The sequence below is a fragment of the Chenopodium album genome, chromosome 23 (assembly GCF_948465745.1).
Source record: "Chenopodium album chromosome 23, dcCheAlbu1.1, whole genome shotgun sequence".
NCBI lineage: Eukaryota > Viridiplantae > Streptophyta > Magnoliopsida > Caryophyllales > Amaranthaceae > Chenopodium > Chenopodium album.
The window spans coordinates 21,387,017-21,531,195 of record NC_137856.1 but is presented as its reverse complement, the minus strand read 5'-3'; the positions used below and the strand labels follow the sequence as shown (position 1 = coordinate 21,531,195).

At 35.3% G+C, this 144,179-nt stretch overlaps 4 protein-coding genes, 1 long non-coding RNA gene and 3 other non-coding genes across 8 annotated transcripts; 6 read left to right on the top strand and 2 right to left on the bottom strand.

The window, feature by feature from the left end:
• The first annotated feature begins 39,629 nt into the window (after positions 1 to 39,629).
• Positions 39,630 to 39,735, top strand: LOC145609768 (small nucleolar RNA R71). The gene has a single exon (XR_014106068.1). It is a non-coding gene; the product is annotated as a small nucleolar RNA R71 (small nucleolar RNA).
• Positions 39,736 to 45,141: 5,406 nt separating this feature from the next.
• On the bottom strand, positions 45,142 to 45,247 carry LOC145609838 (small nucleolar RNA R71). Its single transcript, XR_014106120.1, has one exon. It is a non-coding gene; the product is annotated as a small nucleolar RNA R71 (small nucleolar RNA).
• Positions 45,248 to 71,499: 26,252 nt separating this feature from the next.
• Positions 71,500 to 72,612, top strand: LOC145607121 (uncharacterized). Its single transcript, XM_081662881.1, has one exon. It carries the CDS (start codon positions 71,500 to 71,502, stop codon positions 72,610 to 72,612), a length of 1,113 nt encoding a protein of 370 aa, XP_081519007.1.
• An 8,517-nt stretch (positions 72,613 to 81,129) lies between these two features.
• Positions 81,130 to 81,235, top strand: LOC145609853 (small nucleolar RNA R71). The gene has a single exon (XR_014106130.1). It is a non-coding gene; the product is annotated as a small nucleolar RNA R71 (small nucleolar RNA).
• Positions 81,236 to 97,011: 15,776 nt separating this feature from the next.
• Positions 97,012 to 98,720, top strand: LOC145607915 (uncharacterized). Its single transcript, XR_014105662.1, has 2 exons — positions 97,012 to 98,179; positions 98,268 to 98,720. It is a non-coding gene; the product is annotated as an uncharacterized LOC145607915 (long non-coding RNA).
• A 72-nt stretch (positions 98,721 to 98,792) lies between these two features.
• Positions 98,793 to 109,990, top strand: LOC145607914 (uncharacterized protein At4g15545-like). Its single transcript, XM_081663511.1, has 9 exons — positions 98,793 to 99,180; positions 99,375 to 99,443; positions 105,565 to 105,621; positions 105,704 to 105,776; positions 106,484 to 106,576; positions 106,742 to 106,969; positions 107,347 to 107,389; positions 108,245 to 108,323; positions 109,378 to 109,990. The coding sequence occupies exons 1-9, from the start codon at positions 98,905 to 98,907 to the stop codon at positions 109,468 to 109,470; spliced, it is 1,011 nt and encodes a 336-aa protein (XP_081519637.1). The 5' UTR covers positions 98,793 to 98,904; the 3' UTR covers positions 109,471 to 109,990.
• An 18,891-nt stretch (positions 109,991 to 128,881) lies between these two features.
• On the top strand, positions 128,882 to 133,400 carry LOC145608485 (receptor-like cytosolic serine/threonine-protein kinase RBK2). Its single transcript, XM_081664101.1, has 9 exons — positions 128,882 to 129,136; positions 130,446 to 130,543; positions 130,636 to 131,007; positions 131,299 to 131,550; positions 131,647 to 131,801; positions 132,011 to 132,090; positions 132,172 to 132,307; positions 132,440 to 132,589; positions 132,765 to 133,400. Exons 1-9 carry the CDS (start codon positions 129,111 to 129,113, stop codon positions 132,933 to 132,935), a joined length of 1,440 nt encoding a protein of 479 aa, XP_081520227.1. The 5' UTR covers positions 128,882 to 129,110; the 3' UTR covers positions 132,936 to 133,400.
• A 232-nt stretch (positions 133,401 to 133,632) lies between these two features.
• LOC145607120 (laccase-15-like) lies at positions 133,633 to 137,656 on the bottom strand. Its single transcript, XM_081662880.1, has 6 exons — positions 137,648 to 137,656; positions 135,861 to 136,012; positions 135,400 to 135,644; positions 135,138 to 135,266; positions 133,928 to 134,878; positions 133,633 to 133,763 (listed from the first exon to the last, which is right to left on the bottom strand). Exons 1-6 carry the CDS (start codon positions 137,654 to 137,656, stop codon positions 133,633 to 133,635), a joined length of 1,617 nt encoding a protein of 538 aa, XP_081519006.1.
• Between the last annotated feature and the right edge of the window lie 6,523 nt (positions 137,657 to 144,179).

Genomic DNA, 144,179 nt, shown 5'->3' with positions numbered 1-144,179 from the left:
TTTGTAAATGGCAAGCGGTTTGAACATTGAACCGCTTGCCATTTGTTAAAAAATCATAAGAAAATTGAACCCATTCACGCGGCGCCTCTTATTCTCTCTCCTCTCTCCCATTTCCTCTCATTTTCACGCTCTCTCTCCTCTCTTTCCCCTCATTTCTTCTCTCTCCTCTCATTTTCACGCCATCTCTCCTCTCTCTCTCCTCCATCACACCTTACTTCTCTCTCCTCCCTCCCCTCCATCTCCTTCTCTTTCTTCTCTTATCTCCTTTCTCAGCCTCCCTTCTTTCCTTTCTCACGCCTCACCAGTCACCACAACAACGTCGAGGGACGACCGACAAATACTGAGCGACATACCTAATTCTGTTATAAATCGAGCCATAATTTTAAAAAAAAAATCGGGGTTATACCCAAATTAATGGTTTTAAGGTCAAGTTCGACTATAAAAACTCTAGATTTAGAGTTTTTATGAAATTCGAGGCTAAATTTGGTGGATTGTGTTGCAATTCTAGGTAAGTTATTGTTTTAATTTTTTTTATTTTTAATTTTGTTTTTGAATTTGTTGTATTTTTTTAAAAAATTGGTCGGTTCTTGTTAATTTGATGGTTTTGGTTGGTGTTTAGATTTAATTTTTTTTCTTCAGTTTTGTCTAGATCTAAATAATCGCTTTCCATTTTTTTTAAATGTTTCAGGTGCGGTGGACCGGTGGTGGTATTAATTCTGGAGGCTGATTGAGGTGATTATTGCGGTGGTGCGTGGTTCTGAGAAAAGGGAACGGGGCTGTTGCTTGGTTTTGTTGTTGTTGCAACTTGTATTAATTTTTTTTTAATATTTTTATTTGATGTAATGTACTATTACAATAATTAATTAATAAAAATATTAATGTTTTTTATATATGTTTTGATTGTATATCAATTTAAATGAAAAAATCCAAAAAAAAAAATTATTTTTTTATTTTTTTAGCTGTAGTGCAGCGGTTTGGTGCCAAAACCACTGCCCTTTCACTACAAATGGCAAGCGGTTCTGAACCTCTTGCCATTTAAAAGGCCAATGGCAAGCTCCCTAAGAGCATGCGGTTCAAGACCGCTTGCCATTAGGGGGTTTGAACCGCTTGCCATTTAGTATTTTCTACTAGTGAGAAGAAGAAGAAGAAGAAGAAGAAGAAGAAGAAGAAGAAGAATGAGTGTTATCAGAATTGGTGAGAGGAATGCTTTGAGGAATGGAAGGTGGATAATGTTCAATGAAGGGATCTGTGAAGATATGAGAATTGTTTTGGGAAGGAACAAAGAATTGAAATGGTTGGCCATGGAGTGGAAAATGTTGTTCATGTAAAACAACATCTCTACTATTGTGACTGAGTATTAGATAGCTGTAAGACTCTATAACCTTTATGTGTGGGGTGTATCCAATAAAGATGCAGGGGTCTTATAGACTCCTTATTGTGTCTGCCTGAAAACCAAACCCAGTGATGAATACCTTTCATGTCTTTGATTATCGAATTAGGTGAAGAATTGAAGAGTCTCGTCAATTTCCCTTGATCATTTCTAACCTTTCCTAAAATGTTTTAAACTAAAATAATTTTTTCGTGCCTTTAAACTTAAAATCATTCATTTCGTGTCCTCGTTATAAAATTTTCCAAACCATTCTATTCTGGTCCATAATCCTGGTCCAATTATTTCTTAGTTTGATGGGGCTTGAAAAGAGCTTTCCAACGATATATTATAAGCCCAAATCCGAATTAAGAACCAAGCCCAAACCGAGCGTACGTCCATCTTACCTACGACCCTATGATCATGTGATCATCCAAATACCTTAATCCCAATCCTAAACCAATAAGAAATTATTTAGGAACTTCTAGAAAGTTCTAAAATATTCTAATCTATTCTTCTTGAAAGATAAAGATAGAAGAGTTTGAAATTGAATAAAACAACTCTTTTTGATAATCCTTGTTCTATTCAAACTAAAAGATGTTCAGATATGATATTTGTGCTTCATAATTTTTATCAAAATATTATATGGTTGGATAACCCTTGAAATTATCATTCCAATGATATATTATAATCCCAATTCCGAGCTATAACGAAAAAGATATGAATGAAATACCAAACTCCATCCAAAACTGAACCCCTTTCACTCATTTGGACATATCTTTTATTATACAAATGACATAAATCTGATTCTAACTGGGTTGGAAAGTAGACTTTCATATAATTCCAAAAATATATTTTTTATCTTATTTTGATTTGTGGATCAAAAGTTAGGATAAAAACAAAAACCGCAAAAACTGCTAGCCATCGCACCGTGATGAAAGAAGTTGTATTCTGATTCAAATTTTGTTTTTTTTTTCTTAATCCTTCTAGACTCTTCTTTCTTATAAATAGAGTTCGTTTCACCCCGTTTTCAATCATCAAAAAGCTTGATCACCAATAATCATTTAATCCTCTCTATAAGCTAAAAGCTTCTTCTTCTTCTTCTTCTTCTTCTTCTTCTTCTTCTTCTTCTTCTTCTTCTTCTTCTTCTCTCTCTCTCTCTCTCTCTCTCTCTCTCTCTCTCTCTCTCTCTCTCTCTCTCTCTCTCTCTCTCTCTCTCTTAGCCTTAGCCTTAGTCTAAACACATCCTTTAATACTTTTCCAAAACAAACACCATACGTCCTTCACGATCCTTAAATACTCCAAGCCATTCTCAAAGTTGCCTTCGACCTCGACTTGAAAGATTGATAGTTTTGAGGATTTGATCCAAATTCTATATTTCAATTCTTATTTAATTATTTATTTAATTTAATCTTTCTTGAAGTTTACTAACGTGTGTATTGTTTTGATAGAAAGAGATATGAGGCATCAAATTAAGTAATTCGATTGCTTAATTGTTCTCTTAGTATAGAAATCATGATTAGAATATTATATTAATTCCCAGTATCATGTAAGGATGTCTTTATGATTTCTAGTATCATGTTAGGATGTTTTTTTTTTATTTCTTTTATCATGCTAGGATGTCTTTATAAAATATAGTATCACGTTAGTATCATGTTTAGGCTATAGCTTTGATCTTTGTTATTAATGATGTGCTGGGATTTGTTATTAATCCGTTTAGTATCATGCCAAGGATCTTGCTAATTATGCTTTGATGAGATTATGATATTTGATTATGATGATGATTGTTGTGTCAATTTTATACATTTCTTGATTATTTATGATTTATTGTTATTGCTTGATCACCCCCTCTCTTGCAGGTTTAAAGGGAATTTGTACTTGAAATCACGCCTAATAAGATAATTTATAATTTAATTTAGGCTAAAATGATTTTAATTCAAGTGATCCCCAATAATAGATTTATTTGTGCATTAATAATCAACCAACGTAGATTAAATATGGTTAGGATTAACTTGATGAATGTATCTTGATCGGACTGCACACATGAATATCATAAGAATTAAGTAGAAGCCAATTTAGGGCAGGTTCAATCTCTTTTAGGTTGGATTTGTACCATCATCCCTGAATATCCAGTCATGTTCTCGGACCACTATGAAGTTAGCAATCGATCTCCGTGATCGTTAATGGGGTGTGACCTTCACACCCGTGAATGCTTTACAAGTTCCTAAAACCTTTTGGCAACTCTTTAATCTCTAGCTTCTTTCCCTTTGGACGACACCATGCTTAAATGCATAATTACGGTGGGGCTAAAACTTGAGACTTAAAAGATTCTAGATATTTATGTGCGTAATTTCAGTTAACATTGTGGCATAAGCATAAAAAGGTCCGTATTGGAAAGACCATCTGAAATGCGTAAAAAACATAGGATTTTTACACGTATGAAAAGCCGAAAATATCTTTTTAGGATCAAAAAGATATTACGACAATCGAATAATCCGTAGAACATAGAAAACTGTCGCGACACGTAGGATCTGTCTTGAGACAATAGGATCCATCGCCATGCAACAGCGTTATCGCGACACGATAGTGCTGTCGCTGCATGATAAAGGTGTCGCTACGCGATAGCTCACGGCGAGTTCTCACGACATCGAGCCATGTGTCTGCTTTCTTGTTTTGACCGATTCTAGTACTGTCTCGACGATTATACTTCCTGATTGAGTTTTTCCATCTTTTCGGAACCCATATGTGTTACATATCGTCTTAGCCCCCAAGAATTCGCCCTCCATCTACCCTATCGGATGCTCCATGCAACGACGGGTACATACGATTTTGTGAATTCACCAGACCATGGAAGCAAGTCTAACTTGCGAGGTCCTATCCATAGTGCCAACCCTTGAAAAGGTAAAGCTTCTACACGATGCATCCGGACTCATAACCATGGACCCTACCAAAATTCTTAAACTTTATAGAACTAGAGCCATGGTTAGGTTACAAACTCATTGCATCATGTTGTGACTATTTGACTACTTGTGCATTCCTTACTTGTGCATACCCTACTTGTGATTAAACTAACCTTTTGTGTTGACTTATGTTGTAAATAAAGTCTTAACTAACTAATCATTGACTAAAAAGGACGTTGCTTAATTATTTAATTAATTAATTAGAACTAATAAAGTCTAAACATACTTTGACTTAGCAAAACTATAGGCTTACCCCTTCGAAAGAATTACTCTAAATAAATAAAGCTGATGTTCCAGTTCTGGCGCTGAAGTTTGGTTTGTGCCATAAAACGCAAGCTTTCATTGCGACACGATGGTTTGGTTTCTTCTTTCCGAGTCTTCGCGCCGAGTCTAAACTTCATGATTAATTAATTTAATTAGTAACTGAGACTTAGTCTTTGTTTGAGTCTAACCAAATGTCTAGTCACACTTTTATCTTTCAATCAATGGAAAGCATTTACATCTTTTGTCATATATTTATCTACTCGTTTCTTTAGCAATCTAAATTGTTTAAACTTCTTTAAGAATGATTTCTTTACTATTTTGTTATGTTATGTTAAAGATGCTATTAATATTTGAAACCAGTAATGATAAGGGAGGCCACTTAATACTCTAGAACAAGATACGAGGTTTTGACTTGTTGGTAAAGAATAGTATATTATTTGCCTCAACAAATAGATATGAACTAATTCTCATGAATTGAAATTTGAAATAAATATTATAAACCTTTTAAATTAGATTAAATAATATATAAAAATTGATTAGGAAACATTTTTTTTAAATATTTTAGTTGGAAGCTCACCGCTCACGATGGCAGTAGCAGCAGCTAGTCAGCCTGGTGGTCGACAACGGCCTATCCTGGCTGCCCACCGTGGCCGGTGGGGGTCGCACGCCCTTAGTAAGCAAGCTGCCTTCATCTTTTTTTCTTTTTTTTTTTTTTTTTTTTTTTTTTTTTTTGAAATAAAACTTAAAATACTTAAATGATTACTTGTTTTCAAAATTTAACAAGCTTAGAAATTTTATAACTAAAGGAGTATATACACTACTCACTTTTAATCATGCTGGCCATACAAATTTCTTAGCTTGCTTCATTGTTGATTAAAAATAGCGTTAAGGAAAAGACATTAACAAAATTAATTAATATTTAGGAAATACAAAAAAGATCTTCTACCATAAAATTATTCTCTTGTTTTTAAAACGTTTTTTAGGTAGAATATTCACTAAATAAGATAATCGTCTTAGCTTACTTCCTTAAATTGGGTGATCATATTATTTAAATTCAAATTGTAGAATATTCTTACATAGTTAAATCTATGAAATAATTGCTTTAAAATTAAATTAATAAGTAAACTTAAGGAATACGAGTACTAAATATTGTTTTTCCCAAAAGTACGTAATACCTACATTTCCAAAAATTAGATTCACTTACTACTCGTGTGGGCAAAATTAAATAAAATAACTTTGACAACCTTTTATGATTTGTACAATAGAAATAAATTAGCATGTGGGATCTTAAAATCTTCTTATTATTAATTTTCTAAATATCAGCTTTTTATATATGATTTTCACTTATATATAGCCGAAAATATTCATGGGCCAAGGTATTCATTGGAGACACCGCAAATGTAAAGTGAGTCAAACTTTCTGAAACGGAGTAAATGTTTTAATATTTTTATTCTAGGTATAATATGATTATTATGATCTTATATAAACCATTTATACCAATGTTAAGCGATTCAAAAGTTCATTGTGAATAGGGAATATTTTGATTTTGATTTCAATTTTTTTTTTTTGTCAAATGCTAAAAAAAATTGAGATTAAAAAGTTGCAATTATATATATTATTTAAAAATAAAAAAATTTACTTTGATGTTTATATGTTTTACTAAGAATGGACGACATGAATAATGACTGTTAAATATTTTACAAATTTTGTTTAGAATAATACAAATACAATAAATAATATATAGTAGACTATGCTATGCATCATAATCTATACTAATATATTAAAAGGCGTTTCTAAAAACATCTCTACGCCACGTAGAACCCCTAACTATGCCACGTCACTAACTCAACTCCTTATTATGCCACGTCAGCTACCCCATTCCTCAATATGCCACATCACCGCACTACCAAAAATACTCCATGTTGTCTCAACTATATTGAAAAAAAAAATATGGATGACAAGGTTCGAACACTAGACCTCTTGGAAGAGAGAGTATTGTGTAATCGTTTAGGCTAATAGCTAATTATGTTTTGATACTGCACACCAAATAATATAATACTATAAAAGTATTGAAGCTGCACAACTATAAAAGTAGTATCCCGGAGCATCGTCCGGGCTACTCACTAGTGATTTAATGAAAAAAATAGTGAGGTATATAATAATATAGTGTGTTGATTTTATCAAATATCACATTATTTATTTTATAACTAACATTCTTTATAGTAGTACTTAAGATTTATATCACTAAATATAATTTTAAACACTAATAAAAAAATCCTTATTTGTTTGAAAAATGATTAATTTTTCTTTTTTTCTTTTTGTATAAATATTCTCAAAATTGAAAATTTGCTTAATTGTGCCATTGTCTCATACTCTCCAAAGTTGTCATGAAAAACAAAAGTTCACGTTTGAATTTTGTTTGATAACAACCGCATAACTTTATTGTCCTATATTTTCATCCACTCAACCTTTTCTTATATTACATAAATTAATTTAATTTCCACATTTTACGCTTAATATACATATATGTAATGGCTAGAAAATACTATTTGAAATCTTAATATTCCAAAGTAAAACGAAGAAATATATTCCTCTGTTTCCACAACTTTCTCTCTCTTTCATTAGAAGAGGGAGAAAGAGATAGAATCCTCGCAAGAGATAGGAACATCGTTTTAAAACTTCATTTTATTTTTGATATGTTTCAAGAAAATATCATTCCTTAGCTTTGTCTTCTTTGCCTTGCCCATAAAGTTTGCATTCCTTTTACAAGTTTTTAAGTCTTAAAACATTCTTTTTTGTACATCTTTTTTGTTTTAGACGATATTCAATTTTAGTTGAATATGGGAATTAAGGTAATATTTCCTCAAGAATGTCTAATTGATCAAACACCAGTAACTACAATTCGACATCATCGACATGCAAGATTTTACAATCACTATAATAGTCTTGGACCAAGACGAAATATATTAGGTTCTAAGAACAACCAAAAACGAGATACTCGAACATCAATCATAAGGAGATCATGCACCTCAAGAGATTTAACATCATCAAGAAAAAACCTTGAAGAGAATTTTAATTTATCCAAAAGAGATCATGAAAATAAAGGTTTGATGAGGAATGTTAAAATTAATAATAATTTCTATGTATCAAATACAGAGAAAACCTACATTGACGAGAGAAAAAACAAAAATCAAAGGCCTACTACGAATTCAAATCCAAATCTTATCCTTTCGCCTTCTATTGGAAACTATGCTGGATCAACGTTTGTTTTATCACCTTCGCCAAAATCTCTTCCTATACCATCATTTTCAATAAGGATGGCGGATATTGATAGATCAGCAACAAACTATCTTAGAAAATTGCTTGGTCTTGATTGAAACTTATTATTTGGGAATGTTATTGTTATCTTATCTATGTTCAACTTAAGTAGAAGTACACAATTATTTGAAACTAACTTCACTATTATGTATTTTAATATAGATTACATGACATCTATCTCAACTCTTTATAGTGTAATAATAATAAAAATATAATTAATCATGATTGATTTTTCTTGGTTGGATTAAAGAATGGAGCTAATACGCACATTATGGAATCTAAAGAACTTTATATAGATATAATTACATCATCTAGTGTGTAAATTTATATAATTTTACAATTAAATAACCTATAAATTTAAATAAAATGATTTTACTGTTTGGAAAATATGTTAGCCTTTTATTTTTTAAATTCTATTTAGAAGGAGTTTTTTTTAGGATATTCAAGTGACCTTAATCCTTTTATAAAATGATTGTGTGCAATGCCCTGAATTTTTTTTTTATATGACGAACCAAGGAAAAAAAATGACTAACTCTTAACCTTGATATGAGAATAATTTATACGCCCTTAGTTAACACCACATCACTAGCTAGGCCCACTAGTTCGGGCGTGTCGCGTATTTAGCATAATTAACCTAACAAATCCTCCTACTATATATGTTGATGTGGGCAAGGATTGAAAGAGTTGGATCATAGGAGACTAAGCCTAATTAAGTTGATTTAAACTAATACTAAGCAAGTAACCAAAAACAATTCTTAACCATTCTCAGTTTCAATAGTTTTCTAAAAATAAGGGCAAGAACAATGTTGAACTTCCCATCTAATTTTCTTAGAGTTCTACCTCGCAAAAGACGAGTTTCTAAGGCTTCATCCTAATTTCATTACATACAATTGTTCCTCTCGACTGTTGTCTCCCCCTACGTTCTTGTAAATTGTAATGGAGCTTAAATTTATAATCAAAGAATTACTTTCTATGCATTCTAACTTAGCCCTGCTCAAATTTCCTTAGTGAAAGGGATTATCTTTTCCTTTGCAATACCTCTTTGTATAAGTGGTTTGCTTATTCCTTTACTTTGTGTATTTTTTTTAATTATTCCTTATCAAATCTCCATAAGCTTAAGCTTATACTCTAAATTTTATTCTCCTTTTCCATAAGTTTTTAGCTTTCACTTATCAAAGTCCCATATGCTTCATGTTTTAATGTGTTTTATTTTTTTCTACTCCAACTTAAACTAGTAGGATTGCTAGGGGGGTTCTTGGAAACTACATAGGTGTCTCCCCTAAAACCAAACTAGTTATGAGTAACTTTCATATCTTTGATTATCGAGTTAGGTGAAAATTTCAAAAGTCTCGTAAATTCCTTTTATCCTTAACCCTTTCTAACCTTTCCTAAAATTTTAAACCAAAATAATTCATTTCTTGTCTTTAAAAATCATTCATTTCGTATCTTTGAAAATCATTCATTTTGTGTCCTCTTTATAAAACGTCCAAACCAGTTGATTTTGGTCCATAATTTGCGTCCAAGGATTGTGTATTTGGTTGGGGTTTGAAATTAGCTTTCCAAAGATATATTATAATCCCAAATCTTAGTTATAACGAATAAGTTATGGTCAAAATATTAGATTGAGCCCAAACCGAGCCTTACCTACGACCCATTGACCATGTGGAGGGTCCATTAACCTTAACCTCATTTCTAAAACAATTAGGATTTACTACAAGCTTTTAGAATCCTCTAGAAGATTGTTTTCAATCTTAAATCCATTCGGATTTAATATTGGCGTATGGAATACTCTAGAAGGTTCTAATTTATCCTGTTTTTGAAAAGATAAAGACTTGGAATTTTACATCGGATAAAACACTTGTTTTTCAATGATTTTAATTATGATAAAATTAGAATACGTATGAAAATTCGGTAAACCTATTTGATTGAAAGTCGGATTCAGTGCGGATTCTGTCTTCCAAAAAGTATCGCTGAGCGATAGAAGTATCGCGCTGCGATAAGTCTATTGCATTACGATGAGCCTATCGTGTCACGATAAATCTTCGCATCGCAATAGAAAGTTGTTTTACTCAGAGTTGGATTCTGACTCTTTTCTAATCTTCGACCCTCGTTTTTTCTTCTTATAAAAAGGGGTCGTTTTTCTCCGTTTTCATTCACCAACAATCATCATCATTCTCCCTCTCTAAGCTAAAGCTTATTTTTCTTCTCTCTCTCTTGATTTCTAGCCTTAGCCTAAACACAGATACTTTTTTCAAACAAACACCATACGTCCTTTGTAAGAGTTGAATACTCCAAGCCCTTCTCGATGTTGCCTTCGACCTCGGTGTAAAAGGTTGATAGTTATGAGGGTTTATTCCCAAATCTATATTTTAATTAGTATTTGATTTATGGAAATTTTGTCAACAACTACCAATAATTAAAGCACGTATTTTGAAAACAACTACCTATTAATTTTTTTTTAAAAGAACAACCGCAAAGTTGTAAAAAGTTTAAGTACCACTACCACTCTAAAAATTTTGGCTAGAATCTCCGGCATTTGGGTCTCACTCTTTACCTTTATGAAGGTTAATTTAGTCAATTTGGATGGTGATTTTATGAGGTAAAGGTAAAAAGTAGAACCTACATGCCAAATATTCTAGATGGAATTATTAGAGTGGTAGTAATGCTAATTAAACTTTTTACAACTTTGTGGTAGTTTTTTTAAAAAAAATTAATAGGTAGATGTTTTTAAAACACGTGTTTTAATTGGTAGTTTTTGACAAATTTTTCTTAATTAATTTATTTGATCTTTCTTGATGTTTACTAACGTGTGTATTGTTTTGATAGAAAGAGGTACAAGACATCAAAGTGAGAAATTCGATTGCTTACTTATTCCTTTGATATAGAAATCATGTTTAAAATTTTACATTAATTCCTTGTATTATGTTAGGATGTTTTATGATTTCTAGTATCATGTTAGGATATTAACTAATATTTCTAAAATCATGTTTATAATATCATGTTTAGGATAAAGCTTTGATCTTTATCATTAGCAACATGCTAGGATTTGTTATTGATCCGTTTAGTGTCAAACCTGTGATCTTGCTAATTATTCTATTGATGATATTACGATGTTTTGATGATTATGATGATGATTTTTGTGTCAAGAATTATATGTTGCTTGATTGTTCATGATTTATTGTTATTGCTTGATCATGTCTTTTATGCAGGTTTAAGAGGATTAGTATTTGAAATCACGCCTAAAAAGATAATTAATAATTTGATTTAGGCAGCTAATATGAATTCAATTCAGGGGATCGCTAATAATAGATTTAGTTGTGCACTAATAATCAACCAACGTAGATTAATTTATTGTATGTATGTTGATCGAAAAGTGCACATGAATATCATAAGAATTAAGTAGAGGTCGATTTAGGGCGAGTTCAATCTATTTTAGGTTCGATATCCAGCCATTGTTTCGGACCACTATGGAGTAAGTGATCTCCGTGATCGTGAATGTGGTGTGACCTTCACACCCGTGAACGGTTTGCAAGTTCCTAAAACTTGTTGGCGACTTTTTTATCTCTGCTTCATTCCCTTTGGACGCCACCACGCCTAAAAGCATAATCATAGTGGGCTCAATAAAGTTGAGTTTGAAAAATTCCCTGCACTACCCAACTTCAAATAGGTTATGAAATCTTACTAGTTGGGCTCTTTTATTATAGGAACGTTTTTTTTACCTTAACGGTAACACCCTAGAAATTCTTTCCTTTTAAAGTACCTATTTTGCACCTTTTAAATTACAAAATAGGAAATTCTAAGATATTACTGTCATCGTGATAACGGCTAAGGCAAATATCAAAGGCACACATAGGAAGAATCATATTAAAAACCATTCAAATCAAACCCACTTTAAAATTCAAACCAAACGAAAGTAAGTTCTAACTAAATTCAAACGAAGTCATCCTACGACTTGGAACCATTGTAGGCCTTTTCAAAACCCAAAACAAATATGTAAAGCATATCACGTTATTATGAAACTAAACAAGATTCTCTTTTCATTAATGCCCATCATGAATATGCTTGATCACCTAAAATACTTCTCTTTACTTTCTCCCTACTTGCCATTAGAAATGAGTCTTCATAGGGCCAAGATAAAGACAAAGCCAAACAAACATACAAACACACAATCAGCAATGCTGAGTATATAAGCGTAAACGAACTACACTGACATACTTACATCCTCACATATGTTCATCCTCGAGGTGTATATGTTCTAAGACTTTTGGTGCGAAATCTCTTTCACTTTACGTTGTTTACATGTTTTAGACTTGGTGATGACTCTAAATCCACAACATTATCAATCAACATATATCATTTAAGTAATCAAACATTCCAATTTAATTATTGAATATTTAATAATCACATATAATTTAATGTGGAACGCTTTTTAAACTACATCGGTGTTAAGACATCTTAAGCGTATAATGCACTGCAATCCTATCTCATGGTGTTTAGAACACCTTAAGTGCACTTAGGCACCACATTTCATTTTATTCTTGTGTACAAAGACACTCAATTCCCAATGCTAATGATGAGTGGCATTATGGCACTCATTTGATCTCTTTTAGGATGATTTTCATTTCATTTTATAGCTCTTTTCCTTAGTTTTTTTTTTTTTTTTTAGTTTTCCTCTTTATTTTGTTACTTTGTGCTTTTCGTAGTTAGTTTCTTTATTTTGTGCATTTCTTTGTTTATTCGTTGTTTTTCTCTATTATCTGTTTGTTTTCGTTTGTTTTTATGTTATGATCGAGCTTCCAATGATTTCCGAGCTTCCCTTCCACACTTCTCATCATATTGGATGCCTTGTGCTAGCATTTGGAGCACTACACCAAAAACTAGATTAGAGATCGCAAAATATAGAACGGTTATCAAAGGTAGGCGTTCTCCAGAAGAATATAGATCGTTTTAATATAAGAGGCGTTCTGTATGTTAATACATATAGAACGGTTAGCTAGTTAGCCGTTCTGTATTTCAATTTACTCAAATAATTAAAAAAAAAATAATTATTTATTATAGATAATATAGAACGGTCATCTTGACAACCGTTTTATATTATATTAATTAATTAATATTTTTAAATTAGGAGGAAATTTTATACGTACATACGGAGTAATAATTTACCCAAACGAAAGCGGCTAAAAGAGTAAAAGTAAAATTGAAGCCCGCGCATCAATTTCACTTTCATCAAAAAGTGAAACCTATCTTTATCTCATTCAATTCATCAGCAGTAATAATAAAAAAGTTAAACCTCCATCAAACATCCATAGAAAAATCATCATCAACCGCTTACTCCACCGCCGCACCACCGCGTCTCCACCGCCGCTCCACGTCTCCACCACCGTTCCACGTCTATCTGCAGTACCGGCGTAACACACTTGTCTTCTGAGCCACCTGCTGTTAATTGAGGTAGGCTCAATTTTTTTTATTTTTTTTTGTTCGAATTTTTGTTGTGGTAGAGTAATTGGATTGGATAATTGTCCATCTGATTGCATGAATCATACAAATTATGAAGGAAACAGAAGTAAATTCGTAAAATTCGAATTTTAGGTGATTGAAAAAAACTTCAAAGTTCTTGTTTTTGGGATTAATTCATCGATTGTTTGCATGTAAATTTTAAGCCAAATTATTGCATCAAGTTCAATCAAATTACCCTTATACTTGTCGAAGTTACTGTTATTTCAATTGTAATCAAAATTATTTTAGCCAAATTAATCTTACCTAATTTCAATTTAGAACCCTAATCAGAATTTTTTTTTTACAAAAAAGGAACAAAAAGATAGGACTTAAAACAGTGAGATAAACATACAATTTTTGGTTTTGGTTTAGTGAGGTAATATATGCTGTTGGTAAAATTGATGAGGATATGGCTGAGCTCATTTTGTGAATGAGGTCAGACAAAATTAGATATAGAGTTTTGGTTTAGTGAGGTAATATATGTTGTTGGTAAAATGTTTTGGTTTTTAAGGTCAGACAAAATTAGATATAGAGTTTGATGCCCAATGGAACAGAAAATGGTAAGTAGAAAGCAAAACAAAGAAGGGGGGCTAAATAATCTACTAGTAAGAAAATGGTAAAGGGTGTGCAGTGGTTTTGTAGAAATTGTGTCTCTGATTGTGAAGAGAGAAGATGGGAGTCATAATTGTGGTACTGTTTTTTTTAACACAAAATAGAAATTATATTAAAGCCCTTTTAACCAAGGGACCACATTACAAAGATAGCAGCATTAGTAAGATAAAAGCAAAAAAAGATGCTAACTAAGCTAGCAAAAAAAGGAGCTGTATGAGTTCTCCTAAGCCGACTACAGGTACTTCCAACATATAAAAGTAGTAAAATAGAACTACAACTACTAAGATTACAACTAGTAGAAAGTCTTCTGAGATTTGTTAAGCAATAAGGCCAGCTGCCTAGAGAACTAAACACCACGGAATACTAGTAGTGGTACTGAATTATTTATAATACTAGTAGTAATAATAATTATAATATCTCAAATGGCTTTTTATGGGGATGTTGCATGTATATTAAATAATGGTAAAGGTGGGGCCTTATTTCACTATTGAATAATGTTGGGCATAATTGACTTGATAAGTTCGCATAACAGGAGCTCTTTGGAAGCTGCTGATGTGATGTACCACCAGTTTATTGCTAAGGATTCTGCTGTTGCTTTGTTAACAATTCTAATTTTCTGCCTTAATTTGCTTTGTTTAGTTTCTTCAGTTTACGGATGAGCAAGGTTAATCTGGGATTTTCATGTGCTGGGTTGTATTAACTATTATTCTCATTAATTAATTAAGTTCCTTGGTATTAAAAAAAAAAAAAAGCATAAACAAACAAAGCTTATTTCTAATTAAAGAAACTAATGAACAAACAGGTTATGAGGTGGTCCAATAATTACATTATATGAAAACACATTATAATATTGTATCATTCATTTGCACTAATAAAATAGATTCTTATACTTTAGTAATTAAAGAGCTTTAATAAATTGTTATTTACATGTAAAGCTAAGTTTATTAGCTTGTTTTTATTTACATTGTTGCATTGTAGGCATTAACTATGGTAGTGTATGTTAAAATTATATCCATAAGTATATAGCAAGTGCAGTTATGTTTGTGATTTGAGTGTGTTTATTTTTATTTTTAACTTCCTAGTTTGTAGAAATGGACCGAACTTGGATAACCACAAAAAAATTAGGGGATCCAGAATATGAAGCCGGAGTTATGGAATTTATTAAATTCGCTTTGGAAAATAATAGTAAAGGGCGTGATAAATTGCCATGTCCTTGTTACATCTGCCATAATCATATGTATCACAAAGCTGATGTGATACTTAATCATTTGAGTAAAAGACAATTTGATAGAACATATACTTGTTGGCATCGTCATGGTGAAAAAAGGGAAGAAATGACAAGCAAGGATGCTCAAGGCCATAATACCGATGAGGGTAACGAATTAGAGGACATGACGAGTCAATTCGTACAGAGAGTAGATGATGATCCCAATGCGATGGAAGAATTGTTGAGTGATTCTGAGAAGCCTTTATATGAAGGGTGTAAGTACACAAAGCTATCAGCTTCACTTAAGTTATACAATTTGAAGGTGGGTCATAGTTGGACAGATAAGAGTTTTACAGCATTACTTGAGTTCTTGATAGATGTCCTTCCATCTAATAATGTTTTGCCAAAGAATACATACAGGGCAAAAAAAACATTATGCACAATGGGTTTGCGTTATGAAAAAATTCATGCGTGTCCTAACGATTGCATACTTTATCGAAATGAAAATGAATCAGCAAAGAGTTGCCCAGAGTATAATCTCTCAAGGTACAAGAAAAAGGAAGGAGTCCCAGCTAAGGTTTTGTGGTATTTTCCAATTATTCCTAGGTTTAAACGGATGTATTCAGACCCGGTAGATGCAGAGAAGTTGACATGGCATAAATTTGGTCGGAAAAAGGATGGGTTACTTAGACACCCGGCTGACTCACCGCAATGGAGATTTATTGATGGACAATTCCCTAATTTTGGTAGTGAAGAACGAAACCTACGCCTTGGGTTGTCTACTGATGGTATGAATCCATATCGTTCCCTTAGTAGCATCCATAGTACATGGCCGGTCATGCTAGTGGCTTATAACTTACCTCCTTCGTTATGCATGAAAAGAAAGTACATTATGTTGTCAATGCTTATTTCTGGACCTAAACAACCAGGAAATGACATCGATGTGTATTTGGCACCTCTCATTGACGACTTAAAGTTGTTGTGGGAAGAAGGTGTAGAAGTGTTTGATGCTAATCGGAATGAAATGTTCAATTTAAGAGCAATGTTATTTTGCACCATACAAGATTATCCAGCATATGGTAATCTTTCTGGCTATTCTGTAAAAGGGGAAGGTGGTTGTCCTATATGTGAAGATGGTTGGAAAGGTAAATGGTTATCGGCATCTAAAAAGACGGTCTACTATGATCATCGTCCATTTCTTCCTTTGGATCATAAGTATCGTCGAATGAAGAAAGCTTTTAATGGGGAACAAAATTTTGAAAGTCGCCCAAAAGTCTTTACTAGCCAAGAAGTATTTGAAAAGGTGAAAGACATTCAACTTACTTTTGGCAAGTTAAAGAAAAATAAAGATGCCATTCCTAAGAAAGGGTACAAGAAGTGTTGTGATTTTTGGCGTCTTCCTTATTGGAGATTTCTCTTTGTCCGACATTCTCTGGATATTATGCATATTGAAAAGAATGTGTTTGATAGTTTGATTGGCACACTATTGAATATCTCGGGGAAGACAAAAGACGGTGTTAATGCTCGACTTGACTTGAAGGAAATGAATATGAGAAATGAGCTCCATGCCGTTGAGACTGGAAAACGGGACTATTTGCCACCAGCTGCTTATACACTGTCTAAGAAGGAGAAAGTTGAGCTTTGTGCATCCTTAGCCGGAGTTAAAGTGCCTAAGGGTTATTCCTCAAACATTTCTTCTCTTGTTTCAATGGAGAATTTGAAACTCGTGGGTTTGAAGTCTCATGACTGCCATGTTCTTATGCAAGATCTCTTACCTATTGCTATTCGTTCAATTTTGCCAAAAAATGTACGATATGCCATTATTAGGTTATGTCTTTTCTTTAAGGCAATCTACAGTAAAGTCATCAATCCAAAAGATTTGGATTCCTTAGAAACTGAAATTGCTGTTATTTTGTGTCAATTAGAGATGTACTTTCCCCCGGCTTTTTTTGATGTAATGATACATTTGCCGGTTCATTTGGTAAGGGAGATTAGATTTTGTGGTCCCGTGCACAATAGAGCTCAATGGGCCTTCGAAAGACAAATGAAAACTTATAAGGGGTATGTTAAGAATGCTTATCGACCTGAGGCTTGTATCGCTGAGAGAGTGCTTTATGAGTTAGCTATGGAATATTGCCTTGAAAGTTTAGGAGATATGAAGACAGTAGGGATTTCTACTTCTGGACACAGTGACGCACTTGAGGGTAAGGGAACTATAGGTCGTAGAGAACTTGACTTGTCTCCTGAAAAGTGGCACATGGCCCACACATATATTCTTTTCAATGAAGATGAAATTGCACCGTATATTAATAGACATATGAATTTTTTGAAGATGCATAATCGAAAGGCTAGCTCCAAAGCTTTGGCTACTGAACAAAGTAAAACATTTCATCTTTGGCTCAAGGATCAAGTATTGAAAGAGATAAAAAATTCCCCACAAAATGTTTCTGACCGACTTAGGGGTTTAGCTAATGGTCCTGATTTCTCTGCCTCATTTTTCTCTAGTTATGCCATTAATGGCTACACTTTTTATACTAGGGACCAAGATGATAAAAGCACAATGCAAAACAGCGGGGTATGTGTTGAAGCTGAAGCGATGCATTTGTCTAGTGCTAAAGATAATCGACCTGTTTATAGCGAAATGCAGTACTATGGGGTAATTGAAGAGATATGTGAGTTGCATTATATGGGCTTTTCGATACCTATATTTGGTTGCAAATGGGCTGACAATAATAACAATGTTGTATGCGATGGTTTAGGGCATACTACTATGAATCTCAACAAGATAGGTCATACAGAAGATCCATACATTTTGGCTAGTCAAGCTAAACAAGTGTTTTATGTTACTGACCCGTGTGATAAAAGAAAATCAGTTGTTGTCACATCGAAACCTCAATATGTCATTGATGACAATGATGACAATATTTCTTATGAGGAGAGGTCTACCCCTAGTGAGGTACAAAATGTGGATGATAGTCTTGATGATACAACAACATACATACGTAGTGATCATGAGGAAGGGACTTGGCATGACAAAAAAAATAGTGATGCTAACAATCGACCTAAAAAGCGGCGTCGTACAGGTTATTATGCTACTAAAAAATCTGATTCTTGTGGTTCTTGTATTGAAATTTATAATCTGTTCTTGATATAAAGTTTTTAGACACATGCTTTATTTTATTTGGTTTTAATGACACTTCTTAGAGATTATTTCTAATATATTTGTATGTTTGCAGGTTGATGTCGAAAAAGAGAAAGCAAGCAAGTGCTAATGAGGCCTCTGAAACTGGCGAGGCTGAAGAATCTGCTGAGTGTGAGAATCGAAGGGGTCGTACAGTTGCTGCAGTAGTTGGAAAAGCAATTCTGAGTGGCGTCAAAATCCCCTTGGAATGGAATCACAATAAAGTGCCAATTGGGGAAAATAGATATATCTTTTCATCATACATTGGTGTAGTTGTTCGTGAAAGAGTGAATATTAATTATCGCAACTGGGAGGAAGTTCCGAAAGAAGTTATTGATGACCTCTATAAATTCATTACGGTAAGATTAAAGGCTTTTTGATTACTTCCATGATCATGAGTTAGTTGCAGAATTGGAGAATACTTTGTTCTATTGTTTGTAGACTGTGAATTGGAGAATCTGGTAGGGTTGGATTTCTTTTTTTTTTTTTTTTTGTTATTCCTGTTTTGGTAGGGTTGCTTTTTGATTACTTCCATGATCATGAGTTTTGCATGAGTTATTCTGCTACATTCACCTCATCATTTACCAATTTTAACCTACCTGAGAGAAGTAATTCTCGAATGTTCCAACTCACAAGTGAGCTAAAGCAATGTCTTATTTGGAGTCAGATGTAGCTAAAGCAATATAACCCTCTTGATTTCAAATATCTAAGCATTAGCACTTGTACAAAAACCTATGTTGTATCTCTCTATACACTGTAAGGGGCAGTGTTAGCACTTGTACAAAGATGTATGATGTATTACATTGCTGCCTGTTAGAATGTTCAGACTTTAGCAGGCTGCAGTTTGATCCAAGTACTGACCCTTTAGCAGGTTCAGACTTTCTAAAAGGGTCTGGTTTTGTGTTCTATTTAATTTCTGTTTCATCGTTCACTTTCAATCCCTTTTTGCCTACCTCTGTTGCATTACATTTCTAAAAGGGTCTGGTTGTGGTGCATCATTATGCACTAATCCTCTGTTTTTTTTTTTGGTTTTTTCAAAGGGATTTTCTCATAAGTGGGAGTGGGACACCCATTTTTTGGCTTCATTTTCGTAGCTTTAATGTATTAGTGGCAGTAGATGTGCACTTTAAATCAATAAAGATATTGATTTTATGTAGATGTCCTGAAGTTTTCCAGACATATGCCATGGAAATTCTGGAATTGCAGGCTATATAGTTATGATGTGCTGCTCATCTTTAGCCCTGCTATCTTTTGAACTTTATCTTATTTTCAGCTCTAGTTTATGTTCTCATCTGTTGTACTGGGAAAATCTCGGATGATTTGGAGTGCTTTATATTGCCCTCTTAGTATCCTCATTTTGTTCCTGATGATGATCAATTTTGAATCAATATATTATTAACTAATATGTATGTATTTTACATTGTTTTGTAGTATTTTAAGCAAGTTCCTCATACATATTCTCAACAAATGATTGACGAGCTTAGGGAAAGGTGGATTTCATATGTTACCGGATACCATCAACCAAATGACGACGACGATGATTTATGTGAATTGTAGATCAATATGGTATTGGTATATTTTGGGGCATCAATTTTTTTTTAAAATCAACATTAACTAGAAAGGTTTTTGATATTTTACTCACGTCGCGTATTTGTTTGTATAGAACAAATTTGGTATGAATGATTCAATTTAATTGTGGTTGGATGTTTTAAATTATATATATGAAGTATATTTTGATGGCTTTTGTCGTATCTGGAAATATTTTTGTTAATTTTATTATACAGAAAGTTATATTTCATGTACAGGATCTTGGATTTTTTTTACATAGGAAATGTGAAGATTTTCTTACAGGATAATATAAATTTACAAGATATTAAACAGGAATACAGGTCTAAAATGAAATACCAAAATAATTCAGATTATTAAAATACAGGAATAATACGGAATAAAATACATACGGTATTAATACATATGGCCGGGTTTTTTTTTTTTTAAAAAAAAAAAAAACATTACAGAACTGTTATCTAACTTAACCGTTCTATATTGCATTGCAATATAGAACGGTTAAGTGGCCTAAACCGTTCTGTATTCCTTCCTTGGTGTACGAATTTAAGAAGGGAAAAGAGAACGGTTATGACTAACAACCGTTCTCTATTTATTATTATATAAAACGCCTGCACGACCCGTTCTCTATACTTTATACATCGCTTAGCAGAAGAACGCCCCTAAGGCGATCTATAAAGCCTATTCTAACAGTTCTCTAAGGCCTTTTTTGTAGTAGTGGAGCTTCAAGTTTGGAAGAACTCAAGGGGCAAGTCTAGAGACTGGTGCACGTATGCGGTGGGGGCATCATCTATGCTACAAACCCACCAAAATACTCATTTCAAGACTGCATACTTTGATGTTCATCACCATCACCAAGTCATGCGCACAAGGTTGATCAAGATTGAAGAAGGAGAGAAGGAAGACCCTCCTTGGTACGGGCGCACCCAGGGCAGGTGCGGCCGCGCACCAAGGTGGTGCGGGTGCACCAGGCGCGCATACGGGCGCACCTACCTGGGTCTGTGCCCGTACCCTGCTCCGTGCGCCCTCTTTTCCCCCTTGTGCGGCCGCATCTCCGTGGGTCTGTTTTTGGACGATCTAACCGACTTTTCCTTGTATATATAGTAGTTTCTTTCTATTTTTAAAAGGAGAGAATCATTAGAAGATAATTAGAGAAGTAATTAGAGAGAGAATTAGAACTTTTGATCATATTTTGTAGAGAGAAATTCATGGTGTATTGTTGATGATTCAAGATTTCTTCATTCCAATTGATCTTTGATCAAAGTTTGTAAGGTTTACTCATCTTTGATTCAATATAAGTTTGATTTTAGTTGATTTCATTTGTTTTTCATATGATTGTTGATTGTTTGATATTTGATTGAAGTTTGATTGAAGAGTCATTGATTTTTGTATTGATTTTAGATTTTTTAATATGATTGATGGGATGAAGAACGATAGGTCGTTGGGCTACCACCCCACCCAATCAAACAAAATTTGTAACTTAACAAACCCCTATTTAGTGTAGTGGTAAGTCAAGGTCGAACCCAAAGGAATGGAGGTCGAATGCACAATGCCTAAGTCAAGCTATTTCGAAGTCAAGTAAAGGGGTTTATGAAGGAAACTAAAGCTAGAGCTAAATGATGCAAGAACTAGTATGAAATCAATCTAAAAGACACTAGGGCAATGGTTCCACATGTAATTGTAATAGAAAATGGTAATTTGGGAGGTCAAACCGACTAAGTCAAGTGATATGAAGGAAGATTAATCATGTATCCAAAAGAGCATACCAAGATAGTTCACCTAGAGGTCTAACTAGCGTCAACTACGCTAAACACTACCTAGGGAACGTCACAAAGCACCTCAATCGTGAAATTGCAAGTTACTAATCAATGGTCCGTATCATAGCAGGCTCACAATGCAATCTAGTGCAATAATCAAAGATGGCCAAACTTCAATCAATCACACACATGCACATGAATTATCAACCAAATTTAATCATATCATCAACTCCATCAATTATCCCCAAATTACTCTAATCCATCACTCAAACATGCTTCACCATTTCCCTAGCTAGAAAACTACTCACTAGCCATGGAAATCAAGATCAAAACTACACTAATCATCAATTTCATCATCAACATATTTGAAATCAAAGATCAAATCAACAATCAATCAAAAATCAATAAAACTTCAATCAATCAGCAATAACATGAAAAACAAATTGAAATCAACTAGAATCAAACTTGTATTGAAATCAAGAAGAAGATCCTTACAAAACTTTGATCTAAAGATCAATTACAATGAAGAATTCTTGAACAATCACCAAAAACCATGAGTTTCTCTCTCTTCAATCCTTGAGTTTCTCTCTCTAAAATTCTAATAAAAAACTAACAATATGAAATCCAATCTAAAACCTTATCTAAAAATAGAAATAAATTACTATATATACAAAGAGGAGGTCGGTATTGACGCCCAAAAATAGACCCACGTCGGTGCGGGCGCATGGAGGAGAGAGAGTGGCGCGCACGGGAACACACCCAGATTGGTGCGCCCGCACGCACCAGGTGTGCGGCCGCACCTAGCTGGGTAATTCCCCCTTCTTCTCTTCGTCCTTGCTCAAGCGGTGCACACATCCTAGATGATGATGATGGAGGACAAAGTAGGCAGAAACTTTCTTGAATTTCTTGAAGAGTATAAGCCATGAGAAAGGCATATACAAGGCCTTGAAGCATGCCCCTTGGATCCACCTTTGACTTGAAGCTTCTTGCACAATCTTTAGGGATGAAAACAATGAAAGATCATAGAGAGGAAGCTCGAGAATTCTTGGACAATCAATCACCACCTACAAACAGATGATAAAAGACAAGTAAAAGAGAAAAATAACAAGTAAACTAGAAAATGCATAAAATAGAGAAACTAACTACAAAAAGAATAAAATGAAGAAAACAAGAATAAAGCTAAGGAAAACTAAAGAAAAGAGAGATAAAATGAAATAGAATTCATCCAAAAAGGGACCAAATGAGTGCCATAAATGTCACTCATCAAATTCCCCCAAGCTAAACTTTTGCTCGTCCTCGAGCAAAACAAAGCAAGAAAGATAAAGGATGAAAATTTTATTGAAAATGAAAAATAAAAAGACTCAAGATAAGAATATACACTAAGACTCACTGTCGTAGGAATCACGGTTGCTTTTAGCTACAACAAGCCCTTTAAACCCCATAGTTGCCTATGAGGACGAGTGAGGTCTCGTAAGGGTATCCTAAGAGTTTAACCCATAACTCTCCACCAAACATCAATGAGGCAAACCATAAAAAGAAAGGAAAATAAAATGAAAACAAATCTTTGCAAAATGAACTAACATAAAGACTATAATGCAAATGAATGACAATCTTTCTCAAGTAGTTAAGGTATGCACTTTTCATGATATCTAAGGTTGATTGAAACATAGGGTATGCTAGACATAGGAACTAGTCATCACAATCCACGTTCATCCCAAACAATCTTACCGCGTTCTCCCCACTAGTCTCAAATCTCCCCTTAGTGAGTGTCCCAATGATTCCTCGAAGGAACCGGAAAAAGAATTATTTTTAGGCTACTCGAAAATCTTGACTATACATCCCCTTTCCTTAGGCAATGACCCATGATGCCCTCCCCCGAATAGTGACTCAACTATCTAGGTCGAAAGGTCTTTCCCCAAGGTTGTAACGTAAGGCATAAAGGGTGAAAGTAGGTTAAAATTTAAAATTTGGTGATTTTCCTAAAAAGTGAAGCAAAAGGGTGATCAATCCTTAACACCACAATCAAGAAATTACCAAACAAAAACAACACCCCCAAGCTTACTTGAAGCTACACTCACAAGAATATATACAAAAAGCGTACACGCTTCTCCCCCAAGCTAAAATGAAGCATTGTCGTCAATGCTTAGAAGGAGAAAAGAATACATCAAAATATTTTTGAATTTTTCACTTTTTCAATTTTTTTTGTTTTTTTTTCGAATTTGCAATGTCCTTGCCTTTTACTTAATTTGGACGGCTTTTTCTATATGCAACTTATTAGTCCATGCCTTTTATGAAGTAGGACGGCTTTTTCACAAATTATTGCCATTATTCACAAAGAAAATGATATCACAAACTTGCAATCATAGAAACCAAAATTTCAACTTATCCACCACAAACTCCATCTCAAATGATCATATTGCTTCACAAAAACAAAGAAAAGAAGAAAATGAAACAAAAGGTCAAATAACTAAAGATGTGGCTTGAAAAGAAGGGATAAGGCTGAAATGGTTGCAAGAAGGCAAATGTAAACCCAAAAATAAAGAAAATAACAAAATATAACAAAAATGAAAAATACCACCCCGAAAAATGTGCCTTTGTCCTTCCTAGATAGTTCGGTCTCGGGTTTGAGAATCATACATCAAGCTTTATTAGATTAGCTTTGCATAGTCAAGGATCTACGCCGCTCATACAAGAAATGTTGAAGGCTAGAAAAACAAGTAACCTCACAAGGTTGTGGCAAAAACTCACTAGTGGTGTCAAATTGACTATAGGGAGCAACTACCAACATGCCACAAACAAGTAGAATTCGGCTTCATGATCCTCCTAGTTCAAACCAACTACCCTAGCATACACCTATCCTAGAGTCAACCGAACATAGTCTCAAACCGTGCATACCTTTACAACCTAGGAAGAAAATCATGCAAAAGACAAGTCCAATGTACAAAGTTCATTTCATAAGAAAAATGAAAAATAAAGCCTCAAAATCACATCAAAAATGAAAAGAAAAATAAAGGAAAGTAAAAGAAAAAGTAAAATAAAAGAAAATAAAAGAAAAGAAATGGAGACATAGAAAAGGAAATATAGGAGAAATAGCATGCAATGGACTAGAAAGCAAGTTAAACACATAAAAATCCCAATCGACAAACAAGTGATCGATCGACATCAACGTCATCGATCCTAAACACATTACATGTTAACAAGCATTCATCCTCGAACCATTCAACTTCTCCTAAACTAATCCTATTCTATGCAACCAAGGAAAATAAAGAGAAAAATAAGAAAGGTCTCACCGGGCTTCCAAGCTTAGCAAAAATAAATGAAGCAAGTAGAAACCACCTCGTTGCATTCCATATCCAAAAGCTCTTCAAGGAACCATGTGAGAAAAAGAAATAAAAGAAACTATGAACAAAGAAAATGGTTAGTAACTTCAAAACAAAGAAAAGAAAACAACAAATAAAAAGAAACTAATCTAAGCAAAAACTATATACAACCAACAGAAATAAAAGCTAAACTAATCAAAGAATAGAAAAAATAAAAGAAATGAAACTAAGAAAGCAAGAAAGTCTAAACTAACTAAGGAACTACACTAAACTACATGATTTGGATTCAAGGGATTTGGATCAAAGGGTTTTGGATTGAAGGGATTTGGATATTAGGGATCTACAACAACAACTGAAGGAGTTATGTCTTTGTCGTGTGCAATTACTAGATATATAATTGGATCAAATTATGAAGATAATTAAGTCCGGACATTTGGGTCGTCGTTTTGCCATAGCTAGAGGTACTTACGATCTTTGGACTAGTAAAATAGGCCAAAGCCCAATTGGACGGATCCTATAAGGTCACACAAAGGGGCTAGATCAAGCATTAGAGGACGAGGCCCATCATGGGCCTCATCACTCTAGGTGGCCGGCCATATGGGGCGTTAAGAGGCTATTGGGCTTCGTGCCCTAGTCTAATTATAATGAGATTATAAATAGACTAGGTGCCTAGGTTTGCATGTAAGGAATTAACTGATCATTTAGATCAAACCCTAATTAGCAAACACGAAACCAACCCCCTCTCATACTCCCTCTCTCACGTCACTCTCCTCCTCTCGGCGCCGGTGGTGTCTCGTGGTGGTGGTGGTTCGTGCGGTGGTCGGTTGTCCGAAAAGGTGGTGATCGCGGCTTTCCTCAATCACTCGACCAATCTAGTATTGGTGGACGGCTCGTTCGAATCTCGTGGACTAAGTAGAGGAGCAACACTTGGGGCTCTATTCTCTCCCTGATTTGCCTGTCGAATAGCTTCGTGGAATTCACACTTCAAAGGTATGATTATGTGTCTTGTGTGTTATGCATGCGATCCTTGGATTAGGTACTTTATTGAATATGATTCGTATATGTTATTTCCGCTGCGTAGTACCTACAAACTCCTACAGTGGTATCAGTTAGCCTCTTGCATGAACGCGCTAGATCATAATAATATGATTATTTGATGTCCACGTTAATTTTATAATCAATTAAGAGGGAGAAATTAATTTAATTATGGTTCGATTATTATATTTAATGTGATTAAACTTTTGGAATCGATTAAATGTGATTTAATTATGCTCATATAGCCATAAAGAGGACCGAATTATGCCCTAGTATGTTCGAAAATTTCGAAACCCCTAACCCTAATTTTGAAAATTCCAAGCCCTAAAATATGATTTTTGTGCTTGATTTTGTTTTAATTCGAATTGTTTTATGTTTCATAATTTTAATTGGATTGATTTATGCATAAAAATGTTTTATGTATGATCATAGATTTAATTTTAAATGTTAGAATTAAATTGGGATTAATTTTATGATGAACCCTAATTTTAAAGTTGAATGTGATTTAATTTTAATCTTATGGACTAATTTAATTTAATTAGGATAAATGTTATTTTAATTAAATTGAAAACAAAAAAAAAAAAATTATTTAAGGTCGGCAACCGCGGCTGGGTGGCGCAGCCACGGCGGCTGCCGACCAGGTGGCGTCCAAGAGGGAGGGGAAGGGAGGGCGGCGGTCTAGGGTGTCCATGGGCAGCAGCGTGCAACCGTTGCACGGCTGCTGCCGCGGCTGCCAGCTCGGGGTGCTGCTGCCTTGTGCGGCAGTGGCTGTTGCAAAGCAGCCAGCCACCGTGGCTAGCCTCGGCTGGCCACGCATGGTGGCCTGCAGCCCCGGCAGTAGCAGCTGCCACGCTGCTGCCCTTTGCGGCAGTGGCTGCTGTCACGGCAGCCAGCCACCGTGGCTAGCTTCGGCTAGCCAACCACGGTGGCCGGCGATGGTGGTTACGGTTTTTCAAAAAAAAAAAAAAAACTGTTTTAAAATTTTATTTCAAGATAATTATGAATTATTTTGGGATAAAATCAGTTTTATTTTGGATAAGTTAAAATATTTTCAAAATATGATCTTTTATTTTAAAAGATAAAGTTAGTTTTATTTGGATAAAATATTTTATTTTAGGATAAAATCAAATATTCCAAAGTTGTGATATTTGATATTATGCATATTTAAGTTGTTAAATTGGTAATTATCCTAAATTAAAGTGGTTAATTATGGATAAGATTGATGAGGATATTCTGAGCATATTCCAAAAGGATAATAATTGATTTAAATAATGTGATTATCCCATAATTAGATTAGGATGTAATTGATTTTAAAATTATTTGATTGGCTAGTAATTAGGATAGAATCTCCTAAATTAGTTAGGATAATCATGGAAGATTAAATATGATTTATCTTTCTAGATTAAAATATGATTTGATTTTATCTCATGACTAAATTAAATATATGATATTTTATGAACCGTCATGAATAATATATGATATTATCTAATTATGATTAAAATATAAGATATTTTAGGAAATGCGTTGACTTTATTATGAACATTCGATGTTGTAGTTTAGACAAGCATGTTGAGTGATTTATTATATGGCACTTTTCTAATATATGATATTAAGTTGCTACATATAGACTAGTATGGCCCATAGATTCTTAAATACGATCTGCGTATCGTGATGTATTTTTGTAATCTAAACACGGTCTGTGTACCGTTAAGTATTTTTATAACTTTTATTTAATGTAAATAGAATAGTTATTTAAATGGTAAGAAGCCCATGAAGTGAAGGTCCAAAGGAGCAAGGTGGATGAAGATCCATGATGATTCAAGTGGGAGCATTTTTCATTTCTAGTTTTCTTAGGACTAAGGGGCCATACTACGTCATGTTTATTTTATTGCATTAGTTGATTATGCATGTTTAGGTTTATTTATGTTGTTTGATGATGCGCTAGAGTTCACTAAATAATCACAACATAATGAATCTAGATCCCAGTAATATTAATGCAACTTTTCCAATTGAAAACCCGACAAAAACCTTGATCGTTTATGATGGGTCGGCCTCAGCAGAGCGTCATAATATATCTTGGGGAAGTGGGGGTAGATCACGTTCTACACTTTTAATTGGTTAGATTCAACAAGGTTACCTACAGATCAGTTTAGAACCTTGAAGCTAAGGGTAATAATTAAACATGTGATGGTTAATTATTCAACCAAGAATTACAAGAGTTATAATCAGTAAAGAGTTTACTCACCTTGAAAATGTAATGGTTGATGGCAGGGCCTCAGTCCGGTCAATTATTGCACAAATAAAGGATCTTGGAATCACTTAAAATTCAATTGGGATCATTTAATTATTGAATAAAGTGTTTTAAAGTTACCAAATGAATGTTTTTTTATGGTACTTTAATTTTATTAAACATAATTATTAAACTTTGCCTTATTTTGACATAGATGGGTAGCCGTAATCATAATGACAGCAACGTTTACAATTTGCGACCATTCCTTGAGAAGGATAGGTTGACAGGGGAAAACTTTTCCAACTGGGAAAGAATGCTAAGGCTTGTTCTGAAATCTGAAGGTAAGGAGGATGTCATTGATAACCCATTACCAGGACCTCTGCCAGAAAATCCAACTGCGGCAGAGCTCAAGAAGCACAAGGAAGCTCATGATAGAGCTATGCCTATCACTTGCTTAATGATTGCTACCATGGAACCTAGTCTTCAAAAGCGTTTTGAGGACCAGGATGCCTACTCAATCATGGAAGAGCTCAAAGTTTTGTTTAAGAAACAAGCTAGAGTTGAAAGGTATGAGCTTCATCGTGAGATTATAGATTGTAGAATGGAGAAGGGTGCCACAGTTCATGATCATGTTTTCAAAATGATCGGCCTAATTCAAAGTATGGAGAAACTGAGGTACCCAATTAGTGATGATTTGGCAACAGACATCATTCTCCACTCACTTCCAGAAAGTTTCAACCAGTTTATCATGACCTTTAACATGACTGCGAATGCAAAGACTATGAATCAATTGCATGCAATGCTGGTTAGTGCTGAGAAACAAATCCCTAAGGAACCTAAGAAGGAAGTTCTTATGATTCAAAAGGGAAAGTGGTTCAAGAAGAAGGGGCAAAAGGCTAGTGCCAAGAGCAAGGGAAAGCAAGTTGCCAAGGCTCCTGAAAAGCCTAAGGCGAATCCAAAACCCAAAGCTGCAAGTGAGAGTGAATGCTTTTACTGCAAGAAGAAGGGGCATTGGAAACGCAATTGCCAGAAATACCTTGATTTCCTCAAGAAGAAGAATGGAGCATCAACCTCAGGTATTATGTTATAAACATTTTAACTTTCACTAAGGTATGTGATACCAAGTTGCAGAGCTTAACATTATGATGTTGCGCAGGAACTGCAAACAAGTGAAGCTAGCATGGAGATGGAGCTTGAAGGTGCACTAGGAGTATTTAAGTGGCCAAAGATAGCTTCATAGTTTTATTTTCTGATTAAGTTTATCATGACATTTAGAACAATTTCCAGTTTTTGATGAGACAATATTTCGGTTTTCTTGTTTTGAATACTGATTTGGTTTTACTTGGCTTGGACAAATGTTGATCCATGACCAAGGTAATAAATTGTTTTCATTTTGCTAGATATGAGTTAATTTTATTTATGACATTGATATAAGTAGATCACAAAAGTAAATTTAGATGATTCAAAGTAAACTTACTTATAAATAAAGTAAGGTTAGGTCACATAAACCATTTGCACATCCAAAGTTATGGATGGACTCTTACTATTATATGATTATGAATCACTTAAGAATTAGAAGTCATGCTTGATAAGGTAAAATGACCAAGTTACCTTTTAGTTGAAAGGGTAAAAGAGCTAAAATGACCTTTTGGAACACAAACATATGATGTGTGTGTACCATAAGTTCAAGATATAGCAAAAAGATTAAACTATTTCATTGCTCTTATTAACGATTTAAGTAACTATGTCAATGATTACTTAATGAAATAAAAGCTGGAATCATTGAAATGTTCAAAATTCCAAAATGAAATGTAAAATCAAGTTTGCGATAAACAATTTAGCAACATAATATGATTGTTGTAATAAATATTCATCTAAAGGAATTGTTGAATTTGTTCACAATCCAGGAACATTACAATTAAAATGTATGTATAAAACAGGAATCAAACTTTGCTTGCCATGGTTCGATCCAAGATTTAATGATTTACAAATATCGTTTTGAGGATATGCATTAGAACAACAACAATTGCGAATATACTAAACAGAAACTTAACCAAAGCAGTAGAAAGATGTCATAAGAGTTATGGATTGGAAATGTTCCAAAGTTATCTTTTCTAACAGGATTCAAGGGTTATGAAATCTATGTAAACTGTTTTACAAAGATGACATAATAGCCCCTAAATCAGAGGTATTATTCCTACAATCGCGTAGAAACAAAATGTTTGTTGCTGGCGATAGTGTCTTTATAGAAAGAAATGTCTTCCTACAAAGCCAAGTGGGAGTAAAATTAGATCTCGATGAGATTCGAGACGAGCAACAAATGGATGTAGATAACACTACATTAGAGACGAATGCGCATGAAAATCAGCTAATTTGATAAAACATGTGTCGAAGCAAGCTAATTCAACTAGCGAGACTTCTATCGTCCTACTAGAATGAAAGACTTCAAAGGGTTGAAGAGAATAATTCTATTGTCACTCATACCTATCGTAGGTTACTTAGGATTAAAACAAACAGTTTGTTGGAATTCTAGTAAAAGGTGGATTCTAAAATTTTCCTATTGGAATAGTTGGAATCCATACCTACAAGCAAGCTTTGCACAAGTGCCAACTCAGAAAATGGCTTAAAGCCAAGAAATCCAGAATAGACTCCATGTCTGTAAAATGTGCTAGTCCATGACAGTCTTACAAATAGGGTCAAACCTATTAGTCATGTAAGCCTATTTGGATTATTTCTAGTTTTGGAAATCAAAATCACCTTCATGAAATGTTCTTGATGGATGGCAATGTATATGATACAACCTAAGATTTTGAAATCCAGAAAGTTCCTAGAAAGTTTTGCAAACTTCAGAAATTCATTTGTGGATTGAAGTAACCATCAGGGAGTTGGAACATTCATTAGGAAATCAAACGGTTTGATTACCTTAGAAGAATGGAAAAGAAATCTTGTAGAGACAAGAAGTTTTGTGGGAGCAATTGGTCTTCTTAGTCTAGTATGTAGTTGACATATAGTTCATATGAAATGATATATCAATGCTTGAATAAGTCATGCAATGGTTAGAAAGATTGTTTCTATATGGGAGACTTAGGAGATGTTGAGTACATATTGGGAATCAAATCCACAAAGTGAATCTTGAAGGATGACTGGACCTAATCAAGAGACTTATGTTGATAAGGTTCTTGACAAGTTCAAGATGCAAGATTCTAAGAGAGGATCTTTTCCCATGTCTCATGGTTTTACACTCAAAACTCAGTGCCTTAAAAGCTAGTAGAGTTGAGTTGTGAAGGTAATGTTCCTTATGCTTTTGCAAAAGGGACCATTACATGTACCATGAAATGTACAAAGCAAGTTGTTACATATGACTTGTGCATGTGTAGCAAGTTTCAAGCAAATACAGAATAAGCATACGGAAAGTTACCAAGAACAAATCCTTGAGTACTTGAGAAGCGCTAAAGGAATATTTCTAGTTTATGGTGTTAAAAGGTAAACAGGTTGTCAAAAGGTTTTACGAATGCAAGTTTTTCCAAACAAGCAAGATGATTCTAGAAGTTGATCTAGATGCACAGTTTTGTTAGTATGGAGAAGTACAGTGAGCTTGAAGAGTTCAAAGCAGAGCACTATTGCATGCTCAATGTCAGAATATGTGTATTAAGCTATAGTCGGATAGTTTTAGAGGAAGTTCGGATTAAAATGTCATGTGACTAAAGGGTCATCTTTGCCCAAGAACAAAGGAGCCAGGGTCACATCACAAATCCAAACAAATGGATATGAGATATCGCCTCAGTTATGAGATCATTGACCAGCGGAAGGTCACGTTCTGCAAAGTTTTATTATGAGTGAGAAATCACTAAACCCCTTCCATAGACAAATGTATGAAAGTCATATTGAAGTCTTGGATTGAAGCAAATTATGTAAATTTAAGTTGTGTATGTTTGAGAAAACATATTACATGAGAAATACATCAATTTGCAGAATTATGTTTAAAATAGAAATTGTTATTTCTCTTATTTAATTATGGTTTTGAAATTAAATAAAATGTCCAAAATAATTATGAATTGATGGGCTCACTAGGTTGATGACCTTTTGAATGAAACCCCACAGGTGAACAAAATTCATATATTATTTAAGTTCCTAGTTCAAAATCATTAAAATGGACCTAAATGATTTCAATGAATGAACTAGCATGTAAGATTGATTGGATAGCGCAGTTTCATGGGCTATAGGGGCATAGTGATGCTCGGTCAATCACTTGGATATGCATGAATGATGCATGATCGAACTATTGACCTACTTTGAAGTTCAAGTATAGAGCTTCCGTATATATTAGTGGATTCCTTTGACATGAGTGGAACATTGATTTCATTCAATGGATGTTATGGCTGTGGTACACTCAAACGTCTGCCCGTAACTGGAGATTATAAATGGTGTTTCCCGGTCATTTCAGAAGTTGAGTGGGAGGCTTGTTGCCACAAGATTGGATAGAGTCTGCCTATTAAATTAGGAAATGTGTCATGGCCGCTTGAAGAGGGAGAATTCAGAAAATACGTGGCCACGTTCAAATGCATTACTCAGTAATCATTTGGTTTTGTAATTCTAACTCAGATTTCAAGAAAAGATTTGTAGATTAATATGATCTCGACATGTGATGCAATCATATTATCAAATCGACATATACATTGACTTAAGGAATTTGAATATTGCACCCTTGTCTCAGACAAGTGGGAGATTGAAGGAGTTATGTCTTCGTCGTGTGCAATTACTAGATATGTAATTGGATCAAATTATGGAGATAATTAAGTCCGGACATTTGGGTCGTCGTTTTTCCATAGCTAGAGGTACTTACGATCTTTGGACTAGTAAAATTGGCCAAAGCCCAATTGGACGGATCCTATAAGGTCACACAAAGGGGCTAGATAGAGCATTAGAGGACGAGGCCCATCATGGGCCTCATCACTCTAGGTGGCCGGCCATATGGGGCTTTAAGAGGCTATTGGGCTTCGTGCCCTAGTCTAATTATATTGAGATTATAAATAGACTAGGTGCCTAGGTTTGCATGTAAGGAATTAACTGATCATTTAGATCAAACCCTAATTAGCAAACACGAAACCAACCCCCTCTCATACTCCCTTTCTCACGTCACTCTCCTCCTCTCGGCGCCGGTGGTGTCTCGTGGTGGTGGTGGTTCGTGCGATGGTCGGTTGTCCGAAAAGGTGGTGATCGCGGTTTTTCTCAATCACTCGACCAATCTAGTATTGGTGGACGACTCGTTCGAATCTCGTGGACTAAGTAGAGGAGCAACACTTGGGGCTCTATTCTCTCCCTGATTTGCCTGTCGAATAGCTTCGTGGAATTCACGCTTCAAAGGTATGATTATGTGTCTTGTGTGTTATGCATGCGATCCTTGGATTAGGTACTTTATTGAATATGATTCGTATATGTTATTTCCGCTGCGTGGTACCTATAAACTCCTACAACAACATCTCAAGCAAAGCATCATCACAAACAACAAGCATCCAAGCAAATAGGGCAAACAAGCTAGCTACAAGGAAGGTAGCCTAGAGATCAAGAAAATAAGGAAATCAAACAAGAGCAATAAAAATAAGCATGCAAACAACTAAGGTATGAACACAACAACAAAATTGGTCATCGAGAAAATTATTAGTTCCCCCAAGCTAGATAAAAATACATCTCAACATCCCAAGCAAAATAAAACATGCATCAAAAAGATAAGGGATGGAGGCAAAAAGCACGAAAAGCTAAAGGGAACTAATAACTACTACCATCCCCACCACCACTACCACTCGGCCCGGCCCCATTGGGGTCCTTGTTGCGCTCGGGGTCATCGAAGGGATGAGGGTAAGGTTCCCATCCTCCGGTGTACCCCTCGGGCGACCCATAATGCCCCTTGAAAAGATCTTGTTGCCAAGAAGCAAGAGGGGTGAAGTTATTGGGCAAAGTGAGTTTGAAGGGGTGGTTGGGATGGACATGGGGGTAGTTAGGATCACCCCTATAGTCACTACCACCCGGAGCCTTGTAATCATAGTTACCGTGCTCATCCGGATAGTAGCGACGCTCGGTGTCGGGGTTGGAAGGCCCCGACCAATAAGGATGCCCATACGAAGGTAGAGGACCTTGTTGGGGCGGGAAATACGGATAGTTAACCGAGGGAGTAATGTTCCCACGGTTAACTTCCGCATCATAAATTTGTTGTTGTTGAGCAAACATACCTTGTTGCATCTCTTGAATACCTCTTAGTTGTTCATAGATAGCCCCAAAGTCTTGATCATACATTCCATCCACGTGGATTTTCAATCCACTCATTTGCTCACTAAGAGCCCTCAAATCGGCATTGGCATAAGCATGTTGCCCTTGGTCTTGTTCTTAAGGAGCTTGTTGTTGTGGAAATTGTTGTTGTTGTTGTTGTTGTTGTTGTTCTTCTTCTTCTTCATCATCATCTTCCTCATCCTCATCAGAGTCGAAGTTAGGACGCCGAAAGGAGTTGGGGACATGCCACACATTGTTGGTGATCCGGGCCAAAGAAGTCAACCCGGGGTTAGGCAAATAGCACCAATGCTCATTGCCCCTTAGCCACTCATATCTCCCTTCACTATAGCCCTTGGAGATGAATTGGATTTGACCCAATTGTTGCATGTCAAGGTAGAGGGAGGTGCTATCCCCAGTCTCCTTACAAAATGGGAGATATGAATCAAGGCAAAGGCGAGTTAAGAACCTAGTCACCATGCCCCCGCATGGGATCTCTCCCGTACTCCGGCCACGAAGGTCCACACAATATTGGGCAAAGATATACTCCAAGTTCAACCGGCCCACATACTCCGGGCGGGTAGACAACCACAAGACCTTGAGCTCCAACTTGCTCAATTTCCCCAACTCTTGTTTGGGGAACACCACATAGCCCAAAAGACGGTGCACAACCCTAAGACAAGGTTGGTACACCGATGACATCTTAGCCCTGTTGGTGATAAAATCGTTACCACCCGAGATGTCTTCCCACCATGAGTTATGATCATACTCCGGGAAGATATAAGGTTCAACGTTCAAAATATCCCCGTGGGGATCAAAGTCCAAAGCCGCGTTGGACTCTTCCAAGGAATGGTCGAAGACATGGTTGAACAATTGGAATCGCACCCGATATACCCCTCCTACGGGTACATGCTCCAAGGTAGCCAAGAATTCCAATGTAGGCTCCTTGTAGGTGCGATAGGCATCGGTGATGAAAGAACCCAACCGAAGGTTTAGGAGCAACGACCGCACATCATCATCAATCCCCAATTTTACCATGTCGGGTTGGAAATAATGGCGGGTTTTTTTGAGGGTTCTCTCTTCCTTCAAATTTTGGTAGAAGGTCTTTTGTTTGTCGGTGAAATTTTTCTTTTTGGGTAGAGAGGTTGGAGGTCGTGTTTGAGAGGAAGAGGGGTTGAAAGTACTTGGCCTAGAAGATGTACTCGGCCTAGAGGAGGTGCTTGGGCGAGGCTCATCGATGCTAACATCGGTTTTTCTTTTCTTGGTGAGTTTCTTGAAGTATTTAGACATGTTTGAGAGGTTGAGAAAGATCACCAACAATGAACAATGAGCAAAACCGATGAACCAAGAACACCACACCCAAATTCACCACTTACTACCAAAATCACCAAGCTTCAATTTCACACTTCCTTTCAATCAAAACCAATTCCCAACCAATCAACAACACCAATAATCCAAGAAAATCTCCTTTCAACAATTCAAGAACAACCACAAGACCAATACCACAATCACAACATACTACCCATATTCCAAAAATCCAACTCACAAGATATCAACCAAAAATGATGAGAATCACTACAAAATCAACAAACAATACAATGTTATGCAAAATCAATCAATAAACATCACCAAATCACAACCAATATCAAGATCAAGCATCAAAAATCAACAAACCAATACTACACTATTCATGCTCATACAAATTTTCAATCTATGCAAAATTATGATATAATTGGCAAAATTAAAGCAAGGATTAGTGATTATACCATAAAAGAAGCAAGATTAACCAACTTAGAGCAAGCAATTTCGACCCACAACGAAAGCCCCAATTTTCAGCCACTAAGAGTAGGAGAGAGAGTGAGTGAAATTTGGGTCAATTTGTGAGGAATTTTGAGTGTAGGAAGGTTTGTGAGTTATTTTGAGTGAAAATGGAGTGATTTTAGTGAGGATTTGAAGGATTTTTGATGGTGAATAAGGGGGTTAGAGGTGCGCACAAGAGGGTTTGAAGGAGGGGAAAGCCGTGAGGTTGGATAGGGGGAAGTGATGAAATGAAGGAAAGAAGGAGGAGGAAGAAAATATATTGCACGTCCAGCCATGTGCGGCAGCATAAAGCTGGTGTGCGCCCGCACACGCAGGCTGTGCACCCGCACAGGCCTCGTGTGCGGCCGCACACCCCTGTGCGTCTCCCGTTTCTTCCTTTTTCTCATATTTTTGATACTTACTGCCTATTTGGGGTGCGCACATGAATCATGATGGTGATCAGGAACAACTTAGGCAGTAGCTAAAATCATTTTCAAAGCCCTCAAAGTTAAAAATTCATGTGCTCACCACAAAAATTCACTAAGTATCAATTTCCTCCAACTTTCAAAACATGAATTTCCTATCTTACCTCTCTAAAATTCTTACCCTTTTTACCTCAAATTTTGATTAGAATCGAACAAAATGTGATTTTTGCCACGAACACCTTCCATTCACCATGCATTCTTGTAGAACTTCAATCCCGCAAAAGTCATCCTAAAAATCCAATCAAGTAGAAAAGTGAAAGAAGAGACAAATTAATAAAAGAGACAAAAATAAGAAAATTCAAAAATCAAAAGGAAAAGTTAGAAACTCCGGGTTGCCTCCCGGGAAGCGCTTGCTTAAGGTCCTAAGATCGACCCTTCCTCCAAATCATGGAGGGTCAAAGAACACCTCCTTCTTCAAGGTAGTTGATGGAGCAAAATCTTCTTCAATTTTGAGCAACTTCTCATCGTTGCTTAATGAAACCTTCACAAAATTCTTTTTAAATTCTTCCTTCTCTTTTCTCAAATTCTTTCTTTTTCTTGATTTCTTCGAGTCTCGGGCCTTTTTCTTCGGCTTGACTTCAACATCCTTAACCATGGAAGCTTTCTCTTCATCTTGAGAATTAAGCTTGAACCAATTTGGAATCTCAATTTCTTTCTCATCCCTTAGCTTTGAAATTACAAATTCTTCTTCACTAACATCATCAAAACTTGCACAAACATCATCAACAATCTCAAAAGTATCGTTAGTAGAAGAATCAACCATGCAAACATCATCAATGGAACGAGAAAGACTAGCACATGCTATATCTTGCACACAAGACAAGGACTCATGCATTGGCTTCAACTTAAAACTCTCTTTTAATTTTCCATATCTCAAAGTGATTCGGCCTCCCTTCACATCTATTAAGGCTCCCAAGGTGGCTAAGAAAGGTCTCCCTAGAATGATTGGAATATGCTCATCTTCCTCAATCTCTAAAACAACAAAATCCACGGGAAAGACAAACTCTCCAATCTTTAGAGGGACATCATCAATTTTCCCCTTAGGAAGCTTAATAGAGCGATCGGCTAATTGAAGTGTTATATTAGATGGTTGAAGCTCACCTAGATCAAGCCTCTTGAAAACCGAAAAGGGCATAATACTCACACTAGCCCCTAGATCACACACAACATTCTCAAAAACCATCTTCTTGATTTGGCAAGGGATTGAAAAATTCCCCGGATCTTCCATTTTCTCCGGAAGCTCACCATGGACAAGAGCACTAAAACACTTCCCTCCTTCCACCGAACTACCCTCATCAAAATTTTCCTTCTCCTCTAGTATCTCCTTAAGAAACATGGAGTACTTAGGCATATCGGGAATTGGCTCGGTAGAGGGTGTGGAATCATGGACTTCCTTAAGAACTTCAAGGAACTTCCCGAATTGCTCATCCATTTTGAATCTCAAGAATTTTTGGGGGTATGGTAGATCAAGAAATCTCTCTACCTCACTCATCTTTTCAACAACACTTTCTTCTTTTTCCTCATGCTCACAATAAATTTCCTTAGACTCAACCCTCTCCACTTCATTCTCCATAGCACCATTCTCATCTTCTCCCTCCTTTGAACAAGAAACTCCCTCACTAAAGTCATTTCCACCACTAGTGGCAATAGAGTACACGGGTTTCTTTGGTTCAACACCTTGGGAAGGCAAAGATGAAGGACTAGCATAATCCTTAATAGTGCTTGCTAATTGGGTTATTTGAGTCTCAAGCATCGTATTGTAAGTCATCATCTCATTGAATTTCTTATCATTAACCGCCATATAGATGTTAATGATCTTCGTTTGATTATCAATCAATTCCTCCAAAGTAGTCCTAGGAGAAGAAGGTTGTGAATAGGAATTTTCACCTTGAGTCTTTGGAACAAATCCGGGTGGGGGACCTCTTTGAGCATTGTTTTGAAAATTTCCCCTTCCTTGATTGTTCCAATTACCCCTATTTTGATTTTGACCATAACCTTGATTATGGTTACCACCACCTTGATTATGGTTACCATTACCTTGGTTATGATTTCCATAACCTTGGTTTTGATTACCATAGCCTTGGTTTTGATTACCATAATTTTGGCTTTGATTTTGGCCACTATAACCTTGCTTATGGTTACCACGAGAACCTTGATTCCCTTGGTTCCTATAACCACCACCATGATTATAGTTGTCAAAATTGCCTTGGTTTTTGTAATTCCTATTCCATTGGCCTCTTTGATTATCAAACCTTTGGACATTGTTGTTTGACATAAAATTAACATGCTCACACTCATTGTTGTCAAATTCATCAACTTATTCATTGTTTCAATTGCTAGAATCATGATCATATGATCCACATACATCACAAAACAAACATCCCATAGGCATATTATGTGAAGTAGGAGTTTGATAGTTAGATGAAGTACCTCTCCCCTTAATTTGGGAGGGAAGATTTGAAGCTTGAGAAGAGGAAGAAACACTCTCCAACTTGGCCTTGATTGTCGTGATCTCCTTTCCCAAGTTTGTCATTTGAGAGGAAAGATTGTTGATGGCATTGAGATGGTCCACCGAGTACAACGAAGATTGCTTGCTTGAAGAATCTCTTTCCCCATCTTGCCAATCTCTATAGTAAGTCACCACATCCTCTATTATGTCCACAACTTCTTCTTCGGTTTTGTTCATGATTGGACCACCGGCCCCTCCATCAAGACATGCTTTGCCTTGAGGACTCAAACCACCATAGAAGATATGGATCAATTGATATGTTGGAATTCCGTGGTGAGGACATTCTCTTTGGTACTCCTTGAATCTCTCCCATGCTTCATAAAGACTCTCTTTTGGCTTTTGCTTGAACCCTTGAATTAAAGCCTTTGCCTCCGCCGTTTTCTTTGAGGATAGAAACGGGACAAGAAGGCTTTAGTGACATCATCCCACGTTCTCAATGAATTGGGCTTCACCTCTTTGTCTAGTCATTCCAAAGACCTTCCTATGAGGGAGAAAGGGAACAACTTAAGGCGGATAAATTCTTGAGACACCCCATTAACCTTGATTGTGTTACAATATTTTTCAAACTCCTTAAGATGGTTCAATGGGCTCTCATTCTTTGCCCCACTATATTGTCTCCTCTCAATTAGGGTGATCATTGCCGGCCTAATTTCAAAATCATTTGCCGGTGTTGTAGGTGGAGCTATGCCGCTCTCGAACCTATATGCACCGGGCACTCCCAATTCTTTCAAGGCAACTCTTGGTTGTTCTCCCATGACTTGCTCTTGTTCAATCTCTTCTTCGCTTGAGGAACTATAATCCAATGTCTTGTTTGCTACACTCCTCATTGAGAGAGTTCTTTCGATCTCCGGATCAAAGGGAACAATTGAACGATCTCGGGACCTATGCATACAAAACTCAAAGAAAATATAAGTAGCACGGCTACAAGTGTAGCCTAAAGTGTAAAATCTTTTTGTATTTTGCAAATGTAGTGAAATAGACTCAACAACAACATGCACTCAAAGCACCATTCCCCGGCAACGGCGCCATTTTGATGGGATGAAGAACGGTAGGTCGTTGGGCTACCACCCCACCCAATCAAACAAAATTTGTAACTTAACAAACCCCTATTTAGTGTAGTGGTAAGTCAAGGTCGAACCCAAAGGAATGGAGGTCGAATGCACAATGCCTAAGTCAAGCTATTTCAAAGTCAAGTAAAGGGGTTTATGAAGGAAACTAAAGCTAGAGCTAAATGATGCAAGAACTTGTATGAAATCAATCTAAAAGACACTAGGGCAATGGTTCCACATGTAATTGTAATGGAAAATGGTAATTTGGGAGGTCAAACCGACTAAGTCAAGTGATATGAAGGAAGATTAATCATGTATCCAAAAGAGCATACCAAGATAGTTCACCTAGAGGTCTAACTAGAGTCAACTACGCTAAACACTACCTAGGGAACGTCACAAAGCACCTCAATCGTGAAATTGCAAGTTACTAATAAATTGTCCGTATCATAGCAAGCTCACAATGCAATCTAGTGCAATAATCAAAGATGGCCAAACTTCAATCAATCACACACATGCACATGAATTATCAACCAAATTCAATCATATCATCAACTCCATCAATTATCCCCAAATTACTCTAATCCATCACTCAAACATGCTTCACCATTTCCCTAGTTAGAAAAATACTCACTAGCCATGGAAATCAAGATCAAAACTACACTAATCATCAATTTCATCATCAACATATTTGAAATCAAAGATCAAATCAACAATCAATCAAAAATCAATAAAACTTCAATCAATCAGCAATAACATGAAAAACAAATTGAAATCAACTAGAATCAAACTTGTATTGAAATCAAGAAGAAGATCCTTACAAAACTTTGATCTAAAGATCAATTACAATGAAGAATTCTTGAACAATCACCAAAAACCATGAGTTTCTCTCTCTTCAATCCTTGAGTTTCTCTCTCTAAAATTCTAATCAAAAACTAACAATATGAAATCCAATCTAAAACCTTCTCTAAAAATAGAAAGAAATAACTACATATACAAAGAGGAGGTCGGTATTGACGCCCAAAAATAGACCCACGTCGGTGCGGGCGCATGGAGGAGAGAGAGTGGCGCGCACGGGAACACACCTAGATTGGTGCGCCCGCACGCACCAGGTGTGCGGCCGCACCCGACCAATGTGCGGCCGCACACCCCCTGGGTGCGCCCTCACCTAGCTGGGTACTTCCCCCTTCTTCTCTTCGTCCTAGCTCAAGCGGTGCACACATCCTAGATGATGATGATGGAGGACAAAGTAGGCAGAAACTTTCTTGAATTTCTTGAAGAGTGTAAGTCATGAGAAAGGCATATACAAGGCCTTGAAGCATGCCCCTTGGATCCACCTTTGACTTGAAGCTTCTTGCACAATCTTTAGGCATGAAAACAAAGAAAGATCATAGAGAGGAAGCTCGGGAATTCTTGGACAATCAATCACCACCTACAAACAGATGATAAAAAGCAAGTAAAAGAGAAAAATAACAAGTAAACTAGAAACTGCATAAAATAGAGAAACTAACTACAAAAAGAATAAAATGAAGAAAACAAGAATAAAACTAAGGAAAACTAAAGAAAAGAGAGATAAAATGAAATAGAATTCATCCAAAAAGGGACCAAATGAGTGCCATAAATGTCACTCATCAATGATCATGATGAAATTGTTGATTAGTTGTGTTTTGATCTTGATTACCATGATTAGTGAGTAGTTTACTTGCTAGGGCAATGGTGAAGCATGTATGAGTAATGGATAAGTGCTAATTGGGGATAATTGATGGATTTGATGATGTGATTAAACTTGGTTGATGAATCATGTGCATGTGTGTGATTAATTGAAGATTGGCCAACTTTGATTGTTGCACTAGATTGCATTGTAAGTTCACATTGATACGGACCATTGATTTGTGGCTTGCATTTACACGATTGAGGTGTCTTGTGATGTTTCCTAGCTAGAGTTTATCGTAGTTGACGAACCTGAACTGGACCTGTTGGGACCGGACCTGATCCGGACCTGTAGATTCAGGTCCGGTCCCGGTCCTTGAAATTCAAGGATTCCGGGTTTCAGGTCCGGTCCGGGTAAAACCCGGAAATTTCAAGTCCGGACCTGAAATCGGTAAAACTACTTTTTTTTATTTAATCAGTCTAAATAGGTCCATAAACAGGTCCAAACAGGTCCATAACAGGTCCAATCAGGGCTAAATAGGTCCAAACAGGTCCATAACAGGTCTAAATAGGTCAGCACTTTCATATTATTTAAAGAAAATCAGAAAAAATAATAATCAGGTCTATTCAGGTCCAAACCCGGACCGAACCTGATTTTTCAGGTCTGGACCGGAACCGGACCTATTGATTCAGGTCCGGTCTCCGGTCCTTAAAAATTAAGGATTCAGGTCTCGCTCCATTCAGGTTCGGGTCAGGTCCGGTCCGGTTTTGAACCGGTGTATAGCCCTAGTTGACGCTAGTTAGACCTCTAGGAGAATAGCTTGATATGCTCTTTTGGTTGCATGAGTGATTTTCCCTCACATTGTTTGACTTAGCCAATTTGACCTCCCAATTAGCCATTTCCATCATGAATGCATGTGGATCCTAGCCCTAGTGTTCATCATCTTTTATTTCTACAAGTTTAATTGTTGTGCTAGCTCTAGTTTTAGTATTACAACCCTACCTTTGATTTCGGGATAGCTTAGCGAAAGACAATAGACCATATATCACTCACTATTCCTGTAGGTTCGACCCTTGACTTAATACTATACTTGTATAGGGGTTGGTTGAGTGTTATAAATTTTGCGGCTATTTCACCAAATGCCACTGAGTAATTTAATAATTCACCAATTGCCATCAAGGTTTTCAGAATTCACCAAATGCCACCGAGTTTAAAAAAAATCACAAAGTGCCATTATTGTCTAACGGAGTTAACTCCGTTAATCACTAGGGCTTAATCATGACACACGTGGACACGTGTCAGTCAGCTATTGGTTTTAAAAAAAAGTAAATAAAATTAAAATTAAAAAAATTAAAAAAAAACTCTAAATCTTAACCAAACCCAGCCCCACTACCATAACCACCAGCCAAAGCCAACCAACAGCCCAAAGCCAACCGCCGGAACCCCCTAACCTCTCGTCGGAATTCGTCGGAACCCCCAAATTTCCCCCTTGAACCCATTGACCCCACCAAACCGCTGACTCCACTTAATCCCCCTTTCCTCATCCCGATAAATCACCCCAGCCACCAAAACCGTCTCACGCAATGCCCACAATTCCGCCTGCCTGACTCCAGCATCGACCTTGACGACGACCCACAGAACTTCGCCTACCTAACACCCCCGCCCTGATCCCCACCCCAACCCCCACAACCACGTCACGCACCAACACGATGCATCACCATAGCCACCGAAATCGACCATGGAAACCCAAAATAGAACCCGACTATGAAAACCCTTCACCCTCAAATGGCCGAAATCGACCATGGAAATCCAGAATGGTTGATTTTTATGGTCGATTTTGTCATTTCAAGGGTGGAGGATAAGAGTGGTTTTGCGCGGTGGTCATGTTGTTGATCAAAGCTCGTGCTCGCTGTTGGTTTTTGGGGTCAGGCCAGCTTGTGTGGGTGGTTTTGGGGGTCGGTGGTGGGTCAGGTGGGGTGCTAAAGTGCTGACTGGTCGTTTTTTGGTGGTTAAGGGTGTGGCCGGCCGTTTTCCGGCGAGATAGGGGGAGGGGCTGGGGTTTGGCGATGGTGGGGGTGGCTGGGAAAATTTTAGATTTTTTTTGTATTTTTTTTATTTTTTGTTTGTTTATTTTTTATTTTTATGAATTAAGATAAATGGACCAATTATATCATGACATGTGTCATAATTAACCCCTAATGACTAACGGAGCTAACGGCCGTTGGTCATTAATGGCACTCGGTGAATTTTAAAAAAACTGGGTGGCATTTGGTGAATTCTGAAAAGTCCGATGGAATTTGGTGAATTATTAAATTACTCAGTGGCATTTGGTGAAATAGCAGTAAATTTTGTTTGACCGGTTGGGGAGGGTAGTCCAACGACCTACCATTTCACCATCAATCAATATGGCGCCGTTGCTGGAGAATGGTGTCGTGATTGTGTATTGTTGTTGAGTCTATTCCATCTAATTGAAAAACACAAAAAGATTTTATTTCTTTCTTTTAGGCTACACTTGTAGCCGTGTTTCTAACAATTTCTTTTGAGATTTTGCATGCATAGCGCTCGTGATCGATCTATTGTGCCTTTTGACCCGGAAATTGAGAGGACACTCTCAAGGAGAAAAATAGCCAATCGATCTTTGGAGTATAGTTCTTCAAGTGAAGAGGAGTTTGAGGAAGAGATGCAAGAAGGAGGAATGGGAGAGAATCTAAGGGTAGCTTTGAAGGAGTTGGGCATTCCTGGTGCTTATAGGTTTGGGAGTGGCATTGCTCCACCTACAACACCGGCGAACGATTTCGAGAGAAGACTGGCCATGATTACTTTGATAGAACGGAGGCAATTTAGTGGAGCCAAGAGTGAGAGTCCGTTGAATCACTTAAAGGAATTTGAGAAGTATTGTAATATCATTAAGGTGAACGGCATTTCTCAAGAGTTCATTCGGCTAAAGTGGTTTCTCTTTTCTCTCATTGGTCGTGCCTTAGAGTTGTTGGATAAAGAGGTTAAGCGCAATTCTCTTAGAACATGGGATGATGTTACTAGAGGTTTCTTGTCTCGCTTTTACCCACAAAAGAAGACGGCGGAGGCTAGGGCATTAATCTAAGGATTCAAGCAAAGACCCAATGAGAATCTCTATGAAGCATGGGAGAGGTATAAGGAGTACCAAAGAGAATGTCCACATCAAGGGATTCCTACTTATCAAGTGATCCAAATTTTCTATGGAGGTTTGAGTGCTCAAGGCAAGTCATGCTTAGATGGAGGAGCCGGTGGTCCTATAATGAATAGGACGGAAGAAGAAGTAGTTGACATAATTGAGGATGTTGTGAGATACTATAGTGATTGGCAAGAAGGAGAGAGAGAGTCTACTAGCAAGAGTGGCTCAACGGTCTATTCCGTGGATCATCTCAATGCGATGAACAACTTGTAATCCCAAATTTCGAATCTAGGGAAAGAGATGACATCAATCAAAGCGAAGCTTGAGAGTGTGTCCACAAATTCTTTGAGTCTTCCCTCCCAATCCAAAGGGAGAGGTACAATCTCTAACTCTTCTCCTTTTACTTCTAATAACATGCCAAGTGGTTGTCTATTTTGTGATTCATGTGGTTCTTATGATCATGATTCTTCCATGTGTTCCCAAGCTTTTGTTGATGGATATGATGATGTTGAAAATAATGAATGTGAACATGTGAGCTTTGTGTCTAATGCTAATGGTGATCAAAAGTTTGAAGGACCTAAGAACTTTGGTTATAGGAATTCTCACCCTCAAGGTGGTTTCGATTATTATAACAATGGAGGATATAGGAACCAAGGAAACCAAGGTTTCCGAGGTAACTATAACAACCAGGGTTATAATAATCAAAACTCAAGCCATGGGTATGGTAATCAAGGCCAATCTCAAGGTTTTGGTAACCATTACCATAATGGTGGCAATAGTCAAGGCCGAGGGAATCGGAACAATAACCAAAATAGGGAAAATTTTCAAAACAACAATCAAAGGGGACCCCCTCCCAGTTTTGCTCCAAAGCCCCAAGCCAACGGTGAAACTTCTTATTCCCAACCATCATCATTTAAGTCAAATTTGGAAGAGTTGATTGATAATCAAACCAAGATCATTAACACCTATATGGAAGTAAGTGATAAGAAGTTTAACGAGATGATGACTCATAACAAAATGCTTGAGACACAAATAACCCAACTTGCAAACACTCTTAAGGATTATGCTAGTCCTTCCTCTTTGCCTTCTCAAGGAGTGGAACCTAAGCAACCCGTTTATTCCGTCACCACTACAAGTGGAAGAGTTCTTAATGAGGGAGTTTCTAGGTCCATTGAGGAAGATGAGGAGATGAGTGTTTTGAGGGAGGAAGATGAGAGGGTTGTGTCCAAAGGTGTTAGTTGTGAGGAAGAGCAAGAGAAAAAGAAGGATGATGAGAAAAAGTGTGATAAGATAAGAATTCCCGATCTACCCTATCCTCAAAAGTTTTTGAGGCACAAGATGGATGAGCAATTCGGTAAATTTCTTGAGATGCTTAAGGAGGTTCATGTTTCTATCCCTTTCACCGAAGCTATCCCACAAATGCCTAGATATTCCAAATTCCTCAAAGAAATTCTAGATGGGAAGAGAGATTGCAATGAAGTTAATTCGGTGGAAGTGGGAAAGTGTTTTAGTGCTCTAATCCATAGGGAGTTACCGGAGAAGTTGGAAGATCTGGGGAATTTTTCTATCCCTTGCAAAATCAAGAAGTTGATGTTTGAAAATGCTCTTTGTGACTTAGGTGCTAGTGTAGGTATCATGCCTTACTCGGTTTTTAAAAGACTCAATCTAGGTGAGCTTCTACCATCCAATATAACCCTTCAATTGGCTGATCGATCTATCAAGTTTCCTAAGGGGAGAGTTGAGGATGTCCAAATCAAGATAGGAGAGTTTGTTTTTCCTATTAATTTTGTGGTGTTAGAAATTGAGGAAGATGAACACATTCCTATCATCTTAGAGAGACCTTTCTTAGCCAACTTGGGAGATTTGATAGATGTGAAAGGGGGCCGCATTACTTTGAGATGTGGTAAGAAAGAAGAAAGTTTTAAGTTGAAACCAATGCATGAGTCTTTGTCTCTTGTGCAAGAAATGATGTGTGCAAGTTCCTCTCGTTCTATTGAAAATATTTGTATGATTGACTCTTCTACTAACGATGCTCTTGAGAATTTTGATGATGTTCTTTCAAGTTTTGATAGCATGAAGGTTAGTGAAGAGAAAATGATGATTCCCAAGCTCGTAGACGAGGAGGAAGTTGAGATTCCTAGTTAGTTTGAGCTTATTCCTCAAGATAAAGGGGAGGTCTCTATGATTGTGGATGTTGAAGTTCCATCTACATTGAACAACAAGGCAAAGAAGAAGGCTCGTGATTCCAAGAAGTTGAGAAAAGAAAAATGTTAATTTAAGAAGTGTTTCATGGAAGTTTCATCAAGCAACGAAGGAAGGTTGCCAAAGAATGAAGAAAATTTGTAGGATGAATTTTTCACCAAGCGAGCGTGACGAATGAGAAGGTGTTTTGCGGTATTTGTCATGATTATGTTCGATTTAAATCGAAATTTGAGGTAAAGGGGTAAGAATTTTAGTGAGATAAGTTAGGAAATTCATGCTTTGAATGTTGAAGAAAATTGATGCTTGGTGAGTTCTTGTGGTGGGTTCACGAATCTCTAGCTTTGAGCTCACTAAAATTGTATTTTGTTACTGCCAATGTTGGTGTTTATCACCATCATGATTCATGTACGCACCCAAGAGCACATCGAGAATCAAAGAAAAATAAAAAAAAAGAAGAAGAAGGGGGCTTGACTGGTGCGGGCGCGTACGGGACTGGTGCGGCCGCGCACCAGTCAGTTGCGAGCGCGCACCGCATGGGTGGCGGCGCACCAGCCTACCCGGGGAAACCCCCCGATTTCTTCTTCTTTCTTTTCTTTTTCCTTCATTTTCCCCTATCTCCTTCTCACTCATTCAAACCCTATCACCCTTATCTCTCCAAAACCGCACCTCCCACCTTCCATATTCCATCAATTCTCATCAAATTTTTTCAAATTTTCACTCCAAAACCATTGGTGGCTCTAATCTCTCTCCTCCAAGGTTGGGTAAAATTTGGGGCTTTTGTGTGTGGTCAAAAATTGGTGGCTCTAAGTTGTTTAATCTTGCTCCATATATGGTATAATCATCTTCTCTAGCTTCAATTTGCTTAATTATGTCATATATATACATGTATTGAATTTTTCTATGAGCATGATTTTTCTAGCTTCAATCTGGCTCTAAGTATGGGTTTTGTTGATTTTGATGATTGATATTGATTTTGGATGATAATTTGAGTTGTTTGTTGATTGATTTTGCATAACATTGTGTTGTTTGTTGATTTTGTAGCATTTGTGAACATTTTGGTTGGAATTTGTTGTAGTTAAATTTTGGTAGTATTGGTAGTAAGAAGCTCATTTCGGTATTGGTTGGATTTATTGTGTATTGGATTGTTGTGAAGGATTTTCTTGATTGATTGGTGATATTTGGTTGTTTGGATTGAGCTTGAATATTGGTGGAAGTGTTTTTTCTTGAATTGGTGATTCTTGGAGTTTGGGTGTTGGTATTGTGTTGATTGTTTTTGGTGAACCAAACTAGCTTCAAACATGTCTAACCTCCTCAAAAAGTTTACCAAAAAGCGCAAAATCAATGTCTCCATTGATGAACCCACTCCTAGCACCTCTACTCCTCAAAAACGACCTCCTACTCCACTTCCAAGACGACAAATCCTTGACCCCAAACAAAAAGCTCAATACCAAAGCTCAAGTATGAAAGAACCCTTAAACCCACTCGCCACTATCTCCAACGTGACATGACCAGTTTGGGGATAGATGAAGATGTTACAGTGTTGCTTTTGAACGTGAGAATGGGTTCCTTTATTGCAAATGCCTACTGCACCTACACGGAGCCAACATTGGAGTTCTTGGCTACTCTTGAGCTTGTGCCCGTGAAGGGGCAATACTGGGTGCAATTTCAACTTTTAAATGAATTCTTTGACCGCTCCTTAGAAGAGTTCAATGCGGCTTTGGATTTTGATCCACATGGAGATATTTTGGATCTTGAGCCGTACATCATTCCAGAGTATGATCAAAATGCTTGGTGGGAAGATATTTCGGGGGTTGGTGAGTTAATCACCAAGGATGCCAAGATTTCTATTGTGTACCAACCTTGTCTTTGGGTGGTACACCGGCTTTTGGGTTATGTGGTGTTCCCTAAGCAAGAGTTGGGGAAGATGAGCAAGCTAGAGCTCAAGATCTTGTGGTTCGCCACCCGTAGAGAGTATCATGGTTGGTTAAACTTGGGTTACGTGTTTTCTACCTATTGCATTTCATTGAGGAACCGGAGCATCGGTGAGATTCCTTATGGGGGTATGGTGGCGAGGCTCTTGATTCACCTTCACCTTGATCATTACTTGGCTTATTGCAAGGAAATTGGGGATGACACTACTCTCTTTTATGATCTGAAACAATAGGGGCAAGTGTAATACATCTCCAAGCACTATGAGGAAGGGAAGTATGAATGGTTAAGGGACAATAAGCATTGGTTCTTCTTTCCTAACCCCGCATTGACTTCTTTGCACCGGATTGACACCGAGAACGTGTGGCACGTTCCTAAGTCCTATCGGCGCCCCAAATTTGACTCCGATGTTGATGAGGAGGAGGAGGAAGAAGAAGAACAACAACAACAACAACAAAATCAACAACAACAACATCAACAATGTCAACAACAACAACAAGTTCCACAACAACAACAACAACAAGGGCAACAATCTACTTTTGCTAGTGCCGATTTGGAGGCACTAAGAAACCAAATGAGCGGTTTGCAAATCCGCTTGGAGGGGATGTATGATCAAGAATTTGAAAAAATCTACAACCAAATGAGAGGTATTTCTAAGATGCAACAAGGTATGTTCATACAACAACAACAATTATATGATGCGGTTAGTTATCCTTACTTTCCGCCCCAACAAGGTCCTATACCTTCTTATGGCACCCGTATTGGCCGGGACCTTCCGAGCCCGATACCGAGCGTCGTTTCTACCCGGATGAGCAAGGTAATTACGATTACAAGGCTCCCGGAGGGTGTTGTAGGATTTTATAGGTACTACGCAGCGAAAATAAACATGAATCATATTCATACAGTACCTAATCCAAGTATCTAATGCATAACACATAAAGAACAAATAATTGTACTTTTGAAGCGTGATTCCACGTGCGATCAAGCAAGAACAGGGGGAGATAAAGAACCTCAAGCGTGATTCCTCTACTTGGTCCACGGGCACAGATTAAGACCTCCACTAATGCTAGTTAGTTGCAATTGAACCTTCAATTGACCTTCTACGGAGAGGAGAGACATACTAACCAAGAACCACCACGATAACCACCACACGCGCCACCAAGGGGTGGCCGTCCGTACGGACGTGAGGGGAGGATGAGGGCCGTAAGTTGGAGAGAGGATTAGGGTTTTGGGATTGGTTGCCTTGATGTCAAAATTCATTGTGTGTGAATTATGACTGCTTTCTCAAACCCTAGGCATGGATCTTATTTATAGATCTCATCTCTAAATAAGAGCCCATGTCAAAAGCCCAAAACCTAATTCCAATCCAACTATGCCAGCCCAATCCAATTCATGATTAGTAAATTGCTCATGAGGCCCATTAATGGGCCTCTAACTTGCTTAACCCAATATCCTTGTGTGTGACCAATATAGGATCCATTCTAAAAGGCTTTGGACCATTTTACTAGCCCAAAGATCATCTCTCATAGTCTAGCAACAGAGGATGACGCCCCAATAGAATGAACTTATTATCTCCATAATAGTGATCCTTGATATATCTAGTAATTGCACTTATCGAAGACATAATTCCTTCAATCTCTCACTTGTCTGAGACAAGTGCGCAATATTCAAATTCCTTAAGTCAATGTGTGTCGATTTGATAATATGATTGCATCTTATGTCGTGATCATATTAATCTACAAATCTTTTCTTGAAATTTGAGTTAGAGTTACAAAACAAATGGTTACTATGTAACACATTTGAGCACAGCCATGCATTTTCAGAATTCTCCCTCTTCAAGGGGCCAAGACACATTCCTAATTAAATAGGTAGACTCAATCCAATCTTATGGCAACCAAAGCTCCCACTCAACTTCTGAAATAACCAGGAAACACCCTTTATAATCTCCAGTTACGGGCAGACGTTTGAATATACCACAGTTATAACATCCATTGAATGAGATCAATGTTCCACTCATGTCAAAGGAATCCACTAATAAGTCCGGAAGCTCTATACTTGAACTTCATAGTAGGTCTATAGTTCGATCATGCATCATTCATGCATATCCATGTAATTGACCGAGCATCACTACGCTCCTATAGCCCATGAAACTGCGCTATCCAATCAATCTTAACATGCTAGTCCAAATTGAAATCATTTATGTCCACTTTAATGATTCCGAACTAGGAACTTAAATAATATATGAATTTAGTTCACCTGTTGGGTTTCATTCAAAAGGTCATCAACCTAGTGAGCCCATCAATTCATAATTATTTTGGACATTTTATTTAATCTTGAAACCACGATTAAATAAGATTGAAACTTTGTTTCAATTGATAAACATAATTCTGCAAGCTAATGTATTTACTTTTTTAATATGCTTTCTCAAAACATACACAACTAAAATTACATAACTTGCTTCAATCCAAAAACCTTAGTATGACTCTCATACCTTGGTCATGGAAGGGGTTCAATAAGTAGAGTTCATGAGACATTCTCATAAACATGAATTTTGCAATTTCTAAATTTTATAATCATTTTCATCTCCATACACTAAGAATTTTCGTTCGCCCTTTCGCAAGGAACTTTGGAATTTCTAATTTGTATTCCAACGTTACATTGAATTTCGATTGAAATCTATCATCACTTGTTCTTTAAAACACGTAAATCAAATAGACGAGTATAGTCCATGGCATGCATGATGCATCCTTTGCGAATTGCATAAGGATCATCACTCAAAGTCTTTATTTCATCAACCTTTCTCAAGGCATTGAATCATTAAGCAACGTGCCATGTCACATGGGATTGAAACTCTTTTCAATATAATGTTGAACCTTATAAGAATCTTATCAATATAAGCTTCTTCACCAAAACTCAAACATCTTTCGAGACCTATCTATATAGATCTTGAATCCCAAATGTACTCATCTTCTTCTTCAAGATTTTCATACAAAATGCATTACCCACCACTTGACTTTTCAAGCAATGAATAATTGCTCTTTATACTAGACCAAGAAGACTTCATAACTCCCACTAAACATCTTGTACATACAAGACCTTTTCTTCATTTTACGAGAACATCAAACGATTTGATTAACTCACAAAATTAAGAACATTAACTCCCTGATGCTAACTTCAATCCATTATGGATCTTTTATGCATCCTTAGGATTATTGGATCTTCAAACTTTTGATTGTATCATATACAAATCTTATTTCATGAACAATTTCAAGAAAGCGTTTTGAAATCCATCTACCAAATCTTATAAGGTAGAAATCACTAAAGTATCTTTAATAGATCTTTGCAACACGACTAATGTAAAGGTTTCATCGTAATCATAGTCATACTATGAATTAGTTGAATCCTTTAACAAGTCTTTGCTTTAGTTAGAAAAAATTTTTCTTTCTTGTCTGCTTTTCTTATATTGGGTTTCACCCAACTTAGGCAAATTATTCAAGTGTCATACGCTTGCTTACAGACTTAGAATCTATTTCAGATTTCATGGTTTTAAACCACTTGGAGTCATAACTTGTCAAATCATCTTTATTACTTGCATAATCATCATGTTCCAAAACAAATGTTTTAGAACTCTTAGTCAATATGAAATCATATTTCTTTGGCTAAGTTTTACGTATGCTAGTCATCATTGTGGGTTTTTATGCAACAATTGAAACTCATACAACAACTTTGTTTAGTTTTCAATGAGAAACGACAATAGAGGATTTGCACTTGGAATGTACTACCTTCGACACATGGTTATTAATCCCATTACACTTAATGAGACCACGCGTTGTCATTTGTAACATGAGGTGAATCATGCTCATATTGTTACTTTTATTCGATTACTTCTTGAATTTCTTCAAGATTTTCGAAATCACTATTCTTGAACTCTTTCAAGGCTCTCGAACTTTTCGAGATTCTTATACTCCCACTTGCCTTTTGAGGAGGCATATTTAGCATAGGGTGAACCAACCATGGTTTGAACCACGTTTGTTTGTTGCTTTTCTTGAACTCTTTTGAGATTTACACTACTCCCACTTGACCTTTTGGAACAATTTCCATAAGGACACCTACTTGAGCAACAAACATTTTGTGCTAAGTATGATTTGTGTAGTAGTACCCCGTGCTATGTATAGGAATAGAACGTGCATTAAACGTTTTAATACAACTTTTATTCCTTACTTTATAGAAAGATTTAATAAGAACTTTTCTTACCCATATCACATATGAAGCCTTTGCTACATTCTGATTTGACCTATGTAATTTTTGTTTAGTTTTGTAGCTTATCTTAAAAGTATATCCCTTGAACAATGGTTGGAAGATAGGTAATTTACATCCATTAAAGTATATCTCATATAGGCTGATAGCTCCCTTCATAAACACTTCACAAGGTTTTCTTTCGGAGTTTGTTGTAAAACGATTTTATAACTCTTGGATGTTTATCAAGGTTTTGGCTTAAATTCACACTATTACGATCATATCGCAATACTTTAAATGTGTAGCCAAGTATATGTCTTGACTTAAATTTTCACAATTTCAATCATATTGTAATGTAATCATTATCTTGTCAAGTTGATACTGAACTTCATACTGGAGATTTTGAACTTTTCAAAATATTCATTCTTATGCTTCAACTAAGCACAAGTAGTGATTGTATCACAAATGAAGTTTCATTGTCTGTCTCTAGCCTTTGAACCTTTGGTTTTCTTACATCGATATGTATTCTACCTTGAGTTCTCATCATCATTTCTCTAAATGGTGACTTGGTCAAAATTTCAAATTAGAATGATAATTACATATATCAATGAATTCATAATCCAATGATATTGAAAGTCCATCCCTTTGGATCTTCCGCATGCAATTTTCATTTTCATTTGAATTAATTGAATTAATTGACATATTAGAGACAATTTATATATATATAGAAATGGTTTAATTATTTCTATCATATAGAATTTTAAACCTATTTAGCAATTCAAAACATATTATGACTCAATGAAGCATGGAATAACATTTATTCCACATTTTTGAATCTTCGATGTTTAGTCATTACTAACATCGAATGGTGTTTTGATAATGGCAAGAATGAATAACATTTATTTAATTCAAGCCAATTATTAGTGGTGAAAAACTGGTTCTACTTGTAAAGTTGCAACTTTTGCTTCCAAACTTGTAGATTCTACTTGTGAAGTAGCAACATTTGCTTTTAAACTTGTGGATTTATTTCTCCTTTAGCCATAACTTCTTCCTTTAGTTCAATCACATTGTGCAATGAGTGAACTAAACAAGACATCATATGTCCAAGAAGTAGCAATATGCTAAATCAATTTCTATAATATAATTCTTAAATTGGAACATTTTCATTCTTTTACCTTCCAACTATATGAGGTAGTTTCTAATCAATTGGAATTGGTCCATTTAATTTGAAACATTTGTTGTTCATAACAACTTTTAGCATGTAAGTAGTTCTAGGTTTGAGAAGTAGCAACTTGTTTGCATTTCTTGGCCTATAACTTCTTAATGCAATCCTTATATATTCCTAAACCTTTCCCTTTGTGTCACTTAGAACATTTCTATCTCTTAGGTTCAAAATGATACTTTGCTCAACTACTTTAAGCAGTTTTCATGATTCTGCTAAGTCTATTCTATCATTATTTATATTTGAGTTTAATCAAGTATTAAACTCTATATAAAGTAGATGAAGAATACTGTTATTTGATCAACTTTTGATCATAGAGATTTCCAATCACTTTCTTATATTCAATCATATTGAAGATAAGAGTTTTTATTGGACTTGTACACTTGTCTTTTGAGGGATTGTACCTCTCATCTCATTATATCCCTTGAAACATTTTTCAAAATGAAGATGTGTTGGTATTTTACTCAAACATTTTGAATAAAACCAACCTTAGACATGTGACATGAATTTCTAAAACTTGTCTTTTAGAACAATCTTAGCAAAATTGGAATATAGGTTTATGGATTATTTTTTAAACTTTTTGAGAACGTTTCTCAACTTTATTTTCAATCGAGGAGATTATATATAATAATAAAATTAGAACATGTTACTTACAAGTAAACGCAAAATTCAATTATGTTTATTAAAATTTAAAGTACCATAAGCGAATTAAATTGGTAACTTTAAAACACTTTATTCAATTTAAGTGATCCCAACTTGAATTAAGTGATTCCAAGATCCTTTATTTGTGCAATAATTAACCAGAGTGAGGCCCTGCAATCAACCATTACATTGTCAAGGTGAGTAAACTCTTTACTGATTACAACTCTTGTAATTCTTGGTTGAATAATTAACCATCGCATGTTTAATTATTACTCTTAGCTTCAAGGTTCTAAACGCTTTAGGTAACCTTGTTGAATATAACCAATTAAAAGTGTAGATATGCGGTCCTACCCCCACTTCCCCAAGATATATTATGATGCTCTACTGAGGGCCGACCCATCATAAACGATCAAGGTTTTCGTCGGGTTCTTTATTGGAAAAGCTGCATCAATATTACTGGGATCTAGATTTATTATGTTGTGATTAAATAGTGAACTCTAGCGCATCATCACAAAACATCAATAAAATATAACATGCATAAAATACTGAATGCATAAATAAGACATAGCATGACCCCTAATCCTAAGAAAACTAATAAAGTAAATGCTCCCACTTGAATCATCATGGATCGCATCCACCTTGCTCCTTTGGGCCTTCACTTCATGGGCTTCTTGGATTAACTGCAACCTGTAATTCTACTCTATTCTATCTACTACTTAAATAAAATAAAATAAAATTACAAAATACTTTATCGGTTCGTAGACCGTACTAAGATTACAAAAATACATCACGATGCGCAGATCGTATTTAGCAATCTACTGAGCCATACTAGTCATTATATAGCAATAAACAACATCATATATTATAAAATTGCCACATAATAAATCACTCATCATGCTTTCCTAAACTACAACATCGAATGTTCACAATTAAGGAAACATGGCATCTAAATATCTCATATTTTAATTAAGTAATTAGATAATATCATATATTATTCATGATCATCACTAAAATATCATATATTCTAAATAAGTCATGAGATAGAATCAAATCTTATTTTAATCTTAAAAGATAAATCATATTTATCCTTAAAGATTATCCTAACAAAGTTAGGAAATTCTATCCTAATTACTAGCCAATCACAATATTTTAAATCAATTATATCCAAAAATAATTATAGGATAATCACATTATTTAAATCAATTATTATCCTTTTGGAATATGCTCAGAATATCCTAATCATTCTTATCCAAAATTAACCACTTTAATTATCGATAATTATCAAAATAACAACTTTAAATATGGATAATATCAAATATAAAAACTTTTGAATATTTGATTTTATCCTAAAATAAAAGATTTTATCCAAATAAAACCAATTTTATCTTTTAAAATAAAAGATCATATTTTCAAAATATTTTAACTTATCCAAAATAAAACTGATTTTATCCCAAAATAATTCATAATTATCTTGAAATAAATTTTCAAAAACTGATTTTTTATTTTTAAAAAATATGAGCCAGCCACCATGGTATGGCTAGCCGAAGCTAGCCACGGTGGCCGTACACCGTGAGGTGTACGCTGCTATAGGCAGCGACGCACAGCAGCAGCAGTTCCGCGCAACTGTTGCACGGTGCTGCTGTTGCTGCACCTTTCTGATCCACCTGCTGCCCCTCCTCGCCCCTCCCTCCGGACCACCTGGTGCGGCAGTCGCCGTGGCAGCGCCACCCAGCCGCGGCTGCCGTACCTTAAATCCTTCCCTTTTTTTTGTTTCAATTTTAATCAACAACTTTTGTTAAATAAAATTCATGTGGTCCATGATAAATTAAAACATAACTTTTTTGCTAATTCATCCAATTAAAATTAAATTCACAATCTAATTTTAAAATCTAGGGTTCTTCATGAAAATAATCCCCAATTTAATTTAACTTTTAAATCAAATCATTGATCAAGCAAAATTCACAATTTATACATAAAATCAACTAGATTAAATTCATGAATACGTAACTATCGAATTAATTCAAAATCAAAACACAAATTTCACAAATTACGGTTCATGGTTTCGAAATTTTCGAAAAATAGTGTTAAGGTTCGAAAAATATTCGAGCATAATAGGGCAAAAATCGAATCTGTTCATGGCTATTTTGAGCATTATTAAATAACATTTAATCAATTCCAAGAGTTAAATCACATTTAATATAATAATTGAACCATAATTAATTGTTCTCCCTCCTAATTGAATTAAAATTGTGGACTATCAAAGAATTATAGTCAATATGCGTAAATGCAATAGGCTAACTGATACCACTGTAGGAGTTTATACGTACTACGCAGCAGAAATAAACATGAATCATATTCATACAGTACCTAATCCAAGGATCTAATGCATAACACATAAAGAACAAATAATTGTACCTTTGAAGCGTGATTCCACATGCGATCGAGCAAGAACAAGGGGAGATAAAGAACCTCAAACGTGATTCCTCTACTTGGTCCACGGGCACAGATTAAGACCTCCACTAATGCTAGTTAGTTGCAATTGAACCTTCAATTGACCTTCTACGGAGAGGAGAGACATACTAACCAAGAACCACCACGATAACCACCACACGCGCCACCAAGGGGTGGCCGGCCGTACGGACGTGAGGGGAGGATGAGGGCCGTAAGTTGGAGAGAGGATTAGGGTTTTGGGATTGGTTGCCTTGATGTCTAAATTCACTGTGTGTGAATTATGACTGCTTTCTCAAACCCTAGGCATGGATCTTATTTATAGATCTCATCTCTAAATAAGAGCCCGTGTCAAAAGCCCAAAACCTAATTCCAAACCAACTATGCCAGCCCAATCCAATTCATGATTAGTAAATTGCTCATGAGGCCCATTAATGGGCCTCTAACTTGCTTAACCCAATACCCTTGTGTGTGACCAATATAGGATCCATTCTAAAGGGCTTTGGACCATTTGACTAGCCCAAAGATCATCTCTCATAGTCTAGCAACAGAGGATGACGCCCCAATAGAATGAACTTATTATCTCCATAATAGTGATCCTTGATATATCTAGTAATTGCACTTATCAAAGACATAATTCCTTAAGGTGTGACTATAGGGGTGATCCTAACTACCCCTATGTGCACCCTAACCACCCACTCGAGCTTTCTTTGCCCGAGAACTTCACTCCTCTTGCCCCTTGGCAACAAGATAACTTCAAGGGGCATTATGGGTGGCCCGATGGTTTCACCGGAGGTTGGGAGCCTTATCCACCCCCAACCTTCGATGACCACATGGGCAACAATGACCTTAATGCGGCCGAGCCGAGTGGTAGTGGTCATTAGTTCCCTAGCTTTTTGTGGTTTTTGCCTCCATCCCTTATGTTTATGTGCTTGCTTTGTATTGTTAGGATGTTGAGATGTATCATTGTTTAGCTTGGGGGAACTAATTTCATGACTCGGTAGCCAATACTTGTTGTTGTGTACATACTTGTTTGCTTGTTTGATCTTTATGCTCTTCTTGTTTGGTTAGCTTTATTTTCTTGATCTTTTGTTCTCTTGATGCATGATTGCTTGCCTGGTGTGCTTGGTTTGATGTTGTTGTTGTTATAATTTGATTATGATGATGTTGTTGTGTTTTCGCTCCCTTAATCCAAATCCCTTTGATACAAAAACCCTTTAATCCAAATCCTTTGAATCCAAATCTTGTAGGTTTGTTTAGTTTTCTAGTTAGGTAGTTGCTTTTTTGTTTTCTTAGCTTTTCTTTCTTTTTATTCTTTTATTCTTTGATAGTTTAGTTCTTGTTCTGATTAGTTGTTTATAGTTTTTGATTAGCTTAGTTTCCCTTTATTTGGTACTTTCTTTTATTTGTTTTGAAGTTACTAACCTTTTTCTTTGTTTATAGCTTCTTTTATTTTTCCTTTTCTCACTTTGCTTTTTGAAGATGCTTTCGGTCTTGGAACGCAACGAAGGTGGTTTCTAAATTGCTCTCGTTTATTTTGCTAAGCATGGATAGCCCGGTGAGACATTTCTAATTTTTCTCTTTATTTTTCTTTGGTTGCATAGATTAGGATTAGTTTAGGGGAAGTTGAATGGTTCGAGGATGAATGCTTGTTAACACGTAATGTGTTTGGGATCGATGACGATGTTGTCATTCGATCACTTGTTTGTCGATTGGGATATATGTGTTTAACTTGCTTTCTAGTCCTTTTCTCTTTTTCTCCTATTTTCCTTTATCTATGTTTCCTTTTCTTTTCTTTTATTTTTCTTTTCTTTTATTTTTCTCTTCCTTTATTTTCTTTTATTTTCTTTCTTGTTTGTGGTTTAATTTTGAGGCTTATTTTTCATTTTTGTTTCTTTATGAGTTGGACTTTGTACATTGGACTTTGTCTTTTGCATGTTTTTCTTCCTAAGTGGTAAAGGTATGCACGATTTGAGACTATGTTTGGTTGAATCTAGGATAGGTGTATGCTAGGGTAGTTGGTTTGAACTAGGAGGATCATGAAGCCGGATTCTACTTGTTTGTGGCATGCTTGGTAGTTGCTCCCTATAGTCAATTTGACACCACTAGTGAGTTTTTGCTACATCCATGTGAGGTTCAACCACTAGTGAGTTTTTGCTACATCCATGTGAGTTTTTTTCAAGGCTTCAACCTATTTTGTATGAGCGGCGTGGATCCTTAACTATGCAAACCTAATCTATAAAGCTTGATATATGATTCTTAAACCCGAGACCGAGCTATCTAGGGAGGACAAAGGCACATTTTTCGGGGTGGTATTTTTCAATTTTAGGATAGTTTGTTTCATCTTTATTTTTGGGTTTACATTTGCCTTCTTGCAACCATTTGAGCCTTTTCCCTTCTTTTCAAGCCACATCTTTAGTTCTTTGGCCTTTTGTTTCATTTTCTTTCTTTTCTTGGTTTTTGTGAAGCAAATTGATCATATTTGATGGAGTTTGTGGTGGAGAAGTTGGATGTTTGGTTTTTATGAGTGCACTGCAATCCTATCCCATGGTGTTTAGAACACCTTAAGTGCACTTAGGCACCACATTTCATTTTATTCTTGTGTACAAAGACACTCAATTCCCAATGCTTATGATGAGTGACATTTATGGCACTCATTTGATCTCTTTTAGGATGATTTTCATTTCATTTTGTAGCTCTTTTCCTTAGTTTTTTCTTAGTTTTGCTCTTTATTTTGTTACTTTGTGCTTTTCATAGTTAGTTTCTTTATTTTGTGCATTTCTTTGTTTATTCGTTGTTTTTCTCTATTATTTGTTTGTTTTCGTTTGTTTTTAGGTTATGATCGAGCTTCCAAATATTTTCGAGCTTCCCTTCTTGGAGGTGCGTGGTGCTGATTGTGGCTACTGTGGTGGTGCGTCTGCGAGTAATGAAGGGAGCAGGGTGGTTCTTGGAGTTGTTGTTGATTGTGGTTGCTGTGGTGGCACTAAGGGAGTAAGATTGTGAGTGAGGGAGATGCGAGGGTGGTTCACTGCTGTTGTTAGTTGGGTGGTGATGGTAGGGGTGTGAATAAAACAAGGGAGGGGAGAGGTGGTGGTGGTAGTGTGGTGGGTTAATTTTTATTAATTAATATTTTTTAATAAAAAAATAAAAGTTAATTAAACAATTTTAATTAAAATTTAATTTTTATTAATTTTAAATCAATTACATGATGACACGTATCATGGTAACTTGGTTAACTGATAACAAGTCTTTTCTCCTATTTAAATTCAAAAACTGTAATATTAATGTATAATTGAAAGGTTGTATTATTAAAAAGGAAACGGACAAAGGTTATATTATTATTTGCAATTTTTTCATAAATAAATATCTCTTTTTGGAGATTCCTTTTCCTATATTTTATTATTATTATATTCATTTTATTGATTTAATAAATTTATCTTTTTCAATATTTTAATTTAATTTATTTCCATTAAAACAATTTAATTCATGGATTTTAAGGCATGTTCTCTTTTGCTTAATTTCAGTTTTGTTCAGTTTAGCTTAGTTCAGTTCAGTTTATTTCTTAATTTCCTTCTCTTAAAAACAATTTAGTTCAGCTCAGTCAGTTCAGTTAAGTTCAGTTCAGCTCAATTTAGTTTAGTTTAGCTCAGCTCAGTAAATCAGAATAGGCTCTTAATCTATGTGGTATTAAAATTTTAGATGTATCAAATCTAATTCTTTACTTTTATCTAGATGACGTTATGATTTTTTAATTCTAAAATAAAATATAATTTCTTATTGGTCTAAATAATTATATTCCTTACGTGGTATAGGGAATATTTCAACACTCAATTTTGAGCCCCACTGTGATTATGCATTTAATCTTTTTAGCGTCCAAAGGGAAAGAAGCTAGAGAAAAAGAGTTGCCAACAAGTTTTAGGAGCTTGTAAACCGTTCAAGGGTGTGAAGGTTACACCCCATTGACGATCACAGAGATCGCTAACTCCATAGTGGTCCGGAACCATGACAGGATATTTAGGGATAATGGTACGAATCCAACCTAAAAGATATTGAACCCGCTCTAAATAGGCCTTTGCTTTATTCTTATCATATTAATGTGCGCTTTCCGATCAACATACATTCAATAAATTAATCCTAAGCATATTTAATCTACGTTGATTGATTAATAATGCAAATAAATCTATTATTGGCGATCACTTGAATTAAAATCATATTAGCCAAAATCAAATTATTAATTATCTTATTAGGCGTGATTTCAAGTATAAATTCCCTTTAAACCTGCAGAAAAGCGTACGTGATCAAGCAATAATAATAAATCATGAATAATCAAGCAACATAATTATTGGCACAACAATCATCATCATCATCATAATATCCGCAAAGCATAGTATTAGCAAGATCCTAGGCCTGATACTATATGGATTAATAACAAAATCCTAGCAGCATGTCACTAAATAAAAATCAAAGCTTTAATCCTAACATGATACGAGTACTAGAAACATAATAAAAGAATCCTATCATGATACTAAGAATTAAAATATTATTATAAGCATGCTTTATAAAGGAATAGAGCAATTAAATTACTCACTTTGAAGCCTCATACCTCTTTCTATTAACATAATACACAGGTTAGTAAACTTCAATAAAATATATTAAATCAAACAATAATTCAAATGATAATTGAAATATGAATTTGGGACCAAACCCTCATAACTATCAACCTTTTACGTCGAGGTGTTACGCAATTTCTAGCTTGGCTAAGTGTATTAGAGTCTCGCAAGGGACGTATGGTGTTTATGTATTTAGGCTAGGCTAAGAAAGAAAAGAAGCTTAAAGCTTAGAGATAGAAAGAGATGATGATTGTTGGTGATCAAGGTTGTTGATGATTGAAAAAGGGGTGATATGACCTCTATTTATAAGGAAAAAAAGGGTTGAAGGATTTGAAAATACGAATTCGAATAGGAATAAAACTCCTTCGATGAACAATAGTTTTTGCTGCTTTTGTTTTTATCATAACTTTTGATCTAGAAATTGGAATAAGACAAATAATATATCTTTGGAAAGCTCTTGAATTCTACTTTCCAACCTAATTAAAGTTAGATTAAAAGATTTTGTAGAATAAAAGATATGGCCAAAATAATGGGACGATGTCAGTGTTGGATAAAGTTTGTATTTCTTTCATATCTTTTTCGTTTCAAATCAGAATTGGTATTATAATATATCATTGGAAATATAATTTCAAGGGCTATTCAACCATATAAGATTTGGATAAAAATTATGAGGCACAAAAATAATACTTCTCCATTTTTTTAGTTGACACTGTTTAACTTTTACACTATTCACACAACATGCTTTGACTTGCTTGAGTGGTTTAATGATACTAAAACATATTCATGTGGGATCTTGTTTGAATCGGTTCAATATATATTTTATTAATATCCACTTTTTATAATTTTACAATGTTGATAATTAGAGATATTTATCGTTAAAAACATGTGTTGGCAAGCGTGAAAAGAGAAAGGTGTCAACTAAAAAAAGCAGAGGAAGTATTTGATTGTATTTGAACGTCTTTAAATTTGAACGGGATTAGGATTCTCAAAAAGAGAAGTTTTATTCAATTTCAAACTCTTTGATCTTTTTCGAAAAGGATAGATTAGAATCTTCTAGATACTTCTAGAAGTTCCTAATGAATTCTAATGGATATAGGATTGAAAATAACCTTCTAGAAGATTTTAGAAACTAATAATAAATCCTAATAGATTTAGGTTTGAAAACAACCTTCTAGAGGATTCTAATAATAAATTCTAATTGGTTTAGGAATTGGGTTAAGGTTAATGGACCCTCCACATGATCATTAGGTCGTAGGTAAGACCTGGTTTGGGCCCAATTTAATATTTGGCCATAACCAATTCCTAATGCCTAGGTGAGCAAAAATTTCGGGTACCCGGAAAAGGAATTGGAACCGGTTAGGAACCAGTGGGTCCGGAGCCGGAATTGGACCCGTTGGTTCCAATTCTAGGTAATAAATTTAAGAACCGGTTGCAATCGGTTCCAATTACAATTCTTGATTTCTGGGACCTGGAACCGGTTGGGTACCCAGTTACCCAACACATGATACACTAAGTAAGTTTTTTCAATATAAAATTATGTTAAATGTATGTAATTAGTAAAATAAAAAATATTGTTAATACCTAACATTAATAAAATATCTTAATGCACATATAAATACAAGTGTTAAACGCTAAAAATTAAAATAAACTTAAACAAGTATTATAATTTATATTATATTTTAATAATTATTTACGTAAGTGGGTACCCGGAACCGGAACCGGTACCTGATGGTTCCAATTCCAAGTCCTAAAGTTTAGGACCCGGTTTTAACCAATTCCGGGTCCGGGTCCTAAAATTTTGACCGGGTACCCGGTTTGCTCACCCCTACCTATAACCCCCTCTAGGCAATGCTACCTACTCCCCCCTATCACAATTACCAGAATAGCCCTAACCCCACCCCACTAACCGCACTACTTAGAACACTTACCTTCCTGTAGTTAATTCCCCATTTATCTTCAACGCCATTTTCTCACTCTTTAAATACTCAAAACCGCTACAATTCAGGAAAAAAATCTTTAGAAACGCTATAATTAATAATCAAGAATAATGTCTTTTTAAGGGATGAAATTACAATGTCGAAAAAAAAATTCACCAAAGAAACAGCGAAAATAAAAATCGTAATTTTTTTTTGTTCATTTTTATAATTATACCCTAACTTACAAATTTTTGTTAATCATTGATAATTTTATTGTAAAATTGCTAAATATTTTTCAATAACATGTATAATAAAGTATTAATTTGTTTAACTTGTTTTGTTGACTATTTGAAGGAATGAGTTCTAGAGAGTCCTAAAGTGGATTCTAGATCAACAGTTTTATATATATATACATACATATAATATGTATGTACATACACATATATATATATATATATATATATATATATATATATATATATATATATATATATATATATATATATATATTTTAAACATGTTTACATACAATTTACTAATTTCTGAAAAATTAAAATATATTTAAATTCGTAAAAACAAAGATGAAGATGATATTCCTATTCTCTCTCTATTTTCTCTCTCTAATTATATTTAGTTCGTAGTGAAAATACCTCTTTTATGAATGTTCATTTTCATTTACATAAATGTTGATTGATGTAGTACATATGCATGGTTCATATTACATGAAACTTCGGAGTATAATTTGTGAGAGTTAAAAATTCCAAAGTTGCATGTAATATGAACCATGGTTAATATCAAATTTTTATATATATTTATTATCGTACAAAAAGATGTTTGTTTGACTTTTAATAATACTTGTTCATTTTCATATTGAAAAATGTTCATTTATATTTTAATGCTCGTTCATTATCATATTTATTTAGCTATACATGTTCATTTTATAATAATGTGTTTATATATGTATTTGTAAATGTTTATTAAGTTTTATTATAATAAACTTCATCTCTTATTACGCATAATAATTATTTAAGAATGTTGAAGACAACGATGTCTGTATTGAAATATGATATATACCAAAGAAAATAAACAAGGCATATTTGTAAGGCTTGAAAAGAGTATAACCTGGCAACAAGAAAGTCATACCAGTACCATTTATTTACTTCTATAAGTATAAGAATGATGTATATGTACATTTAGAAATTTACGAACTATTACGTGTATAAGTATACGAACTTGTTATATTTGTATTTGAAGTTTATTTTCTTAGTAATAAATGTTGATTTTCATATTTATAAATTTCCATTTTCATATACATGCTCATTTTTATTTTGATAATGTTTATTTAAATTATATTAAAGATATTCATTCAAGTTTTAATAATTGTTCATTTTATATAATGTAAAATGTTTTTTTGAATATTAACACTACAATTTAAAAGAGACAATGTTCATTTTAATGGACAAACTTTACATTTCGAAATTGAAGCTAAAGAAAAGCTTAGTTCTAATTTATGAATTCACTCATATATTGGTAGATGATTCAAAAAATCTTAAGCATATGTGGTACGATTATCGCGTGTCTACCAAAAATAAACCTAACTAAAACCTCCTAAAATGTAGTAGGGTAAGCTAAGGTCGATCCCATAGAGAATTGGATTATCAAATTATTACTTGTGTAAGTTAGAAACCCCTGTTTTGAAGAAATAATGATATGATCTAATAAATAAACTACTAACTAGATAACAAATAAAGCACGGAGAAATACACTAGTAAAAATTGAAATACGATAATATCAAGAATAATGAAATAGGGAATTGGGAAATGTGTTATAGCATTGGATATCAATTATTGCTCATCGAATTATACGAATTACGTTTATATCTTAATGTTAACCAATGAACACAAACAAGCATTCAAAACTTCTCTTAATTGCAAATACACCAAACAAGCTGTCGGAATATTGTATAACTAACTAATAATCTAGAACAAGTTCTCTAGACTCGATTAATTAGCCGCATTATTAACAAGGAAGTAGTTAACTTAAGCCACAAATCTCACAAGCTCGGACTTGTGCAACTCAAAGGGTTGATAATCTTAGGTATTACGAAGAGTTTTAGTCACCAATCAAATATGTAATCACTACTAATGGTATTAACCAGAACAATAACGGATCACAAGTTAATACTCTAGCAATTAAACTAGCAAATTACACTAAAGATGGCCGGTCTAAAATATAATCTACCAGTTCATAATAATCAAACGAAATCATCAATCCAATCAAGACATAAACATAATACCCAATAATTTCTGATATTGGATTGATTAATGTTCAATTACATTTAATTTAATGTTCATATATGTAATAACTACTGTTTAATTTAATAATATGGCGTTTTCATTAACAAATTGACCATGTTAGAAAAATAAGGATATAATACACTATCCAAGTAATACAATTTGAAGAAAACACTCAGTCTAAGGATAATAGAAGAGCAGCAAGAAGATTCTCAAAAGCATAATATTCAATGTTCACCTATGCATAGATATATTTTCATATTTGGGAGATAAATATTATTGTCTATAATATTTGTTACAAAATTACTTATCTATGTTTTATTTTTAAGTATTTACCTTTAAATTTTGATAGATTTTATGCTTTTAAAGAATGAAATTTTTTTATGATATTTAATAATTGTGTGTTTTATATTAAGTGTTAACTTTGTTAATTTTGTACAATGAAAAAATCAAATATAGAAACATTAAAGTTCAATAATGCATGAATTCCTACTTGACCATTACCTGAACTTTTTAAAATATTCATTACCATAAGGAAATATAATCATTATCAAAATCATACTTCCTCCGTTTTTTTTAGTTGACACCGTTTGACTTTTCCACTATTCACACAACACACTTTGAGTTGCTTTTGTGGTTTATAGATACGGTGAAACATAAATATGTGGGATCTTCTTTAAATCAGTTCAATGTATATTTTATTAATATCCACTTTTTATAATTTTACAATGTTGATAATTAGAGATATTAATCGTTAAAACATGTGTGGGCAAGCGTGAAAATAGAAAGGTGTGAACTAAAAAAACAGAGGAAGTATATGTTTATTGATGTGTGTCATAAATGGCACACATTTGACGAGCATTTAGGTCATTTCTATTCTCTTTTCATAGCTTTCATGCTTAATAAGTGCTTAGTTTTATGCTTTGTTGCTTAGTTTTACCTTTCTTCTCTTATTTTGTAGCTTTTGTGCTTTTCGTTGGTTTTCTAGTCTTTTCTTCTTTATTTTCTCTATTTTCGTGGTTGTAGGTATTGGACGAGGTTCGGGTCGTGATTTTGGTGATCCATTATGGTGGAAGAGGCTTTAGGATCAAGTTCATGGAGTTTGAGAAGCTCAAGATGCAAAGAAGTGGAAGTTCCAAGTCTTGGTTCTTCTCTTGTGCTCCTTTCAAAGGAAGTGTGTGCCCTCAATATTAAGCCTTAGCTACTGCCTACCTTGTCCTCCATCACCATCATAAATCATGTGTGCACCCCTTGAGCTTGAAGAGTTGAAGATTCGAAGAAACCCAGCTGAGTGCGGCCGCACGCGCAGAATGTGCGGGCGCACACGAGGGATGTGCGGCCGCACACCATGTTTGTGCGGGCGCACATCATGGTTGTGCGGGCGCACATCCCCTGTTGTGTGGCCGCACCAACGTGGGTCTTTTCCGATCGGATTTCGACGATTTTCTCTCTCTTCTTATACCTATTTGAACCCAATTTTTGTAAGAAGTTTTCATAAGAGAATTAGATCATATTCTTAGCTTAGTTGAGAGCTTCTCTCTCTAGATTTAGGGGTTAGTTTTAGGAGTAGATTTTAGAGAGAGAAAGTGAAGAATTTCAATGGTGATTGAGAGATTGAAGATCCAATGGTGACAATTGTATTGGAGATCTACTCTATTATCAATGAGCATTTCTAAACTCTATCTCATTTATTGTTTTGTTTAGTATTCATGTTTAGATTGTTGATTTTGATTGGATTTTGATGATTTGATGATTGATGTTTGATTAGAGTAATTGTTCTTCTTTGATTGTTGATTACTTTAGTTGTTTGTTGAATTGATGACGTTTCTAGAGTAGTTGTTTGGTTAGGGATTTGGTGAAGCTTGTATTATGTAATGGATTGATGTAGATTGGGGATTTTGATGGAGTTGATGATGTGATTAAATTGGTTAATTGATTATGTGCATGTGTGTGTTTGATTTAGGCTTGATCACCCTAGTTATTCACACTAGATTGCATTGTAAGTTCACATTGATACGGACCATTGATTTGTGGCTTGCATTTACACGATTGAGGTGTCTTGTGATGTTTCCTAGCTAGAGTTTATCGTAGTTGACGCTAGTTAGACCTCTAGGAGAATAGCTTGATATGCTATTTTGGTTGCATAATTGATTTTCCCTCACATTGCTTGACTTAGTCAACTTCCTAAACCAATTTGCATTGTTCATTGCTAATATAAGTGAATCCTAATCCCTAGCATTTTATTTGTTTGATTTCTTTGTCTTAGTAGTTGTTAGTGTCTTCTTTTACCCTTTGTCTTCGACCTAGCTTAGGCACATAATTGAAAGCACTTGGACATTATTACCGTTCCTTTGGGTTCGACCCTTGACTTACCTCTATACTTGTATTTAGGTTTGTTGAGTGTTTATAAATTTTGTTTGGCTTAGGAGGATTAGTTCAACGACCTAATTTTCCCACGTCATTTATTTGCATCACTTATCAGAAAATATTAAAATAAATCAACCAAAAACTCATAAAGTATGTTATTAATTATATTTCAAAAAAAGGAACAAATTCTAACTTGCTATTGTTTGTCAACCTCTTAGCTACATTAGTATAAGCTATAAACCTATCGTACTTATAAGAAACATGTTCACCACCATGTCGAATTCCTTAAACATCTCTTAGAAAATTTGAATAAAGTTTATCTTTTCTTGAAACAGTTGAAATAACTTCAAAATTTCTAGAATATGTGGGAAGAAGTTGATCACTTATTGGGACATTTGGAGCAACTTCAACATTTCTAGAAACAATTGATGGAACTTGAACATTTTTTGAAACGCTTGAAGGACCTTAAACATTTCTTGAAAACCTTGAAGGAGCTAGTTTGTTTCTTGAAACATTTGAAGCATCTTGAACATTTCTTGAAACACTTGAAGGAGCTTGAACATTTCTTGAAACAAGTTCAGAACCTTGAACATTTTTAGGAACACTGAAAAGAACTCCAACATTACCTAATACTTCTATTATTTTTCTAACAATATTGAATTATCGACATGAACATGAACATTTCTATTTAATCTCAATAGTGCTTAAAACCCATGTTTAGTCCAACATAAGTCAACATAAGCATACAACAAATCAGTCAAACTATTAAATCAAACTCAGTCCAACTCACATTCTAGCCTAAACCCCTTTTTATTCATTTCTTATTATTCATTAAATAAGCCTGATTAGAAATAAGAAGGCACTTAATAACCCCAAAAAACATAAAAATTCTCCCTCGAAAGAAAGGGCTCTCTCGCTCGTAAGAAAGTGCTTCCTCTATCCGTGGATAGTTTTCTCCGGATTCCGGTGTCCTTTCTCTGTTATTCCTGACCTTGTTTCCCTCGCTATGGCGGATGAAATTGTTAGCCTGTACTCTAATCTCCGAATTCAAGAGGAAGAAAACTCATCCATTGATTTGGGTAAGATAAACCCTAACGATGAGGAGAAAAATTTAGAACTGATGCTCATTGGAAAACTTCTTACGCGTAGGACTTATAACGTTGATGCTTTCAAAAGAACCATTACTGATTCCTGGTCTCCGAGTAGTGGTGTTGCGATTAGGGTTCTTGGCCCTAATTTATATGCCTTTCAATTTTTTCATTGGAAGGATATGGAGAAAGTATTAAAGGGAAGGCCTTGGTGTTTCGATAATATGCTGGTAGTATTGAAAGAGATTGATGGTAACGAACAGCCAGAGGAAGTGCAACTCACCAAATCTCCCTTTTGGGTTCGAATAAAAAATCTCCCCTTTAATTGCAGATCGAATGCTCATGTTAAAAAATTGGTGGAGGGTATGGGGGATATTCTTGAATTGGAGGATGATGCTTTGGGTGTAGGGCGTTTTAGGCGTTTCAAGGTTATGCTAGACATTACCCGTCCTCTTCGACGCTTCCAAAAGATTAAAGATCGCAGGAGAATGGATCTTCAGGTTGATTTTGCATATGAACGCTTACCTTTCTTCTGTTTTGCGTGTGGTATTATGGGGCATTCGGAGCGTGATTGCCTTGCTGTCGATGAGGAGGAAAAGCAAGAGAAGCTAGGATGAAGTACTGCCTTAAAAGCCACTCCTAGGAAGGGGATTTCGAAGGAGAAGGAAGAGGTGGATAACCTGCTGTCGGCGAAGCGTTTGGTCTTTGTGACTAAGCAAAACACTGATGTTTGCCAGGAGGAAGGAGGAAACAAGGAGGTGGGTGCTATCATTGAGAAGCAGTGTGCAGAGTTAAATGAAGAGCAGGGCCTGACTACTCCGGAAGCTAGCAATATACTTAAGATGCAAAACATAACAACACCTCCTATGCCTCATGAAATTTCGAAGGTAACTGTTGCAACTCCAACCATTATCCCTGCTGTAAGTTTGCCTGACTCTGATATGAACACTTTTAATATGGGATGCACAAATTCTGATATTGGTCTTATGGGAAGGAAAAAGGGGGGTGTTCTGAAGGGAAATAAAACAAATCTAGCTACTCATATAACTCCACAAAGCTCTCGAAAAAGACAGCATGCTAGTGATGAAATGTTACCAAATAATATTGCTGATCATGCTGAAAAACGTTTCAAGAAGGATGGTTGTGTTGATATAGAGGGGTCTGTGAACATGGAAACTGATTTGGCGGCGGAGGTTGGCTCTGACCAACCCCGCCTCTCTCGATGAATGTACTCGCTTGGAACTGCAGGGGATTGGGTAACTCCCTGTCAGTTCGACAGCTCCGCAAATGGAGCAATAGATTTACCCCCGGCATGATTTTTGTGTCGGAAACTATGATAAGTAAGATTGAAGTTGAGAAGTTAAAGGAGCGTTTGGGCTTTGAAAATGCTCTTGGTGTAGCAAGTATAGGGAAAGCAGGTGGTTTATGCCTTTATTGGAAAAAAGAGGTGAATTTCTCTTTGATTTCTTTTTCACAAAATCACATTTGTGGTGATGTCACTGACTTGGATGGAAGTTGGAGATTTGTTGGGATTTATGGATGGTCTAAGGAAGAGGACAAGCATAAAACATGGTTGTTAATGCGACTTCTTGTTGCCGAATCACCTCATCCTATTATTTTCGGAGGGGATTTCAATGAAATTCTTTCATATAGAGAGATTGAAGGGGGTGCTCGCAGAGATAGAAGGGAAATTGAGAATTTTCGAGACACAATGGATGATTGTGAGCTTCGAGATTTGGGCTATATTGGCAGTTGGTACACCTGGGAAAGGGGGAACAGCATGGAGACCCGAATTAGAGAGCGTCTGGATCGTTTTCTGGGATCACGTTCTTGGCACAATATTTTTCCGAATGCTGTTGTTGAGCACCTGGTTCGTTATAAGTCAGACCATGCGGCTTTGCTCCTTAGACTCAACGTGGGGAAGAAAAGGAAAAATAAGAAAACTAAGAGCTTTCGATTTGAAACCGGGTGGCTCTTAGATGATACTTGTGAGTCTGCTGTTAGGGAGGCCTGGGAAAATGCGGAGGGTGCTGCAACATCTGAGAGAATGGCTGCTGTGGCTAGAGGGCTTGGGAAATGGAGCAAATCAAAATTCCATCGGCTTGAAAAGAAGATTGAAGATACTGAAAAAGCTCTTAGAACGGCCCAACTCAAGTGCTTATCCCCGGAAAATATAAAAGAGTGTTTGATGTTTGAGAAAAAACTGGATGATTTGAACGAAAAGTTGGAGGCTTACTGGTATATTCGCAGTAGAGTGTCAGAGGTCTGTGATGGTGATAAAAATACCAAATATTTCCACCATAAGGCATCCCAGAGAAAAAAGAAGAATTTTATTGGTGGCATTTACGATGATCAAGGGGTAAATGAAGACGATATTGAGGAAACCTTCTGTAAGCACTTTGGGAGTTTATTCACTTCTTCCGCTCCATCTGAAGATGATATCTAGTATGCTCTTGATAGTATGAGGCCGAGTATTACTCCAGCCATCAATGCCGAACTCTTGCGCCCTTTTACTAAGGATGAGATTTTAGAGGCTCTGAAGCAGATGCATCCTTGCAAAGCCCCAGGACCCGATGGAATGCATGTCATTTTCTATCAACGATTTTGGCACATTATTGGCGATGAGGTGAACTCTTTTGTTAGTAGCATCTTACATGGTTTTTCTTCCCCGAAACCTATTAATAATACTAACATTGTTCTCATTCCGAAAGTTGAGTCACCTACCATTCCTGCTGAATATCGCCCTATTGCTCTGTGTAATGTGCTTTATAAATTGGTGTCCAAGTCTATTGTGATGAGACTTAAACATATCCTTCCTAATATTATTTCTGAAAATCAAAGTGCTTTTGTCCCGAGGCGCCTCATTACTGATAATGCTCTTATTGCCTTGGAGATTTTTCATACTATGAAGAATAGGAACAAAGGGAAGAAAGGGACGATAGCCATGAAGCTGGATATGAGTAAAGCATATGACAGGGTTGAATGGGGATTTCTGAAAAAGCTCCTCTTGACTATGGGATTTGATGGTCGTTGGGTTAACTTGGTGATGGATTGTGTATCATCGGTCTCATACCTTTGTGATTAATGGAGGAGTATGTGGTTTGGTCTCTCCTTCTAGGGGACTTCGTCAGGGAGACCCTCTCTCCCCTTATTTATTTATTCTGGTAACTGATGTTTTCTCTCATATGTTACAGAATAAAGTGAGTGACAGGGCCCTCCATGGGGCCAAGGCTAGCCGCAATGGTCCTGCAATCTCTCACCTTCTTTTTGCAGACGATAGCCTACTCTTTGCCAGAGCTAACCGACAGGAATGCAAAATTGTAGTTGATTTACTCAACCAGTATGAAAAAGCATCCGGGCAGAAAATTAATTATGAGAAGTCGGAAGTTTCTTTCAGCAGAGGGGTCCCTATTGAGCTTAGAGAAGGTTTGATGGAAATTTTACATATGCGGCAGGTTGACAGACATGAAAAATATTTGGGTATCCCTACCATTGTGGGTCGTTCGAAAAAAGCCACTTTTGAGGCGGTTCTTGATAGGATTTGGAAAAAGCTGCAGGGTTGGAAGGAAAAATTATTGTCAAGAGCAGGAAAGGAAATTCTCCTTAAATCTGTCATTCAAGCCATTCCGACATATTTAATGGGGGTGTATAAATTTCCTACTATGATCATCCAACGTATTCATTCGGCCATGGCTAGGTTCTGGTGGGGATTGAGTGATGGAAAAAGGAAGATTCATTGGAGAAATTGGGAATCCATGTGCACCTTGAAATGTCTCGGTGGTATGGGTTTCCGGGATTTGGGCGTGTTCAATGATGCCCTTTTGGGTAGGCAAGCATGGCGACTTGTGAAGGCTCCTTCATCTTTGCTTGGTCGAGTGTTTAAAGCAAAATATTATCCCAACTCCAACTTTCTTGACTCGTATCTTGGTCTGGCAGGAAGCTATTCTTGGCGTAGCATTTGGGCGTCGAAAGCTATTGTCAAGGAGGGGGTTATTTGGAAGGTGGGTAACGGTTCCAACATCAACTTGTGGTCCGATCCGTGGGTGGCTGATGCAGAGGGCCGTTTTCTTCTGAGTGATGAGTTCACCGACATCTCCAAAGTCAGTGACTTAATTGACATTAAAAGAAGAGAGTGGTATATGGACATCCTTGATAAATATTTCACGGAGAGAGATAAACAATGCATTTTAGCTATCCCTCTAAGTGAAAGAGAGCATAATGATAGTTTGATTTGGGCATTTTCAAAGTCAGAGGAGTACACTGTATGCTCTGCTTATTTGCTCGGGAAAGGATGCGAGATGGATAACTTCCATCAAGCGTGGGTTGAAATTTGGAAGGCGGATGTCTCTCCGAAAGTTAGACACTTCTTTTGGAGATTATGTACTAACACTCTCCCTGTCAAAAGTTTTCTGCATTTCAGACACCTTACCACGGATGTGGCATGCCCCTGGTGTGCTACCGAAGCTGAAACTGTGAACCATGCTTTTGTTGGCTGTTGGCATATGCGTGAACTATGGGAAGATTGCAGCTGCTCGGTGATGGCTAAATGGGGTGAGTTTGATTCTTTTTGCGATCTTGTGGTGAGTTGGAAGGGCCTTGAACCTAAGACTATACAAAGAGGGATGTTCCTTGCTTGGTGTTTATGGAGTGAAAGGAACAACATGGTGTTCCAGAACAAATCAACTCCCAATGCTGTTCTTGCAGAACGAGTGGGCAGATATGTTGAGGAGCAAGGAAAATACGCAGCTCGAATTTATGGGACTGCTGATCTTCGCCCCCCTCCAAGCCCAAGCAAATGGCACGCACCTCCTGCAAATATTGTCAAAATAAATGTAGATGCTAGCCTCGCATATGAAGGATGGGTTGGCCTTGGGGCTGTGATTCGGGACCACCAGGGGAGGGTTATTGTTGCAGCAACAAGGAGGCATCGTGCTTTCTGGTCCCCTGAGATTTCAGAAGCTAAAGCACTTCTATTTGCTCTGAAGCTTGGTAGAAGATATGGCTTCCAAGAGGTAATTCTGGAATCAGATTGCAAACTGGTCATTGAGAAACTCTCGAAAAGGTCAGCAGCCTTGGAGATGGATACGGTACTCGGTGACATTCTGGCTTTGTGCTCGAGTTTTATGTCTGTCAAATGGTCTCACGTGAGACGAGATGGTAATTGTGTCGCTCATAATTTAGCAAAGTTTGTTCCTTTTGGTTTTGAACAATTGTGGGAAAATTATGTTCCCCAAGAAATTTCCTCCTTTGTACTTATGGACTCTTTGTCCCTTGATTAATTAAAGTCCGAGTACGTGGTTTCAAAAAAAAATAAAATAAGCCTGATTAATAAATAAAACCCTAAACCTATAATTAGCCCTAAATTTGAAGCGCCGCCTAAAATACCACGTGCTTAATCATTAAGAATAAGGGTTAAAATGAATCAAGACGTTTTTAAGCCGCGTCACGGCACACTGACAGGCTAAAGTCGTATCACCCAATCAAAAGTATTACCTAAAACCACTAACTAAATATGGATAGAGAAGTAGGGTCGAATCCACAAGGAAACAAGTCTTTCTATTCCTAATTAATTATTATAATCTAAATTATTAAGTAGCCAAAAGTTGTTATTTAAAGGAAACTATACTACGAAGAATATGAGTAGGGAGAAATAAAAGTAGGAGAAAATCAATGAATAAAGACCTAGGGAATAGGTTCACCAATAAACAATATTTCAGGATATAACATAATAATTAATCATCAATGTATCGATTAACCAGATTATAAAGGGCTTTCGCTACGTATTACAATCACAGAATTAATCTACCGGCATTAAATCTCATCTCTCGAATCTCGACTTTAACCATTTATAAATTAACCTGCCTATTAAAACTAAGCCTAAATATCAATTCTCAGCTCTCAAATCTCGAATCAATATTGCTAAACTCATACGAATCAAATCTGGCCAAATCTAACCGATAGCATTAAATCAATCAATAGGAAATAAATCAAGCATTGACAATTAACAATAATTAACTATCCCTTTATATTATTTATGGATCCCCACAAACCCTAGAAAGAAAACTACTCACACATAATTAAAACTAAATTAAACCAAGCAATTAAACATGTCATAGTGAAAGAAAGAAAATAAATAGCTGAGATTAAAGGAGAAGAAATCGTTACCAAAGTTAAGGGAAACCAAAGATGGAATTAAACCAAGAGTTGTAGAGAGAGAAAATAATACTAAGAGTTTAAGAGGAGCGAGAGAGAAAAGTTAGAGAGAGAAAGAGAGAAAGAGTAAGGGAGAGTAGAAAAGAATACTAAACTCGCTTAACAAAAGCGTATTTATACTAGCTAGAAAATCCTAAGCTTAAATGAACATAAACAACGCTAAAGCTACACTTCAGAAACACGCGCCCGATCGGGCGAGGCATCGCCCGATCGGGCCAGCCTTTTTTCTCGGGGACACTTCTCTCGCGCCCGATCGGGCCCACCTTTTTTTCTTAGGGACGCTTCTCTCGCGCCCGATTGGGCGCGAGCTCGGGCGAGACTGCTGCGACATTATTCTTCTCCGCCTGGTCGGGCGCGCCTTCGGGCGGAGACCCTTGCACTGGGCGGTGACTGCTTGGGCTACTTGAACTCCTCGTTTGGGCTCATAACTTGGCCCAAACCAAATATCCTCCTTGGGACTTTAATCACTCATTCCAATGCCTCGTCTTCACATAAGTCGAGCCCTTAATCACCGGCTTGATGATTCTAACCGATCTTGGGCTACGAAAGATGGTCGTGCTCCTCCAATGCTCGTAGTTGCTCCATATAATCCCGGGAAAATGCTCCAAGAGTGCAATTCCCTACAAAACTCAAACAAAACTACGAGAACACTAGAAAAAACATATTAGTAATAAAAGTGGCTCTAAAGAGCCAAAAGCACTACTGAATATGACCAAGGGAAGTGGGTAAAATGCTATATTAAATAGATATATCAAACTCCCCCAAGTCAAACCTTTGGTTGTCCCTAAGCAAAGAGCTCATCAATGAATACATAAAACATGCCTCACCCCAAATATCAAAATCAAGAACAAACAATTCAAGGAAAATCTAACAAACATGCTTCAACATCAACAAATCTCATTTATCCAATCACTCATCCTCCCCAACAATTGTCAAGTAGAGCAAACCACAAAAGCATATAGAATTCAAGACTAGTGCTCACACACTCAACTCTCATTTATGTGGCGAGTAAAAGATGTACTCGATCGCTCTCTATCCTAACCCCTTTATGTGAACAATGCCCTCCCAACTCACACTCTCGTGTGTTTAAAAAGACATACACTCAACCTAGTAGTCGACTCGGAATATGTCAAGTCGTTCCTTGCAATGATAGGCAAAACTTTCACGTTCACACAACTCTATGCACAAGGTTGGAAGGTCTTTAAAGCTTGTAATGTAACGCTAGGGTAAAGGGTAGGAAAAATTTGGGAAAATGTGAGAGAAAAGCTATGCTTAAAGGGAGCCAAATCCTAATAAAACCAAGGTCAAAATAAATAATGACCAAACATCTCCAACATACTCAACTCCAACACAAGTTCACCAAATACAACTCCAATCATAATAAACAATCCCAACACTTAAAATTTCACTCATAAAATTATAATAATGTAGAACTAGAGTGAATAAACAAACTTTGAACTCATTCTTCTTTTTTTTCAAATTTGATACCTTTTCTTTCTTTTGAATTTTCTTTTCCTTGAGCAACCTTCACATAGAACATTTGAACATTAAACATTTTTTTCTTTTGCTCTTTTTTTCCTTTTTATTTCACATTGAAAATTTTAAACTTTGAACCACAAATTCTTATTATTTTCCAATCACAAAAACAAAGAACAAATTACTCATCTTGTATTCTTACATTGTGCAAATTATGTGCACACTACAACTCCCTAAGCTCACTATCTATAGCTCCCCCAAGCCAAGCTTGGGACTAGTAACCAATGGGGCTAAAGAGGCTTGTAATGTGGTTAATAAACAATAAAAGGGCACAAGCAACAACATGGGTAGCAAGAAGGGAACACATGTATCTAAATCATCTGAAGGCTAACTAAAAGAATGAATGCCTTCGTCCTTCACATGTGCAAATAGTGAGCCAGAAACACTACTCATAGTTGCAAACCAATACTCAAATTCATTGACATACCAGGAACTACCACACATCCCTAACTAAATCAAATAGTCAAGCACTATATTCACAAGCAGTTGGACAAAATTGACGCAAGTTAGGCATTCGAGCAATCAAACTTCAAATCATGATCAACAAATCCACAATGCTCATCATCGTATACCAAGAATAATAATATTTTTCAAGTATGGGGCATAGGGAAGCATAATTTACAATTCATTGGAACGTATTTTTGTATTTTTTTTATTTTTCAATTTTTTTTTTGGATTTTTCATATAGGAAAGCAATAAAACTAAGCTAGAAAGTAGTAAAAAAAAAACCATACCTCAATTCGAAAACTCCCCCAAGCCAGAATCAGACAATGTCCTCATTGGCTCAGGAATTAGCTTAGCATGGCTAATCGCCATCTGGTTCTAAAAAAGAGATAAGGCAAAGAGGAAAAAGATAAAAAGGCAAAGGGAAGAAAAAAGAAGAAGAAAAATAAAGCGGAAAAGGGGGGGTATGGCGCGCCCGGTCAGGCGGTCATTCGCCTAGTCGGGCGAACATCAGGGACATTGATTCACTATCCTCGTGCCCGATCGGGCAGCTCTTCGCCCGTTCGGGCAATTTTGTGTCCTCGATAAAGCTCTTTCACGCGCCCGGTTGGGCGAGATTTGTCGTATACGGACCTCTTCTCTCGCCCGATCGGGCGGGTGTTCGCTTGATCGGGAGAACTTAAGGCCTCAATCTTTCTTCTTCTCGCGCTCGATAGGGCGCGACTTCGCCCGATCGGGCGGATCTTCCGTAGCTTGTACTGGGGTTCTTTAACACTAATTGCAAGGGACACCTCCTTGGCCTTAAATTGCCTTTGTTCCCCCACTCAACTGAGCTATTACCACTTGGTCGAGTGGGGCTCTCATTAAGGGCTCAATTATCGCAACCTGTTCACCTTGCTCCTCGTCCTCATCATCAAAACCAAGCCCTTCACAATATAGAGCTCGTTCTATTGCATCCACTTCTTCCTTCCATGTCTTAGTTTTACCCGTAGAAGATGCAACACAAGATACCGCCACCAAGGGATCTTTAACAAGAGCTTGGGGCTCATTAGAACAATTATTTTCAACCACATCAATGCTAAAACACTTCTCCTCTATCATGGGGCTTTTAGGGGCGTTATTCAAGTTAAAAACAATATTGTCATCCCCTACTGAAAGTGTCAATTTACCACTTTGTACATCTATATATAATTGCTCCCGCAGTATTAAGGAAGGGTCTACCCAAAATGATTGGAGTTTGCAAATCCTCAGCCATATCAAGACCAACAAAGTCAACAGATATATAAAAATTACCTACTCTAATGGGAACATTTTCTAAAACACCTAAAGGGTATTTAAAAGAACGGTCGGCCATTTGCAGAGTAATATTGGTAGCTTTTAATTTACCCATATTTAGCTTAGCACATACAAACAAAGGCATGACACTAACACTAGCTAGCACCCAGATCACATAATGCATTATCAATCATTAGATTGCCAATATGACTATAGAAAAACTACCCGGATCTTTTAGTTTAGGTGGAGATTTAATTTGTAGTACGGCACTACATTCTACAGTAAAAGCGACAGTCTCTACCTCACTAATAGACCTTTTCCTAGTCAATATTTCTTTCATAAATTTTGCATATGCAGGAATTTGTGTAATTAATTCTGTGAAAGGAACTGTTACCTGCAAATCTTTCACCATCTCCAGAAACTTACCAAACTGCTAATCCAAATTAGTCTTCAAATGTCGATTGGGGAATGGTAGTTTGATAGTTGGTTTTTGAACATCATTACTCTTATCTTGAGTTACAACCTTCCTTGGAGTTTTACCCTGAAATGTAGTATCAGAAATATTAGTACTACCCTTTAGCCCTGCGGGGCTAGGATTAATATCCTTTGGTATAATGGAATCAGCATTAGCAATTTCTGTTAAAATAGGTTCATTATCTTTAAGCATAGGAGGCCCATCATTGTGTGAACCACTCCCGAAGGTAATTGCAAACGCCTGATCTGTTTTGTACTGGTTGCGATGGCAAGGTTCCCTACTAGCGGATTTGCAGAGTAGAAGAAATTTACGCAATTTTACTATCGATGATTTTATTATGGCTAAGATGTGGTCAATTTCCGCATCTCTACTCTCCATGCGCTTTTTGCATACTTCCTAACATTGCTCTTATTTCTGACAAGGCGGGATCAGTAGGTGGAAGAGTTTGTGGTTGTGAATTCTGGCCACAGTTGGGATGGTAGTATTTCTGCTGTGGTTGTGGTTGTGCTTGCTGTGGAGGTGGAGGTGAAGGGTTTTGTACATTGGTGCTCCGGTAGGAAATGTATGGATGATCCTGATACCCAAGATTATAGGTGTTGGAGTATGGGTTATTCTGCTTAATAAAATTGAAAGGCGTTAACCAGCTCCATGGAACTCCTACACTCCTGTTCCCAATGACCTATAATTCCACAATTTTCACAAAAGGCATCGTTAGCGTAATCATTAATTGCAGAAACATTAGCTACATTAGAATTAGCAGTACTAAGATTATCTAATTTCTGACTAATAAAGGTTAGTTGAGCTTGCAAAAAGGATACTGAATCAACATGGTGTTTTCCCTTGTTTGCAAAACCTCTAGGATTCCCATATTGGGAATTGTGAATTGCCATATCTTCGATAACTTTTCCTGCATCATGAACATTAAGGTTCATAAATCTCCCACTAGCTGCAGAATCCAGAATTGTTCTAGAGGAATTTCCAATCCCATTGTAGAAAGCTTGTATCAACTGCCACTGTGCTAAATTATGATGGGGGCACTCTCTCTGTCGATCTTTAAATATTTCCCAAGCATCATAAAACGTTCATCTGGCTCTTGACAAAAATTTTGAATTGCACTTCTCAATAAGGATGTTCTCTCTGCAAGGTAATATTTATAAAAATTTAAAACAAGAGTCTCCCAGTTAGTAATGCCAAGTGCAGTTCTATTTAAACCATTAAACCATAATTTAGCTTTTCCACATACAGAGAAAGGAAAGAGAATCTCCCTTATTTGGTCTTGTGTGACCCTAGCTTGCCTTATAGTATTGCAATATTGCCAGTATTCAGCAATGTGAAGATTTGGGTCTTCACCCTTAGCTCCACAAAATTGCTTCCTTTCTATCATCGAGATGAACTGGGGCTTGATCTCAAACTGTATTCCCTCGAGATCTGGAATAGGAGAAAGGTGGGGAAAGTGCGTCAAGGACGGCTGCGAATAATCGCTAACCATTTTAGGCGGTTCTTCTGTCATCTCTAATTCTAGTTCTAAAGAAGTTTTTGAATCACTTGAATCAGATGGAGGGTTTCTAAGGATATCACCACCAGGACTTGCCAGTATTTGCCTGAATAAATTCTTTTGTCTATGGAAGGAGCGCTCGATCTCGGGATCGAAAGGAATGTAACCTGATCTGGAACACCTGGGCATAAACAAAGAACTAGACGACAAATATGAGAACTGTCCCAAAGAACTCACGTTTCCCCGGCAACGGCGCCAAATGTTGACAGGCTAAAGTTGTATCACCCAACCAAAAGTATTACCTAAAACCACTAACTAAATATAGATAGGGAAGTAGGGTCAAATCCAGAGGGAAATAAGTCTTTCTATTCCTAATTAATTATTAATATTTAAATTATTAAGTAACCAAAAGTTGTTATTTAAAGGAAACTATACTACGAAGAATATGAGTAGGGAGAAATAAAAGTAGGAGAAAATCAATGATTAAAGACCTATGGCATAGGTTCACCAATAAACAATATTTCAGGATAAAACATAATAATCAATCATCAAGGCATCAATTAACCAGATTATAAAGGGCTTTCGCCACGTATTACAATCACATAATTAATCTACCGGTAGTACTAAATCTCATTTCTCGAATCTCAACTTAACCATTTATAAATTAACCTGCCTATTGAAACTAAGCCTAAATATCAATTCTCATCTCTCGAATCTCAAATCAATATTGCTAAACTCATACGAATTAAATCTGGCCAAATCTAACCGCATAGCATTAAATCAATCAATAGGTAATAAATCAAGCATTGACAATTAACAATAATAAATTACCCCTTCATATTATTTATGGATCCCCACAAATCCTAGAAAGAAAACTACTCACACATAATTAAAACTAAATCAAACAAAGCAATTAAACAAGTCATAGTGAAAGAAAGAAAATATATAACTGAGATTAAAGGAGAAGAAATCGTTACCATAGTGAAACAAGAGATAAAATTAAACCAAGAGTTGTAGAGAGAGAAAATAATACTAAGATTTTAAGAGGAGAGAGAGAGAGAAAAGTTAGAGAGAGAAAGAGAGAAAAAGTAAGGGAGAGTTGAAAAGAATACTAAACTCGCTTAACAAAAGCGTATTTATACTAACTAGAAAATCCTAAGCTTAAACGAACTTAAACAACTCTAAAGCTACACTTCAGAAACACGCGCTCGATCGGGCCCGCCTTTTTTTCTTAGGGACGCTTCTCTCGCGCCCGATTGGGTGCAAGCTCGGGCGAGACTGCTGCGACATTATTCTTCCCCTGCCCGGTCGGGCGCGCCTTCAGGCGGAGACCCTTGCACTGGGCGGTGACTACTTAGGCTACTTGGACTCCTTGTTTGGGCCAAGTCTTGTTTGGGCTCGTAACTTGGCCCAAACCAAATATCCTCCTTGAGACTTTAATCACTCGGTCCAATGCCTCGTCTTCACATAAGTCGAGCCCTTAATCACCGGCTTGATGACTCTAACCGATCTTGGGCTACGAAAGGTGGTCGTGCTTGAAGAGCCAAAAGCACTACTAATTATGACCAAGGGACAGGGGTAAAATACTATATAAAATAGACACATCACACACATACCGTGACATAGTATCTAGCGCCGCGTCGCGGTATTTCATACCATGTCGCGGTATTGTGCGCCGTGACATGGTACACACACCGTGACGTGGTGCATTTTTAGGGTTCCTCTGCAGTGCCTCTTCATTTCTAGGGTTTCATACATCCCCTTGCTCATTTTCCCCTAATTTCTTCTGTTCGGGGCACCAAAACCTTATCTCTTCTCTCCCTCTTGCTTAAATCTAAGCTCTAGCCTTCCCTATTCTTCCCCCATACCTGCTTTAAGCACTCCCCGGAGTCCGTACATTACCCGCATCCCTACGCTAAAACCAAGGCGTGAAAGGTAGAACTGTTTAAGGGTTTGGCTCCAAATCAACTCTAGTTTAATCTAATTTAATTCTGTTATCGTTTATTTTCCTTGATATTATTACTAATGCATTTATTGTTTTTAAAGTTGCAAGCAAACAAAATCAAAGTAAGGAATCATGTTCTTTTTGTTCCTACTATTTTTCTAACAGTTTTTTTTTATTATGTTTGTCATATATTAATTGTTGGATTTATTATTAAATTGATTCCAATATTAATGTTGATTTTTACTGTATTATTGATCACCATATTGTATCGTACCATCAGCCTCGATCCTCCCTTCGTGGTTTTGAACCATATGGAGTTAGTAATCTCATGGATTCTTCATGGGGTGTAACCTTCACGGGTAAATCATTGTTGCCTATCGTTGTCTCTTAATCGTGGTTGCCTTAAATGATTCGTGAACGGTTTACAAGTTCCTTAAAAACTTGTTGGCGGCTCCCAACTTTATTTGTCCCTAATTGTGTATGTCAAATCCTACTTCCCAAGAGTGTCAAGCATATTCACACATACTTAACGTAGGCGCACTTCACTACACTAGCGAAAACTCAAGCAGTATTTGAACTACTTGAATTAACTTGAATAGTAAGAATACATTGATCATTTTCTAAAAACATTCAATTTCTTCTCATATATACAATATATTAATCATTATCAAAAGCATATATATACACGTACATTTATAAAAGAATAAATGAACATGATAAATGTAAATGATCATTTAGCATTATCAAATTAATCAAAATAATAAAAATTTAATAAAAAAAACACACACACACAAAAATGATATTGTAAGGGGCAATTGGGTGGTGCATGCTGTGCTTTACTTCTAGTTATGGCCAAATTACTAAACTGAGTCCAAACCAAATAATTATAATAATTATAACAAAATAAATTACTGATTATCAAATAATATCATATAAACAATAATTGTACAAGAGCACTAGTATAAATATAAATGATCATTTAACATTATCAAATTGATCAAAATGATGAACATCTAATTATAATAATTACAATAAAATAAATTACTGATTATCAAAAACTATTATATAAACAATTATACAAGAACACTAGTATAAATATAAATGATCAATTAGGCCCTGTTCTCTTCACCTTAAAAAAATAATAATAAGTAAAAATAATTTTAGTTCAGTAAAAATAAGTTTAGTTCAGTAAAAATAATTTCAGTTCAGTAAAAATAAGTTCAGTTCAGTAAAATTCAGTTTTCTTAAAGAAGATTTATAATAGAAAATCAGTAAAAATAATTTCAGTTCAGTAAAAATAATTTCAGTTCAGTAAAATTAAGTTCAGTTCAGTAAAAATAAGTTCAGTTCAGTAAAAATAATTTCAGTTCAGCAAAATTAAGGTGAATCAAACAGGGCCTTAGCATTATTAAGGGCCTGTTCATATTTACTGAATTGAGCTGAACTGAACTAAACTGAACTGATTGGAGCTGAACTGAACTGAACTGAACTGATTGGAACTGAACTGAACTGAATTGAGCTGAAATGAATATTTTATGTGAGAGGGAAATTAAGAGCTGAACTGAACTGAACTGATTGGAACTGAACTGAACTGAACTAAACTGATTGGAGCTGAACTGAACTGAACTGAAATTAAGTAAATGTGAACAGGCCCTAAATTGATCAGATCAAAATAATAAACAACAACTAGAAACAAAAAAATGTATCTACAAAATTTACAGAACATAACTGTTGTTCATAGCAATAAATTATAATCACTCACATAAAATATCTGTTAAATTAACTACAAATTATTTTAATTAATAAAGCAAAAATAAAAAATAAACGTATAATAAAATAAAAAAATCCAAACAAAAAAGCAATAACAATCAAAATAAAAAATCGAATTGGAAAATGTCAAAAAATACTGAAATTCTAATATTGGAAAATAACAACAAATAGCAAATCTCACAAGCCCGATGAGGGGGTTGGTGTTTCAGAAGAGGGGGTTGGGTGGGAGGTTGGTATTTCAGAAGAGGGGGTTGGGTGTGAGGTTGGTGTTTCAGAAGAGGGGGTTGGGTGGGAGGTGGCTCCGATGAGGGTGGAGGTGGTGGTGCTGGCTTGATCTGGTGGGGATGAGGGTGGAAGTGGTGGTTTTTCTTTTTAGTTTTTTTTTTCAAAGCTAACCATAGTTAGTTTTTTTTAATTAATTAACTCTCATTAATGTCATATGTGAGATAAAGCTGTTAATTGGGGTCATTTTGTATAATAGAAAAAAGGGGAGCCATTGGTGCGTAGCAAAAGTTGGGGGTTACCGTTGAGAAATTCCCCGAAAATAATAAAAAAAAACAAAAAAACACATGAATGAGAGAGAAGTAATGAACTAGAGAGAGAAATTCAGAAAAACAAATGGAAAAACTAAAAATTAGGTTATGAATTATATATATTTGTATTAGGGAGTAGAAAATAAGAGTAATAAAAAGGAAAGAAAAAAACAAAATGACGTGGGGAAAACTAGGTCGTTGGGCTAATTCTCCCTAAGCCAAACAAAATTTATAAACACTCAACAAACCTAAATACAAGTATAGAGGTAAGTCAAGGGTCGAACCCAAAGGAACGGTAATGTCTAAGTGCTTCCAATTATATGCCTAAGCTAGGTCGAAGACAAAGGGTAAAAGATGACTCTACCAACTACTAAAGCGAAGAAACCAACAAATATAAGAGCTAGGGATTAGGATCCACAAATAATAGCAATGAACATAGCAAATTGGAATGGAAAGTCGACTAAGTCAAGCAATGTGAAGGAAGATCAAACATGCAACCAAAAGAGCATATCAAGCTATTCACCTAGAAGTCTAACTAGCGTCAACTACGATAAACTCTAGCTAGGAAACATCAGAAGACACCTCAATCGTGTAAATGCAAGCCACAAATCAATGGTCCGTATCAATGTGAACTTACAATGCAATCTAGTGCAATAATCAAAGTTAGCTACTCTTTAATTAATCACACACATGCACATGATCAATCAACCAAGTTTAATCACATCATCAACTCCATCAATTATCCCCAATTTACATCAATCCATCACATCATAAGCTTCACCAAACCCCTAACCAAACAAGTACTCTAACATCAAAATCTAACCAACAAACAACTAAAGAAATCAACAATCAACAATCAAAGGATCAACAAATCCACTAATCAAAGATCAAATATCAATATAAAACCAAACAAACATGAATATCAAAGATCGATCATCAATCATCAAATTCCAATCAAAATCAAACAATCCAAACATTAATACTAAACAAAACAATAAATGAGATAGAGTTAAGAAATGCTCATTGATAATAGAGAAGATCTCCAATACAATTGTCACCATTGAATCTTCAATCCCTCAATCACCATTGAAATTCTTCACTTTCTCTCTCTAAAACCTACTCCTAAAACTAACCCCTAAATCTAGAGAGAGAAGCTCTCAACTAAGCTAAGAATATGATCTAATTCTATTATGAAACTTGCTTACAAAAATTGGGTTCCAAAAGGTATATAAAGAGAGTGAAAATCGTCAAAATCCGATCGGAAAAGACCCACGCCGATGCGGCCGCACAACAAGAGATGTGCGCCCGCACCACCATGGTGTGCGCCCGCACACGCATGGTGTGCGGCCGCACATCCCTCTTGTGTGGCCGCACCATCCGCTCGTGCGGCCGCACCTAGTTGGGTTTCTTCGATTCTTCAACTCTTCAAGCACAAGGGGTGCACACATGATTTATGATGGTGATGAGCACTAGGAGTGGCAGTAGCTAAGGCTTAATATTGGTGGGCACACACTCCCTTTGAAGGGACCACCGCAAGCGAGCACAAGAGAAAAGCCAAGACTTAGAACTTCCACTTCTTTGCATCTTGAGCTTCCCGAATGCCATGAACTTGATCCAAAAGCTTCCTCCACCATAGTGGATCACCAAAATAAAGACCCGAACCTCGTTCAATACCTACAACCACGAAAATAGAGCAAATAAAGGAGAAAAGGCTAGAAAACCAACGAAATGCACAAAAGCTACAAAGTAAGAGAGGAAAGGTAAAACTAAGCAACAAAGCATAAAACTAAGCATTTATTAAGCATGAAAGCCATGAAAAGAGAATAGAAAGGACCTAAAATCTCATCAAATGTGTGCCATTTATGACACACATCACAAAAGCACAAACTATAATATAAAATTGAAACGACGTAGTTTAGGGCAGGGGAATAGGGAACTCTACCTAGAGGGGGATGTAGTTATAAGTCGAATTTGAGCTTATAATATATCATTGGAAAGATCTTTTCAAGACCCATCCAACTATACAATTATTAGACCCAAATTATGGATCAAAATATAAGCAGTTTGAAAATTTTTATAAAAAGGACACGAAATGAATAATTTTACGGTCACCAAATGAATGATTTTAGCTTAAAACATTTTAGGAAAGGTCGGAAAAGGGGAATTCACGAGACTCTTCAACATTTCACCTGACTCAATAATCAAAGACGTGAAAGCTACTCATCACTAGGTTTGGTTTTTAGGGCAATCAGGTGTCTACACGTGGCTCTCTAAATGGTCTCTAAATATGCCGACTTTATTTATATACTAGTACGTGCACCGGGCATTACCCCATATACCCATTTTAGAGAGTGTAATTATTTGTGGGCATGTTTTGTATATTAATATTTGTATTATTAAATTGAGTAGAAACTTTTATCGTCTACCACTTCCATCCTTCTTAAATTAAGCTAATTGAAAAATTATAATATGATTAGCGAAAAAAAAATATTGAAATGCTTTTTAAGTGAAAACCCTGTAAAGTTCTAGCTAAGACCTTGCTAACAATGATCTAAATTTATTTCAAGATTCCCTTGTATTATACAGTTTCTGTTGTGTCCTAATTTTAATAGTTTTTTACTTCAGTAATGTCATTAATATACACAAAAATATTTACCTATTTTAAAAGCTTTGATGGTAAATCAATATCAATGGTAGACTAAAAATAATAAGGATATATGGTCAAATTTGTAATTACAATTACGTGGTTATTCATATAAGAGTAAAATACTATTGTTAATTGGATATTCAATTCATATGTGGTGTGTTGCTATAAGTAAAAATTGTCAATAAAAAGATAAATTTTTTTTCTAAAGCATTATAAATTATTAACTTTTGTTTACTTTCTTACCCTAAACAAATCTATCCAATCTAATGTAACGTGGCATCTAATCTAATCACACTAATATATATTTATTGCCTACATGGCTCGACACTTGGCAAAAAACTGGAATAATGCGCAGTGTCACTGTCTCGTGGCCTAGCTACGAGATCGACTTTCTTAATTAGTGATATGATAATAGATTTTACCAAATTAGGGGAGAATAATTGGAATAAATTGGCAAATTTTGAATTTCATTATCCCTATAATCGGTAATTTGAAATTTTATATGCTAAACTAATTGTTATCTATATATTATTGCAGACACCTAAAAATGTCTCCCCAAAACCAAACCCGATGATGAACAACCTTTCACCGCCATTAGTGGTCGGGTTGAGTATTTAATTTTTGGACAAATGTTCATTTTCATTTTGATAAATGTTCATTTCCATTCTGAAAAATGTGCATATATATATATATATATATATATATATATATATATATATATATATATATATATATATATATATATATATATATATATATATATATATATATATATATATATATATATATATTAGTATATTGTCATTCATATAATAATATTAATTGTTTTTCAAAGTTTGGAGTGGAAAATTATTTTGATGAATGTTCATTTTTATTATTGTAAGATGTTAAATTACATATTAGTATATAGTCATTCACAATTTTACATATTAACATTTTGATAAAAGTTTATATTTGTGTAGTCTTCTTCCCAATATTTCATGTTCATTTCAATTTTGAATGTCAATATATGTTTTTTCTCATATGAATATATGGTCAATCACATATTGATAGCTTCAAGGGTTTATTCACGTATATATTGCATGTTCATTGATCGTTATCTTTCACGAACATTTTCAAACTAATATATGTTCATTTATATATTAATAGATGTTCATTTCCATAATAATAGATATAAGCATTTATATATTATTAGATGTTCATTTCCATAATAAATAGGTGGTCATTTCAAACTAATATATGTTCATTTATATATTAATAAATATCCGTTTCCATAAAAATAGTTGATTATTTTCAAATCAATATATGTTCATTTATATATTAATAGATGTTTATTTTCATATTGATCATGTCAATTGTTTTACTCATCCATGTTCATATGCATATAAAAATTGGTTCATTTCAACACTTATATATTCTTATTCAAGTGATTTATATGTTATTGTCTATTATGAATCGTGGATATATTAAATTAGACCATGCAATAGCATGAAAAAATGAGAATGGCAAACAAGAAAAAATCAAGAAGGACATGGAGTCGTCGTCAACCAACGTAAACCAATAACACAATTATCTTGAATTGTTTGAATTTAGATTAATACCCAATAATTCATTTTTTGGTGATATACAATTTCATTTTGATTTTTATGAAGAATATAAACCTTTCGTTTTCCTTAAGTACTACTATAAATCACGTCTCTTCAAAAGAAAATATATAGATAGTATATATATATAATGTTCATATTAGGAAAGCAATATGTTCATAAACAAAAAACTAACTATTCATAACAACAAAAAACTAACTATTCATAACAACTTAACGGAAAATTTGGATTTTGGTACCTCGAATATGGGGGTAATTGAAAATTCGTACCTGTTTAAAAATTATTTTAAATTGGTACCTCCAAAAACACAAAACTGTAGATTTCAGTACCTCCGTCTAGTTCCGTTAAGTTTTCCGTTAGTGGAGCCCATTATCTAATTATTTAATAATTTAATTTATTTAAAAAAAAAGGAAAAAATTTTATAAAAAAAAACTAAAAAAATAATAATAAAAAAATAGCCACTACCACCAGCGCCGGCGCCGGCTTTCGGTTGTTGGTGGCCGAATTCCCTTGGCACCGGCGCCGGCCACCCCTTCCTTTTCCCTCCCTGTTTTCCCATTCCCCGAAACCCTAGCGCAACCACCACCATCTTCCCTCCCTTCCTCGTTCCTGGCCGCGACACCCCACTCCTCCCTTTCCCTTTCCCTCCCTGTTTTCCCCTTCCCCGAAACCCTAGCGCAATGGTGGCCACTACTACCGTACCATGGTCGTCACCCTAACCTAGCCCCATCATTGTCTCCCCGACCCGAAGCCGTCGCCGAATTACCCAGACCCCAACCCCAACCCAAACCAGCGTCGAACCACCTAAACCAGCCCAGCGAGAAGCCGACAGCAGCAAATCCACCCACCACCGCCGCAGAACTCCTCTCTCTTACCCAAAACCGTCGCCGAACTACCAAAACCCCAACCCACACCCATACCACAACCCACAAACCACCGTACTCCTCTCACCTTTACCTTGAAACCAAATAGAGGCTGAGGTTGTTAGGGTACAGTTGGGCTCGTTTCGAAGGTCGATCGAGGGTGGTCGGACGGCTGGTTTCGTGGTTCGAGGAAGGTCGGCCGGCTGACTTCGTGGGTCGAGGGTGGTCAATTGGGATGGGTGACGGCGGTGGGGGTTGGCGCCGGTGGTGGCTGGTTAAGATTTTAGGGATTTTTCATTTTTTTATTTTTTTATTATTTTTTATAATTTTTTTAAGTTTTTTTTTATAAAATGTTTTTTCTTTTTTTTTAATAAATTAAATTATTAAATAATTAGAAATGGGCCCCACTAACGGAAAACTTAACGGAACATGGACGGAGGTACTGAAATCTACAGTTTTGTGTTTTTGGAGGTACAAATTTAAAAATAAATTTTAAACGGGTACGAAAATTCAATTACCCCCATATTCGAGGTACCAAAATCCAAATTTTCCTTAACAATTGTAAATTTTAAACCTTCACTAATTATATATATTTTTGTTGTTGTCAATATATATATATATATATATATATATATATATATATATATATATATATATATATATATTAGATACTTGTTTCTTTTTTAATCATAATCATTAAAAAACTTGTTTATTTACCAATCTATTCATTAATTTGAAAAGACATGTTAATTGCGATAAGAAATTTTTTTTAAAGAAACTAATAAATCAATAAAAAAATTTTCCATGAACATCTACCATTACCCCACAAATTAATTAGAAAATTAGTACAAAATATATATAAATTTAATACATTTTTCTATAACGATGGTTCACAATTAAAATGTTCAATTATAAATACTTATATGTTCATTTGAAAAACATTATATGTTCAATTATGAAATAATTACATGATCATTTATAACCATTATTAAAAAAATGTTCATTTACAAAATATTGTATGCTCACTTATAAAGTTAAATACGTTAACTTATAAGAGTTATATCTTTATTAAAAAATAAAAAAAAAAGGAAAAATCAATAAATATTAAAAAGAGGAAAAAAAATTAAAGGAAAAACACATCTGTAATTTTTCTCTTTTTCTTCAGCACCATAGCTACCTTATGAAGCTTCATATTTCTCTCTCATGATACTCATATCACAGGAATTCGTCAATGGAGGGTGTAACTACATATCCAATTATTTACCACAATCCTCAATTACACTAAATAACTTCTAGATTTTAGTCAATATTCACTCTAGAATTTCATGATTTCATCAATAATTTCTTCAATAATTTTTTCAATCTAGGGGGCACCTCAAAGCAAGCTACCTCCCATGGAAGTCAAACACACCTCATAATCAAAATCACACCTTCAACCAAGTGAATAATTAACCATCATAAACCCTACTATTTAATAAAATAAACACAAATATAATTAGAATAAGCAAATTAAATATTTAAATGTCAAATACTGTTGCCTCGTCATCATCTACCACAACAAATCAGCAACAGTAGGCAATTTTGGATCAAATTATTCGAACAATTATTGTGTTTGTTTGTTGAAATAGCTTCGCTGCAGCAGTGGAAAGCTGTGGTTTATCATTGGAGTAATACTCATGACTTCATGAGTACATAGAGGAATTGGGAATACTAATTAAAACAGTGTAGTTTAATAGGGGTGTAGCTAGTACTAGATACACCTGGGTCTAGGAAAAAATTTGTACAACAGTGCTGCTCTTAAATTTGTTATCCAGCACAACTCTTTCGATGCACTGGATATGGATACTTCTGTTGAGTCTAGCCCAAGCCCAATTATTGATAAGAATCATAGATATGGGCCATGGACTATGGTTTGCAATAAAAGAAAGCAGAAGAAAGGAGTTGGGAAGTCTAGCATTGATAATAACAGTGCAAAATATAATAAAATTGATAATAACAATGTTTTAAAAAATAAAAATGTCAATGGTATTGATAATAACAATGATAAACATAAAAAATTAGTTAATAGCATTGATTAAAACAATGCTAAGATTTCCTCTGAGAATATTGTTAATCCTCTTTCTAAGAGGAGTACTCAAGGCTTAATTTGGAATGAAAAAAAAAAAGATAGTAGTGGGGAAATGCAAGTGGATTTATCTTGTGAAAAGGAGAAAGCCCTTTTCCTTTCCAATGAAACTAATCATAAATCTATTGATATACTTGTTCAAGAAACAAATCTTGTACCCTTACCTTTAATTATCCATGCAAAAGATACATTGGAACACATGGATGAAATGTCCATTGAAATCCCTAGTTTGAACTCAATAAAACCCCATGTCTTCCCTCTTCTACTTCATTTACTTCAAAATCTAATATTCCTTCTGACTCTCCATCTTCTATTCTCCCTCTTTGTTCCATTTCAGTGAGTAAAGATGAGCCAAAACAATCAAAAAAAATTAAAACTCACCACCTCCTTCATCGGTAATTCGATCCTTACTAGAAAAATGCTCTCCTCCTCTGCTAACTTGCAGGAAGAGGACACCCCAATCTCTTTCATCTCAAACTCTGCCACTAAGCAGCAACCTCTGATGAAATATGCAAGGCGCCAAAATCTGAGCCCCTCTGCTCCTACCCTCAACCTACTGCCGGAGAAGCCGTTAGTGTCCCCTACATTGCCTCCTCCGGTGGTGTTGCGACAACAACTTTTTACCAAGGAAAAAATTTCCCAATGCCTAGACCTTGATAGATGCTCTGTTGAGAAAGGAGGAGGGAAAATCCCTCCCAAAGAGGGAAATTCTCGAATCATTCCCAATTCCAAAAAGAATTTTAGTAACTCCTTTGCAATTCGTAACTCGCGGGTTGACATGGGAGTTCTAAATCGCCACCGTATAGCTTTGTTCTTCTCCAAGGAGGAGGTAGTGGGGACTCATATTCGGGTAACCTATCTCAATCCACCAAAGAGTTATCAGGAATCGCATGTGTTACTAATTCCGATAAGATTGGAGGATTTGGGATCGATGAATATAATGGAACATTAAAAGGATTGGGAGAGCTTCTTTCTCCCGCCAATGCAGGCCCGAATGATGAGCCACGGGTCACCTTACAGCGTCCATTGCCATACCTTAACATGAAGATCATTATGTGGAATGTGAGAGGTGCTGTTAGGAATGAATTTGTGCCGCATGCAAGGCACATTGTGGATACATACCATCCAAATGTGTTCATCTTCCTCGAAACTAAGGCTCCGGTTATGCGTGCTAGGCAAGTGATGCTTTAACTCGGCTTCTCGAATCACAATGTTGTTGCTGCTAATGGTACTAGAGTTATAATTTGGGTCTTCTGGAAAGGAAACGTTGATTTTCTTGTTTTTACTTCGGAAGCTCACACTATTCATGCTTTATTCCATTTTAGGAATGATAAGCCCGATGTTCTGATTTCGAGCATGCATGCTCCTTCCATTCCAAATGCTAGCTAGACATGCATTATGGAGAAAAATGAGAGAGTCTATCCACCCCTGAGCAAGTTCTCTGGTTGTTTTTGGGTGATTTCAACGAGGTCACCAATCAGGGGGAGAAGTCGGGAGGCCGTGACTCTAAACAAGGTCAGTGTAAAGAGTTCATCGAATTTTCTGAAGAAGTGGGTTTGGTAGATCTAGGGTTTCATGGCAACCCTTTTACTTGGACTAATGCTAGAGAGGAAATTGACTTAATTCAACAGCGCCTCAATCGTGCTACGGGCAACCTTTCTTGGATTAATGCTTTCCCCCATACTAAGGTACATCGTCTTTCTCGTTCTTATTCCGATGATTGCCCTTTATTTGTTGATTTTTGTAATTCTAAAGCCTAGGCCCCTTCCCTTTGCGTTGTAAGGAAGTTTGGTTAGAACATCCTGATTTTGGTAATTTTTTTCTTAGTAATTGGAAGGAGCCGAATAATTCTTTGCTTAAGGGAATTGATAATTTTGGTAGGAATGTTAATTCTTGGAATCATAATATTTTTGGTAGTCTCACTGTAAAAAAGAAAACAATTTTGGCTCGTTTAGATGGAATTCAAATTTCATTAGCAAAAAATTATTCTCAATTCCTTGTTAAATCAGAGAAAAATTTGCTTCAAGATTTAGATTCTATCTACCAGGAAGGAGAGAATAATTTGGGCACAAAAATCGACGATTAATTGGTGCAAATATAGTGATCACAATACTAAGTATTTCCATATTATAACTAAGATAAAAAAAAAAAAACCTAAAGGAAAATTTTTTGCCTTAAAAGATAATTCTGGAAATTGGGTGAATGATGATCTTATTTTAAAAGAGATGGCTTCCGATTATTTTAGAGATATATTTTCCTTTAAATTAAAGGATAATATTGATAATTTCTTTTTCAACCCTTATTTTCGGCTAACTCACAGTGAGGCTTCAATGATTAATAAAATTTCATCCTTTGATGAAGTTTAAGAATGTCTTTTTTTTATGGATCCTATGAAATGTCCGGGGCCGGATATTATTCAACCAAAATTTTATCAACATTTTTGGGATAATATGGGGAGCATTATTTTTTATTTTGTTAAGTCTTGCTTCTCTGATAGTTGTGTCCCTTCGAGTATTAATCAATCTTTTATCTCCCTTATTCCTAAAGTGGATGCTCCCTCTCATATTTCTGAGTTTAGGCCGATTGGGCTTTGCAACACTATTTACAAGTTAATTACCAATCTCATTTTGGATAAACTCAAACCCTTTCTCAATAAGCTCATCAATCCTTTACAATCCAGTTTCATTAAGCATCGTGGTATAGAGGATAATGTGATTGTTATTAAGAAAATTGCTCATGTTTTCAATAAAGCAAAAAAAGGAAAGAACATTGCTGCCTTGAAGCTTGATCTCTCCAAAGCTTACGATAATCTTGAATGGAGTTTTATTTAAGACACTCTTATTTCTTTTAATTTCCCCTTTTCTATCATTACTCTCATTATGTACTTTCTTGCATTACCACTCCAAGAATCTCAGTTCTTTGGAATGGAGAAATCACTAAGGAGTTTGCTCTTTCTCGGGGAATTAGACTAGCCGATCCTATGTCTTCTTATATTTTTGTTCTATGTCTTGAGAGGCTTTCTTGTATGATTGAAGCTAGTGTCAATGATAAAAGGTGGAAACGTATTATGCTTTCTACAAACATTAACATCTCTCACATTTTCTATGAGGATGATGTTTTTTAGTTTGGTCATGCTTCTTCTAATAACATTCATTAAGGAAATGATGGATATCTTAAATAGGTTTGGGTATCTTTCTGAGCTTTGAATTAATCTTGCTAAGCCTTCTCTTATTTGTCCTCACAAGATGAATCATTTGATTAGGACTAGTCTTAGTCAGCAATTCAATTTAAAGTCTTCTACCACCTTTGGTAAATATTTAGGAATTGAGATTAGCCCTAATAGACTCAAAGGTGCACACCTCTTTCTCTCCTTGATAAGACAATGAGCAGAAATAGAGGTTGGCGGTGTAAACTTCTTAATATTGCTGCTAGAACAACTCTTGTCAAAGCTGTTTTGAATTCGTATCCTGTATATCATATGCAAACAAATTTGCTTCCTATGCCAATTATCAATTCCATTGAAAAGCAATGTAGAAAATTTCTATGGAATGTGTGGATAACATTCATTACTCTCCTAGGATTAGATGGGGCCATGCTACTAAACCTATGGAGATTGGAGGGTTGGGAATTAGAAGAATAAAGGATTGGAATATTGCTTTTATGGCAAAATTAGGATGGACTTTGCTTAATAGGCATGATAAACTATGGGTTAGGATCTTTAATGATAAAAATCTAAGGAATATTGCCTTTTTTTTTTTTTTTTGAAGTTTTGGATCGTAAGGGATGGAGGAGAAAGATTTATGTTGATGACTACACGGAATAATCAAATTTGGTTCATGTTAGCCGACCCCACTTTTGGGATTAAGGCTTTGATTGATTGATTGATTGTATTCCCAATAATTTCCAATCCCCAATTTGAAGGATATTTTGAAAGGAAGACATCTTCTAGCTTCGGGTCTCAAAGTTGGTATTGGTAATGGAAAATCTATTTCTCTTTGGTTTCACCATTGGGTAGGTGACAAACCTATTTATCTTTATTTGGATAGAGATGTCCCCAATGCCAAGGCTCAATGGTTTGTGTGTGATATTATAAGGGGTGGCAATTGGTTTCTCGATAATATTATGCATATTCTTCCTGATTTTTTGGTCAATTTAATTCTAGCTACTCCTTGCTCTAAATTTGGTGATATGGATGATTTCATTACTTGGTCCTTGTCTAATAATGGAGTGTTTAGTATTAAATCTGCCTACCATCATTTAATTAAAGATAATTGCATCTCTTCCTCCTTTTGTAACTCGTGGAAAAGTATTTGGAGCTCCTGCTAAATATAAGATGTTGTGGAATTGCATGCATTCGATTCTCCCTGTGGCTCAAAAAATTAATCTGTTCTTACCTTTGGTTAGGCCGAGTTGTGCTAGGTGTGGTATGTAGGAAGAGTCCCATATTCATCTTTTTCGTGTTTAATTTGTTTTTCTTCTCATATTTTGTGGAATGATATATTTGATAAGATTAAAACTCCTTGCGGTTATTTTATTAATTTCATAAATTTGGATTGGTTTGATTGGTTGAACTACAATCTTGGTTTAGACTCTCATTGGAAATTGGTTTTTATAATAGCTTTTTGGCATTTATGGAGAAATAGGAATATCACTGTCTTTGAAAAAACAAATGTTCCATGCTCATGCCATTTTTGCTAGATTCTACAATGATTATCACTGCACTAACTTGATATTGTAGGACAAGGGTAAGGGATTGGCTTCTGCCTCGAGCTCTGCTGCTATTGCTTTTGCTATCCCTCTTATTGATGGAAGTTCTAGTTCCTCCCAATCTGCTACCCCTGTGTCTGACCCAGCATCTGGTAAGGATGACTCTTCTGATGGAGCTTGCTTCCTGTCGTTGAGGAGCTCCGGCCTTACTAACCCTTTGCAGCAGCAATGGATCCCTCTTCCTCCTGGATTCAAGAGAATCCATACTGTTGTTGCTGAAGGAGGGGTTTGGGGTTTTCAAGCAAGTGCAACGTTGTGACAGCTCTAGCAGCTAAATTATATGCGGTTAGAGATGCTCTTGCCATGGCTGATGCTTTTGAGGTGAAGAAGGTTGAGCTGTTTACATATGCTATTTCCATTAAAGTGATGTTTGACACCTTAGATCCCATCATTCATCATCCTCTTGCAGCTACGTACAATCAATGATATTGCTAACAGATTAGGTAGCTTGAGGTGGTGGAGATTAAGCATGTTCGTAGAGACCTCAATGTCATTGCCCACAATCTGGCTGAAGTTGGGAATGATATGGCTATTGGCCATAGGACTTACTACACCATTCTAGACTGTGTGAAGGCCCTTAATGAAAGGGAGATGGGTAATCGTGCTGCCACCGTTTGATGTCATCTACTTCCTCCAGCTTAGATGTTCAATTAGTGCTGCCTATGAGTGGCTTTGCTATCTACTTATGTTTAATTTACCCCTTGTTTTTATTTCTGAACTATTGGCTCTTTGTTCTGGGAAGTGATCTAGTGATTACCTTCATCAAATTTTCTTATAATATTTTCATGTAAGGATAATCTTCTAATATATATCTTCCTTGTTGTGTAAAAAAAACTAGTAAATATATAAAAAGATTTTCTTATCTGTTTGAGTAATCCAATATTTCTAACACCAACCACACGTTCATCGAGACAATAGACATACCCCAAAACACTTTAATAATAATTGAAAAAACAAAAATAAAATCCAAAAAAAATAAAAAAATGAGATAAAGTAAGCGCGGAAAAAGAGGGGAGACAAAGAAGAAGGGATTCCTTCCATTAAAAATGGGAACTTCATCAACAACTAACGACTTCGATCTTCCCGATGAAGTTTTACAGGCATTACCTTCTGATCCTTTTGCTCAGCTTGATGTTGCCCGTAAGATCACCTCCATTGCCCTTTCGACACGTGTCTCTGCCCTCGAATCAGAAGCGTCTGTTCTCCGTTCTCAGCTCACCGATAAGGATGTTATCATCTCTGACCTTCAATCTCAGATTGAGTCTCTTGATGCCTCCCTTTCTGAAACTATCGACCGTCTTTCGCGTGCCGAAAAAGAAAAGGTTTTATTTATTTATTTATTGACCGTCTCTAAATGTTGTTTCGGTTTTTTTTTTAACTAATTTGTGTTACTCTATTCGCCTCTAAAAGTTTTTTGGGTTTTTTTTTAAGGGACAATTATTTGCTCTGATGTTAAATTCTGTTATTTAATTTTCGAGTTTGTTTCGTGATTTGCTTTGTATATTTGATGGTTTAGGAGAATTTGTTGAAGGAGAATAGTTCGTTGTCCAATACTGTTGCTAAGCTTCGAAGAGATGTTTCCAAGGTAACGTGCTATGATCATTTTTAAATTATATATATATTTTTTTTGTAATTCAGAAAATTTAATTTATTGATTTTGAGCGGTTAAGTAGTTTAACAGAGTATTTTGGAATTTCTAGAGAAGCATTTCAATTGAATTATGAGTTTATGAAATTTTTGAGTTTGGATTTTAAGCTAAGTGCATAATATTGGGGACATTCCTGATTATTAATGGTTTAATAATGGGGAATTATTGAGATAAAAAAAATGTTTAGGGACTAATTATATTGCTAATTTAGTGTTCTAGCACATTAGTTTTACAACCACTCCTAATTAGTTTTAATTTTAAAGACAACATAAATCATTATTTGGAATTCAAATACATGACCATTCGTTTTGTACTTTTGTTCATCATTTGAAATCTAATCTCTGAAACTTTGATTTCCTGTAATGAAGTTATTAGAGCCTTTGGGACCTGCTTACTGAGTTATCACGGCCTATAGGACCCCTACTTTTGCCTCTTCCTCTATTAGCTTGTAAATTATCAACTCCCATCTCCTTTCTTCCAATTTCTTCGTTGAACATACTTTATTGGTTCACATCCAAAGATATCACACATTCACACCCTTTGGGGTAGAGTTACTAAAAGTCACAACCAAAGTTGCAAAGAACTCAACAAGAACAAAGCATGCAACTCATTATCAAGAACAATCTTCATAGTAGTCAAGAAGTCACTAAGATGTGGCGGTCTTTTTTTCATAAAGTACTTCCAATTTCCATCATATAGGTCGGACTCTTGTGACACATGGTTGAATATGCTACCATTGTCTAATAGTCCCTAAACTCTTCCTTTTTAACTTCACTCAATCTTTATCATTCATTCTTTCAAGTTTTGTTGGTTTAATAGTGCTACCATTTGTCTTTGTGGTTGTTTTTATTGGTTCATGTAAGTCTTTACAATATAATAGGTCTTCCATCATAGGTCTCCAAATTGAATAATTAGTTGATGTGAATTTAACTATCGAACTACTATTCGACTCCATAATGTGACAAATTAAACTCTGGCTCTAATACCCATAATGTCTCACACAAAACAATCAACCAACAATTCAATCTAATAAACCCAAATTCTCACACAACCAAAATCACACAATCAAATCAGCAAAAATGAAGTACAAAACAACATTAACAATACTAGGAGACTGTTTAAGGAGTCCACCCTAACTTATCTTATTGATTAATTGAGGGAAAAAGCATCCCAAATCAGTTCATAAAGGATTCACAACCCACCAACAACAACAAACAATGATAGAACAAAATTAGAGAATGATAGGAATAGAATTCACCTAATAATAACAATTTTGTGTCGAGACAATTTTGACAAAACCAGAGCTGAAAACGACGATCCAACCATGCAAAATGAAACTCTTTATGTCTGCAATAAGATGTCCAAATTTGAGTATGATCTAATGGTGGAATTTTCGGCAACAAGTCAACAACTAGTTTAGTGAAAGATGTGTTGGAAATCCTCACTCTTTCTCTCTACTTTTGTGCGTGTGTTTGCTTTGTTGCCTTCACACTCTAACTACCTTTATTACCTTAAGGGTTAAAAGTACAAGCTTATTCAAGAAGCTACAACTTAATTCCTAATATTGGACTTACTCCAAACAAGTATCAGCCATAAAATGGATCACATGAATGGACCAAAAAGAAAATACATTTTACTACCAATTAGGCTGGACCCATAACAAGACTTGGGTCTTGCGAAGCAAATCTTAGGCATGGAGATTGCTCGTGATAGGAAAGCTAGAAAATTGTGGATATCACATGAGAAGTATATTGAACAGGTGCTAGAAAGGTTCAATATTAAGCATGCCAAGCCTGATAGTACACCATTAGGAGCTCACTTTAAGCTAAGTAAGAGAGTTTATCTTACAACATTACAACATAGAAAGAGAAAGCAAGTGCGTCTTCTATTCCTTATTCTTCTCTTGTTGGTTCTTGATGTATGCTATTGATTTGGTGAGTATATACTTATCCAATCTTGTTAAGGCTCACCTATTCTAGAAAGCTATATAGATATAGACATGGTTGGTGATCTTGATAACAGAAAGTGTACAGCAGGTTATGTGTTCACTTTTTCAGGGGAGCCATTTCTTAACAATCCAAGTTACAAAAGTGTGTCACCTTGTCGAGGCAGAGTATGTTGCGAAGCAAGTAAAGAGATGCTTTGGTGTTTCTTTAAGAGTTGGGTTTGAAGCAAAGTGAATATGTAGTACTTTGCAATAGTCAAAGTGCTATGAACTTGAGCAAAAATTCTATGTATCATGTGCTGTTCAATATCATAGGTTGTAAAATGTCATCAATGGGAACAAAATGAAACTGAAAAGTCCACACTAATAAGAATGGTGCAGATATGTTTAGTTGTTGACAAAGATGGTTCCCGGAAGCAAACTTGAAATTTGTGGTAAGCTTCCGGGATTTAGCTCCAAGTGATGATTGAAACATTTTTGTCTTCCCCTTGTTCGGTTGGAGGGCGGGATTTGTTATGGGTCCTTCCCAATTAGTAGCAAAATGTATTTTCTGTTAGGTCCATTTATTTGGTCCATTTTATGGCATTTCACTAGTTTAGAGTAAGTCCAATTTTGGGACTAAAGTTGTAGCTTTTTGAGTAAGCTTGTGCTTTTAACCATTGAGGTAATAAGAGTAATTTGGGAATGTGAAGGCAGTAGAGGAAGCACAGGCAAAAAAATAGAGAGAAAGAGTGAGGGTTTCAATAGCTTCCATTTTTCGTACTTTTCGGCATAACATTTACAAACTGGTTGTTGTCGAAAATTTCACTGTTGGATTGTGCTTAGATTTGGACATTTTATTCCTAACATCAAGGGCTTCACTTGGATGGTTGGATCATTGTTTTGAGCTCTGGTTTCGTCGGAATTGATTAGAACTGTTTTGGGGTGAATTCTACTCTTATCATTTTATAGCTTTGATCTCTTATTGTTTGTTGTTGTTGGTGGGTTGTGAATCTTTTGTAAACTGATTTGAGATTCTTTTTCCCTCAATTAATCAATAAGAGAAGTTAGGGTGGACTCCTCAAATGGTCCCGTAGTTTTTATCCTTCACATCGAAGGGGATTTCCACGTATAAATTCTTGTGTGTTGATTAATATCATTTGTTCCTGATATTGGTTGTGTTAATCTTGTTTTGCTAATGCATTGTTGCTGATTTGGTTTTGTGATTTTAGTTGTGTGTAAATTTTGGTCGATTGGATTAAATTGTTGGTTGATTGTCTTGTGTGTGACATTGCGAATGTCGTAATGACCCCTTCCAATCCCTACATATATTAGTTTACTATCTATCTATTAATTATGAATTAAAAACCCCACTTTTGGGATTAAGGCTTTGATTGATTGATTGATTGATTGATGCTCTATAGATGGCGTCTAAGGCATTGGCGGTTACAGGAATTTTTCGTTATGGGTTCGGAGTTTTCGAGTGTAAAATAATGTACTTTGTTGTTTCTTATTTGACATAATTTGACTTTTGCACTATTTACACTCACCATTGACCGCCTTTTGTAATTTATACATAAGTTAGAACATAGATAGCAAGTAGATTTTTATTTAAATTGTCTTAATAATTCCTAATTACAATATCTATTGGTTATAATTTTTACTTTTAGAAATTAAGTTAAATATATTGATGATTAGATTTATACTCCGTACATTGACAAACATGAAAAATAAAGCAGGTATTTAACAAAACAATTAGTCATATTACAAGTTACAAACATAATTCGGGGGCGACAGTTTGTCATTCGTGTAAATTTGCAACTAAAATTTTTATATACTTCCTTTGTTCTTTTTTACTTGACCCGCTTTGACTTTTACAATATTCACCATCCTTTCTTTGACCATCTTTTATGAGTTATACGTAAGTAAAAGCTTATTCATGTGAGATTTTGTTAGATTCGTCTCAATAAGTATTACTCCGTATCATAATATATAATTTCTATAATTTTTTACTTAAAGAGAATTCAAATTATTAGTCGTTAAAGTTTTGCATTGATAAATTTGCTAAAAAAAACAGGTCAAGTTAAAATGAACAGAGAAAGTAAATCTTTTTTTTTTTTTTTTTTTTTTTTTTTTTTTTTTTTTTTTTTTTTTTTTTTTTTGAGAAACAATAGAGAAAGTAAATCTAATGACTAAGTAAACAAGTGAATAGAGCTGGCTGAAAAAAATATTTATATGAATGGAGTTATATAGTGAAATTTCAAGGTAATAAATAATAATAAATGACAAGTAAACTCAAATAGTCAAATCCCCTTGAAATGAATTTGGTTTACTGCCCAAGCCTAACTCACCACTTCACCAGTAATGCAACAAATACTTACAACAAAAAAAGTAAGGGCAAAGGTTTGATCCCATGTCAATGCATAAGGTCTTAAGGAGCAAGGTTTGCACATGGGCCTTCAACCACTGATCCAAAACCACCTTGATGGTTATTAGAGCATACCCAATGGTTGCCCTTTTGTAGTGGGCATGAGGAGAGAGAAGATAAAATAATTTTTTAAAAATGGAATTTTATCAAGTTTGGAGGGAGAAATGCCATGACCAAGTCATGGCCATGACCTTTGGCAAAGGGTGGGCAAAGAATAAGATGTCGCCACTTGTCCTGCTATAACTGGTTGATAGTATTTAATTTCTATATTCTTTTTTGTTATTTAGTACAAGTATAATTTAGAAAATATTTATAACTAGGGCAAAGTAGTGGGCAACCAATGAGAGTATATGGGCATAGGTGGGTATGAGAATTGGGCATAAATGAGATGAAAGAGATAGATACGTATTAAATATTTGATGACCACCATTGGCTTGGGAAACCAATGCCTTTGCTCTTATGAGCGCATTAATAGATATGAATTTGGTTGTTGTTAACAGTTGTGATCTCTGCGGTATGGGCTCAAAGTCTGCTGAACACTTATTCTTTCTTTGTCCCTATGCTACTGCTATTTGGAGCCAGGTTTTATAAATGTTGTGATTACAATGAGTTCCTGCTTGGTTTGCAGATGAGCTAGAGTGGGCTATGAACAGTAGTATAATAGTATGGAGATATACACATGTTATAGCAAGTGTGGTTGCAAAGAAACAAGAAGAGTTTTCAGCAATTGTGAAGAAACTGCTACTTTATTTCGTAGAATAGCACATACAGTAGCTTGTAGAGCTAATGCTGTCCAGAAACAGCTTATTTGAATCTAGCTTGGTTTGTTTGGTGCTAGCTTAGTCCTGCCTAGAAGGTTTGAGCTGACCTTTCTTTGCTTCCTGTGGCTTTGTTGTACTGGTGGTCTGGTGTTCTTTTTCTGTCTTTTGGACTTTATATCTTATTTAAATTGCCAAAAAAAAAAATTAAAAAAAATAATATAAAGACATCTTCACAATTTCTTAGTCTAGTTTTTGTATCCCAGACACTTGGAAGTGAGGGGGGACAATTGGGAGGATTTGACGTCATCATGGCCTTAAGGTTACGAGGTGAATCCCCAACCAACCAAATCAAGTTTTGCGTTGTTCGGAAAGGGACTTATTTGTTCACAGTTATTAGCTTTATTTGACAGAGCATCCTTCCATTGCTTTTCCTAGCATGTGTAGTCCTTGTGTTGTGGGAAGAATCTTTTTTCTGTGAGAGTCATAAACATTGCATGGGGTACAAATAAAATTCTGTGATAAGATCGTCAGTGTTTAATGATTTGGGTGTTCATATTTGCTGTTTTAGTTAGTAATTGACTTATTCCTTTTACTGCTGCTGTGTAGTGATGATTAATCTTTCCTGTCTTCTGTGAGCTTTATCCTTATGCAAATATGCTTGTACTGTGTTTTGATTATTTTTCTTGTTAGTTTGTTCATTTACCTATATTCTGTAATTAAGTGCAGTTTTAGGATCCACACATGAATTATGGAATGATGTTTATTGACCAACTCTCCTTATTAAAGATTATTTTTGTAGTAGATGGGTTTAAGTAGGAACATATTGTTTAGTATCCTAAGGCATGGTAAGATCAAAATATGAATATTTGTGAAAATTTTCCACAGTTAGTGTTAACAGCACCATTTAGTTCATCATTAATTTTGTACGACTTCTTGTGTTAACAGTTGGAGGTGTTCAGAAAGACACTCATGAAGTCACTTCAAGAAGATGATGGAAGTTCTGTAAGTGCATTATCTTGAAGCAATTTACTAGTAATGATCTTGTTATTTGTCGACCAATGACCATTGCCTGCATTTTTGACAGGCAGTATTGCAAGAGAAAGCCGCTAAGGAAGCTCCTACGTCTACAACTGTTTCTGCTCAGTCTCAAAGTGGAGGTTGTATACCCTGTCATTTCTCTATGTCTTAGATTGGTGTCATAATGGTCTGGCTCTCCTTAACAACAATTAATAGGAAATGTCCTGATTATTGGCATCTTCTATTTTGATTTCTAACATTATATTAAATCATAATAATACCTTATGGTGCTGTTTCTTGGAATCTAAATGGTGAGCATACGTGCAAGTTGCAACCCAAAGTTGACCTGGAACCATATTTGGGATGGCAGATCATAAATTTGTGAAGTTTTAAGTTTTTTCAAACCGGGGATTAACAAGTAATAACAAGGATGACCAAATGTTGGACTCTCACTTAATACTCACTCAATTTATATATATATATACTATGAGGAATGTTCAAATTGTTCCTTAATAAGCTCTAATACATTTTTCTGCCAAAGAGTGCTGCTTTATTTGGGTTTAATGTAATTTAGTCTGTCTGGAACTCGTTAATTGAAACTTTTTGCAAAGATATACCTTTTGAATATAATAATTTGTGTAATTGTTGTGGACTGGTTCATTATTGATCATGGTGGAGGAATGGCCTGTTCAAGTTATCTATAATGATATGTTCATATGGATTCTATAAAAAAGATTTACTACGTATATTGTAAAATAGAAAAAAGAATAACTATCAAGAGAGAATTAATCTCATCCATTTCGATCAGGGTCTCTGATGTGGTTTAAATGCTTTTGTTCTAAATCAGATGATGATCCAGTACCTCCATCAGCTTATTCTTCTACAGACACTGAAACTTTAGAACGTGGAAACTCATCTCTGGAGGATCGTGAAGCAGATGGTGAGTTCCTGGTAGTGTTTGCTTATACGTGCATTTGTGCACATCATGTGCTGCTTTGTCTACTTTGTGGTTGTAATCTTTCCATTAAGCACTTGCAGTTATTTAAGAACGATTGATAAGCTGGAGCTTGTGACATAATTAATTATCGTTTGATTGTCATTGCAGTTTTAAGACCTCGGATATCACCAGGTCTCTTGTTAGCATCACAAACTAACACTCCTCGCCTTACTCCTCCTGGTTCTCCTCCTATATCTGCATCCATGTCACCATCCAGAACATCTAAGCCAGCATCACCAAGGCGACATTCTGTTTCATTTTCAACAACCAGAGGCATGCTTGATTCTTTGCCTTCAAGCACCCATAGTTCTTTTTCAGGTTCTGAATCGACAAGCGGTGAGTTTATACCTTCAAAGAACTAGTTACTATTTATTCATTACTTGTTTGTAGTAGTTGTTTTCCCACAAAATTTATAGAGACTGAATAAATTAGAGGCCACAAATTGTGTAGGACTGTTCTGAGCAAGCCATTATCTCCTTAAAAGTGTTGACACTGTCGAGACATTTGGAAAACCATTTTAAGGAACAATGATAATACCAAGAGTATAACATATTTCATATGAATATCGACACATTAATTTTACACATCCAAAAATAAAATGCCACTATGGAGGATGGTGGCATTTTTTTTTTTTTTTAATATATTTTTTTAAATATGTACACCAGCTACCGTCTGTGATACTCTGGTTGCTATAATCATCTTTCATGTTTCAGGGAGACCTCGAGTTGACGGGAAAGAGTTCTTCCGCCAAGTCAGGTATTCGCTTTGTGAAGCTTTCCAAGTCAGCTACCGTCTGCGTGCAAAGCTTGTTTATATGTTCGCATCATTCTGTTATCATAGTCTTGCTGGTCTATATTTTAGTATCTATGTAGAATACCAGTGTCTTCTATGAAAAAAACCTCAAGACTTTAAAAGGTGCTATTGATTCTTATTGCAATGTTTGAAACATAGTTTTAAGAAAATACAGCTTGTTTTCCCTTAAAGGATGTGTTTAGAAAATTCTCATTTTCTTCTTTCTGGCATTGGGGTTCAATTGAATTCTCAGTTCTGCGAGGATACAAGAATATTATAGGAAAAAAGGCTTGGGCTTTGGGATTGATATACTCATATACTGACTATGTTTATTGTAGCTTCTCTCTTGTAGGACTTCATCATTGAAATATATCAATATCTTTCTCAAAATGTTTGTCTAACCACTTACCCTGGAGTTGTTTCAGTTTTTCCGATATTTTGAACATGATTTTATAGTTGCACAATACTTTGCACCACGTTGATGGTGTCCTGTCAGAAACACACTTTAAGTTCATAATTGTATTTACCTAATCAAACTGTGACTTTGTGACTAAGGGATAAGTTATTGTTTTGACAAATGCAGCACATAATATTATTCTTTTTGTAAGCTACTTCATAATTTCATCTTGCTAAACAGTGATCAATTGTTTAACGTTCCCCTTATGAAGATCTCATTTCTGAATTGTTTTACCTTGATCTATGCTGATGCATTTCTGTAGAAGTTCTAAGAACTTTGTTTCAGTGGTCTGGTAACTGGTCCACTCAGTTCTGACATAAAAGGCGGAGTTGGTCATCTGACCCTTGATTTGTTATTCTCAGGAGCCGTCTCTCTTATGAGCAATTTGGTGCATTTTTAGCAAATGTGAAGGAGCTGAATTCACACAAGCAAACAAAAGAAGTACGTGATTTATCTCTACTCTTTCGCTGATGGATTTAAATTTCGTAAGAAATAACATATACTGAAATTGTATCTAACAAGTTTGATATCAATATTCTCACTGTGCTTAAGCTGTTCCAATTTCTCCCTTCTCATTCTCTTTTAACCGTGAAATCTTCCTTAACCCCCTTTGCTTCTTCATGCCTTCATTTTTGGGTAGAAAAATAACAGAAGCTTGTTTCAATATAGAATGGAAAACATATAATTGAAATCCGACTTAAAAACCAGTAGTGTTGCTGAAATTACCACCAGTTTTAGCCAACAATGTTTGCATTAACATCATTGATTAAGCCAATGACGGATCCATAGGACTGTATAAATCTCTTCCTTTACTCCTCTTTCCCTTCATTATGTATGTTTTGGATATGTGTATAAAGGAGGGAGAGAAATACAAACTGGGAGAGAAAATTCAGGAACCAGCGAGGTTTTCGAGGTTTGTTCCTTGACTCTCGCCATCCTTAGGTTTCTTCAATGATGGAAGAGGAGAGGAGCCATAGAAGAAATGTGTAAGATAGTTGAAAAAAGGTTAGCTTCGCCGGCTGAAAAGGCAATTCTTAAGAGAGACACTGATTAAGTGATTATGATGGTTTTGTTGGTGGAAGAGGGCTGGGCGAAGGTGAGGGCGGAATAAGATTGGGTTTGGGAAGCAGAGTAAATCAGGAATAACTGAATGCTTGTTAGGTTTATTATTTGCTTTGTTAATTTACTTAAAGCCCTTTTCTTTTTGGATTTATTTTCTGTTTAGTTCAGCTTCATTTGTTTGTATACCTTTCACAATATCTAGTGGGTATTATGTTGTTGTAGGAAACACTTCAATGTGCTTTTGTTTGTAAAAAATGTGCTAATATTGTTTTGTGCTTTTATTAGTCCGTATAATATTATGTGATTTTGTTGTCCCTTTTGTGCTTAATTACAAGAAAATATCAAAACTACTGTGGTTATATGTATATGTGTGATTGGGTGTATGTTCTAATTTGCATATTTAACCCATCTCGTGGGTATTATGTTATTGTAGGAAACACTTCGGAAAGCTGATGAGATTTTTGGTCCCGACAATAAAGACCTCTATACAATTTTCGAAGGGTTGCTGACTCGTAATGTGCATTAAAGCATTCTTTTTATTCTTCCATATTTTTGTTTCAAAATTAGTATTTTTGGTGCAACTAAGAGCATCTTATTCTTAAATAATAAATAAATTTTTATCTATTAAACGCATTTACATTTTGTTTGGATAGGAAGAAATGAAAGAAAAAGACGAGAAGAGAAAGGGAGGGAGATAAATTCTCTTTTTGGGTAAAAGATTAAGGGAAGGAAGGGGAAGGATAGGGAGGGATTCATTTTCCCTCTCTCTTTAATAAGCATAATCTCTCCGAAATTGGAGAGATTTGGAGGGAAAATGGAGCTCACCTCCCCCTCCCTTTCTTTCCCTTCCCTTCCTCCATTTTCCCTCTTTTTCTTTTCCTTTCTTCTTTGCTATCCAAACAAAGCGTTAGTTTATATGATTTTGTGAATTCAAAAAATTTGATCTGCCATTTGTAAATTTACCTTTGCAACTTCTTTGTAAGTGAATGGAATTCATAGTCTGACTATGCATGGTGCATTAACTGTATAATGAAGATTTTCTTTTCCCTCTGTTTGCATAGTATTTGTCGTGGTCATTGGCTACCAATCACTGCCACAACACCGAGTAAATTCAAGTGCCATGATTGATAGATCAAATTTGTAAATTGATTAGTAGTACCTTTGTATTTATTTGATCTTAATAATTTAAAGAAAGTGTAAAATATAGTAATAAATGAAAAGGTAAATAAACTGAAAAAGAGTGATTGAAAAAGTGTATATAAGGTGCTATTTCAAAATAGGGTAAAGAATGAAGTTGCTTACTTTGAAACCTTTTAATTTTCAAAATAAGTGCTTGTATAGCCCCTTAATTCCATCATTAATTGATTTTTTTTTTTCATGTTGTAGAGATGTAATTGTTAGAAATTTTGTAGAACTACCCTAAAGATAGGGTCATTTATGAACAACTACTTGTTTTTTTTTTTATTATTTTTTTATTTTTAATTTGTTAAGAGCTACCCGGAAGTTACAAAATGTTTGGGTAGCACTACCCATTAGCGTTTTTAGTAAAAAAAATAATGTTTCCCACTTAATAAACTCCCCTAATTACATTCTCTCTCCTCCCTAATTAAAATGCAATTGAATTTAATCTCAAAGTCAAAATAATCGAAACCTAGAACTCAATTGAACCCCTAAACCCTAAAAAACAAAACCCCCAATTTTTTGAAACCATAAACCATAATCCGATTCACTAATTTACACCCTAATTATGTTAATTGCGTGCAATTAAAACTTGTTAACAAACACGACAAACAATGAATTAAAAGGAAAGTGTGAAACATTACATAAATAATTGAGAATTTGTGTTCAATTGATTGAGTTGTTCTTTTGAATTTTTTGAGTAAAAATTGAGGGGAAGTTAATTAGGGAGGAGAGAGAAGGTAATTAGGGGAGTAATTAAGTGGGAAAAGTGAAAAAATGGGCCCAATAACGCCTTAATTGGACGGAAAACGTTAATGGGTAGTACTACCCAAACGTTTTGTAACTTTCGGGTAGTTTTAAACAAATAAAAAAAAATGGGTAGTTGTTCACAAATGACCCTATCTTTAGGTTATTTTTAGACAAAATTTCCTATAATTGTGCCTCACCAAAAATAGTGTAGCCTGAAGAACTACGATAATTATTGAACTTCTACCCTAAATAATCAAATTCCTATAGTTGTATTGTTTAGTAGGTCTTGAAAGTTGCACCCTCGCTCGTTGATATAGTTGTTGTGTTAGTATGGTTAACAGAGTTAAACTCTCTCCTTGTGTTTCTTGTTGTCTCGAGTCGGTTGGGGCTTATCTCCTTTTTTCACTTTGTCCAAAAAAAAGGGGTGGATCACGAAAAATGATTTAGGAAATTTGACTTTTGGCACACCACTATGTATCAAAGTTCGTTTTCTTAGGCAAGCATTGAGGTTTTAGAGAGAGAAAGTTTACATAGAGAATCTTGGAAGAAATTTACAGAAAAAAAAATCTAAAAATAAATAAATCTAACAATGAGCTTTAGGCGGTGTATTTAAGATAAAAAAAAAGATTGTAATTATCTATGTCAATACTTTATTAGTATTTAAAAACACAAACCATAATCCTCGGCATGCCACATGTACATTTCACTTTTTACCAATGCCACATGTCACCTCATTTAACCTTTCTTTTTTAATCCCCTTTCTCATATTTTAAGAAAAAAGCAATAATTTTAATTTAATACAAGTATAAATGTTGTTTGGTTCAGTTTCCCCCAAATTATTGTCTTCTACAATTACATTCAATTTTCAACCATTCTTCTTTTTTTTATAAACTATTCATTTTCCAATAAATCATAACATAAAATAAATTTTTTTTTTTTTTTTTTTGTGACAAAATAAATTTTTTTTATTGTGTACTTACAAATAACTTGTGCATTACACGGGCCAAAACGCTAGTTATCTTCTAATAAACTTGATTCCTTCTTGGATGTAATCTGCCTCACAGACACACACTTCCATGTTCTCTCCTATCACATCTATTTATTTTTTCTTTCTAATCTAAAAAGTACAAAAGAGTGAGTAAAAACTAAAGAGTTGCAACTAAAAAACGAAGAAATATTATAAAATAAGGGGAAGGGAGAAGATTAGATAGAGATGTAGATGGTAATTATATTGTATCTTCTTTAAGATTCCATTGAAGTGAGCGTTACAATAGAGATAATTACATAAGGGGTTACAATGGGTGGCATAATGATTGGGAGTTAGAAATGATAATGAACATCCACATTGAATATAATTTTATAACACTCCCCCTTTGATGGGCATCATCTAAAATATATTTATATAATTAATGCGCATATATGCTGCCTCATTAAAAACCTTTCCAGGAAAAATCCTATGGAAAAAAACCATGGATAAGGGAAAAAGAGTGCAGTGCGCAATTACTCCCCCTCATTATTATATCACTGAAGATCTTTGAGACGACGCAATCCAATACGATAAACTTGTAGGGGTTTATAGGTACTACGTAGTGGAAATAACATGCATCATATTCAATCAAGTACCTAAACCAAGGATCATTGCATAACACATAAAGAACACATAATTGTACCTTTGAAGCGTGATTCCACGTGCGATCGAGCAAGAACATGGGGAGATAAAGAACCTCAAGCGTGATTCCTCTACTTGGTCCACGGGCACAAGTTAAGACCTCCACTAATGCTAGTTAGTTGCAATTGAAACCTTCAATTGACCTTCTACGGAGAAGAGCGACATACTAACCAACAACCACCACGAACCACCACACGCGCTACCAAGGGGTGGCCGGCCGTGAGTCCAAAGGGGAGGAGAGGGAGCCGTGAGTTAGAGAGAGGATTGGGGTTTTGGGATTGGTTGCCTTGATGTCAAAATTCACAGTGTGTGAATTATGACTGCTTACTGCAAACCCTAGGCATGGATCTTATTTATAGATCTTATCTCTAAATAAGAGCCCATGTCAAAAGCCCAAAACCTAATTCCAATCTAACTATGCTAGCCCAATCCAATTCATGATTAGTTAATTGCTCATGAGGCCCATTAATGGGCCTCTTACTTGCTTAACCCATTACCCTTGTGTGTGACCTCATAGGATCCATTCTAGAGGGCTTTGGACTATTTGAGTAGTCCAAAGATCATCTCTCATAGTCTAGCAACAGAGGATGACGCCCTAAAAGAACGAACTTATTATCTCCATAATAGTGATCCTTGATATATCTAGTAATTGCACTTATCGAAGACATAACTCCTTCAAAACTAACTTTTTAAATGTTGCGGTTGGAAGAGCCTTAGTGAATAAGTCTGCTAAATTTTCACTTGAACAAATCTGCAATACATTTATATCTCCATTCTTCTGGAGATCACGAGTGAAGAAAAATTTGGGTAAGATGTGCTTAGTTCTGTCACCTTTGATATATCATTCCTTAAGTTGAGCAATACAAGCTGCATTATCCTCATATAAAGTTGTCGGTACCTCTTTCCCAGATGATAAACCACAAACTTCTTTTATGTGTTGAATTATCGACCTTAACCATACACATTCACGACTAGCCTCGTGAATTGATTGGAAGAAGTATCTGCAATGGTTTCTTTCATGGAATGCCAATGTGACAGTATCACCATATGTGAACACATATCCAGTTTGCGATCGACCATTATGAGAAACCAATCAAATTTTCTTTGGACAACTTTGAGAAAAATAAACCCATATCCTTCGTACCTTGAAGATAACGAAGTAAATGTTTAATCCCATTCCAATGCCTCCGGGTTGAACATGAACTAAACCTTGCTAATAGATTAACTGAAAATGATATGTCGGGTCGTGTATGACTTGCAAGGTACATTAGTGCTCCAATTGCACTAAGATATGGTACTTCAGGACCAAGGATTTCTTCATCATTTTCCCGAGGTCGGAATGGATCTTTCTCTACTTCAAGTGATCTTGCAACCATAGGGATGCTCAATGGATGTGCTATATCCATAGAAAATCTTTTAAGAACATTTTCTATGTATGTTGATTGATGCACAAGGATTCCATTCTCTAGGTGCTCTAATTGTAACCCCAAGCAAAATTTTGTCTTTCCAAGATCTTTCATTTCGAACTCTTTCTTTAAATAATTAACAGTCAGTTAAATCTCTTCAGGAGTTCCAATGATACTCACATCATCAACATACACCGCAATTATAACAAATCTTGATCCAAATTTCTTTATAGAAATACATGGACTGATAGGATCATTCTTATAACCTTCTTTTAACAAATACTCACTTAGACGGTTATGCCGCATACGCCCAGATTGTTTCAATCCATAAAGAGATTTGTTCAACTTAATACAGAAATGTTCTCGAGAACTAGATTTTGCTACTTCTGGCAGCTTGAATCCTTCTGGGAGCTTCATGTAAATGTCATTATCCAGTGGGCCATATAAATAAGTTGTGACTACATCCATCAAACGTAAGTCAAGTCCTTCTCTTATTGCCAGACTAATCAGAAATCTAAAAGTAGATGCATTCACCACAGGAGAATATGTCTCCTCATAATCAATACCAGGTCTTTGTGAGAATCCTTGTGCAACTAAGCGTGCCTTATATCTTACAACTTCACCCTTTTCATTTCTCTTTCACACAAAGAACCATTTATATCCCACTGGCTTTACACCCTCAGGTGTACGGACTACATATCCGAATACTTCTCTTTTCCAAGAGATTGTAATTCTGCTTCAATTGCTTCTTTCCATTTTGGCCAATCATTTCTTTGTCTACATTCTTCAATGGATTTTGGTTCATTATCCTCATTATTATTCATAACATCTAATGCTACATTGCATGCAAAAAATCATCGACGTCGATTTGATTTCGGTTCCATGTAATTCTAGACATGATATAATTTGTTGAAATTTCTTCATTATCAGGTACCTGGATTTCTTCTATATCATGTCTAAATTCTCTTCTGGAGATCCTTCGGAAATTGTTTCTTCAATTTGACCATCATCAATCAATGCTCCTTTTCTAATCCGAGGATTCTTATCTTTGGAACCTATTGGTCTTCCACGTTCGGACGTGGTTTTGACCCATTAGCAAATTTATTTTGTCCTTTCGGGACATCTATTTTTAATGGAGCATTTACAGCTGGAATATGTGACTTGGTCACTCTTTTTGGGTCAGCAAACGAATCTGGCAATTGATTTGCTAAACTTTGTAAATGAATTATCTTTTGAAATTCTAGTTCACATTGTTTAGTTCGAGGATCAAGATAAGATAATGATAATTCATTCCATTTAATTTCTTTTTCCAGCTCTCTTTTTTCTCCCCCTGATGTTTGGAAAAGTGACTTGTTAAAATGACAATCTACAAAACGAGCCGTAAATAAATCCCATGTTGTAGGCTCAAGATATTTAATTATTGACGGGGATTCAAACCCAACATATATTCCCAACCTCATTTGAGAACCCATCTTAGAGCGTTGTGGTGGAGCTATTGGAACATAAACCACACATCCAAATTAAAAATTCTTAGATGGGAAATATTTGGTTCCCGACCATAAACCAATTGTAATGGGGAGAACTTGTGATAACTTATTGGTCTAATGCGAATTAGTGCTTCTGCATGTAATACAGCATGTCCCGAAGTAGAAATTGGGAGATTGGATTTCATAAGCAATGGTCTAGCAATTAACTGAATACGTTTAATTAATGACTCTATGTAGACACCCATTTGTGTCTCCCAAAAACAAACCTAGTGATGAATACCTTTTGCGTCGAACCATAATCGAATGAAGTGAAAGTGTGAAAAGTCTAGTGTTGCGGTTAGTTTTTATTAAAATTTTTCTTTCTGTTTTCGAAAACCAACTCTATTTCATGAAAAACGTCCAGTCTAGTTTAGTTTGGTCCATGATAAGGGTCCAATAATGGTGTAGTTGGATGGGGCTTGAAAAGACCTTTCCAACGATATATTACAAGCCCAATTTCGATGAATAATGAGGAAGTTATGGCCAAAATGCTAAACTAGGCCCAAACCGGATTTTACCTACGGCCCAATGATCATGTGGAGGGTCCAAAGGTTTAATCCTATTCCGAAACTAATTAGGATTGATTAGAATCTTCTATAAGATTCTAAAAGATCTTAATTATTCTTTTTTGAAAAGATAAGATTAAGGAACTTGATTTCAATAAAAACTTTTCTTTTTTATAAAAACTTTCCTTTTTTAGAGTCCTAAATCTATTCGGATTTAATGATGTTCAAAGACAGTCAGATTTTATTTTTATGCCTCATAATCTTTATCCAAAATTTATATGGTTGGATAGATCTTGAAATTTTCTTTCCAATGATGTATTATAATATCAAACCCAAGCTATAACGAAAAAGATATGAAAGAAATACGAAACTCTATCCAAAACTGACACCCTTCCTCTATTTCGGCCATATCTTTTTATCGAAAAAAGATTTTAATCTGATTTTAATTGCATTTGAAAGTAGACTTCAAGAGCTTTCTAACGACATATTATATGACTTATTTGGACTTCTATATCAAAAGATATGATAGAAACAAATCCGCAAAAACTGTTTTTGTCGCCAAACGACAGGCTTGTCGCGTGGCGACAGCTCGCGACAGAGTGGTTTGGCGGCGACAGCGTTTAGTTTTATTTCTTATCAAATTCTACCTATTTTCCGGACTGTTTTCCTATAAATAGGGTCCTGGACCTCCATTTTTATTCATCAACTCTCATCAAGAATTACTTGATTCTCTCTCTCTCTCTCTTTCTAAACTAGCTTTTACCAAACACAATTCCGCACTCATTAGATCATGACACACCTACCCAAGTTCGAAGTTGCCTTCGCCCTAGACGTGAAAGGTTTATACTTTTCTGAGGGTTTGTCCCAAATCTAGTCTAAACTTTTTAACTCTTTCTTTTCAATTATTTAATTTAATTCTTTGACTTATTATTTTCATTGAAGTTCACTAACGCGTGTATTTTGTTATTAGAAAGGTACGAGGCTTCGAAGTAAGTAAATTAGCTTACTCCCTATATTATTTCAATGTAGAAAGCATGCTTATATTATTTTAATTCATAGTATCATGTTAGGATGTTATTTATTGCTTTCTAGAATCATGTTTAGGGTGCCTTTTATTATTTCTAATATCATGTTGGCATGTAAGTATCATGTTAGGTTTAAAGCTTTGATCTTTATTGTTTAGTGACATGCTAGGATTTGTTACTAATCTTGTTAGTATCAGGCCTAGGATCTTGCTATTATTATTAAGCTTTATTATTATTGTTATTATTGTTATGCTTTATTATTATTATTATGTTGCTTGATATATATTTATTGTTATTGATTGATTACGCCTTTTATGCATGTTTAAAGGGAATTTGTACTTAAAATCATGCCTAATAAGATAATTAATAGTTTGGTTTAGGCTAATATTATTTTAATTCAAGTGATCGCCAATAATAGTTTTATTTGTGCATTAATATTCAACCAACATAGATTAAACAGGTTTAGGGTTAATATAATGTTTGCATGTTAGTCAAAAAGCGCACATTAATACGAGCAGAATAAAGTAGAGGCCTATTTTATAGGGCGGGTCCTTTCTTTTGTAGATTGGATTTGTACCCTCATCCCCGAACCCTATTTGGTTTAAGACCTTATGGAGTTGACGATCTCATGCATGGATCGTTAAGGGGTGTAATCTTCACCTCGTGAACGGTTTACAAGTTCCTAAAACTTGTTGGCGACTCTTTTGCTCTCTTTTCTTTCCCTTTGGACGCCACCATACTTAAGTGTATGATCACACTGGGGTTCAAGCTTGGGGTAATGATGCTTGAAATATTCCCTACACTCTGCCAGACCGTTTTGTGTATGAACATGTGCTACAGGATGTTCAACATTTATCCAATGGACATGCAATAATCATTGAAAGCTTGATATGTAAATTCACCAGCATTATCAAGCCGGATAGTTTTAATAGAAGTATCTGGAAAATTTGCCCGTAACTTAATCAATTGGGCAAGTAATCTCGCAAACGCTAGGTTACGAGTTGATAACAAGGACACATGTGACCATCTAGTTGATGCATCAATTAAAACAATAAAATATCTAAATGGTCCACAGGGAGGCTGTATAGGCCCACAAACATCTCCTTGTATGTGTTCTTGAAAACTAAATGATTCAAAATTAATTTTAGTTGGTAATGGCCAAATTATCAACTTGTCTTCTGAGCAAGCAGCACATGAAAAATTATTATGAAGAATCTGCTGGCTCTTCAAAGAATGTCCACATGAATTCGTAATTATTTTTCGCATCATTATTGAACCGGGATGGCCTAACCGGTCATGCCAAACAACAAAATTATCAGTAAACTTCTGGTTTACTATAGCATGAGTTTCAATGTTATTGATTTTTGTGTAGTACAAACCACTGGAGAATGTAGGGAGTTTCTCCAAAACATGTTTTGTGCCTTGAGTTATATTTGTGATTTGAAGGAACTCTTTATTTTCTTCATTGATTGTCTCAATATGATAACCATTGTTGCGAATATCCTTAAAACTTAATAAATTTCTTTGAGACAATGGAGAGTATAAAGCATCAGTTATCTTAATTTCAGTTCCCCAAGACAATTTTAAAGTGGCTCTTCCAGTGCCCTCAATGATATTTGTACTACCAGATAAGGTACTCACATTAATCCTTTTCATCATCAAATTAGAGAAATATTTTTATTTCTAAGTATATATGAGTAGTTGCACTGTCAGCAAGACATAATTCTTCACCATTCATAGCAAATTGTACTTGAGTAATATCCATGTTCTACATGAAATAAAATACATGTCAAATATTAAGCATAAAAATAAAGATGATAAAATAAATAATTCAATAAAAACATCCAAATAGTTCATAAATTCATAAAGCATATAAAGTCCAATCCTTATTACAACCATAGAAAATAACTTAAGTAAATCAATAGAATAAACAAACATAATTAAGTCTAATATTAATGTTGGGGATTTTGTGTTTAAACAAGGGTCACAAAAATAGCAAACAAATTAGACCGGATAATCTTCGAGGCATGAACGGGATCACTTTCCCAAAAGTATAATTCTGACCCTATACTACAACCGGGTTTTCACGGAAATTTACTTAGGAGATACAACGAAGAACATTTGCAATCACAAGTAGGATGATTACAAATCAATGTATAAAAGCCTTTGGAATTGTGATGATGATAATTAATAAAACTTTTTGCAAAATAATGAGAAATGAAAATGAAGTTACTGTTCATAACATTTCATTCTCAACCTCCAACATATACATATAGCCATATAATTCTAGAATCAAGAGCCACCAATTAACCGTCATAATGACGGCATTAACTTCCCAAGAAATGATCGGGCTCGATCGGGCAATGAATGCCCGATCGAATGCAAAGCAGCGTCAACAAGAAATTCACATACGGGCCCGATCGGGCGGTACCAGCCCGATCGAATTGGCAGAAACAAATCAGCCATTCTCAGACACGCACCCGATCGGGCGGTGATAGCTCGATCTGGCAGCTTTGCAGCGTCTGATAAACCACCCTTAGCTTGCATTAAATCATTTTCCTTATTCCGATCGAATTAGAGTTATGCTGCTCCTTCATGGTTTATGTTCTTGTTCTAATCCTTGTTTAATCAATTACAACACCATATCCTAAGCAGTTAATTAAACAACATGGAATTTATCTTAAATACTCTAAATTATTCAACAATCCTCCCCCATTTAGAGTATTAAACAAGACTCTTTGCAAATAACATCATCATCACAAACAATCTTATGCATAAATGAAAGTGTACTTAGACTTGAACTCCCACTTAGTGCAACATACAATTCAAGAATCCGTATTCATTTGGTATCGTAAAACGTTTGAACCAAAAGCAACACATATTGGAAACTTGAAGACATTACACACACAAGATAAATTACTTAAATACATATTAACTTGACACTATAAGCCATGTGTCCATATCTTTTCATAAGTACATCAAAGCTATGCCCCAATAGCTTCTTGAAGCGGCTAAACTTCGTACTTGTATAGGTAGACTTCCAAACATGCTCCTGTGACCGAGCAGTATATCAGGAATTCTATTAAGTTAAAACAACCTCTTTTCATCACAGTAAAACCAGAACTTAACCTTGGATGATAAACAAGTTCCCAATCATCAATTAAGAGAATTAATCTCATTGAACTTAAGACCCAACGTCTTATTAGGCGTTAAGTTGAGATTCTCCTAATTATGATTACCATGGGGCTCCAATCTAAAGCGATTGCCATCCATTTATTAACATCTCTAACTCATGCCTTTAAAGCAATCGGCGAGATTTAACTTCGTACGAAAATAAACAATAGTTTTTACACTATCTTTGTTAAGTCCTTGGATGTAATAATACCTTACACCAATATACCTTAACTCACCATTATACAATTTACAATTGGCTATATCCCTTAGCCAAAATTACATTGTTATCCCAATTCATCACTATCAGTGATATTGGCTTTTGCAACAAACGAATCTTATCATGCATTAAAAACCCTTAACCATTCTGCTTCTTTACCAGCGAAATGTAATGCAATGAACTCCAACGTCTTAAAGAATTCGCAATGCAAGTTAATTTACTTCTTAGATGCCCATGAAATGGCACCTCCCCCATATGGGAATACCCATTCACCTGTGGATGAAAGATCTTTATTTGAAATCCAACTTGCATCAGAATATCCTTCAACAACCGAAGGATACCCACTATATCATAATCTATGGTTTTATTCAAGTACTTCAACAAACAATTAACCGTTTGTCAATGTAGCATTCTAAAATTACTAGTGAAACTACTACTATTGACCAACCGCATAAGCGATATATCCGTCCTAGTACTTGACATGGCATACAACAAAACATCCTATAACTCTAGCAAATTTCAGTTGTGACACTGCATTACCTTCATTAGGTAATAACTTTATACTAGGATCCATAGGTGTTGAATAAAGAAAGGTGGAACTTTTATTAACATTGTATTTCTTGAGCACTTTCTCTATATAATGAGATTGTGACAAGATCAATTTTCCTTTTACCTTCTTTATTCTTATGCCCAAGATGACATCCTCTTTTCCGTGTCTTTCATGGAAAACAATGAACTTAGGAAGAACTTTGTCATTTCAACTTGTGACAAATCCGTTCTATCCAAAAATCTACATGTCATCTACATACAGACAAATTTTGACACTTTAACCGTTGTTATCAAATTTGCTATAAAATTGTTAAACATAAAACCATTAGACTACACTACCCCATCAAACTTTGATGTCATTGCTTAGGTGCCTATACAGTGATTTAAATAACTTGCAAACTTTTTCCTAATGGCCTTCCACAACAAACCCTTCTGGTTGTCACATATAAACCTCTTCTTCTAGATCTCCATTCAAGAGCACAGTCTTGACATCCATTTGATGGATCCCTAGATATTCAATTGTCGCAAAGGCAATTTACAATCTAACTGCTGAGATTCTAGTTACAGGTGCATATACCTTATGCCACTAACCGGGCCTTGAACTTTTAACAGTTCTATCAATCCTCAAATTCTTTTAAAAATCCATATGCACCCTATTGGTTTAAACTAGGTGGTAAATAAGCTAATACCCAAGTGTTGTTTCCCATGATAGATATCATCTTATCATTAATTACTTTCTTCCAAAATGGAACATCCCGAGACTTCATAGCCTCTTGATATGTTAAAGGATCATTTTCCACATTAAAATGTATGGATGTTGTAGTGAAACTTCATCCCTTGATCTTTCAACCAAGTACACATGAAAATCCAGGCCAAAAGATTTTTCCTTTCCTTGCCCTCTTACTTATCCTTAGTTGTGATGATGATGTAGATGCCTTCTCTAAATGAGTTTGGTCATCCACCTCTTGATCAATGAAACCTTGATCAAAACTTTTCAGCTTTGATATTCGGAGTTACATCCTTTGATCTAGGAATTGAAGAAAATCTATTTTCATCAAACCATGCATTCATTGACTCAATGGTGGTGTAAACCGACCAAAAGTCATTTTGCTCTATTACATAGAACCTATAGGATTTGCTATGTACCGCATATCCTATAAAATTGCATTCAACTCCATTTTTACCTAACTTTTACGTTTAGGTTCCGGTATTTTTACAATTACCCTATAACCCCAAACTTTGAGACGACTCAAGTTTGGTTTCCTTTTGTACCATAGCTCACATGGGGTAACATCATTCCCCTTTCATGGGAACACGATTTAACTCGTAACAAGTCATTAAAATGACTTCACCCTAAAATCCATCACTTAAAACCGAATAAGACAACATAGAATTAATCACTTCCTCTAGTGTCCTATTCTTCCTTTCCGCTACACCATTTTGTTCTGGTGTATACACCGCGGTAGTTTCATGTACTAAAACCTATAGACTGGAAATATCTTAGCTAATAACATTCACCTCCTATATTGTTTCTCAAACTTTAAAAACTTTCCGTTAATTTGCAACACTACCTTACTTTGTAGATTTTAAATATGTCTAGGCTTCATCCTTAGAATAAACTAAATAAACATAGCAACATGTTGATAAAACCTCAATGACAATTGCTAAACACTTCATATTGCCCAAGGAAAATGTGCAATGAAAATCACTCATGCACTTAAACAAGCAATAATTACTCTTTTCACATTGGATTTTAATGAGATAATTAAAACACAAATCAAACATCAATCACATGATAACACTAATAAATAAAATAAATAAACAAATATGTCATAACTTAGTTGGCTTAACCCCAACATAACATGACACATTCAAACCAACAAAATAAACCAATATTTTGTCAAAACAACTATCCTTTCATCATGATAATAATCAAGAATTAAATTCTTCCTCCAAAACATGGACATCACGAAAGATAATTTCATCTAGCTCATTCATCATAAACCAAAATCAGTTTCATGTATAACAATTAATACAACATATATACAAATTTGACAAACTCCTTAGCCCATTGCCATCAAATTTGTTTCATATACATACACTTATACAACTGAATTTACATAAATAATTACACAAGACAATATCATAGCTTAGAACATAAAATAAATCAGTCTTGTCAAATAAAACAATAAATTCAAAAACTTGAATAAATTAAATAAACAATAATATATACCATATCATCTACATTATAAAATTCATGACCTATCGAAAGGAGCATCACTTGAATCAAATCAAGACATTTGAAATACCTCAAAAATTACTCCAATTACTGTGGCCATTAGTCATTACCGCATAGCCCATTGAAAACTACAACGGACCTTTCACCATGCATAGACTAATAAATACTTAATTAAGGCATAACTCTTGCCACATTAATTACCATCAATAGTCAACAATCCATGAATCACAATTAGCATATGGAATATTAATTACATAATAACATAATAATACAAGTTAATACTTTCTATAAAAATCATCATCAAATAGAAACATAAATGATAATAAATCTTTCATGCTGAATAATCATTAAATAAATTCAAACAATGAATTAAACTATTCATCATTTCAAACATGAAAAAAAAAATATAAAATAAACAATGATTCACACCCATTACATGAACTATAATACTTAGTTCATTCATTAACAACATTAAATTACATGGTTTTAACCAACCATCATGATTTTACCAATCATCTTTAATGGGCATAATTACAAGACAACATATCTCTAATAATAATCAAGACATAATCAATAAACTTAGATTAATTAAACATGTCAAGAATTAACCATAGAGATAAATAATCAAACATATTAATATAAATTAATCACAAATAAGAAACCTCTTACTTGAATGGAATGACTTTAATCATATAACTGACTAGAGAAAACCTTCCATCAAACCTTTTCCTTGTAATCCCACAAGAAACATCACCATCATCGTTTTCATCTCCATACCAAGATCTACACCCTCGAACTTGTCCAATTTCTGGAAATTCTTCATTATTGTCTTCACATTTGCCATGTTTGTAGAGCTTATACTTTTGGATTGTTGGGGATTTTGTGTTTAAACAAGGGTCACAAAAATAGCAAACAAATTAGACCGGATAATCTTCGAGGCATGAACGGGATCACTTTCCCAAAAGTATAATTCCGACCCTATACTACAACCGGGTTTTCACGGAAATTTACTTAGGAGATACAACGAAGAACATTTGCAATCACAAGTAGGATGATTACAAATCAATGTATAAAAGCCTTTGGAATTGTGATGATGATAATTAATAAAACTTTTTGCAAAATAATGAGAAATGAAAATGAAGTTACTGTTCGTAACATTTCATTCTCAACCTCCAACATATATATATAGCCATATAATTCTAGAATCAAGAGCCACCAATTAACCGTCATAATGACGGCATTAACTTCCCAAGAAATGATCGGGCCCGATCGGGCAATGAATGCCCGATCGAATGCAAAGCAGCGTCAACAAGAAATTCACATACGGGCCCGATCGGGCGGTACCAGCCCGATCGAATTGGCAGAAACAAATCAGCCATTCTCAGACGCGCACCCGATTGGGCGGTGATAGCTCGATCTGGCAGCTTTGCAGCGTCTGATAAACCACCCTTAGCTTGCATTCAATCATTTTCCTTATTCCGATCGAATTAGAGTTATGCTGCTCCTTCATGGTTTATGTTCTTGTTCTAATCCTTGTTTAATCAGTTACAACACCATATCCTAAGCAATTAATTAAACAACATGGAATTTATCTTAAATACTCTAAATTATTCAACAATTAAAACTGACACAAAACAATATAATTTTAGTTATTCTCTTCCGGGGCATTGAAGAAATCACCAACTTCTAAATGAGTTGTACTGCCAAAATCAAAATTATTCCCTTCTGGGGAAGTAAGGAAATTAGCAACATCGAAATTATTTGCATTGCAAAAATCAAAATCACCTTCACCATCTTCAAGAACAAGGTTTGCCTCAATTTTTTTTCCTTTCTTCAATGATTCTTGATAAAGTTCAACAAGATGCTTTGGAGTTCTGCAAACTCGAGACCAATGGCCTTTTCGTCCACAACGGTAACATATATTGGTTTCACTTTTCTCTTTATCATCCCTACGTTCCCACTTCGATCTGGTGGGAATGTGAATTTGTGTAATGACCTCCACGACCTCTACTATATCCACTAAAACCACGCCCACAGCCGCGACCACTCCATTGGCCACGACCGCGACCACGACCTCTACCTCGACCACTACTGTTGGAATGGTCTTTGTTTTTAGTTTCTTTTCCTTTCTGGGTTGTCACATTCGCTTCAGTGAATGGAGTAGAGCTAGTAGTTAGTGATTCATGATTTTTCATTAACAGCTCATTATTTTGCTCAGCCACAAGCAGACAAGATATTAATTCTGAATATTTTTTAAAACCTTTTTCTCTATATTGTGTCTATTGGACAATATTATTTGCATGGAAAGTGGACTATGTCTTTTCAAGCAATTCTGCATCAGTAAAATTTTCTGCACATAATTTCAATTGAGAATAAGTTATTTTAAACATAGCTGAATTATATTCACTACAGATTTAAAACCTTGCAATCTCAAGTTCAACCATTCATAACGAGCTCTAAGGAGTATCATTGTTTTTTGGTGGTCATACCTTTCCTTTAGATTACTCCAAAGGATTTGTGGGTCTTTCACAGCTATATATTCATTTTTAAGTCCTTCATGGAGGTGAAGGCGAAGGAATATCATGGCCTTATCTTGAAGTGTTGCCTCATTGGCCTCTTTGATTGTTTCACCAAGCCCTTTAGCATCTAGGTGTATCTCAGCATCTAACACCCATGATAAATAACTCTTTCCGGTAGTATCAAGGGCCACAAATTCAAGCTTGGCAAGATTCGACATTTTCACTATACAAAATAATATTAAAAATTAGAGATAATAAAATACATCAAAGTCAATGTATCTAATCAATATAAAATCATAATTATAATTGGTGCTAAAATAATCAATATGCAATGTCTTAAAAAAAACAAAGAAAATAATATACTATCAATCAAATAGATTAGTGTTAGCATCAAATTAATGTTTCAAATAAACGTACTGATAAATTACTACTAAACAAGATAGATAAAGAATATACTTAGATCACATTCTGACATACTATAAAGATGAAGTAGCAAAATAATAAGAAAAATATGCACATTAAAAGTAATCACCATATATATATATATATATATATATATATATATATATATATATATATATATATATATATATATATATATATATATATATATATATATATTGCCACCAAATTAAATTTATTATGAATACCCTATAAAGTTAAAAACTTATCATCATAATAATAACATGACATGAAATAAAAAAAAAATTCATACAAGAAATTTCATTTAAGGCTGTGAAATAAAATCAAACAAAAGTCCATTGCTCTTAAGCTACTATAATGGAATTCAACAATAACATACATACTATATAAGAATATTGTTCACATGATTAGAGGTTATCTATCAACTACAAACCTACAAAATACTTCGTACCAAAATTTGCACATGTAGTACTAAAACCTGCTTGATTAACAACGATAGAAATTTTACAATATAGAAACATCTATATACGATATAGAAAGTATAAAATAACTTACATCGATGATATATAGGTAATGGTATTTTATAATACTTGATAGAGCATTTACAATGTTTGATAGAGCGTTGATGCTTATAATGTATTATAAAATAAGGAGAAAGGGAGCAGATTAGAGAGAGAAGTAGATGGTAATTGTATTGTATCTCCTTTGATATATATATATATATATATATATATATATATATATATATATATATATATATATATATATATATATATATATATATATAGTGCTGTCAAATTTCAAACCAAAACCGTTTAACTGTCCGAAACCGACCGACCCAAATGAGAACCGAACCGATTAAAAACCGATTTTTTTGAAATCGAAAACCGACCCGAACCGTATTTTAGTAAACCCGAAACCGAATTGACCCGAATAATGTTAAACCGTATAAGAACCGAACCTGTTAACAAACCGAACCAAATATAAACCGAAGTGAAAGAAAACTGAACCGAAAAAGAGCTGAACCGTATCTAACCCGAAATCCGTTCCAACCCGAAACCGTTTAAACTGGCAAAAAAACCGCTTACACCGAACTGTTAGCAAACTGCTACCCCTTTTCACCGAACCATTTAAAAACCGAACTGATTGTAAACCGAACTGGTTACAAACCGAACCGTTTATGAACCAAACCGCTTCTAAATCAAACCGTTTACAAACTTTTTTATCTAATTAAATGGATTTTTTTTTTTGACGGGAATATAATTAATCGAACCGTTTGCAAACTTTTTTTTTGACGAGAATATAACTAGTAAGATCAGTATGACTAAAATTGAAACAGAACATAATATGTATTTATAAAATCAATGAGAATTTGTTTATAATATGATGCCTAAATATGAAATGGTTCGCGACTTTATATAAAACTTGTGAACGCAAAAGGTTAGCAAGTACTATCAAATTTCAAACCAAAACCATTTAACTGCCCGAATCCAAAAAACTCGATAAACAATTTATTTTTTGAAACCGAAAACCGACCCAAACCGTAATTTAGTAATTTAGTATACTTGAAATGGAACCGACATGAATAACGTTAAAGTGGTTAAACCATCGAAGAACCGAACCAGTTATAAACTGAACCGAAAAAGAATCGAACCAGTTAAAAGCTGAACCGAAAAAGAATCGAACCAGTTATAAACTGAACCAAAAAAGAACCGAACTGTTTCGAACCCGAAACCGTTTCCAACCCGAAACTGTTTGAATTGGGATAAAAACCGTTTACACCGCACCGTTAACAAACCACAACCCGTCTGCACCGAACCGTTTACTACCCGGACTGTTTACAACCCGAACCGAATTAAAACCGCTTAAGAATAAACCGAAACCGAATCGAACCGATAACTATTTAAACCGAACCAAAACCGACCTGTGAGACAATTAAACCGACCCGATTAAATACCGAACCGATTTCAAACCGAACCGAAACCGAACTGTCAAACCGTTTTGACAGTGCTATATATATATATATATATATATATATATATATATATATATATATATATATATATATATATATATATATATATATATATATATATATATATATAATGTAAGTATGTAGCCTTCATGGAAAATTACGATTACATTGAAGTGAGAGTTACAATAGAGATAATTACATAAGGAGTTACAATGGGTGGCATAATGTTAGGGAGTTCGAAATGATAATGAACATCCACATTGAATATAATTTTATAACAAGAAAGTATTAATCAACATTTTGCATTGACAGACTAAAAAGAACATGCCGAGTGGTGAGCCTAAATCACAATATAATACTCGTAATACTTCCTCCGTTAACTATTATTTGCAACCTATATTATAAATAAATGCTAAATATTATGTGCAACAAACATTTTTTTTTTCCTTTTTAGGTTACCATTTCTCTCTATCTCTCTCCTCGTCACATGCACCCAACTTTTTCTCTCTCCATTTTACATTTACAAACAACTTATGCCTAGGAGTCCACTAACACCCCATTTGCTGCAAATAATAGTTAACGGAGGAAGTATTTTTTATCTTAAAAATGAAACGAGAACGGTGACCTCCAAAAAAAAAAAAAAAAAAAAGAGAACGGTCTACTCCTTAGTGCAGGCCTCGCAACAGTGATTTCGTGCCGTCAACAATCACAGTATCTTTGATTAATTCATCTCAAATCCTTATTCCACCCAGGAAAAAAAAAAGGAAATGGATTATTATCTCTTTGTAATAAGAGTTAAACATTTGTTGTACATTTTAAAATTCTGATAAGAGTAATATAATCCTAATTAGCAACAGATGAAACAAATCCATTTTTATCAAAAAAAAAAAGGTTGCCGAAATTCCAGGAAAATATTTCGGAAATAAAGAGGAATTTTTAAAATTAAAGAACTTGTCCATTTTTCTCTCCTCTGGCTTGCCTCATTCTTTTCTCTTTCTCTTTGAAATTAATGGAGCATTCCCCTCTACCTCCTCGGTAATTTTTCATCATTTTCTTTCATATATTATTTTTAATTTCTTTGCATTTTTTAAAAAATTTTTTCTTTATTTTTTTGAATTTATTTTTATTGGTTTATTGCTTTATTTGTGTATGAATTGTTTGATATTAGATAAACATTGATTATAAATGATTCAAAGAAATGATCATAAATTCATTATTATATAATTTGATAGTTATTTGTTGATGATCATTAACTTTTTGTTCATGTGAAGATGCAATTGTTAATGTTTATTTGAACATGCTAACATTTTAGTGTTTTTTCTTGTGTTGTACATGTTTATCCCTTGGCCGGGGCCGGCCCGGGGTAGGAAGGCTATGTATGGCTGGTATGGGTTTTGAATGTATGTTGTTTAGCATATATGGTGGACATTTTGTAAACAAAGAGGGAAATAGGGGTGTTTTGGAGAGTTTTTATGGAGTTGGAGATTAATAATTGTTCAAGGGGTTAATTATAATAGGAGTTTAGGGAAAAGTTTGTTAAAATGGAACTATTTTTGTTCATAATCAAATAATTTTTGGTTTAAAACCTCTAAAGCTAATGATATGTATGAAATGATATGAATGTTTAAAATGAGTTAGTTATAGGATTGTTTACTTGTTTTGGAAGGTCATTAACCTATACTACTGATGAATGCTTGTAGTCATGTGAGAAAATTAAGAAATTTATATTCGTTTTACTTCTTTTGGTGATTTGAATAGCAAAAATGTAATAGCCAACTTTGAGAAGATTAAAATGGCAATCTTTCTAGAGGCATGGTCGCATGGTAAAGGATGTCAAAATAACTAGGCTTTAGTATCTGTTACACTTACATAGTTATATCTATAAATTCTGAGTATGAGTAGTGGTTAGTAGACGTGCCTTTTTCATCTTCATTTTGAAAATCATATCATATGTCTTTAACTAGTCGTATCATGTGCAAAACCCAGTAATGATGAGATTCAGAGTACATCAAGCAGTCTGATGATTTTTTTGTAGGGTATAACCTTGCAAAACAGTTCTATGTAAGTTTGTGACCACATTGAAAACATTTAATTACATTGTGTGTACGAATGAGAGTGTGGGATTTTCTAGTCTTGACTTTGTTGAAGGAACTCCTTTTGGAATGATTTTGAACTTGTTTATACATCTAGTAAGCTGCTCATGTGATTCTATGCTCTATCTCTATCTATTTTTTTTGGTGTGAAGACTGAAGAGGGAGGGAGGGCAGAAAGCAAGTTGATTTTTTTTTTTTTGAACAAAGGCGAGTTGATTTATTCATAACTCGTTTAATTGAAATGGTAACAGCAGAAACAGTTCTTGTGATCCATCAGAAATTGCGGAGAGGGGCGTCTTTCAGAGGCTCAGACGAATATCTGGACTCTCAGATCCATTTCCTGTTCATGGTATGATGATTTTACTTTCCTTCTGCTTATGATCCTTGCTAGTTTTTGGTGTGACATAGTCTGCAGTAATATTGACAGAACCTTTATATTAGACTTTACTCATTCAGAGGAGGAACCATTTGAGATGACAGAAGAAGCTCCTGCAGATGAACACTCACTCAGAGAAGAATCTGAGGAATTTTCAGAGTCTGATACAGTGAGCACCTCAGACTCGGAACATAACTCTGGTGGACAAAATTCCCACTGGAGAGGATTCATCCATATGTTAAAAAAGGGACCTAAGCGTTTTCAGACACTTCATCCGTTGACTTTGCCAAAGCTTACTAGGCGAAAGAGTAGAAGTGCTAGGCATCGCATGATCCCAGTAATACCTGCATTAGAAAGTGGAATGTGCTTCTTCAAGCCGTCTTGGAAAAATTTCTCACTCAAAGAGCTTCAAGAGGCAACAAACACATTTAGTAAAGGTAATTTTGATGATATCAGATAAGAAGTTAAAGTCTATAATTTGAAAATTTTAAGCCACCACCTACAGAGTAATCTTTAAGGGAAATAGGCAGATGTTATTTTGTATTTACGTTTTCTTCTAATTCTTTTAGAGACTTTCTGTGGTTCGTGATCTGAAACTTGGGGATTAGACAAAAGGTGGCCAAGACTTCATTAGTTCTGCTTAGCATTATTTTAGTTAATATTATGTTACTTGATGCTATTCAATTTTGTTAATTAGATGTACTTTTTATTTCCTAATATTCGTGCAGAAAATAAAATAGGTGAAGGAGGTTATGCTGAGGTTTATAAGGGAGTTCTTCCAAGTGGACATCTTATCGCTGTAAAACGTCTGTCCAAGGGAGACCCTGAAGAGCTGGCTGCAGACTTTCTATCTGAGCTTGGAATCATAGTGCATGTCAATCACCCTAATATTGCTAAAGTTAATGGTTATGGTGTGGAAGGGGGCATGCACCTCATTCTTGATTTGTCTCCTAATGGAAGCTTAGAATCTGTACTTCGGGGTGGGTATTAATGAAGCATTTTCAATACTTGGGATTACAATTTCCAACTAGCTGTTGATTGAAAATAAATGAAGCTGTTTTCTCTCTGTTTTTTAGGTTCAAGGGAAAAACTCCTATGGGATATTAGATATAAGATTGCTTTGGGTTCAGCCGAAGGCCTACAGTATCTTCATGAAGGTTGTCAACGGAGAATAATCCATAGGGATATTAAGGCCGCTAACATACTGCTTACAGAGGATTTTGAAGCACAGGTATTGGATACTCATATTAAAGTATTGTTTAGGAATTGTAGTACACGATCTAACGGATACTTGTTTGCATCAATAAATTATTTTGAGGCTTGAATATGTTATTTACTGAGTGAAGTGTAAATTAATTTTCTTGGTTACATCAACATGTAATATCTAAAAATCAATTGTGTGAAGCAATTATGGACTTCTTAAGTAATATGCCAATGCAGATCTCCGATTTTGGGCTTGCAAAATGGCTTCCAGATCAATGGACTCACCACACTGTTTCAAAGTTTGAAGGGACATTCGGGTTTGTAGATTGAATTAAATAATCTTTGTTGTCATGAGCCCATTGTTTACTAGTAATTAACTGTATCTCTGGTTGTTACAGCTACCTTCCCCCTGAGTTCTTCATGCATGGCATAGTGGATGAAAAAACTGATGTATATGCTTATGGGGTTCTCCTGCTTGAACTTATTACTGGTCGCCTTGCATTGGATAATACTCAGAAGAGCCTTGTTATGTGGGTAGGAGCATTATGTTATACATACATAGATAAAATTAATATGTGCTTTCTTACCACAATTTCTATGTTCTTATTCTATTGTTCCAGACAAATTGCCTATCTGATCTTAAGCATTTTCAATTAATTATGGCAGGCCAAACCGTTTCTTGACAAGAGCAATTTAAAGGAACTTATTGACCCATATCTTGGTGATGGCTATGACAAGGATCAAATAAATCTACTGGCCACGACAGCCAACATGTGTATTCATCAATTCTCAATTGAACGACCTCAAATGAGTGAGGCATGTAGTCCTCTCAAGAAATTTTCATCAAATGACCCTGCTTGTTTTATGTTTTAGAATCATATGGGAGGGGGGTGGGGGGGGGGGGGGGTGTTGTGAGTTGATGTGTTCAGGTTCGGGTGTGCAATTTGTTTGTCATTAACAAGGAATTTTTAATGGATTATTTGTGTTGCAGGTTGTGCAGATCCTGAAAGGTGGCTCAAACTCTTCTGAACCTGGGAAGCTTACTCATAAACCTTCCCTTCGAAGATCTTACTCAGTGGAGCTTTTTGATGCAGAAGAGTACAACTCAACCAAGTACTTAAATGATGTGGATCAGCTCATGCAAATAGCGTTTGACCTTTGAGATTCTAACTGGATTGTATGTGCCTGGTGTCGTCATTGGTATCTTCATCTATGATACTTAGAGACTGCGTGCATCAGTAACTGCAGCCCTGCAAAATCTTATACCTTCAAATGGGTTGTGGGATGTGAGTTAACTGTTCACAATGTATATTCATGTACTAATGAGGGGACAATTCGCAAATCAATGTACATCATCATGTACAGGTTGCTGCTAGCAGCTCGTGCGTTACTGCATGTATTACCTATTTCATGAAAGCATTTTTCTGCAAGGGCAGAAGAGATGTCCTCCTATGAAATTTGGATGACTTTTCAAGAATACTTTTGTTGTTTTATTGTATGCCAAGAATATGTCTATAGTTCATGTTGGTATATAACAAAGCCTCACGTGTGTTACGCTGAAGTATGATTAGTCACATAATTATGGTTGTTTTTCCTGGTGCATAGCGTTTGGAGCCATAAATTTGAACTGGATTTCTAATTTCTTGAAGTATTGAATTCTTAAAGAAATCGCTACAAATATTATTTCCAAATGCCATGACAATCGCGTTCATCCACACAAACGAATGAAACAGGTTGTGCCAGTTGCAATGGACTAACCATAGATAATAACATAACACCACAAATCCCAAAATCATGAGTTCAAATAAGTATATATTAAGATCATCAAAAACTGATAATAATCTGCTTGACTAGCATCTTCAACACGGTGGCATGTCTGGTGGTGGAGGCAGCATTTGTGATTCCGGGTCTTTTCCGTCCTTCACAATGAGAGTGGTCATCATACCCCATGTAACATGGCGTTCTAGATGACAGTGCACATACCAAACACCTGAACAAAGTCGACATCAATCCAAAATCAGAATGGAGGTTTATAGAATACTCTTTACTTTTCACTTGTGATATATATGAAATATCTATACTGGTGTCGAGTAACAAAGTTAACAGAAATGAAGCAAGCAAATCAATACAATATAGAAGAAGTGCGGAATTTACCAGGGTTGTGAGCTTTGAATCTGATGGTAGCCCAGCCATTTCTAGGCACAATCACGGTATTCTGAAGAGGAGGATCCACCAAATTGTAGTTCTTAGGGTCATTGTTTTTGTCAAAATTACCATATCCATAGCCAACAACATAGAAACTTTGTCCATGGATATGCATCGGATGATCTAGTCCAGCAACTAAATTGGTGCCTTGCAAGACTATCTCGATTGTGGAATTAAACTTAAAAATCCTCACCTGGGTGCTATGTTTTGATACTTCTAGTGCTAAATCTTGAAATTCAGCAGTATAGTTAAATGGTAGAGGAGGAAGCTTTGGGAACTTTTTACCATACACGCCTTTAATATGGTAATAATAAGCCTGTAGAATATCAATATCAGGCAGAACAAAGCTTATATTGTTCATGCTTGCAGCAAATCTTGTCCCATTTATGCCCTCACATGTACGGTTAGCAGGGCAAGGTAACGCGTTAACTGAGACAGTGGAGAATATTCGGTGGTTCACCTTTAAGGGTACATTTACAGGATGATCTTTACTAGCTAAGCTTCTTAAGCTACTCGTGAAAGAATAAGATGCATTGGTGTCATTATAAGCTGGGAGGTAAGGGAGGGAAAGGGTTGAAGACGTGTTATGGTTAACTCCTTCATACTCTATAACAGCTGTGGTTGTGGTGTTATCGAAATCAACGTTAATCCCACTTGAATATGCTCTAGCTGCCATATAATAGCGGCCTGGGAGCTGGTTAGCTTGAACTAGAACATCCATGGTTTCACCGGGGGCTATTGTTATGTAGTCACTTGTCAAAGGCTTGGTGTACTCTCCATCCGTGCCAACTAATGTGATTGAATGATTTTTAATAGCCAAGAAGAGAATTTGATTTACGGCAGCATTGATTATACGAAATAGAATGGTTTTTCCATATTGTACTCGGACTTTGAACGTTTCTGCAATACAAGGAAATATTTGATAAGTGACAAACACTCCTTAAGAACAATATGTTAATCTAAACCTGTGATGTGGTTGTATTCTGATGATAATTTCATAATCTTTATCTTTGACCTTAACTATAATTTTTGTTTTGTTCCTTGGACTTTATATAGCACCATTTCACATTGATCTCTTTCTTTACTTTTTGCTTTTGTTTCACTCATAATTCTACTTTTGCATTGCTTGAAAGGTTCAAAGTACAAAAATTGCACTAACCTGCTTTAGAGCATGGATACAAGTCACCAGGCTGGCCATTTATAGTGTAGGCATCTGATACATTAGGCGATCCTCCTGTGGCACGAAACTCCTCGTAGATCTCAAAGATGTCTCGCTTCCACCATTCTCCTGATCATCGAAATGTCTCAAGTATGAAATAGTATAAATAAAGAACAAAGATGGTTACCAAAAATAACAGTACAATACGCAGATAAGTAAGCATGAAAACATTATTTTTGAGGATGAGATAAGAGTTGGGCACCTAATAGGAGGGGCACTTCAAGATCAGGCTTTTGAAAAGGATAAAAAGTTCCAGGTTTCGGATAGATTATGATAGCACCATAGACGGTTGCTCTTGTCCACTCGTTATGAGCATGCCACCAAAGAGTTCCTTCCTCCAAAGACAGGATCACAGTTTGTGTAAATCTCCCTCCTGGTTTGATAGGACACTGAGTTATGTACTCAGGTCCATCTGACCATGGATTTCTCGGCTGTTTCACTCCATGCCTGCAAAAGAGACCGCGATTTTCCTAAAAACTTTTTTCTTATCAAGCTGTCACGCTAGTTACAGTTTAACGGTAAAATACTAGGCACAGATGGAGAGGAGAAATCTGAGGTAATGAGGAAGCTAGGAGCGAAAAAATGTGATCTTGTAGATCTAAAGAAAAGTATTTTCAGCCTACATTCAGAACTTTGGAGAATAGTTCAATGTAATGGTCCTACCAGTGAAGGGTGATGTTATGTTTGCTTCTGTTGACAACTTCAACTATAACTGTTTCGCCTTTGTGTGTATAGATTGTTGGTCCTGGAAACTGCCCATTTACAGTAAGAATGGACTTCGTTCCGCAGAGTCTAGTGTAGGGTGCTTCTGTCACCTATATTCCACAATGCAGTCATGAGAGACATCAACTTAACATGTACACAAAAACTTAACAGTTTTTTTATTTTCAAAATATCATATATGCCTATTATGGTTTAGTTGTATGCATGGCATGTCATTACAGGTAGTGTTTCGTAATTCATAAAGAAGATGGAATATCACCAGAAAAAAGAGCTTCTGTTCGAAGTAGAATATACTTACAACCCAATGATAATGCGATGCCTGCAATCGAATGACACCTTCAATGAGAATGAACCACAAAGGAAGCAATATGGAATGCATATTTTTTTGCTGCATTCTTACTTTGTTAACTTCAAAGTAGCTTATGCTTAGTTTTCTTATGATATTAAGGGAACTTTATAAACCAATAGAGGGTCCAACCTTATAAGTTCAAAGGCGGTACAAGCTATAAAAGAATAATTTCATACGAAACAAGGATTCCCTAAACAAAGGCTAAGATAAAATGTTAGATAAGTCTATGCCATAGTTGTTGTTTATTCAAATATGTATGCATTTTGTTATCAGGTCTCTGTTTATGTTTTAGAAGTCCTTAATTTCCACAATGAGTGTACAACTAATTTGACATTTCGGGTAATAAAGGATTTCAAAAGCTAGTTACTAACTACTAATTAAGCGCGTCATTGTCTTCATTACCTCCTAACACTTATGGGCGAATTGCTATCAACAAAAGAAGATATATACAGGATGCATGCCTAATAAAGTCATGGTGCAGGACCACAGGGGCTTAGCTAGTGCTACAAGTATAGGGCTTAACAAATATGGAATTTCGACTAATTCGATCTCTTGTTGGAATTTTACAGATGATTCTGAAAGGTTACGTTCAATGTATGATCAATTACAAGAATGTATGTATACGTCGAAAAAAAAAAGGACACTGATAATTATGAGTTTTTAACACTTGCTGATGAATCAATTATAGCAGTTGATAAGAAGAAGTATAACCAGAACATGCTTTCTTCGTAGATGGAATTAATATTCTAAGACTGTTGTTGCATTCTAAATCAAGAGTCTAATTAATCACACAACCCTATTAGGCTGTTAGGTACTTAGTGGGTGGAGTTAAGGGGATATAGAACTAACCATAAGGTATCCTTGGCAATTTTAGTTTTTAGCCATTTTGAATTTTTAACTAGTTAGGAGTTTCACCTAAACAATTTAATTACTACCAGAAAGTTAGCAATTAACCTTATGGTTAAAAAGTGGGAGTAGGGAATTCCACCATACCATTAGGCTACCACTTGATTTACTATAGTTTTAAATAGTTTTTCAAAAATATAATTACTAAATACCTCTTTTTCATATTACTTACAGCATGAATTTATAGACTCTTAGGAACAATGTGACCATTTCCGGCAAATATTACAAATATTATGAAACAGAAGTAATACATTTCAAACTCTTTTAAATGATAGTTTTGTTATGTCCGTTTCTTTATATCATACGATTCCTTACAACGCTTTATATTAGCCGACTCTAAATCATTTTGGGATTAAGGCTTTGTTGTTGCTGTAGAAGTAATATATTTGTTCAATCAACTGTTCCTTAACCAAAAGAAAACTTTACTTATTTATAAACTCAAATATTATATTTTGACATGTTACATACTTACGTTGGCCATCTTTAGAGTATACCCTATGGGCTATGGCTAACCATAACAATTGTGTTATCATTTATTTTATTCATTTCTCTATCTTTTACCTCATTCGTAGCTACTCTTAAACCTTTTATAACCAACGTATCTCAATGGTTGTCTATAAATTTTTTTGTTAATCATTTTCTCTTTCCTACTTTTACCTTCCCCACCACACAATCTCTCTCTTGAATATAAAGATAGATAGATAATGCAAATGTAAAAAATCGGTCAAAACTAATACTCCCTCCGTTTTTAAATACTTGCTCCATTTCCATTTTTTGCACTTTTCATTTGTCCTACTTTGACTAATGTTTGTGATTTATGCATAAGAAAAAATATAGTATTGTGGGTATTTGTTGGAATCATCTCAATGAATAGATTATTAATTTTCAATTGTTAGAATTTATACTTATTGATAATTAAAAATATTAGTGATCAAAGATTAGCATCGGCATGCGTATCCAAGAGAAATGGAGCAAGTAGTATTTAAAAACGGAGGGAGTAATTAATATACTGTAAAATTAGACAAAATGACTTGTAATCTATAAACCTATACTAAAAGTAAATAAGTAATGACACTTGTCACTACGTTATGAAAAATTTTCCCGCCTTTTTGTTTTTTTCCTTTTTTCTTCTCCTATCTTTTATTTAAGGAAATTAAAGGAGACAATTGGAAGGTGGAACATATTAAGTTAATAACATATTATATAAGTAATATAAATAAGTCAACCATACGATTCACAAATCTGTACAAAATATAAATATTTTAAAGTTAAATTAAAGCTTGACAACAATTGTGTTATACTAAACATTTTGCATACTACATCAATACTAGCTAAATATAACTTTGTCTTTACGTATAAAATAATTAATAGTTTCATAGATCAAATAAGAAGAAAAAAAAAAAAAAGAGCTTTGGATATAGCTCAATATAGGGCTAATAATTTAAGATGATAAAAAAAAAAAAAAAAAAAACCCAAAGGGAATGAAAGAGATACAATGTGAATGCTCCAATAAAGTCCAAAATGTTGCATGTTTGAACTTATTTATTTAAATATGTCTTAAACTGAGTAAGTTTATATATTGAACTATTGATTTACTTTTTTTTTTTTTTGAATTTTATTTGTTACATATAATTAATTTTAAATGATTTTTTTAAAAATTTATAGCCGTGCATGGCACGGGACTTAAAACTAGTTAAAACATAAAAGAAATTTGGGATTGAATTAGTAAGTAATTAGCCGTTAATTAAGAAATGAACAATTATTTAGGGGCTACTTTGTTAGTATATTAGGGGTTATTTTATTATTGAACTTTACTAAATTCCTTTATGATAACAATAATACATATTTCAACAAATAACAAGAGTCTCCGAAAGATAACAAGCGTGATTAACTAGAGAATAATGATATAACGATAACACCAAATTTGAGCCACATATGTTCCACCAAGTCTTTCTCTGGGGCTTTTTTATGCGTGCATAGCTTCATCACGACTACGAGCTCTATTAAACGTGTAATTTTCGAAATTTGAAATTCTATTGTTTGCTATTTTGGATTGGAACAGAAGGCTATTCATTATTTCCTTTTCTTGAAAGCGCATGTGTAGCTTGATCATATTCATTTGGATCGTATAATGTTCTATATATTTATCTCTCATTCTCAACGATTATATTGTGTATAATGATATAAGCTATCGTAGTACGTAACATTTTTACACACTCTCTCTCCTAATAACAACCATCCTAAATGGTTGATAGTTGGGTATACTCTTATGTTTTAAAGAGCTGATAAAATTCAAATCTCGTATACACTGTATTATTGTAGAAGTGTCATGTTTATGTACTCTCGAATTACAACAAAAATAAAAGTTTTATAAAAAGATAATAATAACATCGAACCCGAAATTCAAAATTTATCCATTTATGCCAGATTTACAAATTTTCATTTTCTTCCTTAAATTTTACTACTTCTCCTCAAAAATACCAATAGCCACCATTTTTATCTTACTTCAACAAGTGTTGCATCAAACCCCATATTGATGAGATTTTGTGTTATAAGTTTTTGAACATTTTATCCTTCACATAAAGAAAGTGTTAATTTTAGTTATGGATAGACATGAGTAGACCTGGCTTGGGCGAATCAGGTTAGGGTCGGTTGTGAGTCAAGTCAAAGAGGTCATATTTTGTAGGGTCAATATTGTATGGGCCAATTCGGATCGCGGGTCAATAGCAGGTCGATAATGGACGAGCATACAAATATCAACTAAAATAAATATTGGACAAATCCATTATTAAGTATATATGAATACAAATTAATCTATGTAATTATTTTTACATTGTCTATTTTCTTCATCAATTAATTGAAAAAACATTTTGACCCTATATTGACCCTACCCAATAGGGCCCTGTCCATTAAAGGCCTTGTGCATTAAAAGACCTTTAAACTTGACCTTAATCCTATTATCATTGGGCGACGCTACCCAATAACCAGCTCCAGACATGAGTGACACATCCCAATACTGCGTTGACAGTATTTGATAAAATTTAAATTTAGGTACTCCAAAAAATATACCAAGGTCACTAGAGGCATAAATTATTGTTGACGTTCTGGTGAAAATTATGGCAAGTTGACAACAACAAAAAATAAACAAAATGTAAAAATGCAACTCCAAAAATAATGTAAAAGCGCCGACTTCTCTATTTTGGGAAAAATGTTGTAGTAATACAACTACTTTACCTTATCATTTAAGTTTCATAAATGATAACATCTGAAATGGGAAATAATAAACAGTGGTTGACAATAGATAATTTTCATAAATAAATTCTTAATATAGAACGTTATTTGATTTTCTAAGTTTTATTTCATATTCTGTATCTTTCTTTTATTTACTCAACCAACTCATGCAATACAACTATGCAAGGTAACAGTATACATGATACTCAACTACTGTGTTGGTGGCTATTACACCCGGAAAAGCGACATCGCTTTAGGCAAATAATGAAGTACTATGTGCAATGAAATACTGGAATTTAAAAAATTCTCTTCAAATGCTCATTTGAGTTCATTCATTCAAAGAACAAGACAAACATAAGCAGTAAGCCAGTAATAGTCCCAATATTAGATACTCCATCTATTTTCTTTAAAAGCCCCATTGAAATGTGTACGGAGTTTTAGGCAATAGAGTAAAATAATATAGGAAAATTTTCTTTGGTATATAAATATATAATTACATCTGAGTTTCTATTTTTCTCTTAGGTAAAACGCTAAAATTTTCATTATAATTGATAGTATTATATTATATTAAGTTACTTAATTATAACATTAATGACTAATTTTTATTATTTTTAACCATAGTTAGAGATTTTGAGATAATTTTTAATTTTTTAGTAATTGAATAATTACAAAAAAAAAAAAAAAAAAAAAACGACCCCTCTCTCACCCAGCCACCAACCATCCCCCCTGCCGGCGCCAAGCATCCCCACCCCAGGCAGGCGCTGGGCCCAACCTCCCCCTGCCCCCACCCTCCCCTCATTCCCTCAACCCGATGCCCCATTCCCTCCATTTCCCTCACCCAACACCTCCACCCCGACCCCCTCACCCCACCTTGAACCACCATGAAAATCATCCCTCCTCCCCATATCGACCCACCTCCCCGGACACCATACACCTTCCCAAAACCACCAAAACCCCAAACCTGTGTCGAAAGAAACGGGCAAGGTGTTCGGGTGTTGGGTGGCTTATAACCTAAACGAGTTTGAGTTTTAGGTAGGATTAAGGGTTTCTAGGACATGAGAACAAAGGATGGGGTTGATTCGGGGAGGGGGGTTCAGGGTGGTTTGGGGTAGGGGGTCGGGTGGGGCGGCGGGTGGTACAAATGGAGGTTAGGGGTTGAGGAAATGAGGAAGGATGGGGTGTAGGAAGGCTGGGCGCCGACTGGGGTGAGGGGTGCTTGGCACCGGGAGTAAAGCTGTCAAAAGTTGAACCGACCCGAAATACTAACCCGAACTCGATTTTAACCGACCCGTCTGAACCCGGAAAATTGGTGATCTGAACCCGATCTGACCCGACTTGAAAACAACCCTAGACCCAAGTTAACCCGAGTATTTGACACCCGAACATGAACCGACCCGGAGATGACCCGACTCGAATATAACTCGTAAATTATTGGCCTAAACCCCTGACTGGAACCGAAATTGACCTAAACTCGTTTTAACCCGTCAAAACTCGAATTTAACCCGACCTGAATTCAACCCAACCTGTTCCTAACCCGACCCGAATTCAACCCAACCTGTTCCTAACCCGTCTTGAAATTTAACCCGATCTGTTAAAAACCCGACCTAAAATCAACACGACTTGCTATCGGCCCGACCCAAATTCAACCCGACTTGATATTGACCCGACTAGGTATTGACCCAACTAGAAATAAACTCGACTTATTATTTTATACATCGTTATTATGGTAGATATTATAAAGTACTCTATTTTTCTCGAAATAATTAGCAATCTAGGATTACGTCATACATTATCATTTATTTTCTTTTTATTGTTTTTTTCCTCCTAATTCTATCAGTTATTTTCGTATTTAAGCTTATTCAAATATGTATGCATGAAAAACCCTAGCCTCCTCTCTCTCTCTCTTCTCTCTTCTTAACTTTAGCCTTCATTGTCAATTTTGAAGGGGCTTCCATCGGATTTCACCGGTGAAAAGCCCCAATCTTTATTTTCTTTTAAGTTCTTTGTTTCTTAGATTACAATAATGTCTCCCTCGAAAGAAAGGGTTTATCTCCTTTTATTTAAATTTAGTAATTACGACTGAGGAATAATACTACTTTTTAGGTGCAACTTCATTTTATATTCAATTAAGCAATTCAATTACGGTTTACGAATACTACTACTTTGTAGGTGCATGACCATTCTTAACGTAGTTAATTACAATTTACGAATACTGTTTGACTTTAGGCTTGTTTGTTTTATCTTATATTTAATAAAATAATTATAATTTCAGATAAAAAAGAAATTAAAAACAATAATAATTTCGGATAATGATTGAATTGAACGTGATAATGATTGAATGCGAGCATGAGTATATGACAATCTATACTATATATTAAAAGGCGTTCCTAAGAAGGTCGATGTGCCACGCAGTCCCTTTTTTTGTTGCGCCATGTCATCTTCCCAATGTCTCATGATACCACATCATCCCTCAAACAATGCCACATCACCCAAACAACCAACATTATTGAACATAAAAACATAAGGATAATGGGGATCGAACCCTCAACCTAGGGATGGCAATTTAATCCGAGTTCGAATCGAATCCGATCTGATCCGAAGGAAAAAGTCCGATCCAAATCCGTTTAAAATTAGTCCGAATTCGAATCCGATAAAATAGATCCGAATCCGAATAGGAGGCGGATCGAACTTGGACCCTACGCAAAGTCGGATGGAGTCCGATCCAAGTCCGAATCCGAGAGTATGAGCATATGTTTTATAACTTGGGACAATTATTTGCTTGTGTTTTTATCAAAATTTGGTTATGTAACTAAGTTTATAATTTAAATATGTTATGTTTATACTTTACTTGGTATGACAATACAAACAATTATAGGTATATGACATTACAAAAAAAAAAAAAAAAAAAAAAAAAAAAAAAAAAAAAAAAAAATATTCGGATCATTTCAGAGGTCCGTATAAACGGAGCGGATTCGGATCCGAAAAATACGAGTCGGATCGGATTCGGACTCGTATTTTTCGGATTCGGATCTGAGTCTAGGGTCAATTTACTAAACGGATCGGATTCGGATTTAGCTACATCCGACCCGAATCCGATCCGTTGTCATTCCTACCTCAACCTCTTACAACAAGAATAATCATTTCACCATTGTAGGCGTTGCTCGAAGTGCGCCTACGTAAAAAACATGTTTTGAATATGCTTGGCACTCTTAGGAAGTGGGAATTGATATTACGATTAGGGACAACAATTAGGGACAAGGAAAGTAGGGAGCCGCCAACAAGTTTTTAAGGAACTTGTAAACCATTCACGGATCATTATAAGGCAACCACGAAAAGGGACAACGATAGGCAACAACGATTGACCCGTGAAGGTTACACCCCATTCATAATCCATGAGATTACTAACTCCATATGGTTCGGAACCACGAAAGGAGGATCGGGGATGATGGTACGAAGTGAGTTATGGAGTCACATTCGCCCGTATTGGCCTCTACTCGATTCTTATGATGAAAAGTATTCCTGTGATCTCAAAGGCATGCAAATAAAATATTCAATTTGCTCCAAACTATTATTATGCTAAATTGGTTGAATATTAATGCAACATATAATTCTAATATATTAGTGATCACTTTATTAAATAACAAGATTAAAGGAACCTAAACCGGTTGTCCAAATTATCTTATTAGGCGTGATATTCAATTACATATTCCCTTTAATATGCAATATGGTGATCAATAAATATAGAACAATAAACATTAATATTGGAAGCAATT

Excerpts from the sequence above, each read along its gene's own strand:
- LOC145607121 (XM_081662881.1), top strand. The coding sequence starts at position 71,500 with ATGATAAGTAAGATTGAAGTTGAGAAGTTAAAGGAGCGTTTGGGCTTT.
- LOC145607120 (XM_081662880.1), bottom strand. Across the intron at positions 135,645-135,860 it reads CATAACATCACCCTTCACTG|GCATGGAGTGAAACAGCCGA; the intron begins GTAGGACCATTA and ends TCTCTTTTGCAG. Across the intron at positions 135,267-135,399 it reads TGAAGTGCCCCTCCTATTAG|GAGAATGGTGGAAGCGAGAC; the intron begins GTGCCCAACTCT and ends TTCGATGATCAG.
- LOC145607914 (XM_081663511.1), top strand. The coding sequence starts at position 98,905 with ATGGGAACTTCATCAACAACTAACGACTTCGATCTTCCCGATGAAGTT. Across the intron at positions 106,577-106,741 it reads GGAGGATCGTGAAGCAGATG|TTTTAAGACCTCGGATATCA; the intron begins GTGAGTTCCTGG and ends TTGTCATTGCAG. Across the intron at positions 107,390-108,244 it reads GAGTTCTTCCGCCAAGTCAG|GAGCCGTCTCTCTTATGAGC; the intron begins GTATTCGCTTTG and ends TGTTATTCTCAG.
- LOC145608485 (XM_081664101.1), top strand. The coding sequence starts at position 129,111 with ATGGAGCATTCCCCTCTACCTCCTCG. Across the intron at positions 131,008-131,298 it reads AACAAACACATTTAGTAAAG|AAAATAAAATAGGTGAAGGA; the intron begins GTAATTTTGATG and ends ATATTCGTGCAG. Across the intron at positions 132,308-132,439 it reads AGAAGAGCCTTGTTATGTGG|GCCAAACCGTTTCTTGACAA; the intron begins GTAGGAGCATTA and ends TAATTATGGCAG.